The sequence below is a fragment of the Acipenser ruthenus genome, chromosome 49 (assembly GCF_902713425.1).
Source record: "Acipenser ruthenus chromosome 49, fAciRut3.2 maternal haplotype, whole genome shotgun sequence".
NCBI lineage: Eukaryota > Metazoa > Chordata > Actinopteri > Acipenseriformes > Acipenseridae > Acipenser > Acipenser ruthenus.
The window spans coordinates 4,786,792-4,929,025 of NC_081237.1; the positions used below are offsets into that span (position 1 = coordinate 4,786,792).

General features: G+C 41.9%; 10 protein-coding genes across 13 annotated transcripts in view; 4 read left to right on the plus strand and 6 right to left on the minus strand.

The window, feature by feature from the left end:
- Positions 1–2,687: 2,687 nt before the first annotated feature.
- Positions 2,688–35,531, minus strand: LOC117428927 (potassium/sodium hyperpolarization-activated cyclic nucleotide-gated channel 2). Its single transcript, XM_034047960.3, has 9 exons — positions 35,224–35,531; positions 33,162–34,345; positions 27,493–27,916; positions 22,998–23,159; positions 20,398–20,616; positions 16,210–16,356; positions 15,683–15,923; positions 12,253–12,417; positions 2,688–7,846 (listed from the first exon to the last, which is right to left on the minus strand). Exons 2-9 carry the CDS (start codon positions 34,313–34,315, stop codon positions 6,918–6,920), a joined length of 3,441 nt encoding a protein of 1,146 aa, XP_033903851.3. The 5' UTR covers positions 34,316–34,345; positions 35,224–35,531; the 3' UTR covers positions 2,688–6,917.
- A 5,318-nt stretch (positions 35,532–40,849) lies between these two features.
- LOC117428966 (basigin) lies at positions 40,850–53,239 on the minus strand. 2 transcript variants are annotated; one of them, XM_059015254.1, is made up of 9 exons: positions 53,081–53,232; positions 49,530–49,880; positions 46,988–47,162; positions 45,582–45,670; positions 45,238–45,374; positions 44,698–44,971; positions 42,693–42,717; positions 42,050–42,123; positions 40,850–41,842 (listed from the first exon to the last, which is right to left on the minus strand). In XM_059015254.1, exons 1-8 carry the CDS (start codon positions 53,142–53,144, stop codon positions 42,063–42,065), a joined length of 1,176 nt encoding a protein of 391 aa, XP_058871237.1. In that variant the 5' UTR covers positions 53,145–53,232; the 3' UTR covers positions 40,850–41,842; positions 42,050–42,062. The 2 variants fall into 2 exon arrangements, with proteins under 2 accessions (XP_058871237.1, XP_033903922.3); XM_034048031.3 differs by lacking the exon at positions 49,530–49,880 and having other exon boundaries at positions 53,081–53,239.
- Positions 53,240–56,958: 3,719 nt separating this feature from the next.
- Positions 56,959–64,678, minus strand: LOC131721891 (E3 ubiquitin-protein ligase RNF126-like). Its single transcript, XM_059015255.1, has 9 exons — positions 64,312–64,678; positions 61,898–61,956; positions 61,505–61,565; positions 60,489–60,724; positions 60,162–60,230; positions 59,606–59,675; positions 59,381–59,474; positions 58,895–59,010; positions 56,959–58,558 (listed from the first exon to the last, which is right to left on the minus strand). Exons 1-9 carry the CDS (start codon positions 64,384–64,386, stop codon positions 58,400–58,402), a joined length of 939 nt encoding a protein of 312 aa, XP_058871238.1. The 5' UTR covers positions 64,387–64,678; the 3' UTR covers positions 56,959–58,399.
- Positions 64,679–66,207: 1,529 nt separating this feature from the next.
- On the plus strand, positions 66,208–78,174 carry LOC117428967 (follistatin-related protein 3). The gene is made up of 5 exons (XM_059015256.1): positions 66,208–66,526; positions 68,987–69,172; positions 72,087–72,302; positions 73,869–74,096; positions 75,234–78,174. Exons 1-5 carry the CDS (start codon positions 66,451–66,453, stop codon positions 75,284–75,286), a joined length of 759 nt encoding a protein of 252 aa, XP_058871239.1. The 5' UTR covers positions 66,208–66,450; the 3' UTR covers positions 75,287–78,174.
- Positions 78,175–90,560: 12,386 nt separating this feature from the next.
- Positions 90,561–94,041, plus strand: LOC117428860 (complement factor D-like). Its single transcript, XM_034047832.3, has 5 exons — positions 90,561–90,841; positions 91,912–92,062; positions 92,767–92,911; positions 93,128–93,385; positions 93,829–94,041. Exons 1-5 carry the CDS (start codon positions 90,781–90,783, stop codon positions 93,988–93,990), a joined length of 777 nt encoding a protein of 258 aa, XP_033903723.3. The 5' UTR covers positions 90,561–90,780; the 3' UTR covers positions 93,991–94,041.
- Positions 94,042–95,729: 1,688 nt separating this feature from the next.
- LOC117428988 (complement factor D-like) lies at positions 95,730–101,842 on the minus strand. The gene is made up of 5 exons (XM_059015202.1): positions 101,701–101,842; positions 98,794–98,938; positions 97,963–98,107; positions 96,905–97,162; positions 95,730–96,127 (listed from the first exon to the last, which is right to left on the minus strand). Exons 1-5 carry the CDS (start codon positions 101,759–101,761, stop codon positions 95,966–95,968), a joined length of 771 nt encoding a protein of 256 aa, XP_058871185.1. The 5' UTR covers positions 101,762–101,842; the 3' UTR covers positions 95,730–95,965.
- Positions 101,843–104,260: 2,418 nt separating this feature from the next.
- Positions 104,261–109,646, minus strand: LOC117428987 (complement factor D-like). Its single transcript, XM_059015204.1, has 5 exons — positions 109,529–109,646; positions 107,298–107,448; positions 106,447–106,591; positions 105,261–105,518; positions 104,261–104,651 (listed from the first exon to the last, which is right to left on the minus strand). Exons 1-5 carry the CDS (start codon positions 109,587–109,589, stop codon positions 104,490–104,492), a joined length of 777 nt encoding a protein of 258 aa, XP_058871187.1. The 5' UTR covers positions 109,590–109,646; the 3' UTR covers positions 104,261–104,489.
- Positions 109,647–111,527: 1,881 nt separating this feature from the next.
- LOC131721884 (complement factor D-like) lies at positions 111,528–115,012 on the minus strand. Its single transcript, XM_059015205.1, has 5 exons — positions 114,745–115,012; positions 113,352–113,511; positions 112,823–112,964; positions 112,116–112,373; positions 111,528–111,880 (listed from the first exon to the last, which is right to left on the minus strand). The coding sequence occupies exons 1-5, from the start codon at positions 114,800–114,802 to the stop codon at positions 111,731–111,733; spliced, it is 768 nt and encodes a 255-aa protein (XP_058871188.1). The 5' UTR covers positions 114,803–115,012; the 3' UTR covers positions 111,528–111,730.
- Positions 115,013–116,589: 1,577 nt separating this feature from the next.
- On the plus strand, positions 116,590–126,858 carry LOC117428978 (SURP and G-patch domain-containing protein 1). 3 transcript variants are annotated; one of them, XM_034048051.3, is made up of 14 exons: positions 116,591–116,662; positions 117,884–118,049; positions 118,989–119,086; positions 119,342–119,620; positions 120,280–120,403; positions 121,414–121,517; positions 122,221–122,344; positions 122,706–123,070; positions 123,242–123,348; positions 123,472–123,649; positions 123,982–124,088; positions 124,447–124,592; positions 125,128–125,257; positions 125,896–126,858. In XM_034048051.3, exons 1-14 carry the CDS (start codon positions 116,644–116,646, stop codon positions 125,920–125,922), a joined length of 1,974 nt encoding a protein of 657 aa, XP_033903942.2. In that variant the 5' UTR covers positions 116,591–116,643; the 3' UTR covers positions 125,923–126,858. The 3 variants fall into 3 exon arrangements, with proteins under 3 accessions (XP_034768116.1, XP_033903942.2, XP_058871186.1); XM_059015203.1 differs by having other exon boundaries at positions 116,629–116,653; XM_034912225.2 differs by lacking the exon at positions 125,896–126,858 and having other exon boundaries at positions 116,590–116,662; positions 124,447–124,629.
- A 4,538-nt stretch (positions 126,859–131,396) lies between these two features.
- The window catches only part of LOC117428959 (serine/threonine-protein kinase STK11), a 36,021-nt gene continuing 25,183 nt past the window's right edge, over positions 131,397–142,234 (plus strand). Inside the window, 4 exon segments of the mRNA XM_059015206.1 lie at positions 131,397–131,874; positions 132,417–133,399; positions 139,996–140,079; positions 141,662–141,751. Of these exon segments, the coding sequence (XP_058871189.1) occupies positions 133,110–133,399; positions 139,996–140,079; positions 141,662–141,751 (464 nt within the window). The 5' untranslated portion in view covers positions 131,397–131,874; positions 132,417–133,109.

The window sequence follows — 142,234 nt, forward strand, 5'->3', positions numbered from 1 at the left end:
AGGAGCAGATGCCAAGCCTGGGAAACTCAAGTTCAATTTGAAAACTTCAAAGTTCAGTTTCACAGAACAGTTTTGCAGCCTACTTTCTGTAGATAATGGAAATGCAAATCGCTCTGGGTCACTTTTGAATGGACGCCAGTAAGAAACAGGAACCAAGTGGGGTATGAAAGCACGGCCAGCGCTGGCACACGCCACACGCCACACACGCACACGCAGCAAACATCATTCATCAGTTAACATTGTTTCCCTTTTTAAAGATTTTAATTTACACTGCATTTGATCTTTTACATCATTTACATACATTCAACACAAAAAGGCTACAGAGATACTGAGATTACGGCTGCAATGGTTATTATAAGAAGTCGTTCCATATTTTATCTTCTTTAACCAGATAATATCATTAGTTAGCGTAAAATAGTAAAAGTCCCATCAAAATACAGCGACATTCGCACTAGAGGGTCAAGAAGCAGAGCTTCACACATCCTTTAAAAGCATTACAATTCTCCACTCACTCTTCGCACACTAGGATACCATCCAAATACTACACAGAAGGTCTGCTGCAAGTTGTAAATGTTGCTTTAGAAGGCGATTGCCCACAAATTATTTTAGTTTTTTTTCTTAGTAAATTAAAAATCTTAAATTAGACCGCCACACATTTCACATTTGTCCATTTTAAATAAGTGAATACAGCGGCTCAACAGACCAGCATTGTACTGGTGGCATTAAAGAAGTCCATATCACTCCCATTAGAGCGACACTCACCAGAGATGCAATGCGTCCTGTACTGGCACTTGGAACCACTATGCATAACGCCAGGCAATGAGAATTGTTAACATTTAAAAAAATATACAGCAATTGCTCAAAAATGACTACTAAAATAACAATTGAGGAATACAAAAATAAAATGCTGATGCAAATTTAACCCTACAACTAATTCTTATTACGTGACACTATGTGCAGTGAGTATAGCGTTATACAGTACATGGGATACCTAACGCATGCTACTCTTTGAAGCCCCTGTGATTGCATCATCATACTCTGATAGTGTGTATGAGAGCTCTGCTTTGCATGTGGTGCACTCAGCGATGTATTCATGTTTCTTTGTGTACAGTCATGATGGTCTTCCGAACGGAAGCAATGCTTAATTGTATAAACTCCAGACAGAGATGTTAATTACACTTTCCTACACCACCTCCCTGCCTTAAAGTGAACAGCTGTGAATATTTAATCTGGTAGCTTGATAATGGCCATTTCCTTATGCAGTAAACTGCCTCCTTTTGACCAAACCAAGGATTCAAGTTCGGGTGCTGCTATCATTATTGCGTTTTTCTTAAAAAGACACTGAATAACAAAAGCTGTGCTAACTCTGTGTGTGTTGTAATGATGCTGTACACGGGACTCGCTTTAAGAGTTTATTAATAAGAATGGGTGCCTCGCCCCTCTGGTTCTAACGGTTGGTCCCTTACCCAAATGGCCAGGCACCGTGTCCTGTAATCGACTAAATAAACTGACCGCTGCTTGTAGGTTTTGTTTGAGTTTGACAGCTAGCCGGAGACATTTAGGAAAATCATCACAGTGTAATTGTTCAATGATAAAGCTGCATAGTGTAATGAATTGGCAGCTCTCAGCCCATTGCATTGAATGGAAAGGGCTGCCCTTGAACCACAAACCATACTTTGTGTATGCTGATCAGAACTGGGTTCAATTGGAAATACTCGCCATACTACCTGGAATCCAACAGGACACTTGCCTTTACAAGGGCGATTTCACACCTAACTGCGAAGGACATTAAAAGCCACTCCACTGAAGTGTCATTTCGGTGCTGCCTGATCTTCAAGCATTTTCCTTGGGAGTGACTTCAGTGCAGGTCAGTACTGAGGGAATGTGCTTTGAAATAGTCGCTCGTCTCCTGTAGTAATGTTTGAATATTTCATTTACAGGCTTCAGTGGCATTCAATCTTCCTGGCACCCATCCCACTTGATTTCTTCCTCTTTTTAACCCATTTATTCCTAGCTGCTCTGAAAAATGTAAATTATACTGTGTCAGTCCCCTAAATAAATGACTTCCCTTAACTTGTGGTGCTGGATTAGACTGAACAGGGATGCCAGCAATGGTCATATCATGGCTTGTGGGTTTCAGGTTTTTTTAAATTATTATTTAGAAATTTAACTGGAAATTACCTTCACTACACATTAAAGAAATAGACAATAACTCATTTTAAAAAGTTGTTTAAAAATATAGATATATGAATTAACTGTTGCTGCATAATATGGCACTCTCATGGACAGACTGCTACATCTCACAATAATGATAATATTACTGATAGATTTAAAAAATACACCTTCAAAATGAGTAGCTGATTTTCAGTAATTTGAGATTCACTCTGGACTATATCTCCACTTTGATTGACAGCTGCAGTGGCCAGTTAGAGCTGCTACACAGCAGAACTACATTTCCCAGCATCCTCAGGGATAGTGATGCGTGATGCCCAGCAGGTGGCACTGTTGGTAGTATTTGCTCTTCCTCTCTCACGCAGCAGGGACACAGGTGGGGCTAGCTGAGTCTATCAGGTGCGCTTGCATTAGGGTCTTCCATTATGCATGAGCTTACTGGAAACAAATGATCTCTTTGCTTGCAGACACAGTAAAAAGTATCCCAGTCCTGGAATTAGAAAACAAGCAGGAGGTCTGGGTTTGTGAAGGACAATCAATAGCAAAGGGGACAGAATCGAGCTTGGATCACCTGGGCTCTGTTTAAAGGACACGCAGCTAAATAAATGAATTCAGTTGCTTGGCTGCTGTGCTGTGCGTTAGGCTTGTTTATAATTCTGGGGTGTGAAAGAAACACGCTTCATGGAAAAGGATTTGATTTGTATCAGACTGGGTTTACAGCCTTTCTAGATGATTCTAGGATCTGTGTTAGTTAGCACTCCCTAAGCATTCCTACCTATCCGTTTCACTCCTCTCCAGCTCATTGTGTAGCTGAACTTATCATTTTTGATTAAAAAAATGTTTTTTCCCTTTTTACCCTTGCTCCTGGCTCGAGGAAAGGTGCTGTGAAAATGTTTCTATCTGGCAACTTTTGTTTATAGTTTACTGTACTGCTAATCTAACCTCTACTTTTAGTAAATATTTACCCACACTGTGGCAAATTTACTAAGCAAATAGGCAAAAAATGAAATGCAATGAATCCTGAATAAACCGTTTAGCAAATGCAAAGGGTCTGTCTTATTCACTTGTATCGAAGGAAGCAAGATCGGTCCAGGTGGCTGTACATACAGATTGCATGTTAGTAATGTTACTGAACTAACACTCCGCAAACAACCTACTGTCATCGAATTTACATTTTGTAACATTAAAAAGTTCATTTTAGTGAAAAAAAATGCTGTTTGCACTGGAACCAATGCTGTAATAAATCCTCCCCACTGCGTCTGTGGAAAACCAAATTAATAAGAACGAAAAGCTCTTTTAATGGCATCATATTTCTTCCCATCACGAAAGCCTGCAGTGGTACAGCGAGTTCTGGAGTCCAGCTTTGTTAAGTGAAGCGTGTGGCACAGTCTGGAATTGGAGTATTTGTCATTGCAGAGTTCACAGCAAACCTAATGAATAATATTGGGTATCTGGCGAGCACACTTATTGCAGTGATGAGGTCAGCGCACACGATGTGTACAAGCTAGAGGTCACGTCAAGGGGGGGTCATTTGTCTTTTTTTCTTATTACATTTGATTTTTTATTTTACCGTATTGCACTTGACAAACCAAGAGAGATGTTTTAAATTAAAATCTGTTGCAAACCGAACGGTGCTATCTGCAAGACTGTTTTTTAATGAGTTTTTGCAAGAGGAGGGAGGATGATTTTGTATTCATATTAAAGTTATTTGTTTAAAGATGGATATGGATATACATCCACTTAGATGCAGCATTGCGTTTCCAGAGATGTCCATTCTAAAGGGGATGAGAACAGTGTTTCAGAATTAGCTGGGTAGGGGGTAGGGGCGAGCTTGTAATCGGAATTGCCTTTAAGAAGAAAATAAATCCATTCGCTAATGTGTTGATTTCAAAACAAGAAATCCTGCCCTTCCCTCAACTTTACAATTGAATACCAACCAACGGCAATTAACTGTGTTTTAAAAGGTTATTGGAAGTTCATTTTCCTCTCACCCGGGGCGCTGGCGTTTTTACTGCTGTACCGAGGCACAATGAAACTGAAAACTGAGTAGGAGTATTGGTCCAGCCTTAGCAGGGGGTATAGCGAGGGTCAGAGTTGTACTAACCTGTGTTCAGGTTTAACTTTCAACAAAGTGTCCCCCATGCCAGCACCATGCTGGGGATCTGATAAAGCCCCCACTTCATACACTGAGCACCTGATCTTCACTGGAGGTTCAAGCCAAGTACTGATCAGTCCTCCTCCTTAATAAGGGAATCAGAACCACCCCTTACACCTTCCCCCAATAAGCAACCTGAAACAGAGACTGCTCCCACCGACGTCAAAATCCGTTTTTGTGGTTTGCTCTGGGCAGTTATACAGTAGCTGCTGCCGCTCCTGAAGACTCTTTAAACCATGGGAATTACACACATTTAAAAATAAACAACTCTGATGCTTTGATGCGTATGGCCGTATCCTGAAAGAATTAGCCTGCTGGTAGCTCCATTGCTTTTAGCAGCTCTTCGTTGCTTAAGGGCTTAAGTTCTTGGCAGTATGAAAAACTGGGCTTAGCATTGGCTGTAGTCAGTTAACAGTCCAGTAGCAGGTTGCTAAAGGGGTTAGGGGTTACTACCTACAGTATGAAGGAGCATAGGGTTATTTTCTTCTCTTTTTTTTCATTGTACTCTCTCTCTTTTTCAATTGGAGGACAGACCCTGGACTAGCGCTCCCAAGACCTGGATGCAGCTGGTGGTTCAAACTGAGCTTCAAGCCAAAGTATTCTGCTGTCCCGAGACCCAATTCATTCAGCTTGAAGGGAAACCTTTAGGAAATGATCAGTTCATGCAAAAAAAATGCGGACTGAAAGTGGAGCAGTGTTTATTTGGAATGAATTAGTGAATCCATGCAGCCCATTAATTGCACGAACTGAACCTTTTTTGCCCCAAATCCTGAATTGAATCCCTATAGTCTAGCCATGCTTAGACCACAGAACTGGAATGGTTTGGGGCATGTTTTTGGGGTTAATAAATTTCTAGGCAGATATAAATCCATGGCTAACAGCGGTAGCCAACCAAAATACTTTAGTAACTTAAAAACAGTTCGGCTTCCTGGCGAATCTTAACCACCTTACCCACCTGTACCTGTGCCAACCAAACTGCATTCTGAACACAGGTGAGGGATACATAGCCACTGGAACAAAGCCTCTATTGGTTTTTGCTTTTGTTTTTCAAAGAGGTTATATAACTGTATACACATATATTTAAATTTAAATCAACAGGGAGCGAACCCCGCCTAACTATCACATTGTTTTATCATTTTACTTATGTTGCTCTCATAAAGAAAATAAATAATAAACTGCTTTTATGTGTGAAGACACACGCACGCCCACACGCGCGCACGTACGCACACACGATTTCCAATTGAGTTCAAAAACGTGCTGCATCCCACGCTGACGTACATGAAACCGCTTAATCAAAACCAGTTCATCAAACAAGGACCCTTGCTGAGAAAGCATTGCAGTGGCGCGTCCCTCCACCCTCACCTGTGTTTTGATTGCAGGATTTTATTTATCAGGCAGGGGGGATCGTTCACTCCAGGAACAAACAGCTTGGGGGAAAAAAAACCTCTGCTTGCAATGTTTTCAATAGGTTGTTGTTTTTATGCATTTATTTGAACAGGTTACAGTATTTGCTTTCTGACTTAATCGACAGTGGGGTACTAAAAAGTAGTCAAACTTTCTGACGAAGTGTCTTTCAGCCACTGCACTTAATATTCATTAAATAGACCACGTTCACATTAAATTAGTTTATTTTTTTGTGGCTTATTTCAATTTTTCATTTCTATCAATCGGTATTCAGATAACCTATTGGAAACTTGACAACCAGCTTTTTCTCTTTGAAAAAACCAATGGAAGCTTCCTGGTAAGATACTCCCGGAGTTAAATCTCAGCTCATGAAAAGCGTGGTTAAACCAACACACGTACACACGCACAGATGGACTAACAATATGGCTTCTAAAGTCGATCGCAGTCGGAATCAAGGCAGTCAAATAAATGCCATTTTTTTGTTGACGAAGAAACCCCAAACATTGTGTTTAAGCTCAGCTTTGGTCTTGTGAAGGTACAACAAAGATTAAATAAAGTTTTTTTTTTTTATATAATTTTTTTTTTTTTTTTTTTTTTCTTTTATAATAATCGATGTAAGATCGACCAGCGGTCTAAAAGACTATCAGCTTTTTTTTTCTTCTAAAACCAGACTATTATAACAGCGTCATGAGTAGAACACCTAGCTATTTAGCTTGATTATGCAGAAAAGGACACCTCAATACACTTTGCAAAGCGGCTCCGTTGTCTTCAAAGCAGGTCCCTGATTACCCTTTTAGTTTTTTTTTCGACCAGCTCACGTCAGTTTGCATGGTTTTGACTCTATACAATATTTAACAGATACATTATTTTGTGTTTTGTAAATCCACTTTACAGTAAATAAAGCTAAATTCAGGGGTGGGACAGAATGGGGGGGGGGGAGTCTACTACTATGTACCGTGAGCCTACGTATGGAGTCTGTGGAGTAGAAACATCCCACGTTATTTTGTACACTTAGTATCGAGTAAGAATCCTTAGTTAAGCAGGTCCTTCTGAATTTCCTGATTCTTTTGCCCCCTCCCACCACTCACTCAGCATACATTCTGATTGAAGATTTACAGGGGAGGGGGAGGGGGTCAACGAAACGCAACCCGCAGCTCTCAACCAAGACTCCTAAAAACACTCAAGGTCACAAATTGGAAGAGAGCCTAGATTTGACCAAGTCTGTGTCTGGGATGCTAACTACCGAATCCTTCTTGGGTGTTCCTGAGTCCTGGTGCCCCATGGGTGAAGCCCCAGCAGGGGGCGGTGTAGAGGGGTAGATGACCCCCCCTAGCCCTACTGACATCTGGTGGGGCAAGACTGCCCTCTGGGGCCCCCTGAGCCCGGAGGAGCCCGGGGTGCCAGGGTGAACCTGCGGGGGGCCGATGGAGGTGGACGACACCCGGGTGGACTGTGGTGGGCTAGGGGCTGCTGCTGCCTGGAACCCGTTTTGGGGGAGGGAGGGCTGGGAAGCGGAGAGCAGCCTGGCCTCTTGGCTCAAGCTGCCCGTGTGCAAGGCTTGGGTGCTCTTGTGGGCGGCTGGGCGTTGGGGAGGGCTCGGGGCACGCTGCTGGACCAGGGAGAGCTGGGAACCAGACTGGCCGGGGCTGGAGCTGTACTGGAAAGTTCGCCCTCCGGCCGCCAGGGGGCTCTGGACAGGCGGGCTGGAGACGGCCGAAGCTAAGGCCCCGGCTGACATCTGCTGGGACTGGAGGGGAGACACCGAGACGGGGCTGGAGATGCTCTGCACCACCTGGAAGCGCCGGACCATGCGGGGGGACTGGAGAACCCCCGGCCCCACGAGAGGGCTGACCATCTGGGGGCAGAAGCTCATGGCTACGGCCTGCTGCAGCGTGGCGATGGCAGAGCTGCTCTGGGGCTGACCAGGGTAGCCGAACATTGCCCCGTGGAGGGGGGGCGTCATGGACATGGCCCTGGGCCGCTGCAGCTCCACCCGTTGGACCATCTCGCGGTCGTACTTTACGATCTCCTGGATCATCTCGTTCTCGCGGTTGTTGAAGACGCCCGAGCTGAGGTCGTGCTGCACCTTGTGCATCAGGGTGGAGTTCTTCTTACCTGTGAGGGAGAGAGAGAGAACGGTAAGAGGAGAAGGAGAGAGAGAGAGGGGTAAGAGGAGACGGCAACTCTTTCAAAGCGAATGCGGTTCTAAAACACTTTCCTGTGGGCCTTACGCAGCCCAGAGTTATATTTCAACCAGGACTTAAACTTTAGATCTCAGTTATTCTGTTCTTTGAAAGGGGGTTTAGCCTCGGTTAGGTAAATACAAAAAAAGATTGACAGTTTACAGCCAACAGGAACTTGAAACTACAGGAAGTGAATTTATAGTGTGGTGGTAGAATCCATTAATCCAGAATTTTGAAGACACTCCATTGAAAATTCTGAAGTAAAACACACAAGAAACTGATGGAGACACTGGCCAAAACGTTTGTCAATTTCTTGATCACCAGTCCCTCGTTTTACTGCTTAGTTTTCAAATCGTAAACATGTACTAGCTAGCTATTCTTTTTTGCTGCCATACTTAATAGTGTTCAGTGTGCAGGTCTAGCGATTTATGAACTATTGGTGACCTGCGCAGCTGAACCACACTGCCTGTTGGACGCTATCTTTCAAGGCGCAGTAAATAACTACTTGAGAGTCACACGTTTAGTTTTTCCCATTAGCGAGAGGCGAGGACATTGTGTTACAGGCTTTGTAAGCCCCTGTAACTTTTTATGTATGTGTTAAAGTAATTTGCGCCTCTTTCTATCAATAGAGAATCTTCTCCCCTTGGAATAAAAGACACCTTTAGGAATCGCTGCTTCACCTGATCAAGACTGCATTCAGGAAGTGCTGCGAGAAGAGTGAGAAAATCAATTAAAGCTATCAGCGCCGAAATATATGATACCAACAAAGAGTGGAGGTTTTCAGTGACTGCGGTAACTGCTTCGTTCAATCCAGCGGGAGATGATGGACTCGCTGCTCTCCACTGAATCACCTGCTCAATGTTAGTCTCACCGTTATCTAAAGAGGGTGCTGATTTCTTATTTTTTATTTTTTTTTTGTATAATGATAATACCGTATAAAAGAATAAGTAGCTTATTATATTATTTATAGTTCAGAAATCGCTGCAATGATTCATTGATTCAGTGACATAAATCTGGTCCCAAAGCACTAGCACAGGTGTTAATAAGGGGCTTAAGGAATAAACAAACCACCCTGGATGGGGGAATTATTTTAAATCCGTGCCTCGAGAGAGGGCATTGAGATACTAATTGTCCTCTTTCTACCAGACAGGGAGGCTGTGCTGTGTACCATGAAACACCAGAGATAATGCAAGCGTTCTTTCTCTTCCTCTCCCCTCCCCCTCTCCTGTTAACATGCAGAAGATGTCATTTTCACACTGTCTTCCCGATAGCAGCAGCTCTCTCTCTCTCTCTCTCTCTCGCTCTCTCACTCTCTCTCTCTATCTCTCTCTCTCAAAGCAAGGTGTCTGGGTTACAAACAAGTGGTTCATTATTTCCAACAGGAACTACAGTATTCGATGGTTGATACAAGCAACGCGCCCTAATAAAGCATGCCTCAAGCCTGGGAGCACCCTTTCTCTTAGGGGGTGAGGGAGGGAGCAGTTCAGTCTCCATGCCTCAAGCCTGCCCTAGACTGCAGGGAGCACCCTTTCTCTTAGGGGGTGAGGGAGGGAGCAGTTCAGTCTCCATGCCTCAAGCCTGCCCTAGACTGGAGGGAGCACCCTTTCTCTTAGGGAGGGAGGGAGCAGTTCAGTCTCCATGCCTCAAGCTTGCCCTGGACTGGAGGGAGCACCCTTTCTCTTAGGGGGTGAGGGAGGGAGCAGTTCAGTCTCCATGCCTCAAGCCTGCCCTGGACTGGAGGGAGCACCCTTTCTCTTAGGGGGTGAGGGTGGGAGCAGTTCAGTCTCCATGCCTCAAGCCTGCCCTGCACTGGACTAGACTGGACTGGACTGGAGGGAGCACCTTTCCTCTTAGTGGGAAAGGGTTTGGTCGAACTTTGCCGACGTTTCAATTACACAAACCAGGCTTTCAGTTGCCTCTCCTGGGGGCCAAGTCACGTGAGAGATGACGAGAATTAAACCATGTGCATCCACAAGCTGTGTGCAGGGGGTGCTGAAACACAGCGAGCAGAGCACAGCTGAAACCAGATCCTTAAAGCTGCAGCAGGGTTTATGATAAATCTTTGGGTTTCTATTTACTCCATATTAGTTTAGCTTTCTTTGCACTATGCTTCGCCAGAAAACAGTCCGGTTTGTGTATAGCCCTGACCCTTTGAAATCCCTTTGCCACTATGCCAATCCAGTGAAACAGGCAGGCGTGATCCAGCTTCTACTTGCAACAGTAGGAGGTTATACATATTTCTTTATTGCTATTCACAGAATGTGCATTAAAATATGCTTACCTATGCCATGCTTCCAATATTATTTTACCATGCAACACTGCTTTAAACTTCTATAAAGGTGACAACCTGTTTATTTTTTCTTTTTTTGCTGAGTGTACTTGCATAGCCTGCTGTTGGTTTTTCAGACCTGCTGTCCTTATTTGTGTGCGACGCATTCTGCTGGGTGGAGGTCAATTGTGACACCACCAAACATTCAGTGAGCCAGACACATACATCATGAGAGCAAATGCACCCAGAGGACATCATTGAAGGAGCAGGAAAGTGAAGTGTGCTATTAATTCCAGGAGTAGGAGCAGACACAGCACAGGGCAGCAGAAATGGAAGCTCACTGACACTGCACCCCTTCCTTCCTGCCAGTGTGTCAGACCGCTCTCAAAGTGTATTGAGAGAATCCCCAGTGGCTCACCGAGTGAACAATCTTCTGCTGATTGGTGAGTGGACTGCAGCAGTGAGGCAAAGGGTTGGAAATTAAACTCCCACTGCATAGCAGTTTGAGTCACTCCTGGTCTTACTATGGGTTGAATAAGAAACACCTGAGCTCGTTACCTATACACTGTGGCTAATCAAGCTCGAAGTAAAACCTGGAATGGGTGAAACTGCTTTAGGAGTCTTATTTCCATCCCAGTGCTCACTTGTGGCTAATTCAATCCATTCTAGTTCAGGACCTTGTTTAAATTTTTTGCAGTTTTCCCATGCTTTTCCCATTGATTATACTATGCATTTACCATAGCTCACCCTGGTTTGCCATGTTTATTAATATGCTTTACTATACCACGTTATTCTTTACAATGCTTCTCTATGTCCTCAACTACTGAATTTGAGCCTTTAACATTACCAGGAGAGGGAGGTGTGAGAGAGGGGGGGAAGGGCAAGTCAGTGTCTTTAAGGACCAGCTGCAGAGGTCATGTGACGACAGCAGCACAGTGACCTTGGAGCTAATTGAGATTTTCCATTTCCGTATGGATTATTTCACTTCACCTTTTAAACCCAGAATGAAACGGCTCCCAAGGACAGGATCCGAACCCCTGCAAGTCCCCGACTCGACGGTAAAGACGCCCCACACTCAGCCACTCGCCAGCGATCGCTACAAAAACTCAGTTACTTGTTATAGATCCCCAAGCACTCAATATAGTCACCAGAAGGCAAGAGTGGAAAGGACTTGAAAAAACTAAACTGGAGAGACGAAGAGACAGGTCCCTGAAAACCGAGTTAACTGTGTAACAGCCAAATGTGTGTCTGCGACACCACTCCCTCACGCAGCAAGTCTAGAGGACTGAGGGACACTTCACCTTCACGTAAACACATAAACGACAAGGATGTTTTACTGTGGAAGTTGTTCTGTCTTTATTGAGGCTTCCATAGGGGCTATATTTGCAGAAAAGAACTACTGCCACGTTTTGATTTCTTCCATGTGGATCGAATCCTGCTCAGGCCCGCTTGTGCAATTTGCTCATTTCAAGGTCATTTCTCCGACTGCGTAGCCATTCTTTAATGTGAGCCTCATCTCTAAACATTATAATCTTTTAATATCAATCGCATGCTAAACAAAAGCCTGTTTAAGGATGGGCATCTTTTCAACCCAGTCGAGTGGAATAGAAGGGAATGGAATAGGAAGCACACATGTACACCCACTCAATAAGGGCCCACTGATGGTTCCCCGATGAAACATGTCCTGCTTCACCAGATTAACTAAAGACAGAACCAATGAGCCAAGTTAGCAGGCCCCATTACTCACAGTTAGCAGAGTGTCTGTGTGCTGTACCTATGCGGTTAGCAGAGTGTCTGTGTGCTGTACCTATGCGGTTAGCAGAGTGTCTGTGTGCTGTACCTATGCGGTTAGCAGAGTGTCTGTGTGCTGTACCTATGCGGTTAGCAGAGTGTCTGTGTGCTGTACCTATGCGGTTAGCAGAGTGTCTGTGTGCTGTACCTATGCGGTTAGCAGAGTGTCTGTGCGCTGTACCTATGTGGTTAGCAGAGTGTCTGTGTGCTGTACCTATGCGGTTAGCAGAGTGTCTGTGTGCTGTACCTATGCGGTTAGCAGAGTGTCTGTACTGTACCTATGCGGTCGAGTCGATCGATGGCCACGGTCTCGAAGGCTCTCCTCATCATGGGGTACTCCTCCAGCACCTCGTTGAAGTTGTCCACGGAGAGGGAGTAGAGGCGGCAGTACGTGTCAGCCCGGACGCTGGCTGTGCGGCGTCCTCGTGTCAGCAAGCAGATCTCTGCGGGGAGGGAAACGCTGTCAGGAAACACGGCGAGAGGCGAGAGGCACACCACCCCCAGGAGCACAAACACACGCCCTGGACACGGCTCATTTGTCTGAAGCCCTAGCACGGTAAGATCCCTACTATAAAGAATGTCCTACAATCTTTGATCTGTTCACCCAACCTTACCTGAGTCACTCTCAAATGCATTTGAAGAAGAAAGCGCTTCTGCTCAATTCCTTGTGTATCTTAAGGGGTTAAAACAATCTTATTATTGTTGTAGCAGTGCCTCTTCAAAAAACTGCAACTGCAACTCATACAATGATAGAACAATATTACAAATCCCACTATCCATTTAAATATTTAGAAATACTAAACAAATTCAATATCAGACGTTTCGATTAAGCCTTTTTGTCCTCAATCTTCAATGATATCAGTCGAAACTTTAGTCACTGGATTAATGAAGTTTCTTTTTAGTAATTCTGGTTTTTACAGTTCTGGATGAAGGATCATTTCTGTACGTGAATATGAATATATTATCAGGAAGCTTTCCCAGGGAGGTCCTGTCCTGCTTACAGGGATTTTGGGAGGGGGATCGAAGCCGCTGGCAAACAGCACGTGTGCAACAGAAACCTAACAGGAGCGCATTGGCGTTCCTGATTGAAATTCATTTGGGGATGCTCTAAAGAAAGGCTGTTAATTCACAGCAGGGAACGACAGCACATTTTTATCCTGTTACTTTCCCAATCAGAGAAGTCGACAATACAGAAACGCCCCAAATCCCCAAAGCTCCTTTCAGAAAGGTAACAGATACAATGAGTGCAAAGCCCTCCCTCTGGCTGGATGTCTATTTAAACACTGCTGGCTTTGATGTATGTATTCGTGGTCTCTAATCCCCTCTCCCTCACTCTTTCATCGTAATTCAATACAATTACACACAGACATCCCCAGTGAGATCCTAAAGGGACAAGGGTAGGGCTGAGCTCTTCACAGAACTGCTCAGAGGCAAATTGTAGTAAACATCACTCAGAGGGTAATTGGAAATGCTTGGGGTACCTGCACTCTGAAGCATGCCATTGATGTGCATTCAAGTTTATCATATTAATAATATCTTTATATAGCACCTTTCATGGTGGACCACCATCACAAAGCGCTTTACAGAGGTAGGCTGTGAACTGTGCATTATATGCAGAGACACTTACAACAGGACATTGATTTAACATCTCATCCACAGGATGGATCACAAGGAGGTTAAGTGACTTGCTCAGGGTCACACACAGTCAGTAGTAGAGGTGGGATTTGAACCGGTGACCTTCTGGTTACAAGCCCTGGATTTTAACCACTGGACCACATTGCCCCCTATGCTTCATCTTACACATACTTGTCCACTATATATTGAGAACCGATCATCCAGTTTAGCACTGCATTTTTGGTCCCTACTGTATATGCATTATTGAGCGATCATTTCGGCTTGCCACGATTTTCCGAGGTTCTACTGAACACACTTTAACTGCACATTATTACCTAGTACACCTTATATTAACGGTAATACTTTAGAAATCTTAAAGTTCTTTTTTGTTTTACTTGAATAGTAAAAAAGCCCATCATTACCTATATTATATAGAGTGAATGAATATCTTTTTTTAAAGTGCTGTATTTTGTTAAGCATCAGAATACCCGAAGCAGTAAGCAACAGGTTCATCCACAAGATTGCAAACCGTGGTCATGCAGCTCCAGCTGTAGCTTTTTCTAGTTTTCCATTTCATGTTCACAGATTGGCAGACTTCCTTGCCAGCGATAAAGACTTGGCTTTGAAACCCAGCACAAGAATTTTCATTTAACTCTGCTCTCCGAAAGTCAATATCAAGTGAAATCTGTCACTGTTTGATTGCATTCCAGTTTATCAAGAGGTTTGCATCCTGAGGCACAGTCGGGCACGGTGCGTACCCACGGCTGCAGTGAGGCTCGCAGTCCACTCTACAGAGGACAGGCTATGGAGCTGAGCAGAATGAAGTTGGCAAATAAAGCTTTAGTGTGCATTACTGCAGATTTCTTTGTCACGAGCCAGACTGCTCGGTTTTGTATTGGTGAGTATAGGTGATGCTGTGCGTGTTGTGATGTTGTACCAAACTGTACAGAAACTCCAAACTTGAAATTCTAAAGAACAGAATTTTGACATGGCTAACGATTTTTTTAATTGACTGTACAGTCCATGACAAATAAAACATACGTTGCTAAAAGCAAGGCTTCCTGCAAAATAACACTTTCATCCCAAAACGACAAAGTCAACCACAAAAGAATGCTTTGGATCTGGATTTCTGGTGGAGAAGGGGTGCCTATTGATAAAGTGTCTTTCTATATAGAGAACACAATTTAAAAAAAAATCACAAGTCGCATGATCCTGACCTTCCCCGTGTTTCACACAACATCATTCACACCACACTGTGTTCTGGTATCCATGACAACACAAGAGCTCCATCATCACAGCCTCTCTATGGCGCTCATAAGGATGGCCTGAATGCTAACGTACAAACACCTCCCAGAGCAACACAGCACTGCGCTACACTGCCAGGGTCAGCGTCCACTTGTTTTGTTGACAACCACGTCTCTGAAACATATGACACACTGATTTGGTCAGGCAGGCCTTGACAGGAGCAGGGCCTGACAGGTTTGGAGACCTCTTTATTAAAAACACCCTGATCTTTCATGGCTGGACTTAATAGCCTTGCTTCTATGTTGATGTGTTCGTGGCTACCTCTGATCAAGTGTATTTCTCGCGCACTCTTTCCTGTGTCGGGTCTGTCATACAAAGCGTGCAAGAGAAAGCACACTCTCAACGTGATTAGAGGAAGCCACCGAACACCATTACAAGTCATTAAATGTAAATAAAAAAACAGACCATATCGATGGACTTATTCCGTTTCTATAGGACATGCTGTGATTTAGAACGCTTTGTGATTTAAGTGCGAGATCTACACACTGAGCGAAACTATAACTGTAGTTGCTGCTAATGAGTTCCAATGGGGGCAGGTCTTGTAATACGAATGAATGATCTTTATATTAAGGATCCCATCCCTCTTCCCCTCCGTTTGCAGTAATTGACGTGCTTGCATTCAAATTACAGCAGCATCGCTGTGCCGCTTTTAATCTAATCCTATTGGGTGCGCGTCTTAAAAACGAGTCTTTTATGAAATGGGTATTAACCCGTGCAGAATGCTGAGGAGCTCATGCAGAGGGAGAGAGTGATCAGGATGGAAGGGATGAAGGGAAGCGCTCCTCTTACCTCCGAAGTAGGACCCGTCAGAGAGCCTCATGCCGATGTTGCCCTTGGTGAGGATGCTGACCACGCCGTGCTGGATGAAGTACATCTTCTTGCCGATGGTGCCCTCTCGGACGATGTAGTCCGCGGGCTGGAACACCTCGAAGCGTAGCTTGGTCAGCATGGCCGTCACGAAGTTGGGGTCCGCGTTGGCGAACAGGGGCATCGACGCCACCAGCTTCCGGCAGTTAAAGTTCACGATTTCCTGAAGATGGACAGACAGGGAGGGAGACAGAGAGCCCCCCCAAAAATTCAATGAACTTCAAAAAGAAGCCAAAAATGAAATATTTACTACGGAAGTTATTTTGCCGTTAAGGAACTACCATGGTATAAATTAACATTTTTGTTCAATGTGTAAGAAAATGGATTTATTAAAGACCTTGCTTAGCTATGCTTTGGTACACTTTGCCATGCTTTCACTGTGGGAAACTTTTATAAGGACTAACACCCCTAGCTGGCACTCTAATTCCAGGTGCCCCCCAGCTCCTCACCTCTCTCAGCGGCTCGTTCAGTTCTTCCAGGATGCTCTCCTCATCAAACATCTTCCCCTGGAAGCGGTGCTCGTAGTAGTCGTGGATTTTCTGGCGGAAGTCGGCAGGCAGCTTGTGGAAGGACATGTACTGCTCCACTTGCTTGTACTGTACAGAAACAAAGCCTGTCATTGGATACAGCACAGCTTCAGTCAAGCGAGAAGGAGCGAGCCGCCAGATGAGCAAGCAAGCAAGCCGTCAATCAACGATCAAGCCAGAGTCCAGGTTTCATACAGCATAAGCCTGATGAGGCTTGTTACAATGCAGTAGCTGCTTTACCTTACCGGGGAGCAGCCCTAGCTAATGATTCAGTCAGCTCTCACTTTTTCCAATTGAGCTGAACTGCCAGTGCAGAACAATCTATATGCTCGGGGCTTAATAAGTGACGTTTATTGAAGGCAGGCCCACAGTACACTTTAGCTGGAGTACTGGTAAAAAAAATAAATACATGAAAATAAATAAATGACTGAAGTGCTGAGCTGTGAAGTCACTCTGAGTTGAACGGCCACGCTTCTCGGAATAGCAAACTCACTCTCTCCAGCAGCCGCACTCGCTCCTCATTTAAACACAGATGTTAAAATTATTCTCCTACAATATTTAAAGCGGGCGGTTTCGAGATCTTTTCTGTTATACAGCTCTTGAATAATTCATGTCTCCATCGGCACAGATCTTATTTAAAAAAAAAACACACAAATCCTTATAAAAAAAGTTTACAATCGTATATTTGCACAGTGTTCAGTTTACCGTGACTTCTCTATGTAATTATAATGTATTTAGTGCTCTTACATGCATGTGATTTACCGTGATTTCACAATGCTTTTAATATGCTTTACTTTACTTCCCTATGATTTTACCATGCTATTCCAGGAGTTTAATCAGTGCAATGCGCAACATGTGCTCCGGTGTTCTATATAGTGACACGCCTACTATTCAAGGCCCCACCCCCTGGGGATTCCCATAGCAACCAGGCAGTAAGCCTGCCCCTCACCACTGCTGTGTACTGTAACTGGTCTTCAGGCAGAGAAAACCCACAGGAAAGAACAGGACAGTTGGAATCTTAAAAGCTGCAATGATTCATTTATAATCCCTGATATAATGGTCTTGGACAGAGCCCCCTAAGGGTTCTGATGGTGCCTGGTGCTCCTAGCTCAGAAAGCCACTTATTCATCAGCTCAGTGACTAAGGGTAAGGGCTAGGGGAGTTGAGCTGTGGGATTCGCTGCCCTGGATAGCTGTCACATGTCTGGGACCCTTTGTAGCAACTCTGATTTGTGGATTTCATAAAGGGGACACCATACAGTGTGTCGTTACACTTAGACAGGAGGATCATCAGCGACAATGGCCACATTGGCAAACCAGCGGGTCTGTATTGACCACATGGTGAAAGCAGAGACGTGTACAGACAAGGTCAGCTACCCGCCCGGTACCCAGGGTTTTACTGCATTTACAAACTGGGGCACAGCGCCTGTATTGTTACTGCATTTGAGCCTTTTTTCAGATCTCTGAGTCACAGGTTTATCGAGCTTTTCAAATGTTTTGCTCTCCTTCTGTTTTGCTCTTCTAAACCTAGACATTCCATCTGAAAGTTCCGCAGCCCTGCAATGGAGTTTCCTGATTGGTCACATGATAACAGGCACGTTATAATGGGACTCTACATGTTGATGAAGGACCATTGAAGCTACAGCAGCATTGTTAGCTTGATATTAGAAGCAGCTTCAGCAAATCAAATCTAATTGCATTTGCTCTGCATGCTGGCAGAGTCGTTATGTTAAACAATTGTCTGTCCATCGCTTTCCACCAAATGAGGGATTATCATTTCCATTACTTCGATTTCGGAAGTCTTTTTCCCAGGTGAGAAGGGGGTGGGAGAGAAAGGCAGGGGTAGTATTCTGTAATGGCAATTCCTATTTATGAGAGAGGAAGGATAGCTGGAAACCGTATTAGACAGACAGCAACGCAGCAGTGGAATAAATCATAAAGATTAAAAACAGGGGCTGAGGTAGATAAACTGCTGCTGGGTTGTGCCGCAGACTCTGTGTCTCTGTGCCTCAGTGCTGCAGGGGGAGTAAGACGGCCCGAGCATCCTGCTGTCTGAGAGCAAGATTGCAGGCTATTACAGACACAGCAGCTCTCACACCAGAACAATGGGACACAATTTAAAACTAAAAGCCCGGCTAAGCACAGTGCCACCCGGTGGCCTTAAATAGTAAGGCCCGATCTGAATTCTATACATTAGTTGAGCCCTACCTCAAAAATATAATTCAGTTTAAATACTTGGAAAAAAAACCCAAACTCAGAAACACTTTAAACAAATAGTTTAAACAAGAACAGACAACACTTTGATGTTCAGTGTTAGATGTTTATCACCACCTGTATGTTTTAACAGGTGTGCTTGTATCCCATAGATGATCCATGTCAATGCGGTCTGTCAAAATATCAATAAAAAAATTCAATTAGACAAAAGACACGCCCTTCAATATTGAAAAACGGATGACTAAGCATGTGGGTTTATCCATCATAAAAATAAATTAATAAACAAACAAATGAATGAATGAATTGTTCTAGCACATCATGTTTGAGTGGCCTTTAATTTGAATTGACTTTCAAGTGTTAAGCTGCACCGGTCCTTCACTAGACAGCCAGACAGCAAGCAGTGACTCAATGAACAGCTCAGTCCAACTGTCTCCTGTCACTGTCTCATTAGGCAGAGCTCTCCAGTCAACCCTGTCTCTTAAGAAGACCATGAGAATTTAGGATGGGCAAGAGAATCACAGGTCGTTGCATGAGCCTTTCACCCAAAACGACAGTCAGAAGATGGACTTGTACCAAAAAAAAAAAAGTGTTCCTCCCCTAAAGCTGCAAGGAGAACTCCTATTAGTAAACCTTGAAACTCAAATCAGTTCAGAGCAGATTTACCAGAGTACATCTCAATAATATACCTGGAACCAGGGACGTTCTGAAACCCAAGACTGGCTGCGATATTCAGTCCCTGGAAAGGTGTTGTTAATTTTTTTCTTCCAATCCTGTAATATCGTCACCATTAGCTCCTGTTTTTTCATCTTACAAGCCTGGCTGCAGAGGTCCAGACCCTGAGGTCTCTTGTGTTATTTGCTGGCGCTACAGTATCTAATGGAGGACATGCCGTTCTACAGCTGTCCCATTGATCACAGCCCGGAACAGACAGCTCTAATGGGCCTGAGCGTGAACCAGCAGTGCCAGCTGATTCCAGCACAGGATCGCTGAATTACTGACACAGCGCTGTGAGCAAAAACTGGCAGGCTTGGCCCTTAGCATGCACAACTGGAGTACAAACATACAGGTAACAGGAAAACAACCTTCACCCAAAACTCTTTTGCATGCTGAAAAACAGCAGGGGGTTTTCTTGCAGATGGAAACAAGATTTAAAAAAAACACTGTAATATTCTAGCTATCAGTGACATCCATGACCTACAAACAAAGTCGTGCACAGTATATACATGGAAAAATGGAAAAATACAGTACTGTGTGAGCGAGCCCTGAAGGGTGACAGGAGTCTTTCTAAGTGCAGGGCTGCCAATCTCTCATTGCGGGGGTGAGACTCTTATTGTAAGTGCTATTCTTAGCCCATTCGATTCCCTCGCTGCAGCAGTAATGGCTATTTCAGGGCAGGAATGGGGTGCATGCAAGATTAGCAGCGGAAAGCAAAGAGAGACTCTCACTAATCTGCTGGAACTAAACCCTGAAACCCATTTCAACCCTGAAGAATTCTGCATAGAGGAAACGCTGTAGCCATTCCATGGGGGTGTCTGTCTGCCTGTAGTTCTGAAACCCAGGACTGGGTGCAGGGCGTGTGAGAGTTTCTATGCTATGTAATTACATTGCTATCAATAGAACTTAATCACACAGATTCCCAACGTTCCTTTAGGTCTACTGGGCACTGTGATCTACGGTTCCAGGATGGAAATAAGACTCCTAGTGCATAGCAGTTTCAGCCATTACAGGTTTTATTACGAGCTTCATTAGCCAAGGATGAACAGGTTAGTCTTATTAAACTCTTAGCAAAACCAGGAACGGAGCAAACAGCTAGGCAATGGGTGTGACTGCTGCATTTGTGTTTTTTGTAATATCTGGGACAGTGACACAAGGCAGAAAGCCTGGCGCGGGCGCTTACCTTCTCCTGGTACTGCCGGCGGGAGGAGTCGAGGGACTGGATGAGCGCCGTGGCGTGGCCGATGAACATGGCGTAGCAGGTGGCGCCCACAATCATGCTGAGCATGGTGAGCCAGATATCAGACATGCTCTCGGGCGCCTGCCGGCCGTAGCCGATGCACAGCATGTGACTCATGGCCTTGAAGAGTGCGAAGGAGTACAGCTCACTCCACGTGTCGTTCTGCAGGGGCACACAGGGGGAAGGAAGGGGTTACAAACAGGCCAGCGCTGAGGGTCCTAATTCTGGGAGTGCAGAAACTTGCACTTGACGTCATTGTCAGTTCACAGCCTCGGCACGACTGTGGAAATGCTGATAAATACTTCTTTAAGTTCGAGTGTGAGTTTCTGCACACCCCTAGTCCGAATCCCTTATAACAGTCTACCAAGGTAAATTTGTAGTCCCATTTTCCCGTGGCTGTATTATGCATGGTTACGGTTAGGGTTAGCATTGTAATAATTTTTTCTATACTTTACGCCCCATGCTTACCTATGCAGCAGTGTGGAGTAGTGGTTAGGGCTCTGGACTCTTGACTCGGAGGGTTGTGGGTTCAATCCCCGGTGGGGGACACTGCTGCTGTACCCTTGAGCAAGGTACTTTACCTAGATTGCTCCAGTAAAAACCCTACTGTATAAATGGGTAATTGTATGTAAAAATAATGTGATATCTGTATAATGTGAAATAATGTATAATGTGATATCTTGTAACAATTGTAAGTCGCCCTGGATAAGGGTGTCTGCTAAGAAATAAATAATAATAATAATATGCTTTCAGCATGCTTTGTCACACTTTGCTGTGCTTTTACTATGGGGAACATTTATATGAGATAGCGCAGTAGTTTTTTTGAACCATTCTAGGTTTTAAAGTGACTTACTGGAAATTGAAAGTATCCTGCACAAAAGATGTATGCCCAGATAAGCTGGAGTGCTCTGCAAAGAATCATGCACTAAAAAAGGCATGATAAGTGAAGCTGGAATATTCTCTCTGCCTAATGGTTACACAGTGTGATGAAGACTGTAATTATACTGCGGTTATTTACGTGCGTTTCCCAGTTATTAAGCCCTCTTTCTAACCATGCAAGGCAGTCTTTAATACCCTCAAGTGTGCTTGCATGACCTGGGAGTTTGAGAAAGCCAGCGGCTTCAGCCTCAATTAGAAGAGTTTATCAGTTTACTGCCAGCGTCTTGCTGCAGGAGATATGGGCTCCCGAGAGAGAGGAAGGAGGGGGAGGGAGGGTCACACTGTGCAGAAAGCAGAGAGAGACTCCTTTCATTTGAATGACATCGCTGACATTGCGTGGTTACTGCACACTCACACTATCTGCCGCATACACAAAACAATAGATATGTAGCACACACTTCTGTGTAAATGGGTGACGGGCGATCTATTGGTTATGCTGGCGGAATCCCTGATTCTGCGATAGATGTAAAATCGCTGCATCTCCCTGTTGAAAGTCTGTCTCATTCACACTTGGTGTAACAGAGCACGGAGCGTTTCAGCCACTATGCAAAAGAGTCATCGGTGATTTACAGAGCTTTTAACCTTGTGTCCTCGACAGGGCTCTGAATCTGTAATGGCAGCGCATCACACTGCTGTACCCGTGAGACTGCGCAAGTTAATCATGCTTGACGAGGAGCTGTCTCTGAAGAGTCTTCTGACACTGCCTGGGTGACCGTTCCACTCGCAGAGCCCCTGCTGTGAGCTGCTCTGAGCCCCCAGAGGCAAAAGTGCAGCTCAGCTAGCAAAACGTCTCCAAAATTAATTGAATTCCACCGGCTGTCAACAGGCATGGAGACAGACATCCCCGGGGACCTCGTCCTCGAGAAATAAAAAAAAACAGCCACTCCATGTTGAGGAGAAGCGGGCTGCTTCTTAAACCTTTTTTTCTATGATAAAGCTCCACTTTATCCGGCTGCAATGGGACCCACGCACTAAAATGGTTAGAAGTTCATTTGAAAAAAAAAAAACAGTCCTTAACCAAAAATTCCTTAAAACAAGTCCTTAAGGGTTTTATAAATAGGACCAAATGCTTCAAGTACGATGAAAGAACTCTCCCCCTAATACACTTTACAGGACCTCAAATAGCAAAACATCAAAGGCCTTTGGAAGGAGCACAAAGTAATGCTCGTGAAATGCAAAGAAACGATTTGAAAGCTTTTAGTTAATGCACTCTCCACACCCTCCCTGTGCTGCTATTGATTCGAACAATCCGGACGACTCTCCAGTCCCTTTGCAAGAGCCTCTGCCATTGGAATCCTTTGCAAAGAGCATTAGCTCTCTCTCTCTCTCTCTCTCTCTCTCTCTCTCTCTCTCTCTCTCTCTCTCTCTCTCTCTCTCTCTCTTTCTCTCATTCATTGATGTCTTATTGTATCGAGGCAGTTCACAAGTGCTCTCAGGCAGCATCATGCACCATCATGGCTTGTATAACAAGACTAGTGTTCCTTATTAAGGTGCTGTGTATTTAAAGGTCGCCTTTGTTACTGTTCCCTGTGCGTCCCCAGTAGCTACAGATTGTCACGTGCAACAAACATTGTAACATAGCTGGTGAGAGAGACAGTACTTACCACCATCTTGTTCAAGGAGACCCAGCAGTCACTGGGGAATTCCTGGAGCATGGGAACGAGAAACTGCAGGCACCCATCCCAGTGGCACAGCAGCAGCATCATGCCGATCAGGTTGAAAATCCGCATCACTGCGCTCGCCAGGTCATAGGTCATGTGGAAGATCTGACGGAAACAGAGGGGATGCGTTGGGGTTACAGGCTGTAATTCTAGGTAAGAAACACACAAAACTGCAATCTAATTGTGCCCCTACATCAATGGTTAATTGCTTATCAATGACCTATTTATGAATAAAAGCCTCACTCCAACTTCCAGCTGGTCTGCTCGTATGATTCATTCTCATGAGCTTTGTTTTCCAAATCCAGTCTGGTTGAAGATGCATTAGCTGCTGTGTGAACTTATCCAACAGGAGATTTCTCCCTATCTCTTCTCAGAGGGTCAGGGAAGGTCAAGTTCATCCAGGCAGTGCCAGGCTGGGAGAGGATTGCACTGCATGGGTCCCGAATCTCGATTTGTGGATGTGACATGCTGTGCTGAAACTTATCGGTTAGCACAGAAGCCATGCTGTCTCTTCGGGAGACTGTCAAAGACTTCATATCTCGGCTGCACTGTGATATGTGGGGGCGGCTTTGATCTTGTGAGTGTTCAGAGAAGGGACAAGAGCCAGAAACCTGCTGAGTGACTAACCCCCTAACTGCGTGACTTTGGACAAAAGCTTCTTGACCGCCCTGTGGCTCCACCAACTGTATAGCTGCCAGCTATTCTCAGACAAGATCCCTTGGGGTTAACTATGAAACACACACAACTTTAGACAAAAAATATATAAATAGTACACAAAATTGACATGATTGATCATACAATACTAAAGATAATTGAAACCAGACCCTGATATTGATGTCATCTGAAATGTCTTTGCATCAGATGGAAATGACGTCACATTACAATCGGCTGTGCTGTTTAATTCTTTTAAGTCGATATTATAAAACAAGTAACGCAGGGTGCTGTGTATAATTCTCCCGGTTAGAGAGGCCAGGAAGCTGATTTCTGACCTCTCGTGGATTGTGTTATACAGCATGCTATTCGATATTCTACATTTATAATGTGGTACCTCTGCTGTGTTTTAATAACAAGCTCACAGGGTGTCTGCATGCAAGCATCATCAATAGGATTTGTTAAATCTTTCTTTTAGTATTTCTAAAACTAGAGCAGGCACTGTCCTGGATTGCAAGCGTCTGCATTCAATCCCAGCAGATCCCAGGCAACAGCGCCGACCGCCCACGTTATCAGTCTGAAACGGACGGCTAAGTTCAGATGGGGCTGACCGAGCTCCCTCTTATTCATGTGCAAAACAAAGCCCCACACCTGGATGCTACAAATACAACAGAACACTCGCCCTGAATAAGCACTGGGTTGGAAACAGCTGAGTATTGCATTCAGAAAAGAATATTTTAACAGTGATTAATAATGTGTGATTGCTTCTGCAGGCCTGATAGAAGTTTACAATGGTAATGGATTCATGGATTCATGCTTGTTTGCCAGCAGCTCTTGCTGTAGCATCGTGCATCAGCAGCACCTTGAACTGAGATTAGCACTTAGTCCTCCATCAATAACACACAAGGGTTTTTTTATTATTATTATAAAAGTCTCTGTTAGAACAGGACAAAAAAAAACCCTCTAGTATTATCCATTGAGGATAGTGCATATACCATGCTTTACCATGCTTTACCATGCTTCGCATTGCTTTATTTCACTTTGCTATGCTTTTACCATGGTCATTCTTTCTATTTTTGCATGCAAAAAAACATCTATGTGTGTGTGTTTTAAAAGAGAAATAGACTAGCAACAACATTTCACTGCAGCCCCTTTCACCATCAAGGCCGTTGCAAAACCTTTTAAAAAAATATTATCAGCTGTTAGTTTTATCAATTGTCAAACAAAGCACTGGTGTTAGCCAGCTTTTTTTTTTTAAACTGTCACATTCTCAAACAGTTGTGGGAAGCAGCGCTGTGAATAATATGCTGTGAATCTACCACAGTAAACTGAACTCTGTGACGATACGCAGGCCGTCCACAATGTTTACTGGGACCTGGAAAGCATCCTGTAACCCTCCCATGCCTAATTACAGCATTCCCTTTTTAATAACGGAGAGTCAGTGTGTGTATGGCATGCGACGCTGAGCTTGATTAAGTAATTAGGGGTCATGATCTGTGATAAAAAGCTGCTTGGTGATCAAGGGGATTATGCTTCCCGTCAGAGGATGGCAGAACGCACGCAATGAAGTCATCAGAATCCAGTCACGTTTGTTCTGAGGTTTGCAATGTGATGCAGGGCTCGTCGAGAAGATGCTCACTGTGTGGGATTAGCCTCCTTTAACGAGGAGCCTGGTATAGCAGAACATCTTCAATTACCCTGCGACTTCCGAACGCTTTCAACTGCGCCTAGTGGAGATGTGCAGGTATTGAGGCTAAACTTACTTCCTCGTTCAAGGTGTTAATTGTTTATCCATTCTCATCTCTCCAGCACTGCCAGTACCCTCCACCTTAATAATGAGCACTAGTCTAAACACTCCATTCTCATCTCTCCAGCACTGCCAGTACCCTCCACCTTAATAATGAGCACTAGTCTAAACACTCCATTCTCATCTCTCCAGCACTGCCAGTACCCTGCACCTTAATAATGAGCACTAGTCTAAACACTCCATTCTCAGCTCTACAGCACTGCCAGTACCCTGCACCTTAATAATGAGCACTAGTCTAAACACTACATTCTCAGCTCTACAGCACTGTCATTACTCTAGATCTCAATAAGGAATACAGATAGCAAGGTTTGGGTTAATGCAACTTCTGGATCTTAGCCATCTTCAGTGCTAAGCATTAGATCACAAGTAAGCTTTAACAAGAACCACACAAAGCAGACAGAACAGGCAGGTCTCAGCCCAGCAGTGCAGGGGAGTGGGGAATGAGCTGCTCACCGCTAAACGACACATGCATCAGCGCCCAGCTAAGCCTTTACTGACACCTGTCAGCAGATCACTGCACTGTCTGCATGTGTATGAAGCCTGGCTCTGTGATTGATGCCAGTCAGCCAGTCAGTCCAGGGCATTGCTGCTGCACTGGAGAGTTCACTCACCTCCAGAACAGAACGGCTGCACTTTCCAAAACATTCCTATACAGTATTGGCATGAAATGCAGATGCTTACAGATATAGAGATGATGGGAGACAGGGGGCTTTGCAATGCTGTTATGCTAATGAGAGTTTTTTTTTTTTGAAAGCATTGATACCAAGGTCATCCGCCTGTTTCCAAAGATGGGTGAATATAGGAAGGGGGCACAGACTTATGTGCAGGAGAGCTGAAGCAGGAGGCAGATGAAACTAAAACTCGGGTATCAGCATAAGAAAACTAACTGCGGATTCTTAATTGAACATAAGAATATAAAATACAAAGCTATGCAAGAATTTTTTTTTACTGCAGTCAGGATTTTCCAATTATGTGAACAAAAAGAAGCAGACAAAAATGTTGGTAAAAGCCATTAGTGCAGAAGCACTTATTTTTGCAATACAGCAATACAGAATCACAGCATTGCCCCCATTTAATGCAACAGCACTGATAGGTGATGGCCATGCTACACAAAACCCTGTAAGGTAAACAACTCCCTTTATAACAAGAACAGCCAGATAATGGACACCCTACATCAAGCTGAGGCTCTGTCGATGCAATGACAAACTGCACTGCTCTCATCTCAGATATTGTAACTGAAGGGGTAAAGCTGAATTCAAAGCAATGCAGCTGTTGTTTTGGATCAGATTGGATTGTAAAATACTGTTCATCAACTGAAAATCTCATTCCAAACATGGTACTTCCAGTGACACAATACCCCCCTGACAGCATGCTAGAGGAACAGCATAGAAATGAGAGTGTGCCCCCTACTGGTCCAGCACAGTTCCTACAGCACAGCATACAGTAAGGCAAGGGGTCTCCAACCCTGGTCCTGGAGAGCGGCTGGGGCTTCTGGTTTTCGTTTCAACTGAGCTCTCAGTTACTTAATTGCACCAATTATTGGCTTAATTATTCAAGATTAACAGGTGTTCCAGATATAAGAGACCCCTTTTAACAGGCAGATGACTAGAGGACACAGTCATTTGTGATTAAAATCATACAGCATGTTATCTAGTACAGCGGATTAAGAGTTTCACTTACTTCAAATAGCTACTGAATGGTAAATGCGTTTAAAAAGTCTAAAAAACTAAATCTAACCTGAGAGGCTTGGATTTGACTAGCTTGTTTAGCCTTGCTTTGCCTCAGTAATGGAAATCAGACTCCAGGTGCATAGAAGGTTCACCCATTCCAGGTTTTACTGTGAGCTTGATTAGCCACATTGGTAACAAGCGCAGGTGTGTCTCATTAAACTCATAGTAAATCCAGCAATGGATCAAACCGCCATGCAATGGGAGTCTTATTTCCATCCCTGCTTGCCCTGACCTATCCCACCCTGCCTACCTCTTCCCACTGGTGGATGTATCGGATGAGCCTGGAGAGACGCAGCAGTCTCAGGAGGCTGAGGATCTTGGTGAAGCGGACTATCCTCAGCGCCCGGGCCGTTTTGTAGACCTCGGAGTCGATCCCCCTCTCCACGATCAAAAAGATATAATCCACGGGGATGGAGGAGACGAAGTCCACCACGAACCAGGTCTTCAGGTACTTCTTTTTGATCTTCCGGGGGTCCAGGATGATCTCGGTGTTGTCCTCGTTGACGATGCCCGTGCGGAAGTTCAGCACCAGGTCTGTGAGGAAGAAGGTATCCGAGACCACGTTGAAGATAATCCAGGGCGCGGTGGTCTCGTCTTTGAAGAAGGTGATCCCCACGGGGATGATGATGAGGTTCCCCACCATGAACAGCAGCATCGTGAAGTCCCAGTAGAACCTGCATGGGGGGTGGGGGGGTGGGGTGTGACAAAGAGGAGGGAGTGGGTGGGCTATTCCATTGATCTGAAACACGTGGTTGAGTGATTGATTCGTTATTTGATTGATCAGTTCTTTCACTCAGAGGCAGGCAGATTTCATTATTTACCTGCATTCCTTACTCGTGTGTTTCGAAAACATTGGGGAGAAGCTCTCTACACCACTTACAACAGCCTGCTTTGACATCCAATCCGTGATATTGCAGAAGGAAGGAGACTTTGACAAAACCAGTTCCACTGATTGTGTAAGGAAGTGTATTTTTGTGCCAATGCAAATAGGTGAAATTTCAGATTTGTAGCTAATTTAATATTATAAACAGCCCTCCACTGTTCAATTGAATAGACCTTGGATCTTAATATTGAGTGGGATCGTGTTCAAGTACTTGCACCAGGTCAACGGGGTTTGTGAATGGACACCAGGTGGCTGATTAGTGAATTGGGTGTCTGGTCGATTCTTATACTGAGTGACAGACAGGTCGATTTTATTAGTTACCAGCACGGTTGAGTGCTCGAACAAAGGTCAGTGTTGAGCTACGACTAAAAAAAAAAAAAAGGTTTTACATCGGTACGATGCTGCGTTGTTTATCAGCATACACTACTGCAGCCGTGTGTGCTCCCTCCCAGATAACATGCTGTCATTGGATTGCATCACGTACGAATGCAGGTGCTTTATCACCCGAGCATTTACTGTCTGTGACTGACAGAGGAGAAAAGGAGAAAAAGGATATTTCTCTTATCTGAATCCCTCACACAGTGCGTTTCCCTCCCCTGCAAGAAGCGCCGGATAGACAGCGCTGCGTCCCACGGATGTCCTGCAAATGCCCTTGATGAGGATCGCCACACAGAACCCGCGAGAGGCAGAGAAGCTCTGAGGTTATTATAGAGTTTTCAAATTAGACCCGGATCAGGTGACACGTTCCTTGTGACTGTACGCAAGGTCGAAACAAGGACTGTGGAACAAAGATTTGAAACCGGAGCCGCTGAGCGAATTAACTGAGTCTAGAAACGGACAATATATCCAAAACAAACACACGCAAAAAAAACTCAAAAAAAGTACATATCTACTACTACTACTACTACTACTACTACTACTACTACTACTAATAATAATAATAATAATAATAATAATAATAATAATAATAATAATAATAATAATAATAATAATAATAATAATAATAACACATTGTCTTTAAGATTTCGGTAATGAATTTCACAGTGTAGCGATCTTAACATCTTTATAAAAGCTACATGCACTAATAAACGACGTGCGTAATGCTTCGTAATCAGGTGTTAGGAATACTTTATCCATGCTGCAGGAAGTCGGTTTCTAGACATACTGTAGCATGCATACTGTAATGCAGTAAAAACACACGATCAGATAGATCTCAGTGGGTCTAGTGATAGTGCTGATGGGTGCCAGGCACAGACACGGGCTTACAGCGCAGCAGGTTCGATTGCAGTGCTTTGGGGTTCTTAGTAAACGTTATGACCGCCTGTTCTGAATACTTATAAGCACGCTGTGTGGGTGGAGGATCGTGCGTGTAGTTAAAGTGTCGGGGAAAGATTTATTCGAGGTGCACCAAAATACAATTAGTTATACAACTACTTAGTCATAGCTTTAGACTCATAATTGAAACTATTGAGTTGCTTGTTTGATTTTTGATTTTCCTTTCGCAAAAAAACAAAGCCCTGTTTTATTGTAGTACTACAGTGCCTTCAGTAGAGGACAGGTGCTGTTGCCATAGCCTTCAGAAGAAGCCATTTAAAGGAATATATTGACCCCGTGATCTGATTAAGGGCTCCTCTTTGTGTTCTGAGGAAATCGATGCCGTCGTTGCGTGAGAATGGTATTCCTTGATTGACACCTATAGCCTTATACGTGCGTCACGCAGAACTAATCCACGCTCTGAAATATGAATTTGCTAATGAAATTTCCAGCTGAGCAAACTCGTTTTTTTTTTGTTTTTTTTCTAACGACGATAACCCTGTAAATGGCACTTGGGTTTCATAGCTGCGAAGCCTTGACAGAATTGTGTATTTGTTCACGAGTCAGCTTTCGAGTCGGTTCATGTGTATGCGTTTGAAATTTCAGAAGGCGGCTGTGTGGTCCGATGGTTAAAGAAAAGGGCTTCTAACCAGGTCCCCGGTTCAAATCCCGGCTCACTCATGGTATGACTCTGAGCAAGTCACTGAACCTCCTTGTGCTCCGTAAGTGACTCAGCAGCTGATGCATAGTTCACACACCCTAGTCTCTGCAAGTCGCCTTGGATAAAGGCGTCTGTTAAATAAACAAATCATAATAATATATTTATAGAATACTGATGGCATAGCTATATATATCAACTTACAACAAGCTTTGAATAAGTCCCTTTGTCCCGCGCATACTGTATGCAAACTTTTGATTAGTTTCGCCAAGGCCACTTGCTTGGACACGCGCCGTCTCATTGATGCAATTCAGCACCACGGACAGCACCGCGCGGGCCGTTGCAAATACACAATCAATTCTGCAGAGAGAGGTGGGGGGGGGGGGGGGGGGGGGGGGGGGCGCCAGTGCGGCACGTGACTAATAAAACAACACACTTCTTCTTATGACCAATGCCCTTGAAATCTATAGTGGGGTGATTTACTGAACCGTCACGCGAGACCTAGCGAATACAACTACCCTGCTGCTTCTTATTCCGCGATCTCACTTTAACTTAAAAATGATGGAGAAATACTGAAAACAGCGAATTAACCAATGGCTCTTATACAGGACAATATAGGACTCGTATTGTAATTTACTGTCAACATAGCCTGACTGTGCAACCCCGTTCACCCCAACGCTGCAAAGTGATTCCCATTGACTCCCTGCTGGCTGACAGGGCCTCGCCTCGTAGATTATTGATATTGTAAGTCAGGTACCCTTGATAGTCAAGGTCATGAACGGGCTTCATGTTCTAGTATAATTACTTTGCATTTGTTTGAAGCCTCCCTTTGTTTTGGGCAATGTGAAGCGGTTTCAAACCCACCAGACTTCAATGGAATGCTAATGCAGGAAGATTGCGAGCAGCTGTGAAATGCATTACTCTGATCACCCTCAGGAAAATGCATCACGTTTATTACTGCTATGAGTTTAGTATATTATTATTATTATTATTATTATTATTATTATTATTATTATTATTATTATTATTATTATTATTAAATGCAATAAAATGAATCCGGTAACTTCATCATATTTATTTAAGGACCCCGCTGTTCAACCGACTGCAAAACACGATTGATTTAAGTGTGTGTGGCATTGTGAAGTCAAGGCAACGCATCAATATACTGTGTACCGAAAAAATAAAACCCCACCTAAATACAGTAGCACACGATGCGAATCTGTATTACTGAGTTCTGAAGCTGGTTTGACAGGCATGTAACCGCTTCATGTATTCCAGGTATCTGAACACATCTTTCAGCCAATGATGTCACGACGACGTCATCACAGTCTAGATAAGAGCTTGTTGGGGTTCGTGAGCACAGCTACTGAAAACTGACGTGCGTTCTCTCTATACAGGACGGATACCTCCCTTAAACCAAGCAGGTCGAGAGGAAGAGGCACCAACACCCAGCACTCTACCCGTTTTACATGCTGAATAAACAGCAGCAGTCTACAGACATTAGAAAACCTCTCGACCCCCCCTGACACCCACTTAGTCCCGAATAAACCTATCGGCCTAGTATCGGCCTACTGAAGCACATCGCGTATCGCAGAATTGGGCGCACAGGTGATAGAACAAAGTGTGTATAGTTTGCTGTATATTGTAACATTTAGATTTCAAATGCGTCTGTTATTTGATTAAGTCTGTGTTTCTATTTTTTTTTTTACTAGACGGAGTAAAAGTAAATGGCAGTCGTATCCTTAATGGTATAGATATACGATGTTTTAATTTAATTTGTAAACATTTTAAAACAGTTCGAACTCTTAGTTCGTGGAGATGCATTATGCGTTATAAAATAGATACACACTGTAGATATGAAACTTAACATGGTATAATTCTACACGCAGCGAATGCAGGGGGTATATGAGGCAAACCTCGGTGCATTCATGTTTATCACCTAGGACGGCACATTTCAGCGGCACATCTAACCTGTTCGCTTGTGACAGAGCGGCGCGCATTGAAGTCACCTTCAGACAAAGTGTTACAGGTCTCGGTTCACACCAATTATGCGACATGCGACATATCAGTATAAATAATAATAATAATAATAATAATAATAATAATAATAATAATAATAATAATACAAAGAAATAGTGGTTTCAGGGCCAAAACAGGCATATCAAATAGTGAATTTGATCTAAATCACAATGCGGCCTTGATACGGGTCACAGTGCCTAAATATACCGGGGGGGTTCCTGATGCGCTTGTAACGTTGCAGTTGCATGGCCAGCGGTCCTGTCAAAGCAATGCCCTGAACCTTGGACTCAGTTGTTGACTGACAGATGCTTTACATTAAACAGCGAGCATTCACGTGGTCATATCATCGTGGATTTCACATTGTTTCCCAAATCTGACTCCCCCAAAATGGACAGAGCCATTCACCATGAGTTTGGCCAAGTTCCAAACCAGTTATCAACATGTACTGAGCGCTAAGCTGCATCAATTTGAATGAACGCTCTGCTAATGATGAGGTCCCAAGTATGAAGTAGGAAGACCTTCCCCCCTTGTAATTATTTTGCATCAGTAAGATAAGACAGTAATACTAACATGACTTCGAGTTGAAACGTTTGTCAAATCATTTTACTGGGTTGTTTTTCTACGCACATGATTTACTGAGCTAAAAATAGCTGCCAGTAATGTTTATACGATATGGCTTCCCGTATAATCTAGAAGCATGTGTCTGTGCAGGGGAGAATGCTCTTTAGAACCAGACCGCACTAAAAGCACGGGGTTTGAGAACCAGCTGAATCGTGGCATGCTTCATGTCCTGCACACACACACACACACACACACACACACACACACACACACACACACACACACACAGCACATTGTAAGTAAACAGCCTGAGGAACACAGCGCACATCTGTACCATGTTTAACCCTTGATAAACCCAGTATAAACACTGTCTACAAGTCAACTGAGTGACACAAATCAGCCGTTATCAGATACCAGATACCTATATACAATATCGATTAGGAACATGCATTCTACATATTGATCACACACATGAGCTCCATACCTGAAATCGCTGTACGGGTGGATGATCCAAGCCCCGGCGGATTTAACCCGCTCCTGCTCCTTCTCCACCGCCTTTTGGCTCCCGAACATCCGCAGGGAGAATTTGTTAACTCCGGGCTGCAGCATGGCCCCGAACTGCCGCTGCATGAAGCTCCCCTGGCTGCCTCCTGGATCCCCATCGTCGGCTAAGATCTGGGCGAATTCGTCGGATTTGAGAACGGTGACAGAATTCCTGGGCTGGTCGTCCTGCTGAGGCTGCGGTGGCGCCTGCGATTGATTCTGGCCGTACACGGACGAGGACGCTTTCCTGCTTGGCGCATTGGAAAAGGACACCTTGGGTTCCCTTTTCTCCGGGACAATAGCGGGGGCAGGGGGCTGCTCGTCACCCTGACCCTGATTCAATGAGGATGCAGTGGTGGTAGTAGTGGTGGTGGTGGTCGCCCCTTCCATACTGGTAGCACTGGTTTTGGGGGAAGCACCCTGTTTTTTTCTCTCTTCTCCTCCTCCACCCCTTCCCTGCTGCCTGTCCTGCTTAGAGATGATGGAAGACAAGCTCCCGGTGCTTTGATCTCGGATGCAGTCTCCGTTTTTGTTGCATTTCGTGCCCGTGCTAGCGGCACTGTTACTCCTGCTAGTGCTGGTCTCGGCTGCCGCTGCTAGCACAGCTGTGGTTGAGTCCCCTCCTCCCCCTCTCCCACCAACTCCCCCAGCACAGCCAACAGCATCACCCTGGCAAGCAGGGGTCGTGCGAGAAGCAGCAAGAGAGGCAGCACTCGACGCAGCTCCTTCGCCTTGCAAGAGGCACAGCTTATTGTTGCTGGAGCTGTTGCTCCCTGCTGGCGCGGCTCCCCCTCCTGGTATGATGTTCCTCAGTCTGATGCTGTCTCCACCGCCACTGCCTCGGCCATCTCCCCGGCGTGGCTGCGGCTGCAGCCCGGGTTCCTCCTCGCCTTCCTCCTCCTCGTCCATAACACTAGCGCTGCCGCCTGCGCCCGGTTTCGAACCCAATCCCGAGTGGATGGCAGCGGTAGCAAAGGCAAAGCAGCCGGGGCTGGCAGCGGCAGCAGCGACGGTGGAAGAGGCGCCGCTGCGGCTCCCTTTCTTTTTCATGCTATCTGTAACTCCAGCAGAAACGTCTTTTTTTATCCATGACATTGGGGAAGATCAGATTTTGGCTCCAGTGTTCTTGAGAGAAGAGACAGAAACACAGAGAGGGAGGGAGAGAGAGAGAGAGAGAGAGAGAGAGGGAGAGGGACAGAGAAATATACGTGACTTTTTTGTAAAATACAGTCGGTTCCGTGAGCATGTCTTTCAGAGCAGTTTTCAATGCCTCTTACAAGGTTAGACAAGTGCTGAACCGTCTGTCTGCTCAAATAGTACCACAAACAGTGTATTATTATTATTATTATTATTATTATTATTATTATTATTATTATTATTATTATTATTATTATTATCAGAAATCGATTTTCATTTAAATATTCTGGATCAATATGTCAATAAACTTTTTTTTTTTTTTTTTTTAATGTTTTAGATATATCCATTTGGAAAGTAATTTTTTATGTGTATTTATATAAAATCAAGCGGTTTCCAAAAGTGGAAGCAATGCTGCCTTTGATATACATGTTTTTTAAAAAATTAATACATTGCCTGCTTTCGCTCAGACATTTATTTTACAACCAGAACTTCAAATGACATTCAAGGCATCAGTGCCCGTCTGTTATTGAATGGCGCAGTGCCCTCTTGTGGCGAGTACGATTACAGCAGTCTATATATACTCCACTGTATACAAACTGTATCATACATTCCCAGACACGCATTAGAAATATATATATATATATATATATATATATATATATATATATATATATATATATATATATATATATATATCGCGAACAACGACTGTTTTTGGCGTGGATTAAGAACAAATTATAAACCAATGACAAATTAAACTTGAATAGTTACATACTGTTCTGTATTAACACTTGACTAATTGATTCAGGAATCACATTAGTATATGCTAGCTAGGAAGTATGTTATTTATTATGTTATAAACCCACCTCCCAGGTCACCGGCGAGCTACACCAAGTAGGCTAATTGAGGAGGAGAAAGCCAGACAGGGCGTTGTTTGGTCGGTATTGGATTACAAGGAGATCACGAGTGTCGAGTCACACGACCGCACTCCGCCGTGCAGTGCTACTTCCAGCGGTGTCGATGCTCTCTGTCGCAACGCTATATCGTGCTTTAAGATGAGCGGGTTTGCTGTGGCCCATCCTAAAGGTCTGACTCGGGATATGTGATGGATTACTTCAGTATGCTGTATTATTTATATAAAAAAAAAACCAAACACATAAATAAATGGGCAGTACAACCCAATCGATCCCTTAATTAATAAATCAACAGAATTCAATCCTCTGATTTATAATGATCGCGCACAAACCCTCACATCCTTCAGCACGACAGTTCGACAGGATTACATCTCATTGCATTGCATCCCAGAAGCACAGCTGTTCACGCGCTTTGGTTTGTAACAGAAGACTCTCATCCCGACACCTTCCCCTCTTAACTGATATCACACACAATGGGGCTAATAAGCGCGTTGCGTTCCTACCCGATCATCATGCAGCGCGGTTCACAGTAACTGCTTTAAGATTGAAATGATCATAAGTAGAGCGGCAGCAGCTTTGAACGCGGAGATGCAGCCCTATTCAATCCTGCTCGTAGGCTATGCTTTGTTTTAATGTCTCATGAGACGCCTGACGATGCTTTAGTCTCCGAGCTAGACCGTTTAATGAGTGGCGTGGTTGCATGCTTTTAATTGTAATGAAGGTGTTAATTAATTGTAAAGCTATATGTGTGGGAGCTGCAGAAACACTATCTGAGGGCATTACAATTCTTCTATGGTTTAGGTATACAGTATATTACAATGCTGTGTTCTGTGTTGCAATAACGCAAACACATGTCTATGGGTCAGTCACTATGACCATGGGAATCTATAAGCCATGGCAAGCTGTCTAGCTCCAGCCCTGGAGAGTCGCCTGTCTATTTCAGTGTGTGGTCCACAGCCCGTGATGATTAAGGTCTGTATGATAAAGGTTTGATCTCCTGGGTTAACTCCAGAGCTGGCTCCTCAGAGCTGTCTACACAGTGTATCACAGTGCCAGCTTCATGCCTTCTTGTGCATGCAGGTCACATACTGAAGAACCAGTCCCTGCACTCAGGGGCTGGAACATCAGATGAGGCTTCACGCGATAGCTTACACCATTGTAGGGTGTGGAATCTCTTCTGTGCCTCTGGCAGGGAAATCTTGAAGGTTTTCAACTGCACTGCTCTCCCCTTCCTATCTCTCTCTCTATCTCTCTCTCTCTCTCTCTCTCTCTCTCTCTACTCTCCCCTTCCCCCCCCTCTCTCTCTCTCGCTACTCTCCCCTTCCCCTCTCTCTCTCCCTCGCTCTCTGCAATAATAATAATAATAATAATAATAATAATAATAATAATAATAATAATATAATTTTAGCTCGCTTGAACCTCTGGTTCACCTGGTTGTTGCTGTGGGCCATTACTCAGAGCAGGAACAGATTGAGGTCAGTCCAGCTTTTAAAAAAAAACACACAGCCAGGATCAGCAGACACCGTTGGACAGCACATCAGACATCAGAACACTGTAATGTTACGCATGCCTTTATTTATTGAAACAAGAGAAAAAAAAAAGCTTGTGTGATTTTTTTTTTTCTGTGCTTGTTGAGGTGAAGGCCCTGGATGTGGTACAGCACAGTGATGGAGGCAATATACCCTGCTATACTGTGCCATACTACCGTTATAGCATGTGTAACTAAGACTATTATTCACCAGAGCTGATAAAGCACAGTGACTATGGCTGGACTGAACAGCTGTTTCTGCAGCGATTAGGAAACTCTTAATGACGTGTAATTAGCTGCAGATAATAGGGAGAAATTCATCTTGCGATAGGAGTGAATTAGCATTGTGCTTGAATTAATCTCGCTCAACAGATAACGCAGCGGCATGCAAGGGGAAAACGCGCCGATTATGACTCTTCGTGCGTCTTGCTGTGTGGGTTTAACTTGCTGTATTCACACACAGCACAGCGGTCCAGCTACTGCAGCACTGCATTGCTCCCCTTCTGAATCGGTTGTTCACATCATCGGCAACGCCATTGGGATGTCAATGTAGTAAAAGTCTCTCACCTGGCTACCAGTGCTGTTGCTCTTTAGAGTACAGAACCCATGCATGTCATTGCAGCACCTCTGCTTTGCCTCTAGTTGGGAAAGGGGAGCTTGTGACAACACTGTGGCAAGAAAGGGTTAAATTGATAGGGAAGCTGTTCAAATGAGGGAGCCACTAGCAATCTCGTTGAGAAGAGAATAATGAAATCAAGTCAGACTTGCATTCCATTAATAATGCTTTTCGAATATACAATATTGTCTACTCTGTGCTCTAAGGGTTCCTTCCCACAGTTAATATAAAACTTGCTTTTAATGCATTATTTAAGGAGCCTATGGTGGTATAGAACTATGAGTGCTGATTCATGTAAAGTGACTGTTTATTTAAATAGTGAAGATCCTAATCCAGTAGCCTGGAGGGGGTTGATGCTGAACCAGCTCACTCGACGTACACTGTATTGGAAGGCTTGTTGTAAACTTACAGTCTTTTTGAAGTTTTTCCAAATCTCAACAAATGCTAATTTGATTTTAGTAGAATCTGGGTGCAAACTGCTACGGGTATAAAAAATAATCCCAGTTCTCTTAACTGATGAATTCTTGTTTAAATTCATTTTCGTTTCAGTCATAAAAACCTTTTCGTTTGTTTGTTTTTAACTCAAAAAGTGTAACCCTGTCATGCGTTTTGGACACACAAAATCAATTTATTCATTGAAATTGTTTTATTGGAGAAAAAATGGCATCCGGCTCATACGAGATGATCAGGCATTTGTGTCTTCCATACGTCTCCATATAAAGACTAGAGTTTTTAACATTTTTTTATGAAATCTGTCACCATATGAGGTCTCCATGCATGAAAGGTTAAAGCACCTCTGTGGTCTCAAAATGTCTCTCGCGTCATTCTGAGATCTAAAAAAACACCCAGGGTACGAGAACCGAAACAGAAAACCATTCTGTACAAAATGATTCTTGACAACAAGAAGAACACTTTAATAATATGGGATTGAGATTCCAAAATGGTACCAAGTTGCTCTTTAACCGCTGTACAAAAGGACCTGATCCCTCCAAGCTCATGTCAGAGAGGGATGGTGATGAAGCCAGCAATTTAAACGTGTCCTTGCCTTACACTCTAAACTAACCTTGCTTGGCTCTGCTGCAGTGTCATAACTTAATGATTTTTCTGTGACTTGGCGAGATGGGACCTCTTGCTCCGTCCTGCTCAAAACAGCCCTTTATACCTGGCTCCACATGTCTTCCATTATCGATCTGGGTGGAAAGTAATGTTCATAGATTTCCTGCTGCTGTTTCTACTTTTAGACTCCCCTGTGATCCTAATGCTCTCCACCAGCAACTTGGCAAAACGCTTGGATTTCTTAACATTTTGTATTGTTATTTTCTCTTTCATGTTCTGTTTCAGTTGTCGCGTATCCTGGTGATGTTTGAAAGCTCCGTGTTCCTCTTCAGCGCTGCAGTGTGACCATTAAGCTGTCCACCTGCACCCCTCTGCCTCTAGTGGATGCAAGAAATACATAATAAAAACAAGCTTCAAGATTTACAATCCTGAACTCCACAGCCCTGCAATCTCAATTCATAAACCGATATACGATTCTCTTATATAAAAAAAAAAAAAAAAATGCAATTTCACCTTTACAATAAAAAAAACTTGGGAGAGACAGCAAACCTGCAACCTATGCGCTAACTGCTCTCCTTCGAGGGCTACAGTTCTGCTCTGCTGTCCCGTATAGAACCTGTTCTCCAATCTGAACGAAATCACTCCCGCTACACTGATGCTGGGTCAGCACCAAGAGAAACCATCTGTCTAGACAGTACACTCAGGTCTCTGATCCAGTTCCGAAGCAGATTTGGGGCCTCTCCAGAAATCAGATGAGTTTTGTACAGAGCTTGTTAAAAAGAAAACAAGCGAGACTAAATCACCCACATCGCTTTCCTTTAACAGCTGCAGTCTGGCACCTGTGGGCCATGCCGCTCACCCACTCAGCAATTGCTGGGAAATAAAAGTGTCAAAAGAAGCTGATCTATTGCTCTCAGCTACTTCTAACAAATGAGTTTGCTAGATCTATTTTTTTTTTTTTTTTTTGTAAAGCACCAAATCAGCTATAAACGATTTAGGACATTGCATGCCGAGGAATTATCATACACCTTGAAAAAACAATCATACCCCACAGGAGGGTAACCCTCATGCATGGCAACCTCATATGGGGCTGGATTTAAAAAAAAAAAAAAAAAAAACACCCACACATCTCTCTCCTAGTATATGGGGGACATGTGGAAGATGCAAATGCATGATGACCTGCCCCCCTAAATAATTTTTATTTATAATATATATATATATATATATATATATATATATATATATATATATATACACACACACACACACACACACACACAGGACAAAACAATACAATTTTCAATATATTGTTTCTAAAACTACTTCTGTTTTTAAAGTTATTTTCAAGATTTAATTTATGAAGGGGTGAAATAAAATATTGCACTGCAATTATACACACACATTATTTCTAGAAACGGTTTGACCTACAATTTCCAACCGTATAGATTTCATGCAGACATGTTTAAAGGTTCTACATTATGAATAGGCAGTGCACCCTGTCCAAGACACCACACTAGAAACTGAACCACGCAATATTACACTCTAACAGAAATCTGAATTCCTACTATGCCCAGTATTAGATCCTTTTATTTCTTTATTAAGTCAGTGTTTTCGGATTGTCGTTATCTGCTATCAAAGTTGTAAGAGTTTAGCATTTTTTGCGACTGTCAAAAACAAATGTCATTCTGGTGGCCAGTTGAAATAGGATTTCATACTGTTATTTATGGTATCTGGAAAGGATGGTTATCAGCTTAACAAATCCTATTGTAAATGTGCCCCCTTCAATTTCCCCTTTCCATGGCACAAATAACCTTTTATCATGAGCAGTACAGCTGCATTTTAAAACTGTGCAGCTCACCTCAGTCAAAACACATTTAACAAGATTAAACTTAAGTGACAAGTGCAATTGAATCCATCAATACAAGTACTTGTCAACCATCACTCTTGCAAATATGAGGCTTATACTGATGGACAGAGACATCAGGTTATGAACAGAATGAAAGGGTAAAAACACTTCCGTTCTCACAGGGATGCCATTTTATATATCAAACCAAGTTTGAACCTTTATAAAAGGGTGTACTTTGCACCACAAACTTTGTTAATGTGTAACTGTTGTACATTAACTGACCTGCTATTCAAGCTTTAACACACAAGGGGGCAGTAGACCATTACAATTTGGAACAAGAACCAAAGTGTTGGAATGAAAACACCAGTTGATGCTTTTCCCAAACCACTTGTTTGTGGATGGTGACAGATCTGGTTCCTTTTAAAAAAAAAAGGGGAGCAGTTTTAATAAACTGTAGTCTTCACTAGGATCCTTTGCTCATTTGGATGCCCATTCAAGAGATCACACACACTGAAAGAAAAGCCACACAAGATAAAATCAAGGAAGTTTATTAAATTTTTGTGCAAGTTGTTAGGAGGTGACAAGGTGGTTTTTGCACTGTTAGCTTGTGTCGATTCAGGCAAAATAATTTATAATGGTTTATGCATACCATTTAAAACATGTATTCAATGTAAATCAAATCATACACCTAGGAGCTTGTTACACTAGTACATGGCATATATAGAGACTATTTAAAAAAAAAAAAAAATGTTAAAAGGCATTCTGGCAATAGCAACTCACCCCAAATGTAATCTGATTGACAACTGTAAAGGACAGAAAGAGTTAAGCCAGGAGCTACCTCTCTATATATGGCCCACTTGTTACAGGGAATGGTAAAAATAGCGAGCATAGGAGATTTACACCACTGCAAAAGTAACCCATTTATACATACTTGCTACCTGCCAATAAGTGTAAAAATATATGCATGTACATCAAGGTTATGAAATGCACCCTGTTTAAATTTTGTACTGGAAAAGATTAAAAGGTTGTAGGAAAAGCATGCATACTTTGCAGCAGAAGTTGTATTACCATTTGCACATACAAAAGAACAATTTGGAAAATCCTATCTTTTTGTATGAATATTTATATAATTTAACAGTGAGTCAAATCACATTAGCCACTCTTATTTCAGGCATTGCCAAGTTCAACAAAAAAAACAAAAAACCCACTCTACACATTTCACACATTAGAAAAGTTTCACCATCAACAGAGCCTATAAAAATCATGCAGTATTCAGACAGACAAGCCCTCTTGTTAAATTAACCCTAAGTTACCCATCAGTGCAAAGTAGCATGAGAGGGGAGCAAAAAAGAAAAAAGCACTGGTAGGCAAAATATTTATATACATAAAAAAAAAATGTACAGAAATCCACCAGCAAGGACTACTTCACTGAACTTTTACATATTAAAAAAAGAAATGTATCGCAGGATGCACTGGAAAGTAACTGCACGATGAAAGATCTCTGCAATAGTAGTCTTGAGGGCATCTGTCAAAAGAAACACACAAACAGTTTTACCCTCAAGCTGGTTCATACACTCCAAGATACTTACAAACTGATAACTATACTTTGGAAACAAAACAAGCAAGATAATCAAGTTACGGACACTGGATTCCATTTAACTCTACGATTAAAACACATTTAAAAACCATTTAAATCCAACAGAATGTTCATAACTAACTGTATAACGCTCACCTTCCCCCAGTTTTCAGTTGCAGTTTCTCTGCCTGACATTTTGGTCCTTATGGTTAGTTGCCGCATTGCTCTTTCTATATTGAAGCAAAGAAAAAACACAAGACAGAATGAAGCAGATTAAAAGGATATTGCATTTTATTCCACTGTGCAAAAATGCATGTGAAAACAGAAAAAAGTTAATTCAGAGCATTGTCAATTCTATGTTTCACAGCAAAACCTTGCCCGCCAACAAAACTAGTGTACACCAGGGTAAACTGCAGTGCCATTTCATAACATCCGACACGCTCTTACAGTAAAACAAGACCCACTGGGTTCTATTTTTTATTTCTCAACAGTCGCCCTTATCCAGGGCAACTTACAATTGTTACAAGATATCACGTTATTAACATACAATTACATTATTTTATTATTATTTTTTTTTTTACACATTATTTTTTACATACAATTACCCATTTACACAGTTGGGTTTTTTTACTGGAGAAATCTAGGTAAAAGTACCTTGCTCAAGGGTACAGCAGAAGTGTCCCCCACCTGGGATTGAACCCACGACCCTCCAGTCAAGAGTCCAGAGCCCTAACCACTACTCCACACTGCTGTTCTAACTAAACAGTGAACAGATAAAAAGGTATAGATAAACACTTACAGAGGGGCAGCTCCTGAGTCATCATCTAGAGAGCAGAAGCAGCAATACATGGGAATTAAAATGAAAAGCAATTGTTAGTCAGCGATCATAGAGGTCGAACAAAGCAGTAAGGTGGTCAGTCAAAGACTGGTAAACTCTGGCTAACAGTGCTGAATTGGTTACCTCTGCACCACCTAAAGCAGGAGCGCCATACTTCATACACGTGAATTAAATCAATTGTTTCAAATAAAAAAAAAAGCCAACTATTGGTCCCATTTACATAGGAAGTACATTTTATATACATTAAATAGAATTAAATTACTTCTCTATCCCTCAATTTCACCAGGGTTTAGCCATTAGTGAACACTGTTGAGCATTACACCATTTAACTAAAACATGTAACTACTATAAAAAAGAGAACATAGATGCATTACACTTTTAAAAGGTGAGGAAGGACACCCAAGCAACTATCTTTACTGTGTAAATCCACGCATGGACCAAGACTTCAGCATCCACAAGACTTAAAGTTAAGCCATCCAGATGGACACAGATTCCATCCTAGTCTTTAATTTAACAAAGTGAATGCAGACCCATGCATAACAGTATTAGATGCAAAGCTTTACATGCAAAAATATGAAGCCAATATTCCATTCCAGTACATTAGGTTTAACCTTCACCAAGGAAGACTTTAATGATGCTGCATAAATACTTAAGTGAACAGCTAAAACCATCTCAATTTACACAACCGTCTACTGCATCATGTCAGACTTGCAATTAACCCTTTCACTGGTTAACATACTGAACAGGTCTGGGCACATTCATGAAAAACAAATACACATTTTGATAACTTGCCCATTGTCGTGCTAAAGGAAGTTCTGTTCTGCACCAAATTTTAAAGCTACCCTACTCAAATCCCCCTGTGTGTGAACTGTGTAAAAGCTTCAAAAGTAGTTGAGAGAGACCAGTGAAAGGGATAATAACTATAAAAAAGACCTTCGCTATTAATGGTTACTCAATTGAAGCAATGCATAAAACACTATTTTCCTCTTATAAATCTGAGGAAAAAGCCACTGCAGTCCGACATGCAGTTTCGTCAACTTACCAAAATGTTATAAAAGCAGCAGCAAATGAAGAAATAAACAAAATGATAATTCTGGCACAGTACAAATTATAAAACTCATTAAAATCATAAAGGAAATCTGCTGTATAAATTAATGTAGTGAATAAACCGACTGGTTCTGATGAACACATTCAAGACCATACAAGAAACGGTTCTATAGGTCATAAACAGTCATAAGATCGGATTTTTTTTTTTTTTTTTTACAGCAAGTACACATTTACAACTCAATTAGGCCATTTAAAAAAGGCAAAGTAAAGCATTAAGCCAGTTTGATCTTTGGGAATTACCTGACTAGTAAAATCTTTACCCACTGCATAAAACCATGTTTGCATCAAAATGAACTTTGACTGGACTTGTACAACAGCGTGTTTACCAAAGCATACCAAAATTCAAACAGGATTATACATTAAGCTTCTGGCACAGTTACCCATTGTACGCTTTATAGAGAACCCAACATGCCCTTTCCAAGCATTAAAAGCTAAAGAATGTTACTGACCAAGTGTGCGGATTAAGCAAAAACAGCATTTGAAAAGTACTCCCATCCTACCTTTTACAATGTCTGATTTCACAACATGTCTTAACAAGCTTGAAGCCCATGTACTGCCACATTAAATCAAGCCTGGATTTGTATAAACTGGACTGAAACCTAGACTACTGATGCCTAGTATTTTTATCAGACTATTCTACCGAGAGATTTCCATAGTCTCAATCACACAAGCAAGACCAAAATTGTCGAGAACAGCTGTCCCCCCCTCTAATCACTCCTCAGTCACTCTGCAGGAATACAGGAAGTATTAATTCAGGGAGTGGTTCTCTCCCCCTTCCCTCTCCCCAATGCTCTTACTAAAACGGTCTTGCAGACTAAATCAAGAATTAAAAGTAATAAACTAGCGAAGGTGCACGTACCGTCGGTGATCTCATCGGGCTTTCTCCTCTTCTCGTAGATGAAGATGACAGTGACGAGGATGATGACCTCTGCCACGATGCCCAGGAAGGGCCACAGGGCGGCCAGGCGGCTGCGCACGCGGAGCTGAATCTTGTCAGAGCCGCTGCCGACTTCGTTGGTGGCCAAACACTCGTAGTCTCCCGCGTCCTTCTCTATATCTAGCTCTCCGATAGACAAGATGGACTCGTCAGGGGTGCTCCTTACTTCAAACCTCTCGGTTCCATTAGTAATGAGCTGGGGGAGCATTCAATTCACAACTTTAGTTAAATCCTTTGTAGGAAACTAGGAAGCAAGCTACAACAATTTTCAAAATGGTGCATAAATAAATAATTTAAAAAAACACTATAGTTATAGTAACATTAACGTTAAGTCCGTGCATGTCATCTTAAATCAGTGGTTTAATACGATACGGCAACTCTTGTATGCTGACGAGGCGCTAACTTGTTTGTACTTAGCTAACAATCCCATTCAGTACAAGTACTCCAAGTTGGTTTACGTACCGTTTTCTTATCCCCGATAACCTTGAACCACTGCCAGTCAGTGGGTAAAGGGTAACTGTGGCATTTGCAGCTAAGTACCCCCTTGTCATTTTCATTGCCTTGCTCAGAGTGCTTATAAGCCTTCACATGAGGAAGAACTGAAATATACAAAAACAAACCAAGGATTACAGCCCATAAGACCACACATTGTATAGTGAACACACACAACTTGTACTAGGAGATTATCTTCACCCCATGCAACACTGCAATGTTTGACCCGCATGGCCCAGTAGAACGGGTTAATCTACACCACTAAAGCACTATTCATTTATATACACCACTGGGGCCAGTTTTAAAGCTTTTACCTTTTACTTCGATTGAAGAATTCACTTTTGGAGAGGTGAGAAACACACAGTAATACACTCCACCAGATTGGAGGTCTGTCTTCGATATCCTGGAAATAAAGTGAACGTTGTACTAATGTTAAACTGCAGAAGTTAATGTCTCTGCAATTCAAAATCTATTCAGTGTGACATTTTTATCTTCACGTTTGTATTTGACACATTTCAACTCCAAGTCTCAATATCTCTGAAAGGAATTGCATCTATTAAGTTGTATAGTCCCAGATCAATGAATATTTATTTTATAAAACCTTTCACAGTGTACCACCATCACAAAGCGCTTTAAAAAAAGATAGTGAGGAACAATGCAGAAAACATTAAATACAGGACATAGTACATTACATAAACAGTAAAAAAAACAGTGCAAATACATTAAATACAGGCATACTACATTAAATACAGGGCTAAGATGTGAATTCTAAACATTGTGGATCCGTGTGTCATACAGAATCATACGAATAAGATGGAGTGAAAAACCTGAAATAGCAATTTAGACAACAGCTAGTAACAGATATCAGGCTTAAAGAGCATTGAAAGTAAGAGGGTGAACACATGAAGAATGCCAAATAAGAAAATAATTAAAAAGTATTGGGGGGGGGGTTTAACAATTTATTATAAACAAGACCAAACAAGCTAGAGATTGACACACTTATGCAGAGCAAAGCAGCAGGATTATGCAAATAGTTTACCATGTGCCTTGCAAATCCAATAACACGGCTAAGCGCTACTGTTAAAACAACTGATCTTTTGTTTAAGAGCACTGTGCACACACTTTTCCTGCCAGAAAAACAAACTAAACCCAGAGACTTCTCTACACTCAGCCCACCTAGTATGAAACAACCCATCAGAAAGAGACGGGTTAACAAATGAAGAAGCCCTGCGGCCACCAAGACCTCCATTTGTTTGCAACTGCAAAGCTTGCTAGTTCCTATAACAATAACCCACTTGTTAGCCCTAAGAGTTCTGGCTGCACTTTTCAATCTAATGAGGAATTAACATCAGAGCAGAAGCTGAGCCCAGCAGTGCTGCTATGAGAAGAAATGCACGTCTGCCTTGTCAAGTCGAGTGTGCGTCAGCCACTGAAATCACAGGGGTCTCAGCCAACAGCACCACCGTTATAATGAGCAGCCAGAGCACAGCTAACAAAGCAGATGAAGGCAATTCATTTATTTCTTACCACTGGCTTGCATTTTACATATAGATATTAGTGCTGGAAATGCATTTAAATTAATATTCAATTAAAGCCTTACATACATTTAAAAAGAGTTAGCCATATTATACAATAAATAGTATTTCAACACTGTGCAGCTTTTAAGGCTTATGTACTTAGAAATGTTCAATAGGTGTGGGTTTGGACCCAAACTACATACGTGTATTGTGCGACGACATTTGGCTCTGTGTTCGCAGAATTCTCGATTTTCTTCCCGTCTTTCTCCCAGTAACTTCCAGCGACAGGAGAGGTTGGGTTTGTCAGGTTGCAGGACAGCCGGACAGTCGTTTCAGTGTTATTCACAACCTCTCTTGGCGTTGTTACAATAAAAGGATCTGTATTTACACAAGAGAACTTAGTTTAAAAACAGAAGGTGGAAAGAGACACATCTGTATATTTTGAAGTGTTATAAAATTCCAGTCTTGAAATAATGGGCAACAACCATACAATTTAAGCTAGTGTAAATTACACAAATTAAATTAGAATGCAATGCATGGTAGTTGACTAATGTATTGCCAATAGCTATAGAGAAACACCAATAAAAAAAAGATAATGAACATTGGCTAAACATTTACAAAACGTACCCTTTAACCCTTTCAGTCCTGAATCATCAAGCAGAACAAACTCCTTATGCGTAAACACGAGATCAGGGCCTTTACTTACATATATTGACACACTACCTCAGCCTGACCTAGGAGTCCCAGGAGTTTCCAACATGTCTAAAGGTATGCATTAATATTCTGTGCCATGATAGAGGCAGGGCTGAAAGGGTTAAGTTGTTGCATTTGTCAGTTTGTGCAGGCAATTCATTCTCAAAAAGGACATTTGTTCCCAAATCAAAATCAAGAAATCCAAAAAGGATATTATGAAAAAAACACCACAATAAAATTAATCTAGATGAACACAATACAGGATAAAACACAAAGCAGGTCACGCGCTCAACTTCGAAAGTTGCATGCGACATGCCCTGCTCAGTGTAATTCTTCCTGTTTTTGAAGGAAAAATTAAAACACTAACGGTACTTTAGGAAACTACACATTGCAACTCACAAGCTTTAAAACTAAAAAGACTTAGGAAAGCAAGGGTTAACTTTTTGTAAAAGGAAAGTTACACCATTTAGCCAGACAAGATATTCCAGGGTTCCAAAGGTTACAGCCCAATGCTTTGCCGGAATAAATGCAACGCCTACAAGCTTATAGGACAAGTGAATAACTGAAGGTAGAGATAAACAAATATAAATCCTGTTCAGGGCTCAAAGTTATCCCCCACCCTTTAGAAAATGAGGGTTTGTATAATTGATAATTGTTGGTTTATCTTAAAGTGCATTTTGACTAATACAACACCTGTGAATTTCAAGCCCAGACAGCAAACAGTAATTCGAACTACACAATTAGTAGGTGCAGCATTTTAAAATGTGCGTTAAGAACTAACTTTTGACAGACAGATTTAATACTCACTCTGCACAAAGGAACTAGGGCACAAGATATTCTAAAGAGCAAGTTGGACAAGAACAACGGCAAAGATCTGGATTATAGACTGCAGCAGAGGAAGCAACATTGGGACTGAAGGGTCAAGTGTGATCGTTTTGGTTGGCCAGCAGTGTGGAGGGAGCGGGGGGGGGAGGGGAAGGGGAGAGTCGAGCTAGTTCAGAGAATCCAAGGTAATGTACATACTGGAACACAGGGTGGAAAGAGCATCCATGCTCGTTTTTAGTCAAAGATATTAAATGTTTAATATTTTTCCTCCTTAAAAACAGAGTCACTGTCCTCATTGCAAGAAAAGTGAAGTATAGATTAGCACCGTTTGGTTGATAAGCTGGATTTTCCTCCAAGGCTGTAAAAGGTAAACAAATTCCTAAAATGGCATTTTAATGTTCAAAAGAAAAACATGTCCCGTTTGAGGATATTGCTTTTTACAAAACATCTGGATACATTATAAACCACTGAATTGATTACTAAAGCTTCTTGGTATTCTGCTTTCAATCAGCTTGTGTAAACTAAAGCCTTGAAGGATTTCCTCCGACAAATTTACTGCCATGACAAGTGCGGTCACAACTGTCCAAGGCATTTTAAGTAAACTACCAAGTCAGTTATGAAAATACTGAACTAGGACACCACACTAAATCCAGGATACTATGTATTGCATAACTATAAGCAGTTTCACCTATACATTGCTTTTTTCAAACAACAATACAAAACAAATAAACTATTGGCAGTTTCTAATAAAAGCAAAATGACTATACTCATTTTATGCCAAACCATTTATTTATTTATTTTTTAAACAGTAAAGCCCACAGTGCAGCAACTTTCACACCTTGTGAACAATCAGTTGTTTTTTTTTGGTGCAGTGGTAAATATTAGGGTATGGAGCTGCATGCGATTTCTTAATGGTCAAAAGGAGGTCTCAGGTGGGAGATAAGCCATGAAAGGTACAGGCCTTCCAAAAGATGTACAGCACAAAAACAGCAGAGAATTGAATCAATCTTTGGAGGAACGTTTGTTCGTGAATGTTATAAAACACTCACGAAACATCCATCCAGAGAAATTGTTTCTACAAACCAAAACACAGCAAGTTTGTGTTTTACATCATTCGGCAACTAAAGCAAGTTGACTAGGAATTAAGGAACAGGGGGGGGGGGGGGGGGGGGGATAGCTGGGGTGACAGACACCGTTTCAAACAAACAGACTGCCACCGCCACTCACATTCAAATACGATAATGTTTGCCTGTGAGCGAATCCACTTGATTTTGGGGCTCTTCTTTAGGTCATTGCGGTCAGGGTCATTGGAGGCTCTGCACTCATAAGTGCCCGAATCGTTGAGCGAGAGGTTTGCAAAGTAAATGGCGCTGGTGGCGTGAAGGATGTAGGTGGCGTTGATCCTGACCTGCTCCTGGCGCGCCCCGTCAAACAGCTGCGTGAACGTCTCCTCCGGCTCATCCCCCTCAATAAACCACCACTGAACCTCGGGGATGGGGTTCCCCATTACCTCACAGTGGAGCTCAGCACTGTCTTCAACCAGTTTCATTTGAGACATGGGGGACTTCATAAAACCAGCTTGGGTTTTATTGAATTTGGGGGAGTGGGGGTGGGGGTGGGGGGGTGCGAGGGGGGTGGTTGTCAGTTAGATTTGTTTATTTTCCATGTGTTAAATGCAAAGCAGAAAAGGAAGAGACAAAAACAAAAGTTAGAAATTCAAGATAAAAAAAGCAAGCAAATTAACTGAAGACAAAGATGCCATAGTTTTATCTAGTAACACATAAGTTAATTGCAAAAGGGGCCTCTTGCAAACTTAATACATTCACCAATTAGTTATACTGTAGTTGTCAAATTCCTTGTCCAGTGCTGGCTTTACATAGCTCTAGGCTCTTCCCACTCAATTAAGATGAAGGGATTCCAAAATGTGTATACACACTATCAAAAACTATGGCATTAAACAATAAAAAGCAGAATTAAGAAAGATCATGTTGAATAAAAAAAAATGAAAATGGAGTTACGAAAACAATGACAGGTAAAAGTACAAATCTCTACCAGTTGTAAAATAAGTTGATGGATGCATAAATCTCTGCAAAATAGGAACCCATGCAGATTAAACGGTCAGGGATTTCTAATGCAATAAAAAAGTAATCTAAGTGTCGCAGATTCAGTTTGCCATCCCCACACCCCCCTCTAAACAAACTTTACCCAAAGGATACCCGTTAGGGTCATTCAGCAATCTTCAACACATCATGCCAGTATAACTTAAGACTTCGAAGTTTAACCAAACTTCATGGTGGCAACTGAGGCAGGATAGTAGGCTAGATGATTCACGGTACGTATTTAGACTGTCCGGTCATTCTCTTCTGTTCTAGCGAAGAGGAAAGACTGCACGAGTATCAGCAACTGCAACGCCCCAAGCAGAGACATGTGACCTTTAAATTACAAGCCAGTGCTTTTTTTTTTTTTTTTTTGCTTTAAAAGGTCACCTTCATGACAGCTAAATCTCTGGGGAACAAATGCATAGCCTATTTAGCAAAGACTGCTTGCTCTAGCTTTAAATAGTGTTGCAATACATACAAGTTTCCTAATCCTATGCAGAGTCAAAAGTCTGTCGAAGCCATACCAGGCTGAAATACAAAGAATTTAGATATCTGATGGAAATTTATGAGCATCTTTTCTTGAGTTTATTAAACACACAAAGTTTCTGGCAAAACTTAAGGTATATGGTGAAGATAAAATGAGTGAGTGTTTGAGGTTACATACACTGCAAGACAAAGCCCTGACTAGCCAAAAAATAGGAGATAGGCATATGCTAGTTATGATTATTTATATTGCAGCCACTCAAAACAAAGCCATTATGTCCTGGCAACACATTCTGCGCCAAAACGCAAGAAGGAATTAAACATACCAATTAAATAATAAAATTGACGTGCAATGCAAGACTGTTTGTTGGCCAATTTCAGCATTTTAAAAGGACACCAGTTCCTCGGTTGACACACCATGTACATATTTTTTATGCCAACTCTGGCATCATCTAGTTGCAGGCTCAAGTGTTCTGGGTGCTACATCCTCCACTTCTCTGCTCACTGTACTTGAAGCTCTTCCTGGTAATTGAGAATTGCATCTGGGACACCGACTTATTCTAAAATACCCAATGGATTAAGAAATGTATTTTAGGTCTAGCGCACCCCCCCCATAACCTTTACAAGTCCTTGCTTTGCACGTTGGAATTTCTTACACAATTCCAGTTTCACAGTAGCTTTTACCAATTGTCCTTCCGTCTCTACATTACACATAACCCCTTCCACAGGAAGACCTGTGACCAGTTGATAGTCAGTACAGCCATTTCTTTCACAATCATTCACGTCACACGGTTGTCCTGTGCAGGACTGCATTCAAATAGCAGACACCCCTTCTCCAATTACAACTCTTTAATGTAGTTTGTTTCATTAGGGAACTTTGGAACTAACCCACTTATTGGTGTCCTGCCAGTTATGTTTTTGTTTTTTTGGGTTTTTTTTTTAATTTAGCTATCCAGGGCCTTGTTCCAACCTCATTTAAAATTAACCCATGAATTCCTTGGAAGTCTGTGTCTAACACATGGTACAATAACTCCAATTAGTTTCTGTAACCTAGAAGACAATAAACAAAGTTATCCTACCAAGACATTTAGCTAAATAATTAACCCACCACATCAGTAAATTAAATGTAAAAATAGAAGCCAATTTAAATCCACTACTTGTTGTGCAGCTAGTGTCGCTTAAAAAAAGGGCAGTTTTAGTAACCCGCACCAACAAATTTGGGAATCTACTTTGGAACTGCAGAGACCTAGTTAAGGCAAGGACAAAAACGTGCGAGTTACAATCCAATTAATAGGAGGTTCCCCCACATTACATGCGACTAAAATGTACATTTTTCAGGATGTATGTAGCGCTGGAAAGCTCGATCGCATATACACAGTACGGACACACAAGCAAACTGTTTAGCATTACATGGCATCCAAGTAAGGTCAGGGCGGTTCAAACACAGCTGATCGAAATACCCACGTTTAGATAAACTGGTCTGATCTACTTTGTGTCCACGTGCAAGATACGAAACCAGTATTTTACATTGTGTTAATCAGTCTGAAATACAGACATTACAATATGTTGCACAAAATATTGTAACGTTGGAAACCAGTAAAAGACATGACGAGAGCCTAAGTGCAATCTAGTACAGCACTATATTCGTAGACTATTGAGTCGGTTTGTTGGGTTATTACACAAAGTAGAATACGAGTTTAATTACACACGTATTTAGGTAAACATTAATTTGGCCTAAACCTAAATACCTAAATTAAATTTGCCACTTAAATGTGTTACATTATTTTTAATCTATTTATGCCATTAACCATGACTGAATAATAGAAAACAGACTTTTTCAGACGCGGTTACGTAAATAAATATTTTTTTTCCTTCTCTGAACACAGATATTCTATCGGGTGTTCCGCCATCTTAACCGTTTGACGGAATCTGTTCAGCAAATAATTATATCAAACGGTATTAGCATAACACATAACCAACAGTCGGCAGTTTTCTAAATAAAAACATAAAACAATTTAATCGTATTTTAAAAACATTCTAAACGTTAAACTGGCTCCGAGAAGCGTGTTTCTCTTGTTCGTCTCCTGCCGTTCACCATTACACACGCTGTCGTCACCACTCCGAAAAACAACAAAACAACGACACTTGTCTCTCTTTTTAGTTACTGACAGTAACTATTATTAGAAATTAACCTACCTGTCATGGCATTGGTGGCGCACAAACACGCCAACAGAGCTCCAAGGCTCACTAATAACGCCATTTTAAAGGCTTTGTTTTAAGAAATTAAACGCAGACTCGCTTCCCTTCACCGGTACCTCGTAGAAACGCAGACTGGAGCGGAGGGAGACCTCTATTTCTATCTCACGTACCTGCGCGGTGACGTCACGGTGCGTGTGAGACGTGACTGCGAGTTCATACGGTTTTGGAAAGAAGGTGTGGTCACACGGTGTAGAATATTTGAATCATTTTTTAAAGCTAAATTTAGTCATTCATTGTTAGTTTATTCTTAGAGCCTCAGAAAACACCTTTTTTTTTTGGCTAATATGTATTTTTCTATTTGTCCTTAACATTACAGAAGCTTCCTTTTCTCTTTGTCTAATATAATGATGTGTTAAAAGCCTAATAATAATAATAACAGAAAAGCATGTTTATTATTATTATTATTATTATTATTATTATTATTATTATTATTATAGTTTAAACTGGCTATGCTGTACATATTTCGTTTTTAGCCGCCCCTTGTAGGTAAGAGTCCCATTTTACAGATTCCTGTACTGTACCTATTAATTTTTAATACTCGCCCCTAGGTGCGTGCGTGCGTGCGTGCGTGCGTGCGTATAAGACCCTCTGAATGGGTAAGTCTGGATACCATGCAGAGATTCTCTTAATGCCACGACAGTGCCTGCATTGTGATCCATTCCACCGCTTCGGTGCGTGTTTTGGAGGAAACGAAGGTTTTAAATGTCTGAAAGGACTCTTAGCTACTGTACTTGGGAGTAAGAGTTAGATTTGATCAGCATTGAAATATATCAAATATTAGCAACAGCAGGACTTTCAGAGCATTTTCAGCACCGCGGATCACGCCGGATTGCATTGCATTTACATTTGTATGCAAAGTTGCGTACAATGCTGTCACACAATAGTTTGCTATGGGGGTATACTGGGTTGATAACAGCAGCTTCTAACCTTTAAAAAAATGCATTTTGCTGTAAGATACACAGGGTGTGATAATACTGTATCAAGCCACACAAGCAAAGATACCATGTTGCCAGTTTCCATTGGTTACCATTATGATGTCATAATCAACCCCGCCTCCTGTCGAGATAGTTCCTCAGCTCCAAGCTGTAATAAGTCTATCACTGCTGAACGTGTGGCTGTAACCTTATAACCAGCGTTGACTTCACCTGTCCAGCACTCCACATATGTCTCGTTCAGCATTTTCCAACGTGGTATTTTACGTTTTATTTTATATTTAATCCAATGTACACCGTACTGTACGTAGCCCACAACGCGTATTAGGAAACCTGACATCAAACTGAACCGTGCCTCACCCTCAGAGAAAGTGTTTTGTTGCCATCTAGTGTTTGATTAAATTATTGCAAGATAGCTGTATTCAAAACGACTTGAAAAGCCATGCAGTGAAAAAGCACGGGCCAAATCAATGAGGCATGCAGGACGCAAGATTCTTTATTGAAAAGCAATTGTGTTGTTTAAATTACAAATTAAACTGAGTAAACAAGCTGGTCTGGGAGTCGATAAATATTTGGCTCTTCAGGGTCCAGTCTAAAAAAGCAGCCGAAATAATAATAGAATAATCTAGAAACAGGGATGGAAACAAGACTCCCATTGCATAGCGGTTTGATCATTTCCTGGTTTTACAATGAGCTTAATAAAGACATGCCTGAGCCTGTTACCTGTGCACTGTGAATAATCAATCTCATAGTAAAACCTGGAATGGGTGCAACTGAGTCTCATTTCCATCCCATGTAACAGGGTCCCCACCCCCAGGTAAAGATGATTTAAAAGTAGTATAATTAGGTTATGGCTAAAAAAAAAAAAAAGACTACAAATACTGGAAACACTAAACCAACCACCTTGAAAAAAACCCTTCAATCCATTTCCCGTTGGCTCCTGCCACCCCTTTGGCAGATATTAAGAAACTATGTGTACAGAACACTGGCTGTCATTGTTTCTAGTGGCTACATTTGATTTGATATTTAATTCAATGTGCTGTACTTGTGCGTTGCCCTTAAGGCAATGGCCATGCAAATATATCAGGTGATTTATTAAGCAACATACCAGTGCACTGGAAAACCCAGGAGCATTGTCGATTTACAGGAACTCGGGACAGGATGTGCAAACATCACTCTGGACCCTGAACGCACTGCAATCACATAACTGCCACCCACCTGGCCAATGGCAGAGCTCAATTTCAACATGTTCTGCATGAGCGTTTCTTTCGGACAGTGCGTTGTTTTTTAAAATCACCCTGTAGATGTCAATTTGTTGGAAGAAAACCTCTCAGCGGAAGGCAAATGCACACTTGCAAGGATGGAAATAAGCGTCCCATTGCCTGGCAGTCAGAGCCAAGTGGACAAACATTTCGTCCCGTGCCTTCGCCAGCGTACCGACTGACCGCACCAGCAGAATTGCTTGTCTGCTGGACTAAAAGCATTTTCACAGACGCAAAGCGTTCGCAGTCTGACAGCTTCTACAACGAAGCATACAAAAAAAAACAAGCGCCTTAGAACTGAAATATCACTGTTAGTTAGAAACTCTAAAGCTGACAAGCCCAGAAATATAGAAAAGTACCTGAAATTACATACGTATATGTTTGTTTTAAAAGAGCAGAAAATCATATAACGCTAGAATAAAAAACCTTGTTCAGAAAGATCAATATTTTCAAGTCTGAGTGGAAATGTCTGATATGTACAATGCTTCACTGTTATTTGCTTTTAAAACCTTACTCATTTTTTTTTCCTTTGTTCTGTTTAAACACCCGGCTGTCTGGTACAGAGCAGTACAGCACTATTAATGGAGCTATCGTTTACTATTTCAGCAGAAGAAATAAGAAGAGAGAAACCCTGGAGTTTTCTCCTGAGCTAGCACAAGAAAGGCATCTTCCAGGAATGATTTCTTCCGGTGTTCCACTGCCGCAGGTTTCCCGGCACTCCTTCCAGAGGCGTGGAGAGGGAAACGTTTCACATTGCAGGTCTGCAGAACACCTTCAAGCACAGCACCACATTTTAAACGATTGCTCTGATTAGGGGTGAAGTGAAACCCTTTTCAGAAATGACACGAGTAAAGACGCTAGGAAAGAGACAAGTTGCTGCCTCCGCCAGCACAGAGCAAACAGAAACTGGGCGAGTGCAGCCGAGCGAACCCGGATAGATCGGGATAGATGAAGCCACTGTAATGTAGCATCCTCCGTGTGCAATGTAATTCATCAGTCCCTGATACAGACAGAGAAACTGCCTTACTTTACAAACAAACAAACACATAATCTAGCTGTGTTTCCATCTGTACAGCTCAGAAATACTTCTAGTTTGCATCCAGTCTTCCGAATCGATCACCTCTCAACAGGTAGCTGGAAATAAAGCTGCTAAGACCATTTGCCAGCAGTGCTAACTGGAGCAGAGCAGAGCTACATCAAATCAGATAAGAAACTCAAGTCACTCTTCTGTATTTAAGAGCCGGAGGGAGCAGCTCTCTCTCCTGAAGGATGTTCATCAACACGGTTCAGTCCACAACCTACATTTCCTTTAAATACAAAGTAGCAAAGGGTTTTCAATGAAGTTCCCTAGTCTTAACTGTGCTGTTAAGTTTTCTTTACTTTTAAACAGCTGTGAAGGTTTCCATATAGAGCAGTTCTCTCCTGATGTAGCTCCGCTAGTATTAACTGCCCCTCAATGCACTCTGTGCTGATCTCCGAAGCCCCAATACTCTACATACTATACATGTGAGGATATAGAAACTGCAAAAAAAAAATCAAATAAGTAAACTGTGTAATAAGCATGAACATTGGAAAAGGCATTAACGCTAATGCGAGGGTAGGGAAATTCATCTTTTTCATCTTGTTGTAGAAAACATGTTTAATTAACGAAATTCAAAACTCCCATTTCTGCACCATTACTTGCTACCAAGTCCATGCTTTCCAATTCACATGCTCAGGCAGGGCAAGCACCAGCGGAGTCTGGCTGCAGTGTCATATTGTAGATCAAATACCACCCATCACATCACAATATTACTATTTATATTACCCTGGTTTCTCCACAGCCATGCGTAATTCAATCATTAATTAATTATATTTCATTATTATTATTAGAATGATGATTTTAAAAACACACACATCCTTTAACTTAGAATAGTAATTATAATAATAAGTTAAAAAAAAGTTCAGTGTTGAACTCAAATTCACTGAATACCTAAGAAAATGAAGCATGAGGATGTAAACTTGGTTGGCTCTTGTTTGTTCAGTTTAAGAAAGAAGAGACTTTCTCGCTCTTTTTTCCTCTCCACTGTTGCAGGCTGCTGCAGGGATGCCTAACTTGAGATATTATATATATATATATATATATATATATATATATATATATATATATATATATATATATATATATATATATATATATATATAATTATATACACACACATATTGTGTTTATTCTGTTGAAGGAGGCTCAGGAAACCTCATGGATTATCCTGGCTGTTTTTTATCATCGCTTGAGAAGTGGTCCATTGTTAGTGTGTCCGATGCAGGAAGGGGGCTGGAATGCACACTGTTTTGCACTGTTTTTGTCTTTTTTTTTTTTTTTTTTTGATTGGGGTTTTACCTGGACCTAATAAATCTTCCCCGACTGGAGTACATATAAAAAAAGAGAAAACTTTAATCCCAGTGCATTTCTTTTCACTAAATTCTTAATCAAATCCACACATTTGTTCAGTTTCTTTGTTCCTTTGGCTGCACAGAATACAGAAAAATTAAAAAAAAAAAAGTCTATTCCTATCCCCACCCCCACCCCCCAATCAACCAGTAAACACCAAATAGCCCAATGACGGCTACAATTGTGTTACATATACATGTGGGCCAGTTATCACATTTCCATTTTAGGCAGGTCCCTTCAGTTTAGTCCAGATGTAGGCAGGTTCTGCATTTGTCATTTGATGGGTCTATAAAGGGATACCTTACTTGCTTATGCATGGAATTGAAAAACGTTGCAAGGTTCTTGCGATCAGCATTTTTTTATTCTCGTCATTCCCCTGCGACAGTCTCATGAATGAGGTGGATTGGGTGGGTGGATTGGGTTTGTGGATTGGGTGGGTGGTTGGTTGGCTGGCTGGTTGGGTGGTTGGCTGGTTGGTTGGGTGGTTGGTTGGTTGGTTGGCTGGCTGGTTGGGTGGTTGGTTGGTTGGTTGGCTGGCTGGTTGGGTGGTTGGTTGGTTGGGTGGTTGGTTGGGTGGTTGGTTGGTGTCATTCACGTTCTCGTGGCTCAGTGAGAGAGTGTGGAAGGGGCTTTATGAGTTATTCGTTGTGTTCTCGTTGCCGGGAGAACTGGAGGAAGAGGAGGAGGATGAAGAGGAGGAGGAGGAGAAATTCATCCCCGATAACCCAGGCGGATTTGTCGCTGTGTTCTGTCCACTTAAACTTTTCCTGCAAACTGGACACGTGTCGTGCTAAAGAAAGAAATAAAAAGAAAGAAACACATTAGGTAACGGTTCACAAATACCTTAACTTCAAAACACTCAGTAATTGGTCAACTAGATACAGTTTCAGACGGTGCCTTCATCACTTTTAGGAAAGCATTAGACAAATCTTTTGTCTACTTAACAACTGAGAATTTAAATTAAGCTTGGCATGCTGTGCAGAGTCAACAACACAGAGATACAGTAACTCATACAGACGTATACATAAATTCATAAACACAACAGTCTCCAGACTGCAGATCATTTCTTGCTAAGCGTCCAGCTGCTAAGTAGTGCAGAGTACAAAATAAGTTGAAACAAACTCACCTGTTCAAGCCACGGTACTATACAATCATTGTGAAACATGTGATTGCATGGGAGCTGCCTTACATTTTCTCCTACGGTGTAATCTTCTTTACAGACGGGACATTCTAGACCTGAACCTGAAAAAAAACAAACAAAAACAGCTTTGTCATAAACAAGCAGACCCCCTAGACCACGATATATACAGGTTACAGGTCACAGCATCACACAGGCCACAGTGCATAGCTTCAAGCAAATGCCCCTGCAAAACAAACTTGGGGAGCATGTGATGTGGAACATGTTTGACCTTTTTTGTTCCAACAACAGGACAGGAAGCATTTGGTAAAACGGCATCACAATTTAATTTAGGATTGTTTCCAGATGTGCACTGGGTAGGTCTGATAGAAGCAAGCGCATTATCTCATAGCTAATAATAATTTTGGCAAAATACAATTCATTACATTTCACGTTTAAAACCGTACATATATTACACAATAGAAGCGCCCGTACCTACGTGTTCTTCTGTAACCTGCACTGTGGGGAGGCTCTTAATTTTATCTCTGTCTGCCGGAGGGGGGCCGGTGTTTTCAAACTGATTTAATAACTGGTGGGGTAAAGAAAGGAAGAGAACCACGGTTAAAGTAACATTCAATTTATAAATCAAAATCGCTGTACAGCTTAAACTACGTAGCAGAGTAAGATCCATTTGACCCCGCCCCCCCTCATTCAATGTACCTGTGTTATAATTGCATCAAGTCCGTTCGCCCCCCATGCATAGTCCATTGGGTTTGAGTGCAACATACCCCTTGAAAAAAAGACCACAGGGAATCAGATCAAGACAACTGACATGGCTTTAGTTGATGCACCTTTGCCAGTTTGTATCGGTGCCTATATTAAAATATATCACTTTTCCATGAATGCATTAATTATAATAACTGCCGACAAGTAATATAAGCATCATAAGCAATGTCATGCATCATGCCGATTAGGAAGTTCTCTGTTAAAAGGGGCAGCCGCACCCCATCTGCACCACACATCACACTGGTCTGAACTCGTTCCTCTTTGCCTAAAGACATTTCAAACCTGAAAGGAACACAGAGGCAGCCAATATTTTTCTCCACTCTCTTTGACTAAGCAATTTGAACTACTTGCATACTTGTCACATCGATTCAGGCTCACGGATGATATGCTGAAACCTACTGTCAAGTATTTTGATCAAAAAGCTTTTGCCAAGCCACTGTAAGCAGCTCTGCTTATGAATATTCCTTAAAACTTCCCAAAATGTACTTACCAGGGACCCAGTCCTATGTTTGGAATGGCTGTAGGTGCTATAATTCCATTCACTAACTGCTGGATAATTCTGTATCAGGAAAACAAATCTGTGTTATACAGTGTACAGACTCAAAAGCACAGTGCAATTCTGCATAATAGGACAAAGAACAAAAAACAAACAAACACAAAAGCTTTTGTATTTCTGCCAGCTCGTGTTTTGTAAAGCCACAGATCTGGATGCTTGTTCCATGGATTCAGAAATACAAATTGCATAATTTGAATAAAAATTACAAGTCTAACACAGTTTTTAAAGTGTAGTGTCCCGTCCCTTCAATTTTGTCATTACCCTTCTAGCGTGGGAACCCCCTCGTGCCTCCCTGTCTGCCGTCTTGCCATGTGCCGCGCCCTGGGTTGCCTGGCACCATAGCGCTGCCTTGACGCCAGCTCCCTCTCCCTGCGATTCTCTGTCTCCCTGTTGTCTTCCGAGGGTGGCCCTGCGCTGAACTCAAAGTTCTCGTCAAAAATCCCCAACGCAAACTGCCCGTAGCCGGGGGGAAAGGTGAACATGTGCTGGTCCAGGGTCTGCAGGGAAATCGGGACGAATTCAACTTCTTAACATATTAAAGCTGGTACTTTATCACGATGCACTAGAACATAGTGTACATGGAAAAGACTGAACAGACATTGAGTAAATATCCTTAAACTGCACACAATGTATAAACACTACAGCTGCTCTCTATATGACATATCTCTGACAACGGTTAAATGCTGAGGACAAATTCTGAACTCTCCTCTCACTACCAGGGTCTGGGTCAATTCCTGTTATTCCAATACCAGTTCCATTTCCTTTTTAAAATCAATTACCAGTTCCCAAGTCCAATTCTTTCGAAGGAACTGGAATTGATATTTTAGAGACAGTTGTTGTGATTGTTCAACTGTTTTCATTTGAAGCCAATTTCATTAACTAACAGTGACTTCAATTGAAGTAATTTGATGCCACTGTGAGAAGCTTATTTGAACAGAATTGCCATTTTGTCCAGTGATGTGTTGGAATTGATTAAAAGGGACTGGGAATTGGAATCTGGAATTGAAAAACAGAAACTGACCAGAACCCTGTTCACTTCATTCTAATCTATTTACATCTCCAGTTATTTTTTTTTATTTATTTTTTGCTTTACTATGCAGCTCAAAAGGGCCGTCTAGGCTCAGGACCACAGTCATCAAAACTGCTTCTCCAGAACTCCAGGAATACAATGCTGTGAAAACGTATCACCTCCTAGCCCTCTTGAAGTTCTGTAAAATGGCATGATTTTGTATTGTTTCAGCAGAACATAAAGCTGTTTAGTAAGGAAGCTCACAAACCTCAAACTGGTGCCGGTTTTGATCACTGGTAGAGGCTGAAGAGGTGGAACCATTTTCAGCGCTAATTGGGAAAAACAAACATCATTCAGTCCTATTGAAATAAAATATTACTAACATAACATTTTATAAATAACTTGAACTCTGCAGCTGTTTAAGAGCTGAAAACAATTAAAAATATCTAATTAAGCAAATGATCAGTTCAATGAAGGGTCTAGTTAAGTAACTGAGAGCTCAGTTGGAATGAAAACCAGCAGACACAGGGGCTCCCCAAGACCGGGGTTGGGAACCACTGCTATAAGGTACAAGGGACATGTGTGTCCCACAAATACAAAATAATGCTAACGTTCTTCTTTTTGCAGTGAGACGCATGAAACAGGGTTTAATTCTGCGTACCTTCTCTCTTCAGGTAGTTCTTCGATAAACCCAGACTCACACCTCGGGCAGGTGTAATCCTGTAGGGGGATGAACAAAATAAATACATGTAATATTACCTAATACTGTTAATACTACATGACTTAGACGTGTGTTTATTTACTGTACGTATCTGTTTGAAATACACAGTACCAGCCCCCATCTATTCACTCACAGGCACGTCATTCAGTGCGTTCTTCCTGTGTGTATGAAGGCTTCAGCACAAAACTGCAGGGGCACATTTTGTAATTGATGCCTGTTCCTATAACAAGCTGTGTGTCAGGATCTCTCAAGGTTTGTATATTATCCAACCCTCCTCCCAATCACAGAGGGAGACAGACAGACCATCCCCAGCAGAGCGCAATAGAATCCAGAAACAGGATGAACTTCGCTGTCCCAAGTTCAGGATGTGATGACGACACACAAAAGAGTAAACCCTGTGTGAGCCGGGCAATGCTAGACAGGCACTGTAGGGGCTCATTCTAGAAGCCAACCCAAAGTAAAACAATGAATGGGATCGCCTGAAAGAAAGGAAGAAAAGGCATGGATTCCACGTGATTGTACAGCTAACACAGAAAAAAAAAAAACTACAACACTGGACAACCAGAGAATTCAGAGTAAGCAAAAAACGAAATCAAAATGTTGAACTTGCAGTCAGTTTGTAGGTGAAACGCCATTCACTTCTTCAGATGGCAGCAACTGCTTTTTTTAAATAATTGTATTTATTTAACCACAGTGATCTATGCAGATAAATTATGCCACCAATACCGGTACATCATCATCAACCACAGTACGCAGGAAGAGCCACATGGTTTGTACCTATCAGGGTGTCACGTGAAATCTAATTTAACCTGAGAGTAAGCGGGGGTGTCCAACACTATAAACCACTTCAGTTCATAATTATAATAACCTCTGTTCACCACGTGGCAATACATGATCAATGCTGAAACCAAAGCCTGTCCAATGAAACGCTCAACAACAAGAACACAAAGTGCAATTAAGAAATAAAATCATCCAGCAAATTAGAGAAAATGCTGATTCCTGTATGTTTTCATGCATGAGATTTGTCTTTTTTCTACAGACCCCAAATAAGCCTGACAGGGCAAGATCAACTGTAGTATGGATTGTGGGTGCTTGTTCCATTGTGATCAGACCCTGGATTTTATTGTGCCCTGCTGGTGACTGTCTGTCTCCCTCTGATTGGAAAGGGGGTGTAGGACCTACAAACAACATTGAGAGATTCTGACACACAGCTTCACATTATAGAAACAGGCATCGACAATAAAATGCCTCTTAGTTTAGTGCTGAGAAAAACCTTATATTCCTTAAATGTATGATACACACATCAGACAATGGGACTCACTGAGTCATGTGCACACCAGTGAAAAGATGGGAGCTGGTATATTTGAAAATATATGTACAGTACTTAAACAGGTATATATGTGTGCCCGAACCTCAGACTCATTTATGTTGTAGTGTGCGCTATGGGTTACAGATTCATTTAAAACAAAATGCATGACTTGAAAATGTAGGTTTACTGCATTTCCACATCCGACATCTATTTACGTAAAATAATGCTGTTTATTTGAGGACGCGATTCAAGTGCTTTTCGAAAACTGATTACAAATGTTACCTAACGCAACTGAATAATCTTTGCATTTGGCAGGAACAATGGGATTTCAGAGTGAACTGTCGAGCTTAATGAATGTATAACTGGCTGTGATATGCACACAGGTAACTTTATTTTGTAAAAACACTAATATTCAGACACACATCAGAAAAATAATAGAAACGTCTCCAGCTTGTCACACGGGGGGGGGGAGCCTAGTTCAAATTCAAAGTGTTTTTTACACGTTTCAGTTTCAGTTCACTTGACACGGTTAAGATAATTTCAGACGCTTAATAAAACACATAACTCCATGATCGTTGTGTACCTCGCTGGAGTCTTATCAGAACTGCACAGGGTAACCGGCTTTATTTAAAAACGTGTTAAAGGGTTAATATTCATTACAGAAAACACATAGTAACGTCTCTCGCTTGTGTCAGGCTATATGTGATCAACCACAAACAATCCGTTTGAATGTGAGGTATTTCGATTTTAAACGATGGATGAAGCGATATTATCAACACAACATGTCACCTCAGCGTGACGTTTTGATGTGAATGTGTCTTTGCCCCCGCTGTCAATAAATATATCTATATGTCTATTTTTTATAATATTCTGTATTGCTTCGATACGTTTAACTGTACGTTAATACTGAGACACACAGAGGCCTGTTGGGATGAATACACGGCGGCCACACCACACAGATTCAACGTACCGAACCCCGCCTACCGTTAACACCACCCCCGCAAAGGACCTGCTTCACACTCCGGTCCATGACCGGGTTTCTTACCGGGAGATGCGGGCTGATCTCCGCCGAGCAGCGGTGACAGAAAAACCGACCGGGTCTTGTGGGAGCTTCCGCCATCTTCCGACTTAGTCCGAGACAGACACACACATACGATACAGAACTGGTACGGGCAGCCGGAGGGGACAAAACTCGACTTGGCTGGAAAAAAAAAAAACGAAACGCAAAAGACCTCGTCGGCCCTCCACACACTAAGCAGAGCGTGTTATCGTATCCATACTAAAATCTGCATTACAGTTATAAGGCACGTGAAATACAAACCACAGTTAATAGTGATAAATATGAAAGAAAAATGAACTGAAAATAGAGTTATTGAGAACTCGACTGTAATTGTTTGCGGACCAACATGGAAGAGAGGCTGCTTATAGTGCTGCTGTCCGGGTACTTTCAATGACTTTCAATGACCTCTCTTGTCATCCTAAATAAAATAAAGCTGACAGAATAGACACAGTTTAATCAGAGCTCCCTTTTAATCATTAATTCACTTTAGCATTGTATTTTTAGAAGTTGCACTTTTTAAAATGTTTACTTGATTTCTTTCTTTTTTTAAACAAAACTACTGTACTGCCCCCCCCACACCCCCACACCCCCACACCACACCGATGGCATATCGTTCGTGCTCTCTATTATATTTGACTTGCAGACAGTACAGCATCACCAACATGTCACTATGAAACTGTAATTCGTATTTATAAACACAAGAGGGCGCTGTTGTACTGCAAGAACTTTCAATACAGTAAATTTAAATAAACGTATGGGGTTTAAGGGAAGCCAGACAAAGTCGTCTCTGGTTGTGGGGGTGTAACGATTCATCGTGTATCGATAAATCGCGATACCTTCTTTTCATGATATATCGTATCGTAATAGAGGCATGTATCACACAACAGCAGAGCTCATTCTAGTTCAGTAAGTGGTTCTTTTATGCAGAGTGTATTTATTTTATAGCTGCTATAAATACACGCACTGTCTAATACCATTTAGTTTGTGTCCACCATTAATTGATTATTTTATTTAATCTTATTAAGCATCATACAGCTAGCCCTAAAAAAAAAAAAAAAAAAACTTTAACCAGTCACAAAGAGTTAAAATATTTCTATCATACTTCAGGTAATCTCTGTGCAGATAATGTTTATTGAGAAGATTATTCAATAATGTTTATTGAATAATTACATCAGGCAGCTAGGTAATTAACTCTATAACTAGAGCGCTATCTAGCGTCTTTAAAATAGCAATTAATAATAATAATAATAATAATAATAATAATAATAATAATAATAATAATAATAATAATAATTGTATCTACAGTGGTTTCTTATTAATTATGCTGGTCAATTTGGCTATGGAATCTCAGTCATATGAAACACCTCCAAAAACCTCATTACAAAACAACCAAGATATGTACTTCTCAACCCTAAACCTCTTACCCACAGTGGGGGCGTATTGCGTCATTTTCTGTACCTTGTCTTTCCTGTAATCTTATAGAGACCAATATAATAGTATGCTACTGGTGGGCGGAGAGAGAGGAGAGAGAGAGAGAGAGAGAGAGAGAGAGAGAGAGAGAGAGAGAGAGAGAGAGAGAGAGAGAGAGAGAGAGAGAGAGAGAGAGAGAGAGAGAGAGACATGTGGGACTGATATTTTGGCGGGACGTGATGAAATGTTGGACCGATCCCAGTCGAGTCACTGGCGTGTGTGTGGTGGGAGTCGGTGGCGTGTCCCTGTCACAGCGGGAGGCAGCGTGTTGTTTATTTTTCTCCCCCTCCCCCCCCCCCCCCCCCGACTCAATCAGACATCAAAAACAATGGCCTGCCCACCAATACCACTGGCTGAAAGTTAAACCATCGCCCATCAGCGTAATTCTGCCTTGCCAAAATATTTATACAGAGGGAGGACCTTGAACGCTTCCACACATTCATTCAGTAAAGCCAGACAGGACTGCCAGCAGCACGTTATTAAAAACAGAGGAACGAACTGACTTTAAAAACCGACATCGTTCTGATAACTGCAATAACAACAACACCATATATATATATATATATATATAAATATCAATAAAGCAACTCGCGAGTGTTGTTTGGCCGAGCAGTCCCAAGAATAAAGCTGGGCTTCTACATTTTTCTTTCAAACATGAACTTTTTAGCATTTAGTAACATTCTGACCTGTGCCATCTTATGTCAAAATATTGGACGATACTCAGTAAACGGTAAGTCTGATACCTATACCCGATCCTAAACAATGTTTAGCATTTGTTGATATATATATATAGTTTTGAGTATGTCATTCATGGATAGATCTTGAATGTGTAGCATGTTACCGATCACCATACTACTACTACTACATAATATATATTGTAAATGAATTGACACACAAACACTGTATTCGTTTAGGAGTATCTAAATGTTATTAAACTGAGTAATTTTTATTTGTTTGTCTTTATTCTTTGTTTTTCTTTATAAAAAAGCATATTGTGTAACTTGCAATGTAAGTGCAGTATTTCTATATATAAGCGAATGTGATGTGCATTTTCTATTAGAGCATCAGAGCGCAAGCACGACACCTTTCAAATCAGCACTAGAGGTATTTCTTTTTTACCAAAGACTGCAACGTGCGGTTCATTTCTACAGGCGCCAGGGCGCACACTCGTGTAGGCGTAGCAGCCTGAAGGCATAGCCTACGTTTTGTCATAATAATAATAATAATAATAATAATAATAATAATAATAATAATAATAATAATAATCGTCATCATCATTATAAAAACAAATATATAAGATATTTGTCAGGCAAGACGTCGTGTTACCGTGCGCGGGGAGCTCGTTGGAGAGATTGCAGGTGCCGTTGTTTGATTCTTTCTTCATGCTTGTTCGTGACGCATTAGCCCCGTTTAACGTGTTATTGATTACCTTTGAGCTACTCCAACTACAGCAAAATGCCACTTCACTTAATATGACACGCATTAGGCCAACAGTTAGCTTTCTTATCTCAATCTTAGCTTTCCCCAAACTCTAACAAATTGATCTCCACAAGAAAAAAGATAAACGCTCCCCAATTGCCTACGAAATGTTTTGCTTAACTGAAGGTGCCGCACCTACACGAATCTATGGAGTAATAAACGATTGGCGATGTCTCTATTTGAAAGCGAAGACAAAAGAGAGATACATAACTGGGCTTTTCTTTGAACGTCAAAACTATGCACGACAAGGGTTAAATTCAGCAAGTACAGTTACACAGACTTTCACTTGGAATGCCAGACAGCTGTTATTGGAGCTGTCACTGGCGTCCTGACTTTTTTTAAAAATCAGTTTTGACAGACAGCAGACCTGACTGTTAAAACACGTTTCTCTAGTCCCGGGTGTCAGTATTTAGGATTACCAGATGTAACGCTCGGTCCCCTGGGTGCTCTATAGACAGACGTTCAATAAACAAATGCAGTAACCTACGTACTCAACATCCAGTTTACACACAATGCTCGTTACAATCACGCGCAGTAACACCGCGGCTTCATCTTCCAAGCAGCTATAACAAACTCTGCTGAAGGACTTTGTCTGCTTCAGCTTAGCTTGGTTTTGTCGATTTATTTCATATAATTTCTTTATTTGCTTTTACTGTTCGCTGCAGAGGATGCATGTGCTAGGGAAATGTTGCAAAATAAACAGAGACGCAACACTACCGCTCTTAAATTCGTATGTCATTATTCTCGCCTCAGTTTTGAATCAGTCTCGTGTCCGTTACCTCGGTCACAGCGAGGTACTTGACCAAGGTTAAACCAGACTGGGAAACGTGCGTCCCTCTCACGTGTCTTTCCTTGTTGTAGTTTCAAGGTTCAGTGGATCTCAGTATAGTGTTATTTGGACAAAGATTATCTCCGACTGCAGCTCAATGATTTCTTACCACTGGCATAGTTCAGATTGTGTCCGTGGCAGTGCCTGCATCCAAGTTATTTAAACTCGCTGAAAGTACCCAACAAACAAAGTATTTATTTACAATATATTTATTTTAACACGTTTTACCAGAGGGGTCTACAGGCACAACATTACAAAGTGAATCAAAGCCGTAACTTTAAAGCTCACAGAGTGCGCGTACTTACAGTCTTAATGTAATCTTTCCCATCTATAAACGAGGAAAATCCATGTTAATTGAACCTATCCACAACTGTTATAAGGATGTGTTTTTTAAGGACCGTTTTTTAACGCCCTTTTTAATTAATTAAATACAGTTTGCATTTCACAAAACCTTTCGGATGTCTAAACCGAGAATGGTTATAAACTTTCTCCAAAAAATGATCATTAAAAAACATTCCTAAAACAATCTCTGAATTATATTTTGTAACAACTTGAGAACGCTTAAGAAATCTTGGATTTGAGTTTATAGAATGCAAGTTATTTAAAGACTAGAGTAAAAGAAACCAAACACAAAACTTAAGTAAACCTCGGTAAGTCAAGCTTTACTTTTTTCTTATAGCGTGTGATGTTATTTTTGTGGTACGCGTTAAAACGTGTTTTTTTTCCCTCTCAGCATTCAGCATTAACTGATGAGCGACAAATTGGGTTCTCTAACATATAAACATATACGACTGTGCAGGTGACCTACAGTTTGCCTTGTTCGTAGTCATGTGTGCAGTAGTCATTGACAGCGTACCATTGTGCTTGTTCCTGCGCTTTCAGCCGGGATCTGCTGGCTGCAGCAAGGACGCGATCAGAAGTGCGCGGTGATACTGAACACGGAGGTGTCCCACGAGGAGTGCTGCGGGAACGGCAGTTTGGAGACGGCCTGGTCCAACTACACCCTGTCCATCAACAAGATCAGCCTCATGGGCTTCCTGGGGATGGTCACATGCAAGCCCTGCAAAGGTAATGCAGCCGTGCTGGGGTATTAGGGGAGGGGTGGGGTATTAGGGGAGGGGTGGGGTATTAGGGAGCCTTGCTGGGGTATTAGGGAGCCGTGCTGGGGTATTAGGGAAGGGGTGGGGTATTAGGGGAGGGGTGGGGTATTAGGGAGCCTTGCTGGGGTATTAGGGGAGGGGTGGGGTATTAGGGAGCCGTGCTGGGGTATTAGGGGAGGGGTGGGGTATTAGGGAGCCTTGCTGGGGTATTAGGGGAGGGGTGGGGTATTAGGGAGCCGTGCTGGGGTGTTAGCGGAGGGGTGGGGTATTAGGGAGCCGTGCTGGGGTATTAGGGGAGGGGTGGGGTATTAGGGAGCCGTGCTGGGGTGTTAGGGGAGGGGTGGGGTATTAGGGAGCCGTGCTGGGGTGTTAGGGGAGGGGTGGGGTATTAGGGGAGGGGTGGGGTATTAGGGGAGTGGTGGGTGATGCTGTGCAGGGTTCTAGGGCTCCTTTAAGGGTCCTGTTTTGCGCTGTGCAGTTACAACAATGACCTCATTTAGCAATTCTTTAATAACACCTTTTATATTTGTTTCTAAAAATATATACTGTGTATCACAATGCAGGTATTTTAGTCTGGAGTATTTATGTTCAATAAAGGGACATTTTTAAAAACAATTTAAAAAGAGAAAATCTAGGCCTAGGTTACAAATTACAAGTGGATGATCAATCCTAAGAGAAAGGGTGCTCCCTGCAGTCCAGGGCAGGCTTGAGGCATGGAGACTGAACTGCTCCCTCCCTCACCCCCTAAGAGAAAGGGTGCTCCCTGCAGTCCAGGGCAGGCTTGAGGCATGGAGACTGAACTGCTCCCTCCCTCACCCCCTAAGAGAAAGGGTGCTCCCTGCAGTCCAAGGCAGGCTTGAGGCATGGAGACTGAACTACTGCTTGATTTGAAGGTTGTCTGTTGATTTGAGAAGCTACCACGTGACTTAAATGTTATTTCATAAGGGTAAGAAACTACAAAGGAGTCATTACAATTCTGCTGTCACACACTAACAATTGAAATGCAATAGCAATGGGAGAAACCATGGGCACAGAATGCCTAAATTTAGTACAGTTGATGTCCGGGAGATAGTTTGAGCTGTCTTAGTTCATACTTACCTTAGCAATTAACTGCTCAGCTCGGCTCAGCGTTGTCTTGAAGTACTTAAATTGTGCATTCAATTCAGAAAAAAGGTAATTATGGTAGGTAGGTCTGTGTTATTATCTGCGATTTGATGACAGCAAAGTCATTCGATCTCCTGAAATCTGTGACAGCGAACACCTGAGAGTGTTTTTTTTGTATTGCTTTCTGTGGGGTTCCTTCCTAAAGCTGTGTCAGCTTGAATACAGGGGTTTGAATGAGTAGTGTTCTGCGCGGGAGACAGTATATAAAACACTGAGTCTGGCGTCCTGTTTGGAGATAGTTCTTTTTTTAATGCTCTGGATGAAACCCAGATGTTTCTTTCCAGATTTCTCCAGCTGTTTGGAGTAGAATCCACCAGCCTCGACTCCAAACAGGCATTTGATGTCACATGAGGACATATTTAGCATCTCTTCAGCGTCGCTTCAATATGTACTGTTACCCATTGGAGCCCAGCCGGGCTAGACTGAAATGAACTTAAAATGATGAGAAGCCAAAAACAAAACCAAAAAAACACCCAACAAAATAACATTGTATTTTAATAGCTGTTTCATATCCAGTACCCCTTGCACTGTGCAAAATATTTGCAGACTTTGGCTACAAATGGCAACACATGTTACTTACTAGCATTTTGGAAAGCATGTGCTCAGCCTTCATTTGCTGTGGTATCACAACCAGCTGGGCTTTTATTAAAATGAAAAGCTTTGTCCCACAATCATGCTTGGAGGTTATATATATTTGAATTATCTGTACTCTCTCTCTCTCTCTCTTCTACCAAACAAAGTACTATTGAGTCAAACCTGGCTGCTAAAACAATAGATTTTTTGAGAAGATGAAATTTGAAATTTAAACACATGCTATCGTTTTAACGAATCAGCCTACGTTAAAAGAGATTTTTGATAAACAAACTTATTAAATCGCAGTTCCAGAATGCTTTCCACATGCTGCAAAGGTCTGGTATTCATAAAGCAAAAAAAAAAAAAAACCAAAAACATGCCCTTCTTTTTTATTGCACATATTTAATACAGCGGACCGCACAGGTAATGTCGTTACAGTGCACACATGTGTGGGGAGTTACTGCTCAGCGGTTCAAAGTCATGTTTGGGCAGTAAGCTGTGCTTTATACATAAAGTTTTATAGTGAAAAAAAAGTCTAGACCAGCCATGGACAAATGCAATCCTTGAGGACCAATCTTAAGAGGAATAATGTAGCTCTAAGACCAGGATTGATTCAATTAGACAGTAAACTGGAAGCACTGCTTATGTGCCATCATCATTTTGGATATTCAGGTCCTGGGTCAGATGCACCACAGTTCCCCACCCTCTCCTCCAGATAGTGATGCTCCTGTAGTTTTCAATTCATTCCAGCACAGGTCCCTCGTGTATTGAATTGAGTAGCCCACAGACGTGTTTCATTCAGGTTTGTAAGTGTTTAACTGGAGTGTTCAATCCTGGATCAGAATGGACTGTACTACAATTTTATTTTATAATTATTATTATTAGATATTGCCTGGCTAAAGCCAGTCTAGTAGACCTTTTCAAGCATTTTTCAAGGACGTTTCGATTGCTCACACTGTGACTTCAACCCCACGAAACTGTTTTTTTCTGCCAAACTTAAGCATAATTATTTAAAACTATATATGAATAAAATATGTGTTTCATATATGCAAAAAGTATAGAGCGTATGTATTGTAAAGCTTTATGTTGAAAGTGTCGCGAGAGTTGCCTACATTTGTTATTTGTGTTTATTTTATTTTCCCCAGAAACCTGCGACGGTGTGTACTGCGGACCCAGCAAGGTGTGTAGAATGAAGCAGGGGCGCCCCCACTGCGCATGCGCCCCGGACTGCTCCCACATCAACCGCAGGCAGCCTGTGTGCGGCGGAGACGGCAACACTTACCGGGATGAGTGCGCCCTGCTGCTGGCTCGGTGCAGGGGTCACCCCGACCTGGTTGTCATGTACCAGGGAGAGTGCAAGAGTGAGTGTAGCTAGCTTTTGGTGGGTGACAACACGCTATTGCAATGACCAAGACGACTTTGGGTCGGGTAATTTCAATCTGCCAGCGGTGCTAGAATAGCGTTCTCTTTCTTCAAATTTTAAATGCAGAAATAGTAAAATAAACTTACATACATACATTTTTGTCTTCAATTCAATGACGTGAGTTTAGTTAAGCATGAAAAAAATAAAAAAAAACTCACAAGGCCTGCTTGACTGTGTGATTATGTTTTGTTTTTATTTTGCGACTGTTTTATTTAGTTCCGCGATTAAATATGCAATGTGCTGCTAGGAAAACAAGTCTTAAAGTAGTCTGAAGTTCTTTAGTATTAGTTTGCGGAATTATAATTCCAGGAGTTGTTTTGTTTTTTATTCGAAAAACAAATGTGCTGATAGCGAGTTTGAGTTAAAACGCTTTGAGAATCTTGCATTTTAACGTTTAACCCTTTCAGTGCTGAATTATTTTTTGTCGAGCTGAAGAATTCAGCACCTTTATTGAGTAAGCATGTTTGTTTGTTTTTTTTACATACATTTCTACACGGCCTCAGACTGGGACCTAGGAATCCTGCGAGGTTCCAACGTGATTTCCGACAGCATATGTTAAAATACTGCACTAGCTAGCGGTAGCATTTAACGTTTTAAACTCGGAGACTTCCAGCCACTAAACTGCAGCGCCAGTCGGTGCTGAGCGTGCAGTGGAAGCGCGTTAGTGCTCGTGCGCCTGTGCACAGCGCGGTGCGTGCCTGGCTTTGTGCAGCCACACTGAATACGAGTAACACAGGAAACATGTGCAATTACTTGATTCAAAGAGCCCCAACCATCTGTACATCGTTAAACACTGACAAAAAGGAGAGATTTGGATCATTTTTACAGCTTATTGTTTCCTGAGCCAGAATAAACAACGTTAAGAGGATACGTTTGTAATTGAGCCATTTTATCAAATTATCCAATCGGAGGTTAATGCAGGCCTCCCGCAGGCAGCAAAGAAAGCCAATGAAATTGGTTACTTCCTTTGAAAAAGCTAGAAGGCCATCCGCTGAGACGAGGGCCAGGTTTAGAGCAGAATGTAGCAGAGGCATGATCGCTTGCACAATGAAACATCTTCAATGTTAAAAAAACAAACGGTTTTCTTTCTTTTTTTGCTGCTAGCTAAATGAGAACAGAGCCTTCAAATACTGCAACAAAATCACTTTTTAAAACAAAAGAACGCTGTTTGTTTTCAAAAGTCTTTTGCTAACCTGCTTTTAGAGTACAGGGTGAGGAATTCCTTGCATCACAATGATGTTGGGGTTGCAGAAAGCCAACATCGTTTTTACAATGGGCCTTAACTTGAATTGCTCTCAAACCTATAAGAGTCGAGTGAACAAACATTTTGGCTAGTGCCTTCATTATTACCCAGAACACGTTTGTCTACTTGACCTAGTTTCTTATAAATTTTACCTTTGATTTTTTTTTAATGGCACCTGTAATGTTAGAGTCAATACAACGAGTGCAAGGTGTGAGTGGATATATAACACAGCTAACTGTGCCCCCTCCTTCCCCCTTGCAGAGTCCTGCTCCCACGTGGTGTGTCCTGGCACCCACACGTGTGTCACGGACCAGACAGAGAGCGCTCACTGCGTGATGTGCCGCACCGCGCTGTGCCCTGTCCCCATGGCCGGCGGGCAGTCCATCTGCGGAAACAACAACATCACCTACCCCAGCGCCTGCCACCTCCGGAGAGCTACCTGCTTCCAGGGGCGCTCCATCGGAGTCCGACACTCCGGGCACTGCGCACGTAAGAGAACGCTGGCAAACGCGGGCACAGGAACGCACCACGGGCTGTGGTGACGAGGCATGACAGGCACATTGCTGAAGCGTTTCCTTGTGTTGATGTTGCAACATTAAAAGCAACACCACAAGCAAACGTGAAATACATTGCTTGGGTGGTTTGGTTCTGGTGTTGTAAGATTAGCAGGTGCTTTACCTCTTCATTTATTAAAGACTGGAGTTCATTTATTAAAGACTGGAGTTAACGCTTTGAAAATGTGGCCCAACCTGTTTCATTTTGTAAGGTCAACGTATGATGCTGTACATATTTACCGTTTACTATTCAATTACACTGAGGTTCGTACTGCATGCCCCTTGTACTAGAATATTTAACTGCAATGAAACAGTGGAAGAGCAAGGCCACAGCCTCTTTCTTTGGTAAAACTTAGGAGATCTGATTTGACCTATATGCCCCCGGGATAAGCCGCAGATAGCTTTTAGAGCATTTTACAGTGCCAGGAAGGGAATGCTCCTGGATTGCTCCAAGCACCTATTTTTAGGGGTAATCCTGTCATAACCAGGGACAGGATGTTGATGCAATCCAGAGGGATTCTTCAGTGCTGTAAAATGCTCTAATACAATCAAGAGGGATTCTTCAGTGCTGTAAAATGCTCTAATACAACCCAGAGGGATTCTTCAGTGCTGTAAAATGCTCTAATACCATCCAGAGGGATTCTTCAGTGCTGTAAAATGCTCTAATACAATCCAGAGGGATTCTTCAGTGTTGTAAAATGCTCTAATACCATCCAGAGGGATTCTTCAGTGCTGTAAATTGCTCTAATACAATCCAGAGGGATTTTCCAGTGCTGTAAAATGCTCTAATATAATCCTGAGAGATTCTTCAGTGCTGTAGAATGCTCTAATACAATCCAGATGGATTCTTCAGTGCTGTAAAATGCTCTAATACAATCCAGAGGGATTCTCCAGTGTTGTAAAATGCTCTAATACAATCCAGAGGGATTCTTCAGTGCTGTAGAATGCTCCAATACAATCCAGATGGATTCTTCAGTGCTGTAAAATGCTCTAATACAATCCAGAGGGATTCTAAAGAATTGCTTGGTCTCGTCTGTAAAGTTTGCCCGTTTGTTTCTTTGCCCTCTTGCAGATTTGTACAAGCATGCTGAGGAGAATTGGGGCAGTCATGAGAACACGGTGTGAGCCGCTCCGTTTCCAGAGGCTGCAGCAGCATTTCTACACTCGCAGCCGGAGGGGAAACCCGACAGGAACGAACGCAAGCCAACAGAAGCAGAAGCAACACAATGTCCAGGTTCACAACTGTACGAAAGGGTTATAATTCAGAAGAAAACGTAACTTTCACGCACACACACACACACACACACAAACACACACACACACACACACACACACACACACACACACACACACACATACACCAATCAAAAATGCTGGTAATCAAAGGGTCAGAACGCTGATGTGTTCTGGTTCTTTTATGGATGCTATATCTATAATACTTCTTCATATTTAAGTTAAAGAGTACTACAGACATGCTTGGGGTTCTCTCCAGTTTTGAAGAGGGGCAGGGCAGGGGTTCAGCGGGAGGGCACTGTTGTGTGCCCGATGGGGCGGGGGGTGGGTTGAGGCATTTCCCATTTAAATTACACACTCTTCCCATCATACTAGGGATTTGCGAAATCAAGTGTTCCACTCCAAACAACACATGCAGCTGTGCAGGAAAGTGGAGCCCTTTTACTCATGCCCTTGTGTTCTAGAACAACGGAACTGTGGTGATAATGATCATTCTAAACAGACATCCCGCTACTATAGATGGGCACTGCTACAGGGGCTTGGGGGTAGGAGTGTATCTCTGAATCGCGATGCTTTCTTTACATGACACATAGTATCGTAATAGAGGTTTGTATCTTGATACAAGAGCAAAAGCACAATGTAGCTCACCAGGTGGTTCTTGAATGAAGAATAAACACGGTTTACAGCTGGTAGGAATTCATTCAAGCAGCCCATCAGGACCCTCACATTGTGATTCATATGGTATCGCGACCTGCATATCATGATTCGCATCGTATCGTCACGTCAGTGTATAGTTACACCCCTGCTTTAAAACTGGAGAGAACATTACACACTGCATTACACAAGGGGCATTATGTGAATATTGTAAATTAAACACCCCAGATATTTATTGGAGTAAAAGGTATAAAGAAAAATAAAAAAGTTTTATTTATATATTATAGTTTTTCACGTCATCTCCTGCTACCTTCAGAGATGTATTTATTATGAAGTGTTTCAATAAAGTGTTTTGGAGTTTTTATGCCTGTAAAGGTCATGCTGCTTTTAAAGTAGGTCAGCTGGTATTAATCAGTGGATGCTGGGAATTAGCTGTTGGTTTATAGAAAGAAAATATGTAATATTGAGATATTTTCAAGTTATGTAATATACATATGTTTAATATGTATGCCATCTAATTGCAATGCCTGACAGTAAACTGAATAGAAATTCCCTTTTCCTGGTTGCAGCTGCAGCAATACATTGCTATACATTTTGAAGACATTGAGAAAGACTTCTAGCTGAAACATTTGTCATTGAAGTTTCTTTTAGTATTTCTAAATAATCCCCACTAAACTGAACACTTACAAAATACTGTCTTAGTGTCTACAACTCTTATAACAGTTTACCACAGTAATTTTGCATGGTGATTTTGCAGTTTTTCTATTGTAGTTCCCTATAGTTATAAGCGCAGTTACCGTAGTTGATCATGGTTGGCTATGCTTTTAATATGCTTTACCATACCTCTCTGGGCTTAACTTTCATTATCCTCCATTACACTTTGCTATGCCTTTTGTATTATTATTATTATTAGTATTATTATTTAGCAGATGCTTGTATCCAAAACAACTTACAGAGATTTGGTGGTGAACTCTGCATCACAACTGCTGCTGCAGAGTCACTTACAAAAGGACCTCGGCTTTACGTCTCATCCGAAGGACGGGGCACAAGGAGGTTAAGTGACTTGCTCAGGGTCACACACACACAGTGAGCCAGTGGCTGAACTGGGATTGAACCTGGAACCGCCTGTAACAAGACCCTTACCACTATGGGACTCTTCAGGAAAATCAGCACATTTTAATTTGAAGCTCTGGATACAGCATAGCATGGATATTATCAGGACATGGTCCTGCTTTAGCAGCAAAATGCTTCTTTTATTAACAAGAACTAAAAGACAAAGAGTACGGATACAATGTCTGAATTCCCCAGTGTCTGTGAGTCTCGCTCGCACATTCCAGGTTTTCTTCTTATCTTTATAATTATGCTGGTATAATCTGTAGTCTCGGGAGGGAGAGCCCAGACAAAATAACATTGTATTCCCTGCTTCAATAGAACACGCAGTACAGCATGAAAAAGAAAATGTGAAATGAAAACGTCCTCCCTGAAGACATATTCAAACCGAACTGCTTTCACCAAAGCATTGGGCTTGGTTTAGCACAGGTGGCTGGAGGTTCACTTAATTGAAAAAAGCAGCCTCCCATTTTGTAGCTGGTTATACTGCACCAGGTGACTCTTTGTTTCAGATGATCAGAAAGACAGTGGTCACTTCTCTGTCTCTATATGTTAAAAATGTTATTCTGTAAAGGGGAGTAAAACCAATCTCTATTTCGACTTTTGCTTGTAAAGCAAACCAAATTTGAGACACATACAGCTACACACAGAATTGGTAAATTAACACTATTTGAAAGCTTGATTTGAATATCATTATGATGGTGTGTGTATATATATATATATATATATATATATATATATATATATATATATATAAGCCATGACCGTACCACCTATGACCTGTTCCGCAGTATAAAGGATCACCTTATAAAGAGTTACTTAGAATTATTTCTGCTTGCATTTAATGTATTTTGCAGTACAGTATATGATATTTACTTGTTGTACTGTTGTAACTTGTACATATCAATGTGTTTACTTCACCACTGAGAGATCCTGTTATGTATTGTATACTTATTTTCTATTTTTGTACTTCTGTAATATGCAACCATAAATATATTCATATATTTGACAGTAAAGTTTTGGGTTGGATTCCTTGTTATTCGCCTGATCTGACAGCAGTCAGCCTCCTGGATTCACAATGGTTAGTACGTGTGTCTGCTAGCCTACAAACCTACTCGCCTTTCAGCCCTGCAAAAACAGTTTTAATTACCTCCTGTGTTATACCCTTATACCCTAGCCACACAAAAATGCATTACTCACATGCGGTGAAACCACAATCATATTTTTAGGTGGTGTCGATAGGGCACAGCAGTCCCTCCTTCTCGTTTCTTTAATCACAACAATCAGTTCCTGTTTTATAGTAACTGTTTTCACTGATATGATTGACTCAGAGTTAATCCTCTTCAAGGGCAGAGCTGGAAATACTTGCAATCCAGCTTGATCTTTTATAGAGTGATCGTTGTCAATATATTTAACACGCTTAAGATTTTAATATATTCGCTGCAATTTTTATTAGGTTCCGGGATCCTTCCATAACCTCAAAACACGCAATCAATGTACAAATATGAGAAGCTGAGAAAAGTAGACAAGCATTTGGCTTGGTAACTTCTTTAGTGTACTAATAGCTTTACCTTTACCTTAAGCATCGATGTTCCTCATATAAAAAATAGAATGAAATAATGAATGAAATAAAAAAAAATCATATAACATTGTCTTCTAATGGGATTTGATAGGGTAACACGCTAGCATTAGATTGGAATCTAATGGTACCCTTAGACTAAAGATTTAAGAAAGTCAGAAAAGCCAGTGCTTGCTTCGTTTACTCTAAATCCTGAAACCCAACAAAAAACAAACAAAAAAAACCTTTATGGTATGATGATATGAAACACCCACCAAATGGGGGTGTGGGAGGGCTGGGGTACAGGCTGGTGTGATGGTGAGTCACTTTCCTGTACTAAATTCCTAGTTGTTTTGCAGCTTCTAGAGAGGCACTACTCCAGACTGTGCTAGCATCTGTTTTAACTTTGGGCGATTGTGTTATTCCAAGTACCCTGCTTTTGTGAAGGAGTGATGAAATGTGTTCTTTATAGCAATAAAGCCATAAAGCACCGTAGCTTGTTTTTTTTCTCTTTTTTAAAACTTCAAAGCAAATGTTGCATCCCAGGTTGGGTGCGCGCTGGCACCAAAACCCTCCGGCTATTTCTGCCTTATCTCCGGGATGATAAAGCCTTCTTATCCGCTCTCGAAGAAAAAAACAAAAGAAAGACAAAGAAAGAATGAATTCCACTGTATCAGTTCTCTTGTAGCCTTGTGCGGGCCTTCCACTGGTATTTGCCCACTTTACTCCCCTCCGTCTAGCTGTGTAACAACTACCATTGAGAAAACCTTTACAAAAACCAGCACGCTGCCCTGAAGAAACCACAGCAGAACCTCTAGCTGATTACAAAAAAAGACAGGGTTGCGATTGAGGAGGTACAGCAAAGTGCAAGTACCCCTTCAGCCAAGCCTAGAAAAAGAAAGAACGAGCTTAGAAAATCCGAAATGGGTTTTAAATTGTGAACAGAATCTAGGGAATTAATGGATGCTGAGTAAAAGTATGTTTTTATAGGTGTAAGTGCATGCAATAGCCTACCAGGTGAAGCAGTAGCTTCTAAAACACTAGGAATATTAAAAAACGAGATTCTGTCCTATGAAATTATATTCCACCAGCATGGGCAAATGGTGTGCTAAGAAGGGACCCACCTTGATGGGCCAAACGGCCTCTTCTTGTTCCCTAACATGTTTTTATGGTTATTAGCAACACACGCACAATGGCAACACAAAGGACTTATTGAGATATTGCACAGACAGTGCTCCTGGTATGTTTGCAGACTACGTAACAATGTCACACTATAGGAATGAAAACAGGACAATGTAATCCAGTAAAATGCCACCCTGTTCCAGCAGCTCTTACCACTGTGGTCCTGTTGATCCTTGATACGTAACCATTTCCATTGCCATTGAATGGTTTTGTTAGGGGGTGCTAGGCTGCAGTTGTTTTCATATCGGATTGCACTGCATGTTGTATGAAAGCTGCTACATTCCTTGGATTCTTACACACAGACACACACACACACACAAGGGCGGGTACTGAATCTGAGTCTGTTTTTGTATTGCTTCATGTTGGTTTAAGCAATCAAGACAAGCCCATATCAAACAGTTGCTCAATGCAAGTTCCGGTCTGTGCAGCAGTGCATTTATGAATCATGAGACACACTGCCGGTCAGGTTGGTGGCAGCTGGAGTGCATGATTTCAGGGTCCAAAAAAACACAGTAACATCCCATAGTAATTTTGTCACCCCACAAAAAAATTGTTTTTATGGTCCTCAGGCAAGACATGGGGGCCTTATGCGTTGTGTCAGTCTGTCTGCCTGCCTGACTTAATTTTGCACCAATCTTCACCAAACTTTTATATTGAGGCTTGCCATAGTTCTAGGAGAGAGGCTCAGCTCACTACGCTAATCCTATTGGTTCCTTAAGTCCAGGGGCGGTGGAGGTTGCATGGTAGTTACAGACAGCCTCATAATAACGAAAGCTGGTTGTAAAAAAGAAAAAAAAAAGACCACCCACATTTCTCAGCGGCATTAAAAAACAAACAAAAACAACAATAACCGCAAGACTAATGTCTGAAAGCTGGATCCAATTTAAGAATGTCAAATTGTTTTTCGTTATGAGAAATACATCGCTCCCCTGCAGCGGGCCCTACCGGCCAGGCGTCCAGCGAGCTCAGAGCGGACACCTGCAGGGCTGGCCTTTGTCCTCCAGAGGCTGGAAGCTCGCTGACATCCGTTCTCGAGTTCCTGCGTGTAGAAGAGGAAGCTGGCTTGTTGGTGGGATCAGAGGACGCCCGCTGAACCTTCAGTTCCCTGAGGTGTGGGGGGAATTGCTGCGGTGAGGGGATGAAAATATTGGACATTCTAAATAGGGGAGAAATTTGGGGGTAAAATAATTGGGCACTACAAAAAAACATGCAATACCATGGTGAAAGAGGAGCGAAATGTACATGCAGAAAGATCTACTTATGAGAGGTTTAACAGAGGCAGTTTTTCCATTTGAAACACTGACCCAGTCCTAATAAGAACCCTATCCATTACCCCAACCTTTCCTGTAATCAACAACACAAGCAGTCATTGCTTCCCTGCAGGACAAAAAGTTGAAAACAATCAAGACACTAGTCAATGTGTACCTTCATCTAATAGCCAAGAAGATTCACGATCTATACCTTCATTTACCCATGAGAACATGTTTGCGTTAACAATGATAAATGGGAAGAGGACTGAGACATGAAGAAATGCTTCAGGCTTTGAGATTTCTGAAAAGTAATTAAATACAGTTATTAAATACGTTATTGTGCTCTGCATAATTATAAAGAATTGCAAATCTGTTTACCACTCTGATGACAAACCATCCAAAGAAGAAGGAGGAGAAGCAGAAGGGGGGAAGGGGAAAAGGTTTGAAAAAAAAACCCAGGTTTCGGAAGTTGCACAAACATTGCAAATTAAGCATGCAGTCGAGAAAATGAGTCAGGATCTGATTCCCTCGTTTAAGAAGGTCAGAGCCGAGACCACCGGCGTAACCTGACGGCATGGTTCTCATGGGTGGTCCTGCAGTGGTGACGAGAAAAAGAACAATGAAGTAGAAAACAAATCTGGCTTAGATTTGAATGCAACTCAAACCAAACAGATTGATGAAATAAATAAGTGATGTCAGATGCGTTTCACATGGTGTTAGAAGTTATAATGCAAAAACAACAGCAGTCCGGCAAGCAGGCGAGTCTGAGAGGAGACTGAGAAGCATGCTTCATGTTCTGGGAAGGGATTGCCAGAAGGGACCTGCAGCTCGCTGTGAAAACCTCTGCTTTCACCCCACAGGGGCTGGGATGTGTGCTGGGACTTCTGCATCTCCATCCAGTACGATACCCGGTGCATTGGAAAACATGCACCAACAATAGAGACTGGCACAAACAGTATCGATAGCTACTTGTGCCATTCCATTAATGCGCCAAACATGACCTTGCATTGCAATACAATTATTTCCACTACGGATTTCTCCAACTAGCCTTCCATTAAATTCACTGCTGCTGTGGAGTACTGATCCCCAGTGGTTTTGATTTCTTCACAACACAAAGTGAGGCTGTAACCTTTCATCTCTATTGGCTTCACCTGCTCTGTACTACGCGACACTACAGTGTACTGCACTCAATCAAAGACAGATACATCCAACAGCCAAATATCAGCAGGAAAACAATTCATTAAAATCTCCTCACAAAAAGGTAAAGGAAAGGTATGAACACAACTCAGTCTTAACGACAATCCCGTCTATCGTTTAAAAATAAAATCCGGCTGCTTTTAAAAGAGGTTGGGCATGAGTTTAAAGGACTTCAACATGAGAGGATGGCTCCATTTCAGGTCAGCAGGGTGCGCTGCTGCAGGGTATCGCTCCCTTCGTTACATGCCATTTTCAAACGTCTGTCATTGCCCTGCAGTGTCAATGCAACTCTGTGCTGCTTTCTCCACGCTGAGACAGGGAAGTGAGCCATACTCAGACAGTTGAGTTCAGATCAATGGGACAGACTCACTCTGCTTCATCAGCTCATCAGATTTCTTGTATAAAAAAACTATAGAAAACCAACGAGGAACATAATTTAAATAACTCCTTTGTTTGAAAGGAGAAATAATATCATGTTCGTGTCACAAACTGAAAATCAAAACAACTTTGAAGTGCTCATGATAACTTGAAATGTATCACTTTGTTGTTTGGTTCTAATGTTGTCAAATTAAAAGGGTTTTACCATTGTAAAAGAGCAGCCAACAACTTTAATAGCTATTCAAAAGCTCTTCAAAACGAAGAAGATGTTGTAACCGGAAAGAAAGATTCACACTGACGTCCAAGGGAGTAATTAAGAAACAAAGCAAGCATACGATTTAAACTACAAGCGGCCTTAATGAATTATCTGAGCCATGTGGATTCAATTTCCCTTTCCTTTTAATGATGTACGTGCAAGGATACAGCCAGCGTTGTTCACTGGAACTGATAACATGGCAGTATCTTCTGGAGAGATCTGTGTTCCTACACCACCACCCCCGCCCCTCTCATTAGAATCATTGTTCCTCTGTCTCCAGGTTTCTGTGTTTCCAAACTTACAGTGAGAGGCCTGAGCAGAAAACAAGAAGCTGTGCGATTTGACGTACTGTAAGCAGCTCTTTATGATGTCTGTGGTCGTTTTGAGTGGCTGTGATTGCAATCGGTGTCCTGGTTGAAAACACGTGGGACCCTTGACCGTGTCCATCTGTCTGGCACCCCCTACTGCCTTCAGTCTTTTATCACACGATCCCAGCCTCCTATAGCTGTTATGGGTTCCATTTGGCTATAGTCCGATGCACTCTGGAGTCATACAGATATGTTTAACATTTCAGGTACTGCGTGACTACTATAAGATTATGAGGACCCTCTTTAGATTTTGAGTTCAGGAGTTCAGGGGCTGCTCTTTAGTCCTACTTCCCTTCCATAGATATATGTGAAGAGTCTATATTAACGTAAGAGCCAGCGCCATCTGAAAGGACTGTGATCCCATCCCATGTTGTATAGCGTTCTGTAGAGACAACTGCTCTAATATAAAAGTGAGTCATAATTAAGCCTAGCGAAGTGTAATAAAGCTATAGTGAAAGCATGGCAAAGCTTAGCCCAGGTAGTGGACAAAAAAATGGAAACACCAAAGCAAAGTCACTTAATAGGTTGTTGGGCCACTATCCCGCTCTGTGGAGTTCTCAGCGGACCGTTTTTGATGAAACTGGCTGCTAGCGTGCCAGGTTGAAATTTGCAGTCAATTGATCTGCAGTTGCTTGCCTGTGTTGCCTTGCACTTCAAATTAATGCACGGATATCACGATCCTGGAGTATGTGCTTCCGCCCACTGTTGCCCTTTGCTGATGATGTCGTTCCCTCGGAGTTCCATGCCGACATCACCTTAGACACTGTTGCTCATGAAGTTCACATCAGCAAGTTGAGCTGTCTTGGTCACTGAAGCTCCTGCCAAACGCGCCCCAACAATCAGCCCTCTTTCAAAGTCACTGAGGTCTCCTCTTGCAGCCATGCTAGCCATAATTATAGGCAACCAGGCATGTCCAGCATTTTTATACATGACCCGAAGCATACTGGGATGTTATTTTCTTAAATAACGCATGAGCCACACCTGTGTGGAAGCCCTTGCTTTCAATACACTTGGTGTCCCTCATTTACCCAGGTGTTTCCATTTTTTTGTCCACTACCTGTATATTAAAACCATGGCATGCATAGTATATCAATTGGAAAAGCATGGGAAAACTGTAAAATTGCTGTGGTAAACTTTTATAAGGGAAGAGGCTAGCTTCGCTTCTAGAACTGAGCAGGCTGCTAGCTAGCAACAATACCTTCATTCTTTCAATGCATTTTGCTTTATAGAAATAAACTGGATTAAGCCGTCTAGCAGTGGTTTGTGAAAGGGATCATAGGGCAGTCATTGAGTTATGTGCCGTCTTTCCACACATCTGTACATAAACTTCCAAATTAAACTCCGAACCCCACCAGATCAGCTCAAACTCCGTTCTTTCTGATTTTATGAAGGAGATCTGACGGCCCGTTCTTTAGATTCCTGGAATTAAAAAATGAATAACACAAAAAATAAAAAAAACATCTAAGTGAAATCAAGTGCACTTCTGCAAGAGTAATGAATTTGATATTGTTTCTGCTAAATCCTCATCTGTTTATGTTCAAGGAACCTCACATTCCAGCCTGTTATAGCAATATTTAATGGAAATGTGTTCCCCATTAAACACGCTGGTAGAGAAACATTATCTTATTACCGGGAGAGTAACTGAAAAAGGATGTGAGTCTGTAACTCTAGATGGGAATGTAAAATTGAAGATATTCTTGTTGTTTCGCAAGACTGGTTTTGGGAGCTATCCCGTTGACGAGGGCCAGGATATCTTACATACAGTAGATTTAATAATACTGAAGAGGAGGCAAAACACCAGACCGAAATACTTAAAGGGCAACTCAGTAAACACTGGAAACTGGAACCAAGGAGCGAATCTGTGTTGTTAAATACATAGGACAGCCATGTAGTACCCTGGCATGTTAATGCTTATGGATACAGCCCCTTGCGCTCCACAGCAGAAAGCACAGTGGAAAATGATGTGCAAATTGAATAGCAGAATTGTATGTTTTTAGAAATGCACTTGCTGCTCTGTGATTTTGACAGCTCACCTGCACAGTCAGGGCCAACAGGAAGGTGAAGTCAAGGTCAGGGTTTGGCAGGTAACACGGCTGACCTCAGACCTGGATCGAGTGCAGGTGCATGAGCGCTAGAGCGTGGAACTCAGAAACCACTGCAGCTTAGCGAAACATTGTGTGCTGTGCAGGAACATTCAAAGGCTCAGGACAGCATGGTGCAAGATCTCTCAAGGACTGTATATCTCATGCAATTGGGGCGGAGATGGAGGCAGGGGATATTGGCAAATTCGTCGTCCCAGTTCCAAACACGCCCAAATATTGAGATGTAGGGATTGCGGTGATTATGGAGGAGCCTCTGTCATGCTGCTCAAACCATTCAATTCTGGCATGGTGGATGGGTGTGGCACTGTTCGGTGAACATTCGTTCAGCTTGCCAGCGTGATCAAGGGACCCAGGGTATACCGGGAGAACATGCTCCACACCGGGTATGTACAATCCAGTGCAGTTTGCTACTGTTGTACACTCTAGGACTACAAGCGAAATCACCAGAGATCGCTTGTGATCTGAGCTGGATTTGAACCCACCAGGCAGGCGGGGAGGCAGGCAGGCAGGGAGACAAGGAGGCAAGCTGAAAGGCAGGAATGCAGGCATGCCCTAATGGTTTATTTTTTACCTGGAATGACCTCATGCACTTGAAGCCCCCCCCCCCCCATTTAGTTGTGGAAATTACCAGTCTCGTCCGAGTCTTGTTTTTATAACCGCAGAACGGCTAATTAAGTGGTGAAACTCAGACGAGCAGGAATCGCGGTCACGGACAGCTCTTAAAAAACAAACCTGGAACTCATTAGAAGAATACAAATTGCAGCTCTCCATGCTGGCCAGCCAGCGTGTGTGTGTGTGCGTGTGTGTGCGTGCGTGTGTGTGTGTGTGTGCGTGTGTGTGTATGCGTGCGTGCATGTGTGTGTGTGTGTGTGCGTGTGTGTGCGTGTGCGTGTGTGTGTGCGTGTGTGTGTGCGTGTGTGTGTGTGTGTGTGTGTGTGTGTGTGCGTGCGTGCATGTGTGTGTGTGTGTGTGTGTGTGTGTGTGTGTGTGTGTGTGTGCGCGTCCATACCGCTCTCATATCATCCTCGTCTCAATCCACAGCCACACAGGAAACAACATAGTAAAAGTGTCACAAAGTGTAATAAAGCACAGTGAGCATTGAAAAGCCCAAAGAGGTATGGTAAAGCATATTAAAAAAAACAACAACAACATGGAAAACAGTGGTAAAACTATGGCAAATGCATGCTATGACCACAAGAAAACTGCCAAATTGCGGTGGTAGAATTTTACAAGAGCAACTCACTCAGTCCAGGGAAAACTGTGCTGCTGGGTGAGCTATAAGAGAGAGCTCCTGTGTACTGGGTTGACATCACGAATCCTTCTTGATGCAGTCTGGCTGGGTGCCTATGATATAAGCACTGGAAATGTTGCAATGTGACAATGCGCCTTGTGTAAATATTTAGAAACAGATCACATAATAACCATGAAATAAATAAAGTTTTCATTCAATATGGGTCTAATTAGGGTCAATCTAGGAGGAAAACATCCTGATTACATAAAGTAGGCTTACCAAAGGCTAGTAAGCTTGAGCCAGCTTTTACTTCAAAGAAACAACAGTAACGGCATTAAAATTATTATTATTATTATTTATTTTTTACAGTCGTAAACAAAAACACATTTCAAGTATTATTAAAATCTTAAAATCTCTTTTTTCAAGGGAGACCTGGTCAAGGAGGAGGGAACAATCTCACCCTCCAGGTGAGAGGAAGTGCGACACTATCTGAAAGCACAGCTTGCAAACAGAGATTTCTTGAGCCTGTTATGTTTACTATAGCTTGTGTTTCTTTCCAAACTGAAGCCTGCTGTATGTACTGAAGTGCACAACGGCTAAGATTTATAGAATTACTTTGCATGTTAAAGGGAATGAACCAGAGAAACAGCTATTTCCAATATCCAGCCCACATTCAACAAGCACAGTAAAACTTGCATTACAACCACATTACCAGCCAGTAAATCTTATTTTATTTTTTTTTGTCAGTGCAAGTTTACACATATGCATGTTAAGAATAGCATTTAAATACTGGCCAAACAATGTATATGTATTTATCGGGGCAGCAGTGTGGAGTAGTGGTTAGGGCTCTGGACTCTGGACTCTTGACCGTAGGGTCGTGGGTTCAATCCCTGGTTGGGGACACTGCTGTTGTACCCTTGAGCAAGGTACTTTACCTAGATTGCTCCAGTAAAAACCCAACTGTATAAATGGGTAATTGTATGTAAAGATAATGTGATATCTGTATAATGTGAAATAATGTATAATGTGATATCTTGTAACAATTGTAAGTCGCCCTGGATAAGGGCGTCTGCTAAGAAATAAATAATAATAATAATAATAATAATAATATAGATATTTTTCACAGATATCATATATAAATGATACCGTCCATATAAAATGCAGCGATGGAAGTAAGACTCCCACTGCATAGCAGTTCCATTCCTGGTTTTACAAGGAGTGTAAGAAGACACACACCTGAGCGTGTTACCGATACACTGGGGCTGATAAAGCTTGTAGTAAAACCTGCAATGGGTGAAGCTGCTATGCTAGTCTTGTTACCATCTCTGAAATGTCATTTTCCCATGGAAAGAGAGCTATAGATTCGGCTGGGGTGCCACTATAAGATGCAGACAGGCTACAATACCAGACAGGCTGCTGATACTGAATGTGACACAAGTGGAAGGCTTCCACTGCCCCCGGGCTACAGAGTTCATTACACAACCTGCACAGTCCTCTCCGTGCTCTGCAAACCTCTTATTAGTGGGTGTTTCCGTCTGTCTGCCAGGGAGCCAATCCCTGCGCGGCACTGCGCCCTGGGAGCTGGGAACCCGATCAGCTCATCAAACACAAGGCTGGCCACCCTCCACCGGGCTCAGACAAGGCCATCGCGCAGCCCTGAGGGAGGTGAGGGTGTGTGGGAAAGAAGGCTCGAGGACGCAGGGGAGACGCACGGCCAGCTGTATACTATACTAGAAACGAGCTCAGAGCTTTCAGAAACAGCACACAGCTCCGTTTCCAAGGGTAATGATAGTCATCAATCACTAGACATACTTCATGAAAAGTAATTGATAAACTGAAAGCTCACTGTTTTAATAATTAGCAGCAACCACCTTCCACCTTCATCAGATAGCATGGTAGACATGTCCAGGTAGACTGATGTTGACTTCAGATGAGGGATCACAAAGCCACTTTTTCTGGAACAGTTTCGTGTTCCCTCAGTGTTACAGGCGAACGTTCTAAGAACACTGTGAAACAGACACTTCTGAGGAGGAACTGTCAGACTTTCAACCAGCATTTCTGCCATGCTATCGGAAGGGGGGGGGAGCCAAAATGTTGTAGCTGATCATAAAAAGTGAGTTTTCAGTTGATCAATTTCTTTTCTTCTTCATACTAGAACAGAGCCAATATGATTTCTATTATAATGTTTCTTGTCCAGTTGATGGCTCTTGGTCTCCACGGCCCTGGAGTTTGGAGGTCAAGGCTGGACAATCTGTAGTTTTTGGCTGAAGCCAGTCAAAGCATGTGTGTGTGTGTGTCTGTGTGTGTGTGTGTGTGAGAGTGTGAGTGTGTGTGTGAGTGTGTGTGTGTGTGGAGTGTGTGTGTGTGAGTGTGTGTGTGTGTGTGAGTGTGTGTGTGTGTGTGAGTGTGTGTTTGTGTGTGAGTGTGTGTGTGTGTGTGAGTGTGTGTGTGTGTGTGTGTGAGTGTCTGTGTGTGTGTGTGAGAGTGTGTGTGTGTGAGTGTGTGTGTGTGTATGTGTGAGTGTGTGTGAGTGTGTGTGTGTGTGTGTGTGTGTGTGTGTGTACATGAATAAAAACACACAATCTCAAAACTAACAAGGGTTGCGCAGTCTTTTTAAACATCCTTATTTTTCATTGTATTTTTAAAAAAAAAAAAATGTATGGCTCTTAGGAACTGGTCACTCGTTTGGCTCTTTCAGTCAAAAAGTTTGGAAATTATAGTGCTTTTGGACTGTACTATTGCAATATTTTGTTGCAATTCAATTGACATTTTTTAGCAGGAGCCGAGGAGAGTTTCAGGCTATAAGGAAGTGCCACCTCATGCACCGACATTATACTCTTTTGCTGGCGGGATAAATATATTTCCCCAAGAGTCAAAAGCATTTATACTCATCAAAAACGGATAGAATGTGCAGCAGGCCTCACATCACGAGGTTACAAGTGCAATGCTGCCATCTGCTGGTAACTCTGCTAAATACACCCTGCCTGTTCTATTACCACTTCTCACAAACAGCAAGGAGAAATAAATGTTGTCACTTCAGTGTGTGTGTGTGTGTGTGTGTGTGTGAGTGTGTGTGTGTGAGTGTGTGTGTGTGTGAGTGTGTGTGTGTGTGTGTGAATGAATGCATGTACAGTATGTAGTGGTGTGGGGGAGTCGAGTGTTTAGATACCCAATGACGATAATTAACGTGTGTAATGGTTTAATTCAGTTCGCTCTCTTAGTTACAATTTTTTCCCAAAGGAGCTCAAGATCACAAGGAAATATATACCCAATAAAACATGCAACAATATCGTGTATACATTTTATCAAACGTTTGTAAATAAAATACGGTACAAAAGTAGGAAAGAAGGTTGATCTCAAAATAACATTTTACATGGCACCTTCATGTAAATTAAACGTTACAGACAAATATTTGTTTTTGACGCAATTCGGTTTTCACTGACTTTACACGACTTTTGAAAATACATGTTGCAATTTCTCTGGAGTCGCAAAGGTGTTTTGCGATCTGTTTTTCCTTGTGCCCCTTTTGAAAATCAGGCTGTTTATTATTATAAAATGAGACTTAGTGGAACGATATTTCTGAGTTTGTTATAAACCAGTGCTTCAAAAATACTTGCATTGCACATTTTGTATAAATATTTTAAGAATAACTTTGTAAATTGGCTGTTTTTTTTCATGTTGCTATTTGGGATAGAGTGCTCAATATTGACACCAACTTTGCCTTCTTTCAGTTTGTACACAAATCCGCATCAGTTAAAAAAAAACAAAAAAAACAGTTGCCTTAACCACCCCCGCCCCCCCCCCCCCCCCCCCCCAACCCCAACCCGCCAACCCCCCGCCCCCCGGGGCCCCAGGCACTAGTCTAGTTTGCCTATTCATTAATTTGGCCCGGCCTGTTTGAGAAATCTGATAAGAGGAAGTGGGATTTTTTGGGTGTGTGTGTGTGTTGATTTTATTTATTCTACACACCGCAAGCATCAGCTCAGCCGACCCCTTCTTCTTTCTCAGTCTCATCGACCCGATAAATACCGCTCACCTTGGGGCTCCAAACTGCGTGTGTGCCGCAAGCAGACAGACAGACAGACAGACAGACAGACAGCATGGACCAGCGGTACCGACTACCAGTGGCGTTTATTCTGCTGTTCGGAGCTCTGCAATGTGGTAAGTTTTACATTGTTTGAAACGTGTGTGTGTGTCTATATCTATCTATCTATCTATCTATATATAAACTTTTTTTGTGATACACAATTGCATCAAAAACAAATTTCTTACACCTTTACTTTAGATGAAGGTGTCAGTGAAATAACCGTGGAGTGTTTACATAATAGAAATGGAAGAAAGAAACCTTCAGATTCTGCATTAACACACAATAAGATCCCGACCTTAACATGAATCGATTCGACGTGAACAATTGCGTTGATGTGTTCATTTAGATTATTTATATTAGTTCATATATTCATTAAATATCAACTACGTAGTATATTAGGACATCGTTAGTTGGTTCTCAAATTGTCTCCAGCAGGGTCGACTCGCCGGACTCGTGGTTTTCTCCAGTGCGTGTGCGTTCAAGTCTCCCATGCCATTACAAAAGAAAGTACCCTACGAAGATCAAGCAAGACAAGCGCGAACTTGTACCAGGACAAGGAAGGATTCCATACCTTGCACAATCCTACCAATCCTTTCTTTCCAGTTTTTATGCAAATTCCTTGTGTGATGCTGGCGCTGCATGCCTGGCATCATCCCAGAATAACCCTGGTGTTTATATATTTTATTTTTTTTGTGCAAGGCATGAATGAAATCCCTCCTGATAACTGCACTATTCCTTCCTCTAAACTTGTATTTTATGTACTTGCAGGAATCCTATAAGATTCTCTTCCACAGTCATGCAAACGTGTTCCATCTCTGCTAAAGAGTGACCAGGCATGGAAATAAGACTCCCATTGTATAGCAGTTTGATCCATTCCTGGTTTTACAATGAGTTTAATAGTCAGCTTGTTAATTATGCATCGTTGATAATCAAGCTCATAGTAGTGCTTTCTTTGTGAAACTAAAACACAAGCTTCGAAAGGGTTGACCAGCTGCAAGTGTGATTGTGGTGTCTTCTTAGCCATGATCAGAGAATGAAACCCTGTCCTTCATTTTCAATAAGGAACAGATGGCAAACTTCAAGCATGTAGGATACTGTACTTGTTTCATAAGTGTGCCGCTGATCCATTCCCGTTCCTCTGTAGCAAGTGGAGCCATGATCATAGGAGGCTGGGAAGCGAAGCCCCACTCCAGGCCCTACATGGTGTCCGTGCAGCAGAATGGGTCCCATCACTGTGGGGGATTCCTGGTGGCTGATCAGTGGGTGGTCAGCGCAGCACACTGCTTCACAGCACAGTGAGTACAGCACTCTGCAAGCCTGTAGTATTTCACTGTATAAACACAGGCTAAACTACCCTTCTAAAAGATTCTCATAGTAAAAGCATAGGGAATGGGAAAGCATGGGCTAAGAATTATAAAGCCCAGAGAGGTATGGTAAAGTACATACAAAATATGGCAAACTGTGGTAGACTTCTGTAAATGCATACAGTAGATTACCATGGAAAAGCATGATTGCTGTGCAAATTTACTGAGGCAAACAGTTATAAGGTTAAGCATAGAGGAGGCCCATTGTGAAACGAACTAGAAAAAAAATTGCTCACATTTATTGGGGCGTATTTTCAAAGCGTTTACAGCATGCTTAAAATAACTACTATTCTTTTGAAAGGAGAATCAATTTTACAGCTAATCTAAAGAACCCGACACGCATCATCGGATGTTTGATTTTCTGAACTTGAGCCCCTTTATTAGTTCTATAAACGATGTCAGTGTCAGTCACCCCTGTTTGTAGATCACTTGGATTCACCCCAGGCCTCTTTAGCACCTCAAGTTTGTTTGGTTCTCATTTTGTAACATGAAATATTCTCCTGTCAAAAAAACAGAAGTTCTCTCCATGCCAAAGGAAAAGCTTTGAAAATGTGTGTCAATATACTTTCATTTGAAATCTATCCAAACTGCTCTTGTGGAAAGTGAATGTGCTGCTGTGTGTTTGTTCTTTCCAGGTCCACTCCTTACAAAGTGCTGCTCGGGGCCCATTCTTTGAGTGACAGCGAGTCGACCAAACAGACATTCGGTGTGGCTTCCATTTACTCTCATCCAGACTTCAATATTGAAATAAACTTTGACAATGACATCGCACTGCTGAAGGTATGAGTGCCTCTTGTGGTAAACTGTTTTAAAAAGTCGATGGGAACCACATTTGGACTCATTCATGTTTGCATGAGAAAAAAGATTAAAAAAATCGGAGAATTTATATCCAATCACAGCAGTCCCTCAGTTGAAACCACACCCTCGTCCCTCCCCTAGGTCCTTTCCTCTTATGGGAGCCGTTGTTGTATATGAAATGCTGTGTTGTGATTGCAGCTGGACGGGCGCGTCTCACTGACCGAGGCTGTTCAGAAGATCTCGTACCAGCGAGTGAGCGGAGACGTGCCTCAGGGGACCGTGTGCAGCACGGCTGGCTGGGGCTGGATCAGTAATGTGGGGATAATGCCGGACAAGCTGCAGGAGGTCAACGTGACCGTCATCGGCCGCGAGACGTGCTCCAGCCGGGGATACCACGGCAGCAGGATCACGGGTAACATGATGTGCGCAGGGGACCGCGGTAAAGACAGCTGCCATGTAGGTTTCCAACACTCTGAACCGTTCATGCAAAATGTGTAAATGCGAAAAGAAACCTAATAAATTCAATGAGAAACGTTTGGACTAGAAGCCTTTCTCAAGACAGTGTCTATCACCACAGAACAGGGACAATAATGCTGTGTTTATTTTTAATCAAATCTCCCCTTTAGTTTCTTAGTTTTTAAACCCTTATAAAAGTTTCCCAGAGCAATATGTAATAAAGCACGGTAACGCACTGTAAAGCATAGATAAGCATTGTAAAGAATAGCGAGGTATGGTAAAGCTTATTAATGAACATGTCAAACCAGGGTACACTGTGGTAATTACATAGTATAAAGCAGTGTAAAAATATCATGCAGAAATACGGTGGTAAACTTCTCTAAGGGAAGTTGTGTTCAGGGTGTTTTATTCTTGATTGTGAGCACGCTTCACTGTATCGGCAGGGTGATTCCGGAGGCCCCCTCTTGTGCAATGGGCTGGTGGAGGGCATCACTTCCTTCGGAGGGATGAAGTGTGGGAAACCCCTGAAACCTGGAGTGTACACCGTGATCTCTCACTACACGGACTGGATCGACGCAGTGTTGAATCAGGGGTCTAAGTACTGACCTGTGATCCACTGACCAATTCAAATGGCTTGCTCCTGTGTGCTCTTAAAAAAGGAGATATATATATATATATATATATATATATATATATATATATATATATATATATATAATAAAGCTAGCATTCATTTACATGTTACTGTGTCAGTGTGTAATCATTGTGCACATAGACCTATATACACTTCATACTGTACATCAGACCCGAGACAAATATATTTATATTTGAGATACAATTTGTAAGGTTCAGCGGGCGTCCTCTGATCCCATGACCGAGCCAGCTTCCTCTTCTACATCCAGGAACTCGAGAGCGGATGTCAGCGAGATACCGCCCTCTGGAGGACAAGCCCTGCAGGTGTCCGCTCTGAGCTCACTAGGAGCCTAGCCAGCAGGGTGCGCTGTAGTGCGATGAGGAGAAACAGTCCCTGATGGTTTTGCCTCCCTAAACCACGGGAGCGCGAGAGCCAGTGCGATGCTCCCTACTGACGCCCCAGTGAAGACCGCTGGCTTCTCACTGCCAGGACACTAACCTGCGCTCCCCTGACTCTGTCCTGCGCAGTCTGCAGGTCTACTGCAACTTCACCCTTGTTTCTGCTAATTTATAACCAACGAGTAATGAAATGTCAGAGTATAAGATTGCTTCACATGGAAACTCAGCCCCACTGATAACACCCACTCACACCACCACTGAAGGTTATATAGCAACAATGCATAGAACTCCTGTTATATTTTCTGGTCAAACACAAGCACTTCCAGTAAGCATTAAGAAACAGCTTGTGTGCAAGAAGCTGTGGATTTGCATACTGCCTGCAGTGCTGTGGATTTCTATATTGAGAAATTCCCATGTTTAAAATACTTATATTGAGGACATGCTAATTATAACTCTATTTAAAATAAAAAGAGCCGCGTAGATATACAGTGAAACTTCACTCTTATAAAAAATGTGGGCTTAATACCGAAGAGACTCTGTCTCCCTTCTTTTAGATTACTATGTAGAATTTCTTCTGACAAATTATGACATCAGTTTCTCAGTTTAGCCATTTTTGTGTACTTATTAACAGCGTATTTAAAACTATTGTAGATGCTGGTAGCTTACAGGGTTAGAGCAAAACTATAAAAAGGAATAAACTTTGAAACCTCTTGGAGTTAACATTCCAGTCTGACATTACTCTGACATCGTCCACAGAATTCTTGAAAAATATCAAGTTTACTGCGCTGTGTTTGCTTTCTTTCTGCACAGCTGAAGAAGGAATTTTGTCCGAAACGTCTTGAAATAAATAATTTTGTAATCATTAAACCTTTTGTGTACATGCAAAAAAACTTTACTTTTTTAAAAAAAAGTTGTACTGCATTTATACCTCCGTTCAAACATACACACACATATTATATATAACTCAAATTATACATCCTATCCACAATACATTCAATATTTAGTATATGGGACAGTGATGTGAAAATACATTTACTTACAGGGTTAAATATTTCAGGTGGCTCACAGAAAATAACATGTGGATAACATTTCAATACCAGTGTATTAACCTGAACCCGTGTCTCCCAGCATCACCAGCAACGACAGCCCGGGACATTAAGAACAGTGCAGCTCGGGGTTTGGTCGATAGCTGTTACACTACAAACACAGGCAAGTCATTCCTCATTTACAGGACTATCAACCAGCCTGTCGTTATCTTGTTTTCTGACTGGGGTTGATGTTAATTGAAGGTTGAGGTGAGGGATTCGTCTAGGAGTAGGATATTACAATGATCTCTATTTCCTCTCTATTTTTACAAGCAGTGTTGTTCAAAGCCAATAGGTCAGTCCATCCAAATGCAGTGTATATAGGTCTATGTGCACAATGATTACACACTGACACAGTAACATGTAAATGCATGCTAGCTTTATTTATATATATATATATATATACATCCTTTTTTAAGAGCACACAGGAGCAAGCCATTTGAATTGGTCAGTGGATCACAGGTCAGTACTTAGACCCCTGATTCATCACTGCGTCGATCCAGTCCGTGTAGTGAGAGATCACGGTGTACACTCCAGGTTTCAGGGGTTTCCCACACTTCATCCCTCCAAAGGAAGTGATGCCCTCCACCAGCCCATTGCACAAGAGGGGGCCTCCGGAATCACCCTGCCGATACAGTGAAGCGTGCTCACAATCAAGAATGAAACACCCTGAACAGAACTTCCCTTAGAGAAGTTTACCACTGTATTTCTGCACGATATTTTTACACTGCTTTATACTATGTAATTACCACAGTGTACCCTGGTTTGACATGTTCATTAATAAGCTTTACCATACCTCGCTATTCTTTACAATGCTTATCTATGCTTTACAGTGCTTTACCATGCTTTATTACATATTGCTATGGGAAACTTTTATAAGGGTTTCAAAACTGTAAGAAACTAAAGGGGAGATTTGATAACATACAGAGACTTGTGAGAAGTAAATAATGGTGGAAACCTAGGATTTCTAAAAATAAAATCGGACCTCTTTCTCAATGTCTTAAAAGAAATACAGAAAGGAACATAATCCAATCAATGACAAACGTTTCGACGAGAAGTCTTTAAGACACTGTCATGAGAAAGACTTCAAGTCGAAATGCCATTGAATGTATTAGGTTTTTTATTTAGCATTTATACATTTTGCCCTATTCATGGATAAGTTGAAAAGACTGAAGACTGTCAGTGGAGTGGTAGTATTAGCAAGTGCCGTCAAAATACCTAAAAACAGATTTATTAATTAGCATTTTCCAAGTCCAGAGGACCACTCTAGACTAGAACAACAACACACTGGGTCAGCCATTGTCTTGAGAAAGGCTTCTAGTCCAAACATTTCTCATTGAATTTATTAGGCTTCTTTTCGCGTTTACACATGCATGAACGGTTCAGAATTTTGGAAACCTACATTGCAGCTGTCTTTACCGCGGTCCCCTGCGCACATCATGTTACCCGTGATCCTGCTGCCGTGGTATCTCCGGCTGGAGCACTTCTCGCGGCCGATGACACTCACGTTGACCTCCTGCAGCTTGTCTGGCTTTATCCCTACGTTACTGATCCAGCCCCAGCCAGCCAAGCTGCACACGGTCCCCTGAGGGACGTCTCTGCTCACTCGCTGGTACGAGATCTTCTGAACAGCCTTGGTCAGTGAGACGCGCCCGTCCAGCTGCAATCACAACACAACATTTCATATACAACAATGGCTCCCATAAGAGGAAAGGACCTAGGGGAGGGACGAGGGTGTGGTTTCAACTGAGGGACTGCTGTGATTGGATATAAATTCTCAGATTTTGGAATCTTTTTAAACTCCTAGGCTTGTCATTCAAAGCCCTAGGTGGAGCAGAGATAAATTCAATGTTGTCTCAGAGTCTAAAGAATAGAAATGCAAACATGAATGAGTCCAAATCTGGTTCCCATTGACTTTTTAAAACAGTTTACCACAAGAGACACTCATATCTTCAGCAGTGTGATGTCATTGTCATAGTTTACCACAAGAGGCACTCATACCTTCAGCAGTGTGATGTCATTGTCATAGTTTACCACAAGAGGCACTCATACCTTCAGCAGTGTGATGTCATTGTCATAGTTTACCACAAGAGGCACTCATACCTTCAGCAGTGTGATGTCATTGTCATAGTTTACCACAAGAGACACTCATACCTTCAGCAGTGTGATGTCATTGTCATAGTTTACCACAAGAGGCACTCATACCTTCAGCAGTGCGATGTCATTGTCATAGTTTACCACAAGAGGCACTCATACCTTCAGCAGTGTGATGTCATTGTCATAGTTTACCACAAGAGGCACTCATACCTTCAGCAGTGTGATGTCATTGTCATAGTTTACCACAAGAGGCACTCATACCTTCAGCAGTGTGATGTCATTGTCATAGTTTACCACAAGAGGCACTCATACCTTCAGCAGTGCGATGTCATTGTCATAGTTTACCACAAGAGGCACTCATACCTTCAGCAGTGCGATGTCATTGTCATAGTTTCTTGTAATATTGAAGTCTGGATGAGAGTAAATGGCAGCCACGCCGAATGTCTGCTTGGTCGACTCGCTGTCACTCAAAGAATGGGCCCCGAGCAGCACTTTGTAAGGAGTGGACCTGGAAAGAACAAACACACAGCAGCACATTCACTTTCCACAAGAGCAGTATGGATAGATTTCAAATGAAAGTATATTGACACACACATTTAAAAAACTTTTCCTCTGGCATGGAGAGAACTGTTTTTTTGACAGGAGAATATTTCATGTTACAAAATGAGAACCAAACAAACTTGAGGTGCTAAAGAGGCCTGGGGTGAATCCAAGTGATCTACAAACAGGGGCGACTGACACTGACATCGTTTATAGAACTAATAAAGGGGCTCAAGTTCAGAAAATCAAACATCCGATGATGCGTGAAGTGTTCTTTAGATTAGTTGTAAAATTGGCTCCTTTCAAAAGAATAGTAGTTATTTAAAGCATGCTGTAAACGCTTTGAAAATACGCCCCAATAAATGTGAATTTTTTTTCTAGTTTGTTTCACAATGGGCCTCATCTATGGTTAACCTTATAACAGTTTGCCTCAGTAAATTTGCACAGCAATCATGCTTTTCCCATGGTAACCTACTGCATGCATTTACCAAAGTCCACCATAGTTTGCCATATTTTTTATATGCTCTGGGCTTTATAATTCTTAACTCATGCTTTCCCATTCCCAATGCTTTTACTATGGGAATCTTTTAGAAGGGTAGTTTAGCCTGTGTTTATACAGTGAAATACTACAGGCTTGCAGAGTGCTGTACTCACTGTGCTGTGAAGCAGTGTGCTGCGCTGACCACCCACTGATCAGCCACCAGGAACCCCCCGTAGTGATGGATCCCATTCTGCTGCACGGACACCATGTAGGGCCTGGAGTGGGGCTTCGCTTCCCAGCCTCCTATGGCTCCACTTGCTGCAGAGGAACGGGAATGGATCAGCGACACACTTATGAAACAAGTACAGTATCCTACATGCTTCAAGTTCCCTTATTTAAAATGAAGGACAGGGCTTCATCATGCCCTTTCAAACTGTATAGGAACCGAGTTTGTGTTTTAATTTCAGAAAGGAAGCACTTGGTTTCCTTCTTCAGCCCCATGGCTTTTAGTCTGCTTGCTAGATCTTTTCAGCGAGTCTCCAGGGATAGATATAAGACTTCACCCACTCCAGGTTTTACTACAAGCTTGATTAGCCACAGTGTATAGCTAACAAACTCACATGGGGGGCAGGGGCGGGGGTTCAGAAGTTCGTAACTGATAACTCTAGTGTTAATGATCAAATCGGTATGTAACATTGATTTGGGAATTTTCAAGCCATCGTTATGCCTATCTCGTTATTAAATAATCGTGCTAATGTGATTTGTGAAATGATGTAGATTTTTACGACATAATGTTAATATCTTTACGAGCCGTGCTTTTTGTGACTGTTTCTTTTGGTTGCGTGGGAATTTAAAAGGAAATCTGTGTTAACTGTCATAGTTTATCAAGAGTTGATTTGCACTTGGAAAAGGAGGGTTTTTAATGAACGAAAAAGTACATAACTCACCCTGAAACAGTATTTAAGTTCTTTGGTGTGAAAAAAATAAATAGAAAAAACAAAGTACAATATGGCTTTGCTGGGTGTGGCAGCAGCAGTGACAGCAAATGTCATTTTAGTGCTTGATTGCGAGCCTGAGATTGAAATGAGTTCATTGATGACCTCAACGACTCAATTTCAAAGCATTATCGGATTGATTTTATTAACAAATTCCATTTGAAAATCACTTGCTACTAAAGCTGTTGTTACTATACCACGAGTTTGATACAATCACGCTGATATTTGAAAATCCCCGCCTGGAATGGATCAAACTGCTATGCAATGGGAGTCTTATTTTCCATCCCTGGTCGCTCTTTAGCAGAGATGTAACACATTGGCCAGTTTGGGCTCTTCCATTTGCATGATTGTGGAAGAGAATATTATAGGATTCACGAAAGTACATCAAATACAACTTTAAAGGAAGGTATTGTGCAGTTATCAGGAGGGATTTCATTCATGCCTTGCACAAAAACAAAACATAAAAAAACACCATGATTATTCTCGGATGATGAAAGGGATACAACTGGAGGAGTTTGCAAAAGACTGAAAAAAAGGATTGCTTTGATTGTGCAAGATATGGACTCCTTCCTTGTCCTTGTATACATTTGTTACTAAGAGATTCACAAAAATGTATTTGTGTAGCTTTGCCTGGGTGGCAGAATAAGTCAGGAGTACACAGAAAGGTCACTACAAGAGTGTGTGTGGACAATGATAAAACTGTAAGGAGAGCTTTACTCCTGGCTCAGATTCATCTCACTGTAGCCCACAGCATGCGACTCTGTCCATTTAAAATTATTCTTTTCTGAGCTATACAAATAAACATATATTTGACCTCAATAATATTTTTCATCAGTTTTATTTCTCCCTACAGTCTTTAAATAGAAATTCTCTGCTGTTGAAAGCAAGTCATACATCGTTTATTCAGTTGAGTTTCCACATGTCTGATTAGTAGCACAACAAATCAGATGCAAGTGTTGCATTTTTTACTCCAGTGCAACATTTGCTCCACTTTGTCTAACTGCAAATAAAAAAAAATATTCATTGCATTTCTTTTTCATACCTACATTGCCTGTTTCTAGATTTACAATTACTTTCAGAAAGTCATGAGCAAAAAGCTTTGATAATCACGCTGTTACTGTACAAATGAATTTCACAACTGACAGGTTTATCAATGTTTTAATTAAGAATCAGAGTTGGATTAATAACAATCAATTACAACATAAACGAGAGGGGAATAAAAAATAGAAACTGAAAAAGGGGTGGGGGCAATAGATATTTCTGCTTAGGGCCCCCAATCAGCTAGCACTACCACCGGCTATATATATCCTCTCATCTAAACCCACTTTCAGGAATCGGGTGGGCTCCAAGGCGTGTGCGTTATACAGGCTCCTTTTGTTAACTCCGGGCCAAGTTCTTGCTTATCTTTGATCTTCGTTCGGTACTTTCGTTTGTAATTGCATACATAACCGAAAGCTGGGAGACTTGAACGCACACGCACTGGAGAAAACCACGAGTCCGGCGAGTCGACCCTGCTGGAGACAATTTGCGAACCAACTAACAATGTCCTCATATACTACTTAGTTCATATTTAAAGAATATAGAAAATAAGCTTGTAACCAGCAGGTCCCCGGATCAAATCCCACCTCAGCCACTGACTCGTTGCGTGACCCTGAGAAAGTCACTTAACCTCCTTGTGCTCCGTCTTTCGGGTGAGACGCACTTGTAAGTGACTCTGCAGCTGATGCATAGTTCACACACCCTAGTCTCTGTAAGTCACCTTGGATAAAGGCGTCTGCTAAATAAACAAATAATAATAATAATAATAATAATAATAATAATAATAATAATAATAATAATAATAATAATAATAATAATAAGTCAACGCACGCAATTGTTCATGGCGTCGGGATCTTATTGTGTGTTAATGCAGAATCTGAAGGTTTCTTTCTTCCATTTCTATTATGTAAACACTCCACGGTTATTTCACTGACACCTTCATCTAAAGTAAACGATCAAGATAAATATTTGTTTTTGATGCAATTCGGTTGTGTATCACAAAATAAATAAAAATGATGATATAATTTCAAACAATGTAAAACTTACCACATTGCAGAGCTCCGAACAGCAGAATAGACGCCACTGGTAGTCTGTACCGCTGGTCCATGCTTGCTGTCTGTCTGTCTGTCTGTCTGTCTGTCTGTCTGTCTGTCTGTCTGTCTGCTTGTGTGACACACGTGAGCGGTATTTATCGGGTCGATGAGACTGAGAAAGAGGAAGGGGTCAGCTGAGCTGCTGCTTGCAGTGCATAATATAAATAAAATCAACACACACCCACACACAAAAAATCCCACTTCTTAAAATCAGATTTCTGAAACAGGACGGATGGACAGAAGTAGAAAGGGGAAACCTGCACACAAAAAAAAACCCATATTGCAGCAGCCTAGTGCGACGCAATTCCGTTTTTTCGGTAGCAAACCCAGATATTATTGTGGTTCCGTAGTAATTGCACAAAAATGTGAAGGCACTCTTTTTGGAGTCAAACTCAGTCGTTTTGTCAACATGTTGGAATCAATTTTATCAGTGTCAATCCTAAAAAAATAAATGCAATTTGAATGGATTATTCCCAGTTCTCACTCTTAGTAAATAATAATGAACTGCTCCCTATATACACAGCAGAGGTGTAAATAGCACACAGCCTAGTTTACACACACTGATGTTAGCACACCCTAAATACTATTGTATTGTATTACCCTAATCCTAGACTAATCCCTCACCTCAACCAAACTAAAAATAATCAAATATCCTACGATTAGAATTTGTCACAAGAAATTCTACATAGTAATCTAAAAGAAGGGAGACAGAGTCTCTTCGGTATTAAGCCTACATTTTTTATAAGAGTGAAGTTTCACTGTATATCTACGCGGCTCTTTTTATTTTAAATAGAGTTATAATTAGCATGTCCTCAATATAAGTATTTTAAACATGGGAATTTCTCAATATAGAAATCCACAGCACTGCAGGCAGTATGCAAATCCACAGCTTCTTGCACACAAGCTGTTTCTTAATGCTTACTGGAAGTGCTTGTGTTTGACCAGAAAATATAACAGGAGTTCTATGCATTGTTGCTATATAACCTTCAGTGGTGGTGTGAGTGGCTGTTATCAGTGGGGCTGAGTTTCCAGTCTTTTCAATTGCAGGAATTTATTTTATATAGTGATCTGGGTCAGGTTTTAAATGGAGTTCTTGTCAACTCTTTTTTGTTTAGTCGACTCATTAAAAGCGTTTACTAAAACAAATACACCTTGTGAATTTTACTAAACATGAGCTAGGTAATACAATTCAAGGGGCCGTATGTTCAAAATGCTTCCTCCAGTCTTTATGCAAATATAACCGAGGAAATTCCATTCTGAAGCAGCAAAAAATGTCCTGTAAAGGCTTACTTAAAATTAACAGGCGTTTTACCACTTTCAAAATATAGGAGTTAATTAAAGACTGGAGTAAACACTCTGACAATATGGCCCAAGGTGTCTTAATACATGAATATGGCCTGTTATTTTCATTGTAACAAATTGGCACTAACTTGCAATTCTGATTGTATGTGTTTTAAAATGAGGCTTCAAGAGACATTCTAGATTCAATTACTGGCATAATGTAAGACACACATTGATTTTTCATAACCGGTTTTTGATAATTTGCTGATGCAGTGTTAATTTACAGTCAATGTGCATTTTCTCATAAACCACTTAATCTATTATATTATTATCCATGCATTTATCCAAGAGGTGGGACACATGTGATAAATCAGCCCATCAACAGTTTCATATACCCAGCAGTGGAGCTAACATGGCAGCTGCTAATGGAATAGGTGTATAGTAGTATAATTATAGCTGACTACATGGGAATGGCCTGTGCCATGGTGTTAGCATGTAATTACATCAGGTAACAGAATGCTGTTCACCAGGCATGTGTAACGACACAGTAGTTACAAAATAAGAGCAGGCCCATTTGGTAATTACACAGTTATTACAATACAATTACATAGCTATTCATGCCGTTTGCTCCCTATTACTCTGACATTTCATTACTCGTTGGTTATAAGTTAGCAGAAACAAGGGTGAAGTTGCAGTAGGCCTGCAGACTCTTGTCTCTTGTCTGATGTACAGTATGAAGTGTATATAGGTCTATGTGGACAATGATTACACACTGACACAGTAACATGTAAATGCATGCTAGCTTTATTTAAATATGTGCTTTTTATATAAAACATACTTGTTATCTTTGCTTTCAGGCTGTTTTGGGGTATTAGGGTCTATTTTGTGTAGGGGGAGGAGAGGTAGTGAGGGGCACTACCTTCCCCAGAATGCCACGGGAGGGAGCCAGGATGAGAGTCACCTGGCTCTAATATTTAATGATTGTCAGGCAGGTATTTAAACAGGCTGTCTGTGTGAAGCCTGTGCGGAGACCTGTGTGGACAGAACAAAAAGGTACTGTGTGAACTTCAACAGTGTATACAAAGTGCGCTACCGTGCTGAAACTGAAGTTCCTTGTCTTCAATCTTGGCTGAAGGCCTTTGTTTCATTTCATTCAGTGATCTTGTTAACTCTCTGTTATCCAGCTAGCGGACTGATTGCCCCCCACCCCCACCCCCCCACCCCCCCACCCCTCTATAACATCATTAAATGCAATTACATTTAAAAAGCAGGTCTGTGATCTAGTTTAGTAAGATCATTAAAATAGACCCCATTACATCAAAGACAGCCTTCTTACTGCATTGTCTAATAGTACATCATGGTAAACAACGTAGGAAAGCATAGGAAATGCACAGTGTGGCAAGATTATTTTTTCGAGTGCACGCAGGAGCAAGCCATTTGAATTGGTCAGTGGATCACAGGTCAGTACTTAGACCCCTGATTCATCACTGCGTCGATCCAGTCCGTGTAGTGAGAGATCACGGTGTACACTCCAGGTTTCAGGGGTTTCCCACACTTCATCCCTCCGAAGGAAGTGATGCCCTCCACCAGCCCATTGCACAAGAGGGGGCCTCCAGAATCACCCTGCCGATACAGTGAAGCGTGCTCACAATCAAGAATAAAACACCCTGAACACAACTTCCCTTAGAGAAGTTTACCACCGTATTTCTGCATGATATTTTTACACTGCTTTATACTATGTAATTACCACAGTGTACCCTGGTTTGACATGTTCATTAAAAAGCTTTACCATACCTCGCTATTCTTTACAATGCTTATCTATGCTTTACAGTGCTTTACCATGCTTTAGGTACATATTGCTATGGGAATCTTTTAGAAGGGTTTCAAAACTGCATTTAGCATTTATACATTTTGCCCTATTGAGTGTTTAATAGTCATGGATAAGTTCACTGAAGACAGTCAGTGGAGTGGTAGTATTAGCAAGTGCAGTCAAAATACCTAAAAACAGATTTGTTCATTAGCTTTTTCCATTTCTTTTCTACTTATTTGGTCAGCTTTTTAGTTTTTGTAAATGACTAAGGCTGAAGGACTGCTCTAGACTAGAACAATAACACACTGGGCCAGCCATTGTCTTGAGAAAGTCTTCTAGTCCAAACATTTCTCATTGATTTATTAGGCTTCTTTTCGCATTTATACATTTTGCATGAACGGTTCAGAATGTTGGAAACCTACATGGCAGCTGTCTTTACCGCGGTCCCCCGCGCACATCATGTTACCCGTGATCCTGCTGCCGTGGTATCGCCAGCTGGAGCACTTCTCGCGGCCGATGACGTTCACGTTGACCTCCTGCAGCTTGTCCGGCATTAGCCCCACGTTTTTGACCCAGCCCCAACCAGCCGTGCTGCACACGGTCCCCTGCGGCACTACTCCCCTCACTCGCTGGTACGAGATCTTCTGAACAGCCTTGGTCAGTGAGACGCGCCCGTCCAGCTGCAATCACAACACAGCATTTCATATACAACAACGGCTCCCATAAGAGGAAAGGACCTAGGGGAGGGACGAGGATGTGGTTTCAACTGAGGGAATTTAGAGTGCCCAATTATTTTACCCCTGATTTTCTCCCCAATTTAGAATATCAAGTTATATTTTTCCCCTCACTGCATCAATTTCCCACACAGCTCAGAGGAACTGAAAGTTCTGTGGGCGTCCTCTGATCCCACGACCGAGCCAGCTTCCTCTTCTACACCCAGGAACTCGAGAGCGGATGTCAGCAAGCTACCGCCCTCTGGAGGGTAAGCCCTGCAGGTGTCCGCTCTGAGCTCACTAGGAGCCTGGCCAGTAGGGTGCGCTGTAGTGCGATGAGGAGAAACAGTCCCTGATGGTTTTGCCTCCCTAAACCACGGGAGCGCGATAGCCAATGCGACACTCACTCCTGAATGCCCACCGAAGACCAGCAACTTCACACAGCCAAGAAACGAACCTCGGTAATACAATACAAGGTCTCCCAAGCACCTCGTGTTGTTTGTTTCTCGTTTGGGAACATTAACATTAGTTTTTTTTCTCTGTTCAAAAGACTGGAGCAAACACTTTGAAAACATGCTGTCTGTCTGTCTGTCTGCTTGCGGGACTGAAGCAAACACTTTGAAAACACAGCCCTCAATTCTCGGGTGCTGAAAGTTTTAAAAATAGAAATGCAAACATGAATGAGTCCAAATCTGGTTCCCATCGACTTTAAAAAACAGTTTACCACAAGAGACACTCATACCTTCAGCAGTGTGATGTCATTGTCATAGTTTACCACAAGAGGCACTCATACCTTCAGCAGTGTGATGTCATTGTCATAGTTTACCACAAGAGACACTCATACCTTCAGCAGTGTGATGTCATTGTCATAGTTTACCACAAGAGGCACTCATACCTTCAGCAGTGTGATGTCATTGTCATAGTTTCTTGTAATATTGAAGTCTGGATGAGATTGAATGGAAGCCACGCCGAATGTCTGCTTGGTCGACTCGCTGTCACTCAAAGAATGGGCCCCGAGCAGCACTTTGTAAGGAGTGGACCTGGAAAGAACAAACACACAGCAGCACATTCACTTTCCACAAGAGCAGTTTGGATAGATTTCAAATGAAAGTATATTGACACACATTTTCAAAGCTTTTCCTCTGGCATGGAGAGAACTTCTGTTTTTTTGACAGGAGAATATTTAATGTTACAAAATGAGAACCAAAAAAACTTGAGGTGCTAAAGAGGCCTGGGGTGAATCCAAGTGATCTACAAACAGGGGCGACTGACACTGACATTGTTTATAGAACTAATAAAGGGGCTCAAGTTCAGAAAATCAAACATCCGATGATGCGTGTCGGGTTCTTTAGATTAGTTGTAAAATTGATTCTCCTTTCAAAAGAATAGTAGTTATTTAAAGCATGCTGTAAACGCTTTGAAAATACGCCCCAATAAATGTGAGCAATGTTTTTTTTCTAGTTTGTTTCACAATGGGCCTCACCTATGGTTAACCTTATAACTGTTTCCCTCAGTAAATTTGAACAGCAATCATGCTTTTCCATGGTAATCTACTGCATGCATTTACTGAAGTCTACCACAGTTTGCCATATTTTGTATGTGCTTTACCATACCTCTCTGGGCTTTATAATTCTTAACTCATGCTTTACCATTCCCTATGCTTTTACTATGAGAATCCTTTAGAAGGGTAGTTTAGCCTGTGTTTATACAGTGAAATACTACAGGCTTGCAGAGTGCTGTACTCACTGTGCTGTGTAGCAGTGTGCTGCGCTGACCACCCACTGATCAGCCACCAGGAACCCCCCACAGTGATGGGACCCATTCTGCTGCACGGACACCATGTAGGGCCTGGAGTGGGGCTTCGCTTCCCAGCCTCCTATGATCATGGCTCCACTTGCTACAGAGGAACGGGAATGGATCAGCGGCACACTTATGAAACAAGTACAGTATCCTACATGCTTGAAGTTTGCCATCTGTTCCTTATTGAAAATGAAGGACAGGGTTTCATCTTCCGATCATGCCCTTTCAATCCGTATAGGAACCGAGTTTGTGTTTTAATTTCACAAAGGAAGCACTAGGTTTCCTTCTTCAGCTCATTAACGACCTCATCGACTCAATTTCAAAGCACTACCGGACAGATTTTATTAATAAATTAAACTCATAGTAAAACCAGGAATGGATCAAACTGCTATGCAATGGGCATCTTATTTCCATCACTGGTTACCCTTTAGCAGAGAATCTTAAAGGATTCCTGAAAGTACATGAAATACAAGTGAAATTATCAGGAGGGATTTCATTCATGCCTTGCACAAAAACAGACAAACAGAAAAACACTGTGGTTATTCTAGGATGATGCAAGGGATGCAACACAAGGAATTTGCACAAGACTGAAAAGAAGTATTGCTTTGATTGTGCAAGATATGGACTCCTTCCTTGTCCTTGTATACATGTGTTACTCTTGTATAAATTTCTGATTCATTTTCAAAATGTTAACACCTATGCACTGTATACCGTGGCGCCGATAGGCAGAAGCAGACCAAGCAATTGCTTAGGGGGTGTTTATGAGTTCACTTAAGGAAATAAGTTTGTCTGGTACACAAATCTAACTGCTTAAAAAAAAAAAAAGATTTATAATCACATATAATGTCTTCTCATAAAACTCCTAGTGATTACATTTATAAACAGCAGTGTTTGCTGTGACAGTCGGGTCTTCACAGGGCAGTACTGCACACTCGCAGCGCGCAGGATTTGTAGCAGAGATGTGAAGCAAAGGCAAGATAGATTGAGATAACGCAATTTCTGTCAATTTCCTACAAGATCAACACCATATTTTAAATCTTTAAAAACAACAATTGGTTTCTTCCTTGGCCGTCAATAATAATATTGACTCTCCAGATGTTTCACTATTAATAAATTAAAATCATAAACATTATGTTTCATTGGATTGATATGAAAAAATATGCTTGAGCCAGGAATGCAAAGGGGGTCTATGTATGCAGTAGAGGGAGGGTGAATATCACAGAGAAGAGATTCACAAAAATGTATTTGTGTAAGTTTGACTGGGTGGCAGAATAAGTCAGGAGTACACAGGAAGGTCACTACAAGAGTGTGCGTGGACAATGATAAAACTGTAAGGAGAGCTTTACTCCTGGCTAGGATTCATCTCACTGTAGCCCACAGCATGCGACTCTGTCCATTTAAAATTATTCTTTTCTGAGCTATACAAATAAACATATATTTGACCTCAATAATATTGTTCATCAGTTTTATTTCTCCCTACAGTCTTTAAATAGAAATTCTCTGCTGTTGAAAGCAAGTCATACATCGTTTATTCAGTTGAGTTTCCACATGTCTGATTAGTAGCACAACAAATCAGATGCAAGTGTTGCGCTGTTCTGCTCTGTATACAAGAAGGCAGTCAGAATAATGCTGTCAAGTAGAGAAAGATTTACAGGACAGCTTGCAAAGATTTTTACTCCAGTGCAACATTTGCTCCACTTTGTCTAACTGCAAATAAACTCCAGCTCATTTTCCAAGTGAAAAAAAAAATATTCATTGTATTTCTCTTTTTCATACCTACATTGCCTATTGCTAGATTTGCCCTCTTTAAAATGTTTACAATTACTTTTAGAGAATCAGGAGCAAAAAGCTTTGATAATCACGCTGTTACTGTATAAATGAATTTCACAATTGACAGGTTTATCAATGTTTTAATTATGAATCAAAGTTGGAGTAATAACAATCAACATAAAGGAAAAAAAATTCCTTTAATATTTACAGAGATACACACACACACACACACACACACACACTCACACACACATACACACACACACACACACACACACACACACTCACACACACACACACACTCACACACACACACACACACACACACACACACACACACACACTCACACACTCACACACACACACACACACACACACACACTCGTTTCAAACAATGTAAAACTTACCACATTGCAGAGCTCCAAACAGAAGAATAAACGTCACTGGTAGTCGGTACCGCTGGTCCATGCTGTCTGTCTGTCTGTCTGTCTGTCTGTCTGCTTGCGGGACACACACAGCCTGCAGCCCCAGGGTGAGCGGTATTTATTGAGATTGAGAAAGAGGAAGAGGCTGACCTCTAGCTGACCTGCTGCTTGCGGTGTGTAGTATCAATACAATCAACACACAACCACCAAAAAAAAAAAAAAAAGCAAACAAACAAAATCCCACTTCTTCATATCAAATTTCTCAAACAGGACGTGTTGACAGAAGTATAAAGAGTAAACAGGCACAAAAAGAAAACATATTGCAGCAGCCTAGTGTGATGCAATTAAGTTTTTTCAGTAGTGAACCCAGATATTATTGAGGTTCCATAGAAATTCAGAGTACTTGCACAAAAATGTGAAGGCACTCTTTTTGGAGTTAAACTCAGTCGTTTTGGCAACATGCTGGAGTCAATTTTATCAGTGTCAATCCTAAAAAAAGAAATGCAATTCTCACTCTTAAGCTGGATGGACTGACCGATTGGCTTCAGACCAGCGTGTAAAAATACAGAGGAAATATGGATCACTTACACCTTTGTAATAATAATGAACTGCTCCCTATATACACAGCAGAGGTGTAAATAGCACACAGCCCTAGTTTACACACACTGATGTTAACATCATGTTAACATGATGTTATTTTTCAACAATTCTGTGGATGATGTCAGAACAGAATGATAATAGTAATATCTTTATTTTTATATAGCGCCTTTCATAATGGACCCCCATCACAAAGCGCTTTACAGAGGTAGGCTGTGAACTGTGCATTATATGCAGAGTCACTTACAATAGGACATTGATTTAACATCTCATCCACAGGATGGAGAACATGGAGGTTAAGTGACTTGCTCAGGGTCACACACAGTGAGTCAGTCAGTAGCAGAGGCGGGATTTGAACCGGCGACCTTCTGGTTATAAGCGCTGGACTTTAACCACTGGACCACACTGCCTCCATGTTAACTCCAAGAGGTTTCAAAGTTTATTCCTTTTAAAGTTTTGCTCTAACCCTGTAAGCTACCAGCATCTACAATAGTTTTAAATACGCTGTTAATAAGTACACAAAAATGGCTAAACTGAGAAACTGATGTCATAATTTGTCAGAAGAAATTCTACATAGTAATCTAAAAGAAGGGAGACAGAGTCTCTTCGGTATTAAGCCCACATTTTTTATAAGAGTGAAGTTTCACTGTATATCTACGCGGCTCTTTTTATTTTAAATAGAGTTATAATTAGCATGTCCTCAATATAAGTTTTTTAAACATGGGAATTTCTCAATATAGAAATCCACAGCACTGCAGGCAGTATGCAAATCCACAGCTTCTTGCACACAAGCTGTTTCTTAATGCTTACTGGAAGTGCTTGTGTTTGACCAGAAAATATAACAGGAGTTCTATGCATTGTTGCTATATAACCTTCAGTGGTGGTGTGAGTGGGTGTTATCAGTGGGGCTGAGTTTCCATGTGAAGCAATCTTTTCAATTGCAGAACTTTATTTTATATAGTGATCTGGGTCAGGTTTTAAATGGAGTTCTTGTCAACTCTTTTTTGTTTAGTCGACTCATTAAAAGCGTTTACTAAAACAAATACACCTTGTGAATTTTACTAAACATGAGCTAGGTAATACAATTCAAGGGGCCATATGTTCAAAATGCTCCCTCCAGTCTTTATGCAATGCATATAAAAAAGCTTACTTAAAATTAACAGGTGTTTCAGACTATAGGAGTTAATTAAAGACTGGAGTAAACACTCTGACAATATGGCCCAAGGTGTTTTAATACATGAATATGGCCTGTTATGTTCATTGTAACAAATTGGCACTAACTTGCAATTCTGATTGTATGTGTTTTAAAATGAGGCTTCAAGAGACATTCTAGATTCAATTACTGGCATAATGTAAGACACACATTGATTTTTCATAACCGGTTTTATTGATTTTAATAATTTGCTGATACAGTGTTAATTTACAGTCAATGTGCATTTTCATTTCAGTTATTACAATGCAATTACATGGCTATTCATGCCCTGTTTGCTCCCTATTACTCTGACACTTCATGATTATAAGTTAGCAGAAACAAGGGTGCAGTCTGCGCAGGACACAGTCGACAGGGTATTCGTGTCTCTGTGTGCCTCACAGACGCATCGTTTTTCTGATCCACTGGGTGTAGTGGGAGATGATTGTGTACACACCAGGGTTTTTGGGTTTCCCACACCTGGTCCATCCGAAGGAAGTGATGCCTGTCGCCACCCCATTGCACACAAGCGGGCCTCCAGAATCACCCTGTCGAGACAAAAAAACATGCAACTCAAAATAAAGATTCTTACTGCTTTTATATCAACTGCAGTACATTGTTTTTACTCCTTGTCAAACACAATGGAAAGCAAACTTTGCACTAGTGCAAACAGAACTGAAACCTGAAACTGTGTCCAATGTCTGATAACAACGGTAGCTACTGGTAATTGCATCCTGGTTGATGTAGACTGACTGATAAGTTTATTGCAGGATCATTCAGTACCTGGCAGCTGTCTTTGCCCTGCTGCCCGGCGCACATCATGTTGCTTGTGATCCTGCCCCCATAGTAATCGCGTCGGGAGCACAGCTGGTGGCTGATGACCTTCACTTCGACCTCTTGCAGGTTTTCCGGTTTTATCCCGACATTGTTCACCCAGCCCCAGCCCGCCACCCTGCACACCGTCCCCTCCGGAACCTCCTCTCCATCGCGCTGGAACCTGATAGGCTGGATGCCAGGAGTCCAGGTGACACGCCTATCCAGCTGCAAACACACACAACGACACACACGCACCCACAGGATAGTCAGCGGTGAGGAATCCCTGTTCATCCATGACTATAAAGCACCATCATTTGAAAAATATGTAGTACTGTATCATCCTGCAAAATAAGGTCTGAGAAGTGATTGCCTCTATTTGCTTGGTTGCATGGCGACACTACAAGAAATATAGTCAAAATTCTTTGACAGCCGTTTCGGCTAGAAGTCTTTCTCAATGTCTTCCATGCCTCTATTTTGTGGGTCTTATAATTTACGATTTCTTACTCCGACAACTGTTTGGCTTTGACTCCCCTTTAAGGTGTTCTTGATTACCTTTTGGCGTTGAGTGGGATTCTTCGTTATAAAAGTAAAGAAACCTGTTTTCTTCGGTTTTAATTCCGATCTTCTCAGCAGTAACCCTTTCTACCCTTGAACTGCCTAGTGGAGCCGGTTACCTTGAGCAGCACGATATCGTTGTCGTAGCTCATTGAGAAGCGGGGGTGAGGGTAGAGTGCTGCAATTCCAAACTCTTGTTGGGTGTCCTCTCGATTGTTCAGGGAATGAGCCCCCAGAAGGACTGTGTACGTTCCTTTGAGACTGGAAAGAGGAGTCAGAGAGAGGCAGAGAGAGAGAGAGAGAGAGAGGGAGAGACAGAGGTTTCACAATTCATTGGACCCAATAAGACAGCATTCCAGATTACTGCTATTTGAAACATTAGAAATGCTTTGATTTTACAGCTCAAGGAACAAAACAGAAATTGTGTTGCCTGCTTGTTTCTTTGTGTTTTTGTATAATGTTTTACAGGAAACCCCCTCCTAGAGATGATCCTTTCAGCAGTTGCATGGTTATACATTCTTCTTATATCACTTCATGAAAAGTTGACATGATACAATGCAAATATATTTATTTAATACCTGCCGATAAAGGCAATTGCGAGTGTCAGCACGCCCCTAGTAAATAGTGTATGGCAGTGTTGGCACTTACTCTGCAGTGAAGCAGTGGGCGGCGCTCATCACCCATTGGTCGGAAATCAGGAACCCCCCGCACTCATGAACGCTGTCCAGTAGCAGGGCTGCCATGTAGGGTCTGGAGTGGGGGCTGACATCCTTCCCTCCTACTATCCTGTCCCGCAACCCATCTCCGTCTGAGTGGGGAGAGGAATGGGGTCATACAGGATTCGACTCACTCCTGCTCTGGCTTGGGAACTACTGTGTAATTACATGGGCCTTGTGTGTCAGCTGATGTAACTACATGGCAACACAGGGATTCGTATTGACAGTATGTTGCACTTGCATAACTATATAACACTCAGGGCTCTGTTTTAATGGTCTAAACTGCGGTGGATCTTAATACCGCCGGTGTTTCAGATTTGGATTTAGATCCAATAATTTGGCTAAAGCTATTACAGATCCTGACGCAGTTTTAGCTGGGAGTAAACATTCGCCCTCCTCTGAACATTTCTTCATGACCATTGGGCAGCAGTGTGGAGTAGTGGTTAGGGCTCTGGACTCTTGACCGGAGGGTTGTGGGTTCAATCCCAGGTGGGGGACACTGCTGCTGTACCCTTGAGCAAAGGTACTTTACCTAGATTGCTCCAGTAAAAACCCAACTGTATAAATGGGTAATTGTATGTAGAAATAATGTAATTGTATGTAAAAATAATGTGATATCTTGTAACAATTGTAAGTCGCCCTGCATAAGGGCGTCTGCTAAGAAATAAATAATAATAATGTGGAGTGCATTCTGCAGACATGTTTATGGAACTGGAAAGGCATCTGCAGAATGATCTAATCTGGTTTCGCAATGATTTGGTTCTTCTGCTCAGCTAAGGCTCAGAGCCCACAGACCAGACTGTTCTAAACGTAAAACCGGACGTGTTTATAGGAAGTGAGGTTGTAGTCCACACCAATTTCCTTTCTCACACACTATGCTTGCCATGTCTATAGATTCTGTAGAGTTCCAGAAGCAGGAGTTTATAGTTCACAATAGTATCTGTTTATTTAGCAGATGCCTTTATCCAAGGCAGAGTCACTTACAACAACATCTCACCCGAAAGACGGAGCACAAGGAGGTTAAGTGACTTGCTCAGGGTCACACAGTGAGTCTGTGGCTGAGCAGAGCTGTGCAAAGAGAAGCTTTGTCCCATCGCTTCACACTCAAGGGTTTACTGTGGTAACATTATAGCAAAGAAAAGTAAAGCACAGGCATGCAAGAAAAAAACCCAGTGAATGGTAAAGCATGGTATTTACCTTTCTTTCTTTCTTTCTTTCTTTCTTTCTTTCTTTCTTTTTTTCTTTCTTTCTTTCTTTCTCTTTCCAGTCACTGCCACATCAGCACCAAATATTGAATCACAAGACAAATAAGAGCTGAAACTCACCACAAGGCAGGGCGTCTAGCAGCAGAGCCACTGTGAGCACGAGCCACTGTAGAGCCATACCGTCCCTCTGTGTGTCTGCCAGGCTGCTCTAGAACAGCATTCCAACATGAGAGCACATTTATACCAGCATGAGGCTGTTTACACAGCAGGGAAATAAAGAAATCTGCCATGTCATTGGTATCAACAAAAAGAAACTAACTTCCACTGAATCTTATCTTTATGAGATCATACATCAAACTACACTGCGCCTTGGCAGGTGCACATAAGCACAAAAACAGTAATAGCTAATTATAAACCAATGATGTTCATTATTATTATTATTATTATTATTATTATTATTATTATTATTATTATTATTATTATTATTATTATTGTTGTTGTTGTTGTTGTTGAACAATATTTTATGAAGATCAGACTTGGTATGCTTGACAATCATGCACGATCTCCACAAGAGTTAAAAATATAGATATGTCAGCACACAGTGGCTGCTGTGATAAGATCAGAAATGTGTATAATATCAGGTTTTCTAACCACAGGAACTGTATAGACCATGGACTAAAACTGAAGACCGAAACTCATCGTTACAAAAGCAGCTTTTTTTCAAGTATTTAGTACATTATTATTATTATTATTATTATTATTATTATTATTATTATTATTATTAGTAGTAGTAGTAGTAGTAGTAGTAGTAGCAGTAGTAGTAGTAGCAGTAGTATTAGCAGTATTAAACAATATTTTGAAGAAATAGTCTACATATGCTACATTGGACAAATTCTCTGGACTATCAAGGCACTTTCATTGCTCTGATGGTGATGTTTGTTAAACAACCACTTCCCTCCCTCCCTAAGAGAAAGGGTGCTCCCTCCAGTCTAGGGCAGGCTTGAGGCATGGAGACTGAACTGCTCCCTCCCTCACCCCCTAGAGAAAGGGTGCTCCCTCCAGTCTAGGGCAGGCTTGAGGCATGGAGACTGAACTGCTCCCTCCCTCACCCCCTAAGAGAAAGGGTGCTCCCTCTAGTCTAGGGCAGGCTTGAGGCATGGATACTGAACTGCTCCCTCCCTCGCTAAGAGAAAGGGTACTCCCTGCAGTCCAGGGCAGGTTTGAGGCATGAAGACTGAACTGCTCCCTCCCTCACCCCTTAAGAGAAACGGTGCTCCCTCCAGTCCAGGGCAGGCTTGAGGCATGGATACTGAACTGCTCCCTCCCTCACCCCCTAAGAGAAAGGGTACTCCCTGCAGTCCAGGGCAGGTTTGAGGCATGGATACTGAACTGCTCCCTCCCTCACCCCCTAAGAGAAACGGTGCTCCCTCCAGTCCAGGGCAGGCTTGAGGCAGTTTCTAATAAAGTGACCACACGAGATGATTATCTCCACTTCCCCTTTCATTACTATTTTTTAAAAAGGAGAACAATAGAATTTGATATACCGGTACATTCTGCCTGTCACCGGTAATAGATCTTCTTAAATAACCTTTTAACAGGGAATGCGATACACTGAAATTCAACCCGAAATTGTATTTTTGGTGCAAGAACTTGATTTATCTGGCTCATTGCATGCTAGGATGTAATTATGTAGCATTTCAGCAAAATACTATCCGTACATGATACTGTAAACTTTGTAGATCTGCATAAGCAGAATATGAGACATTAGACAGATCTGCACATGTGCCTATTCTGGAATATCTCTGCTCATACATCATGCATATGCGATCTTAAAACGACTTCCTCCCGGCCATGCACAGACACCAGCCAGTATCCTTGTCTTGGTTACTAATTTAACGCCCCAATGGCTCGCTGGGAGTTGTAGTTCTGAATTATGCAAAAAAAAAAAAGTAATGTACAACAATGCACCGGGGCGCAACGGAACCGGAAGTTACGATAAAGCCTTTAGCGAAAACGGCCATGGAGAGCGGTGAGACAGGTTGGACAAAACAATAAAAATAATTAAACAAGATAACACTGATATTTCCTTTCAGGATGCCCAGTTATTTCGTGTATGAAAGTAACAGAATATTAAGCAATGGCCATTTTTCAGCTAACGTACCATAACGTTTCGATTTGAGAATAATTAAATGGGACGATATTATGTGTGGTTTTGTTTAGGGTCTGGCCTGCTGTCCTGTACGACCACCCGGATAAAAATAATACACCACCGACTGCTGATTAGTTATTAGTGTATTCTTAAGATACGGTATTGTGCGAGTTTCCCACTAGTGCCCTAACAGATTATAACGCGTGTATATCGTCTTGCTGTGTTGAGTTTATTTAGAAGTTTAACAGCGTTTTAGTTGTCTGATATGTATGTGTGGGTGTTTTTTATTCTTCCCTCACGTCTGCGGTTGTCCTTGTTTGACGTAGCTTTGTTTCTGTTGGTAGTGCAAACTGCTACATCTAATAAGTAGTTTGTACATTTACCGATTTTTAAAATTATAATTTATCGGATTGACTAGAACCAGGAGAGGAAATATACTACAATAACACTCCCATTGCAGAGCAGTTTGATCCTAGTTCTGCTGTGAGTTTAATAAGACACACTTGAGCTTCTTAGTACTTATACACTGCGGGCTGATCAAGCTTGTATTAAAACCTGGAATGGATGAAACTGCAATGCAATAGGAGTCTTATTTCCATCCCTGTGCTAGCATCTTTTTGGAAGTTTCTTATTACCAGTATAAAATTATTCTACTGGTAAGCGACCCCTAAACAGAATGCTGTCAGTAGTTTAACAGCAGGGCTGAAGAAAGGGACACATTGATATTTTCATGGTCTTAAGTTTATAGAAATTAGTAGTTAATGTATTTTAAAAAAAATGTTTTTGTGCAGCTACTGGCAACAGGAAAATCAGCTGCCTTAATGCCAGTAAAATTCCAGGGATGGAAATTAGACTCCCATTGCATAGCAGTTTGATCCATTCCTGGTTTTACTCTGAGATTAGCAAGACACACTTGAGCGTGTTACCTATACACACTGTGGCTAATCAAGCTTGTAGTAAAACCTAGAATGGATGAAATTGCTATGCAACAGGAGTCTTATTGCCTTCCCTAAAATCTTACAGCTGGTAGAAAGATCTGCTCTAATTAATGTCAAATACGGTTTTATGGTAATTAATTAGATGTATTTTTCTCCTTCTAATTCTGTACAGGACGGTCCGGTTGGAGGTTCGGTGCCGCACCGAAAAACAACAAAATGAACATCAACATCCTGCGCCAGGAAGAGCTCATCGCACAGAAGAAACGAGAAATCGAGGCCAAAATGGCACAGCAAGCCAGGACCAACAACCAGCTCAATCAGAAACCTCTTCCGCCTAAGTATGTTAGCTGCAGTGACTGCAGAAACCTTCGCTGTTTTTAACATTCTCATTTTATACATTGATTTTGTTTTTTTGTTGTTGTTGTTGGAAAAGTCATATGCGAAGCAAACAGCTTCTTTACAAAGGCATCCCTAGTGGAAGGCAGGAGAAAGTCACAGTTACACACAAGCATGCAGCGAGCACACCGTTTCACAACCCGTGTGTTACTGTATTCACGTCACGTGCAATCACAAGGCTGGTTCAAGTGATCAAACTGCAGTCTCTTAAGCAGAAAGTGACACTGTGGATCTGAGTGCTATGGGCAGTCTGAGAGGGCACCAAAAGCAAAAGGTTTTTTGCAATAGTACTTCTCACCGTTGGTATTTTAAAATATTTAGCATCACCGGCATTTAAGAAATAAACCCTGTTAAACTCAGAAACAGACTATGCTGTATAACTTAATTTTGCATTCTTCAACTTGACAAAAATAAAGGATGTGATGTATTATAACATACTAGTGCTGGGATAAGCTTGTTTGTTTTTTGTGTTCGAATGTTCTTTCAAAATGTAACCGAATATTCCAAGATCCTTTCATTTTAAGTTGGCTGGAATAGAAGTATAATTCAGATCATATTACAGTAAAACAAAACCAAAAACCCCTCAAAGTAAAATAAACCTCTTCACTCCATCCAATTAGCTGTTAAAGAAAGCAGAGAAAAACTCTCAGACCTCCGTCATGCATTGGCTTCCTTTGCGTGATCTTTTTATAACAGTCATGTATAAATTCGAGGTTATATGAACCAATATGAACATGATCATTTTTTTTCCCCAGAATACACTGGATGCATTGCCTGCCCAATTGAAAGACCAAGTGTGGGAGTTGCCTGTTTGAATATTCTTATATTTCTCCCAGCAATATAATAATATATATATATTTTTGTTTTTTTTTGTTTAATAGAGCAGTGCACCAGCAGGGGGAGTTGCCTAATAAGTTTGTAAATGATGGCAGCTTCTTGCAGCAGTTTCTGAAGATGCAGAAAGACAAGCCTGATTCAGGTACAGGACAGCCCATCTCTGTGTGTGTGTATTGAAACTCAGAATATAGCACTACTGTCTAAAATTACTTTTTTTTCTGCTTGACTTTATTCCTTAAAGGTTAACTTCAAATTCAGATTTTTGCTGTTATGGATAATGTATAAAACCTGAATAGCCTGATAACTAGTTTGTTATAATAGTAAAAGACAGCATGGTTTGATAAGAGGGAGGGCGATTGGACCTGATTCTGACTTTTCAAAGCTCATTTCCACCTAGGCACAGCTTCGAGCCCCAACAGTAGCAGCAGCAGCACCACCACCAGCAACAACAACTCTAATAAACCTGCTGCTGCTTCTGCTAGCGGTGGGGTCCTGCCACAGAAGAAAGGCATCCTCATTGGCAAGCGGCCCGGGCTGGGGGTCGGCAGCATGCTCAGCCAGTTCAAGAGCTACTCTCACACCAAGCAGACCCCCAGCTCCAGCCGGGCCAGCGTCTTCCTGTCCCCCGATGAGGAGGAGGAGGAGGCAGACGACGCCCACTTCCTGGAGGTCAAAGGTAAAAAGAGGAATAATAAAAATTGTGCATTTTTTAGCGTGCATATTTTTTATTATCGGTCTTGTGTCGCGGTCTAGTAAGAGCCAGTGAAGGGCTAAATAGCTGCAGGAATTGGTCCGATTTGATTTTTCTTTTCTTTTTCATGGCAATTATTATTGTGTTTTGTGCTATGATTTAGTTTTTAAGCTATGTATATTTTATAGTAGGCATAGAAAAAACGAAAGGATTTTGAAATAAAAGTAATTGACCCTGTTAAAGTATGCTAAAAAAAAGACATGTTAAAAAGAAAAAAAAAAAAAACTTTGCTATCTCCACCACATAATCATATGGTAAAGCTATTAAACGTAGGTGTGTTTAAACACATTGATGCCTTCCCCTCTTATTGAATGACCTGGTGTGCAGAACACATTACAACACTGGGTGAGCAGAAAAGACCAAAAAGACTTAGTAGCTCTTACAGAATTGAAAAGCCTTGCGTCTGCTCTTAGCTGTGAGTTGTAGAGATGGAACGTGACTCTCTTTCCCCCTCCGTTTCATTACCATTCTCTCTCCCGGCTCCCTCCCTTCCCCCTCAGTGATCCTGTAGAGCCTGACTGGTGTTGCGAGTGGGAGAGAGTGTGTTTGTGAGCTAAGGCTCAGTACTGATAGCCTGCTTAAAGTTTCCCCCCCAGAGGACAAGGAAACCCGCACCATACTGGAGAAACTGGCCCGGTTCGTGGCGGAAGGGGGCCCGGAGCTGGAGAAGAAAGCTAAGGAAGACTACCAGGACAGCCCTGTGTTCTCGTAAGGACACTTCTTCGTTGATATTTGTTTGCAGTATTTATTCGTTTATTCATCTTTTTAGGGTGTATTTCATGCATGAATGATTGAAAATAGCCGGGGAAAAAAACATTTGAAGTAGTTTTGGACACATAATATTTTTAATTGAAAGTAAAAAAAAAATAAATCAATTTTTATTGGGGGGATTGGCATCTTACTATTAGGTCATCATGCAACAAAGGTAACACACTATCTCCTAGCCTCATAAGAGGCTATCATGCATTTGCGTCTTCCATATGTGCCCATATAAAGACTAGAAAAGTCCACATATTAATAATAATAATAATAATAATAATAATAATAATAATAATAATTTATTTCTTAGCAGACGCCCTTATCCAGGGCGACTTACAAGATATCACATTATTTTTACATACAATTACCCATTTATACAGTTGGGTTTTTACTGGAGCAATCTAGGTAAAGTACCTTGCTCAAGGGTACAGCAGCAGTGTCCCCACCGGGAATTGAACCCATGACCCTCCGGTCAAGAGTCCAGAGCCCTAACCACTACTCCACACTGCTGCACATATAAGTGCGGGGAACTCGATGGAAAACATGGAATGGCACGGAATGCTACTCAGAGGCGGTCTTTAGTTATTGCCTGATTTATGCTGCCAGAAGCAGTTCATCTTTTTGCCCACTGAAGGACATTTCCATGGTGCCGGATGTACATTTCAGTGCTTTGATGGCTTTTCAGCAAAGTACAAACGCAACTGACTTAACTTTCATTAACGGAGTAAGTTGTCGATAGCTTTAAGCATATAAACTAAGTGTAGAAAATCCTCTTTTATCCATACTCGTCAACCTTAACTTAGTTTCTGTTAACTGAGAAAGAAATGGCATTTCATTCCATGACAAGTGGGGATCTCTCTCCCCTTTCATCACTTGAGAGCCTGTGTTCTCGGATGATTGCTAATCTCCTCTAGTTATGGCTGCAGGTATATCAACACTTTCCAATGTTTTGTCTGCAGGTTCTTGTATGATAAGAATAGCCGGGATTATCTGTACTACAGGCGGAAAGTTGCAGAGCTAAGGAAGGACAACCCAAACTACACATCGTCCTCATACTCTGCAGGTAAGGTTATTCTGCTAGAGAGCTCCCTGCGCTTCAGCATTGTAAAACATCCACCTTTCTGCACACTGTTTAAACCATTCCACCCAGGGCAGTGTAGACTATGTGTAAAATATTATATTCAGCTACAACTAAATGTAAACCATATAAAAAGCAGGGGATGTCATTTTTTTTAAATTAGATCTGTGAGAGAGGTCTACGATTGGATGTGCATGGAGGCTGAACTGCTCCCTCTCTCACTAAGTGAAAGGGTGCTCCCTTCAGTCCAGGGCAGGCATTAAGCATGGCAGACTGAACTGCTTCCTCACCCGCAAGAGAAGCTATGATCCCTCCAGTGCAGTGCAGTGCAGTGCAGGGCAGGCGTGAAGCGCGTTGAAAAGGGGGAAGGCAGTGTGGATAAGCTTGGATTGCTTTACCTGCTCTCGAGAGAAAGATAAGAGAACTATTCTCAGTCGCCAGTGCTGCCAGTCCTCCGTCCTGAGTCATTTTCATCAACAGACATTGGGGCAACAAAGACATTTTTTTTCTCTTTCTTTCTTGAATTGGCATGAGTGCATTTATTAGGAGAATTGGGGGTCCCTCTTTTAAAATACAATTCCTCCCCCCCCCCCCCTTTCCTCCTTCTTATCCCCTGGTCAACGTAGACGCTAAGTGGCTGTTGAGTTAGTGTTTGGGTTGAACCCCAGTACTGATAGCCTGCTTAAAGTTTCACCCCCAGTGGACCCTGAGACGCGGATCGTGGCGGAGAAACTGGCCAAGTTTGTGGCGGACGGCGGCCCCGAAGTGGAAGCCATCGCCATTCAGAACAACTGCGAAAACTCCGCCTTCAGGTAAGAGAAACACCTGCTTTCCACCAGCAGAGAACAGCAGCTTCTATTGTGCAGGGGTGGATATAAGACTTCTGTTGCATAGCAAGTTCATCCATTACAGGTTTTACTATGAGCTTGATTAGCCACAGCATATAGGTAACAAGGTCAGGTGCGTCTTGTTGGACTGTATCAAACATTTATATTTGTTTTGTAATGAGTTAGGGCAGAATCTTACATTTAAAGTCTTATTGCATTTTAAGTGCCCCCAAGTGCAGTGAAGTTTGGGGGCGATTCAGATCTTTGCAAACCTAGCCCACAGCACAGAAACGTGACTTTATATGTGTTTTGTACTCCTCTCACTCTCTTTCTGGCCTCCCCTTAGGTTTTTATATGAGACACACAGCAAGGATCACAGATTCTACCGTCAGAAAGTGGAGGAGTTTCGCTGCGCCAACAGGGCTCAGAACTCCAGTGGCGCCGGGGCTGGATCGGGGGACCGGGAGTCCCAAGTGAAGCAGAAACGCAGGAGCCCCCCACGCACTTTCCCCCCACCCCCCGTCACAGCACAGACCGCCTCCCCGGAACCAGCACCAGCACCAGCACCAGCACCAGCTCCACAGCCCTCACCCGGACCCTCCGCCACCAAGAGAAAGAGAAAGAGCCGCTGGGGGGCCGAGGACGACAGATTGGACATCCCGACACCTCCCATCATCATACCCCCAGAGCCGGAGCCTGCAGCGCTGAGTGGTACTGCTGTTTGTTTTTAAGGGTGAAAGACCCTTATTGATTTTCATTTCATTGTCATTCGCTTGACATTGACAGTGAAACGTTTGTCATTGAATCTAGCTTTCTTTTCGTATTTCTATATTCAGTTGCACCAATGCCTTTAACAGCATTGTCTGGTGTGTGTATTTGCAGCTCAGGAGCTGAGGGGTCTCGGCTATGATAAAGGCAAGCCTGTGGGTCTGGTGGGGGTCACTGAACTGTCGGAGGACCAGAAGAAACAGCTGAAAGAGCAGCAGGAGGTACGTCTCTTTGTTTTAATATAATATATATGTATGTATTTTAAACGCTGTGGACTATTTACTGTAATCCAGGGCTAAATTTGTCTGCAAGGTTTCAGTTTAATGCGATATTTCTCTCTCTAGATGCAGCAGATGTTCGACATGATCATGAAGCACAAGCGGGCCATGCAGGAGATGCACATCATGTGGGAGAAGGCCATTAGGGACCACCAGCACGAGTACGACAGCGACGAGGAGATCGACACCAAAGGGGGCACCTGGGAGCACCGACTGCGCCAGATGGAGATGGAGAAAACCAAAGGTGGGGGTTATACACTCAAACATGCAGAATACTCCCGGGATGGGACTCTTCTTGTATAGCAGTTTGAGCCATTCCTCGTTTTGCTGGGAGTTTAGTAAGGCGCACCTGAGCTTGTTACCTATACACTGTGACTAAGCTCCTAGTAAAACCTGGAATGGCTGAAATTTCTATGCAGTAGTCTTTGGTACCTTTTGAGTAAACCAGCCAACCAAGATCTCAGAGTCCTGAGTCAACCGTGTCCAGAGATACAGGTTTGCAAGCCTGAGTGACCTCCGTTCCACGCAATTTAACACCCTTGGCAACCTGCTAACAAATCTGTTTGTTTGTTTCAGAGTGGGCAGAGCAGCTGACAGAGATGGGCCAAGGCAAGCACTTCATTGGGGATTTCCTGCCCCCTGATGAACTGGACAAATTCATGGAGACCTTCAAGGCACTGAAGGTTAGGGGAGCATTTTTACAAGGCTACGTTCCCCCACTCCCCCTGTTGTAAGAATACAAGAAGGGAAAAAAGTATATAGAGTGCATTACAAGAGCAAGGGCTTGTTGATTACAGCAAACCAACTTTTCCTAAACTGAGGACCCCTTAGATGGTTCTGGGGGTGGGGAGGCAGCACATACAGAAATATTCTCCCATGAATGACCATGGGAGGCGTGCCAAAGCAGGTTCTATTTAATGTGCACTGCAGTTAGGTGCCAGCTCGATCGTGCATATAATAATACACCTAACTTAAACCCTTTGTAAGCCTGTGTTGGGACCCCAAGCCTCTAACCTGCTTTGATTTCTCTTCCCCCTGCAGGAGGGACGCGAGCCGGATTACTCGGAGTACAAGGAGTTCAAGCTGACTGTGGAGAACCTCGGGTTCCAGATGCTGATGAAGATGGGCTGGAAGGAAGGAGACGGGCTGGGATCAGACGGGCAAGGCATCAAGAACCCAGTGAACAGGTGGGCGGCTGCATGAAAGAACGCTTTCACTCTAGAGGTAGGATGCGACGGTTCACTGTTTTTGCATTTCTGTACCTCTTACACACTGCAGACCTGTAGAACAGATCTGAAAGATAACCCTTGTACTATATATAAAAAATAACTCTGGACTGTTATTTAGGTCAACCATTGCTCAGATATTGTATACCCAGCGCTCTATCAAATTCCAGTAGAATCAATCTGCATCCTTTGCTTGATGTAGGTGTTTGATACAGTCAGTATAATGCAGGGATGGAAATAAAGACTCCCATTGCATGGTAGTTTGAGCCATTCCTGGTTTTACTAGACACTGTGGATAATCAAGCATGTATTAAAACCTGGAATGAGTGAAACTGCTGTGCAATAGGAGTCTCATTTCCATCCCTGTAATGTTCTAGGAACGAATGTGAACATGGCCAGTTTTGCGGGCGAATACATTCCAAGCAGTGTTTGTCCGAATATTGGTGCCAGCAGTACCTGTCTTGTGAGCCCCTAACCCTCCCTCTCTCCCTGGCAGAGGCACGACCGCGGTGGACGGGGCCGGGTTCGGGGTGGACCGGCCAGCGGATCTCTCGAAAGATGACGACGAGTACGACGCGTTCCGCAAGAGGATGATGCTGGCGTACCGCTTCAGACCCAACCCGCTGGTACGACCCGTAACGATCCGGAATGCTGGGACCTCCTGTCTCAATCTGTTAAGCAGTGGCGCGCTGGAATTAACTGTGCAAGCGAGCCGTGTTATCTGCAAACATGGATGACCTGAGGCTTCTTTTTAAGGCAGCATTTAAAGGGGTTTCCACGGTTATGCTATGCTTGTTGCTGCTGACAGTGATTAGTCCTGACACGGCGCGCATTCTTGATCAGGGTTGTGTCCTTGTGTCGTTTCCATGGTTATTTTTAACTAAGAGCTGAAGCAGAGCTTGTCTGAGCATTGCAACACTGGGCATTGGGGGTGCAGCTGCAGATTCCTGCAGTGATCTGGGCTGGGTGCAGATTTTCCTTTGCAGCTTTCACTTGTAATTGTGGTGAAACTTGAAAAGGAATTTTTTTAGAGCAAGTTATTGGGTGCGTATGGAGGCTGTCTGTCTTATCAGTTAATCTGTATGTCACACTTGTATTATGACATGTATCTAAGGAACTTCTCATTCAGTTGTGCTGAAACTTCCTAAAGTCCTTAGCACAAGTTGTTGAAGGTATCAGAATCTGGGGGTATATGGAGGCCTGCTGTGAATGATACTGACGGTTCTAATTTTAGTTAATCATTTCTTTTTTCTTTCTGTTTCAGAACAATCCAAGAAGACCATACTACTGAAGGAGAAAGTTCAAATCACTTTACATTTTTTTTTTTTTTTTTTTTTTAAATACCATCCATACTGAGTTTGGTGCTGTCTAGTCCATCATTAGACTGTCTTGATCATCTGCATGCTTCAATCAAAATTCAATACTAGGGAAGTTAATCCTCTGCATGCTTGTGTTGGTGAAACCATTGCTCTAGCCAGGCTCTTCTTGCAGGTGCTGGTGTTAAGGCAAGGGGTACTGTTGGATACATCCAGTGATCAATGTGGCATTGTGTTGTAGTTTTCACTACAGCAGCACAATACAGGAGATGTGTCTCGTGTGTTTTTTTCAACGGTTACCGTATTACCTTATTTGATTCTTGCAATGCAATAGTGACACTTGGTTGCAATTGCACAAATTAGCCACACGTCTTACTGTTTCAGTGGTTCTCAGTAAAATCTACAGCATTCTAATCTTGAGCGATTCTTGTAGTACTGTATTTCTAAAAGAAAAGAGGCAGCATGAACTAACCTGTATGATGCATCAGTTTCCACCAGGTTATCGATTGGATGGAGTGTTTAACATTTTTTCATGGGGGGTACTACTTAATATCTGTTGGTGATGGGACCTTTGCTGTTTGCACACCCCAGCCTCCACCCAATTGTTGCCTGGCAATCCCTTTCAATGGGTTTGACTGCATGGTGTATTTATCTTTGTCAGCATTCAGTACCTTCTTTTTAATTAGATCAACATTGAAAGGGAGTATACAGTAATCAGTAGGTCGCTGAAACAAGCAAGCCCACTATGTGTGTAGGTTTGTCTCGACTGAAAGGTCAAACCTTACCACCTCAAAACAAAATACTTCTGCTAGAAATCTCTTGTCTAGGTGTGTGTGTGTTTTGTTGCTACATTTATAGTTGGGTAAAAGTGAATGTCGTGTTCTGTTGACAATAAACTTTTTTTTTTTTTACATGTCCCTCAGTGTTCTTTCTCGCATGGACTCCTGTGGTTATGCAGCTGTTCTGCCTGGTGAATGTGGCTCAGCTGCAAATCTGCATCAACTTGTTTAAAAAATAGAAAGGTTTGGTTTTTTTTGTGTGAACTCCTGTCAGCAGCCAAACAGATAAGACTTTGAGGACGACATTGACTTCTGATGCATAAATCCTTAAGCAGTATTATTGTTGGTGACGATGATTAATAATAATATTTTTTGCAATACAGAAGTGAGAAGTAATTCTGATTCTGACATCCACACATCGTTTCCAGATATAGCTGTAGTTCCTGGAATGAGAAGAGTGGAGGAAATAAACTTGGCTCCACTCTTTACTTGGAATCTTTTTATTTTTGACACGTGGTCAACAATCTGACCTTTTGTATGGCAATCGTGGGACGGTAATGTCCGCTTGTGTGCCCGCCCTTTAGCGCCACGGAGCCAGCCTTCAATATAGAGCCCCGTAGAGAGTGCTGGACTGTGGTTGTGTAACTAGATCATCCGCTTGCAATTCCTGAGGGTTTACACTTGTTAAATTTAGCCCAGAACTTCCAGCGAAGCAAAACGGGCTCTACAGGGGAAGACTTTAATAGAAGTTGCATAGTGCTGGCAGGGTAGACCGCCCTTCTCAGACCTCTGAGCCTTTTTTAAAACGTGTGTGATGTCAGGCACTGCGGAACCTGCATGTTCTATTGGGTTGATGATAATTATTTATGGTGGTAACAAAGGTTTCAGCTGGAGCAAAATCTAAATGAAACCAGTTAAAACATGACTCTGTTGTTCACTAAACAAAGTGAAACCGTTCTTGATCTTTTTTTTTTTGTTTGTGCCTCTAAAAATCTAATGCAATTAGCTTTCTTTATACATAAACATTAACAGAGTAAAAAAAAAAAAAAAAACTCAAGTGCTTTAGATTGTGTCCCATCATAGCCAGTGTTAAGAGTGCATTCACTGTACCATCAGCTGCTGTTTAATTAATTCCCACTTTTCCTTGAATGCAATTAACCGAGCCTTCCTGTAATTAAGCTCTAATTATAGAGGACGTGATGATCAGGGACAGAATGGCTGAGAGGAGTGATTTTTACATCTCGGCGTGGCTGCGGAGAATAAGATATTAAAACAGTAGAAAAGCTTGAAATGATTTTTATAGTTGTGTGTTTCCCTCCCTTTCATTAATAGTTTTGTGTTGATTGCGTGGTTTCCAGTTGCTCCAGTGCTGGGGTCTATTTAATCGCTGGTGATGAATATCAATACTGCTGCTGGTTTGATTCATTATAAAGAGAACCCAGGCGTTTTATATATTCCTATAGACATCCATGCACGTGCAATTGGTAGATAACACACGGTCTGACTTCAGTGAGCTAAGCAACATGAGTAAACCCCATACTAGTTACAGATTACCTTACTTTCAATGACAAAAATACACTTCAGACACTCAAAACACTGTTAAAAGATCCTGGTTTTCCCTCTTTGAAGTCCCACTTTAATTATTTCAACAATAGCAGCAGTTCTCCTGTGTTTTTATATTTGAAGATTTTTTTTTAACATCAGCTTTAAGTTAACAGGGTGTTTGGATATAGCCTCTTGTGTCAGTGCTCTGTAAAGTTCAAAATATTGCGTGAGCACAAAGACACCGGTACTGACATTTCCCAGCCCTGTCTGCATCCTCATATACAGCATGCCAGTGCTTGCGGGTGAGGTCCTGTGTGGTGAAAGAAAGCCAGGAGGCGCACTGACAGCCCATGTGACCCTCCTGGGGTAAGCATGTGAAAGGGAGGGTGGCTGGAGCCGTCTGCTCTTGTTATTTCCATGGTTTTGGATAACAACAGCCGGGAGCAAAAAGACGTGACCACTATTATTTTGTTTCTTTATTTTCCTTCCCCAGCGTTTTGCTGAGGAATTCAATCCAGGCATTGTTGGATGTTTTAAGCAATTTCCGATGTAATTTTCATGATGGTGCTTTATGGGGTTAGCAGACATTTTGATTGGGTCTGGGTTTGTTTCGAAATCTGCCGCTACCTGGCTTTGAGCACCGAGATTGATCGTTCAAATCAGGCAACAATGTGACTGTTCAGCTAGAACCCCTCACTGCAGACGCTTCATAGGGAAAGTGTAAGAAAGCAACGGCTTTTTTTTTTTAAAGATTTGAAGCTACATACATTTTAGGTGAGCCTTTCGATTGCATAATATTCCTGTGACTCAAAGTATTCAACCACCCCTGCTGGTTTGTGGTGCTCGGGGCTGGGACATTAGTTGCCCCTTTTATTCTCACTCCTTGCTAAATATCCCTCCATGCAAATTATTCAACAAATGGGACCCCAAATGCAGACCACTGCAGAATGACTGGGTGGGATATGTGTTATTCTAACCCCACCAAAAATGTTTTAGCATTGGTGACTACTAGGAATGGTTAATGAAAACCACAGTCACCGAAGCAGAAGCACATTAAGAAGAAACATTAGGAAAGAATGCACCCAAAGCAATGAATTGCATGCAGTGGTGCGGTTGCTGTAGACAGCACTGTTAGATAAGAAGCCTGACTCCAGCTGTGTTTTTGCAGGAGTCGGGTTAGAAAATGTCATTAACTCAGCTTGTTATTATTCTCATCTCCTTGCTGTTGCACAGAGGCCAAAATTAGCCTAAGCAATGCCTGGCTTGGGGCTACGTCTGATAGGAGTACACAGTCTCAGCTCATTGGCCATGATTATAAAGGGCTTGGGCTGCTGATTCCAATTACGGGGGGGGGGGGGGGCACTTCCTTCAAGATTATTATTAGAGCTGGACAATTTACGGTACACAGCTAATTGTCAAGCACATGGTCAACATATTGTTTGTGCTGTTTATGTACAGGGTGATTGAATAGTAAGTTTACCACATCAACGCACCATAACAGATACATACCATCATTGCACAGAGCTCTAGCAGTTTGAAAATAGCCATATGGCGATTCATTCCTCCTGTGTAGACCAAAGGCTCAGGCTGTCGCATGCTGTCGAGAATGCCATTCTTTCTGTTTACCTTTACACGATCCGAGTGGCCGGTTCTTGACATCACTGACCACCAAGAACAGGGCGCTGCAAGACACCCAGAGTGAGTAGCTGAGCTGACATCTGAACCCCGGACCTCGTAAAGAGAAAATAACCTACATTTTCAGAATAGTTTTCACTTCCCGACTGCTTATTATCCAGTTCTGTGTGTTTTGTATAACTCCTTACTGCAGTGTTTCTGTTTAAATCAGTATACACCAGGCCTGCCAACCTATGCCCTTTTTCTGAAAAGACTCCCAAATGGCAAATCTCTGAAGAGAGGTGGTTTTAGCACTGAGCCCCAACCCCAGTGTATTTCCCCTGTAACTATGCTTACTGAGAGTTATAAAATGTGGATATATCTAAATAACAACACATGTAGATGACTCAAAGGAAATGTAATGCTGGGCTGTCACCGCAAGACCCTGCCATGTGCACAGCTGTTAAGCATTTTGACAACAGCTCCCATGCTTGTAATATGTAGACCCTGGATGAATGATTTACATAAACATGCTTTGCATCATTATCAATGTGTTAGGCTTACAAGTTATAGTGAGACTCCGTGTGCAAGGCTCGCGTTCGTTATGTACGCACACACCCACAGACACAGGCATGGCTATTTTAAGCACAGTAAATGAGGAGCAGCAGCGATAGAAAAGCCGAGATTAAGTCAACGCCTTTAACAGGTCGTATCTAAGAAGCAGACTACTGTATATGTGAACTACAGTATATGCAGTAGGTTAGTTTGGTACTGGAAATGACAAAGTGAAGTCGTCTTCTCACTGAACGAATATCCAGCACAAGCGTGCCTGCCCTGGGAATACAATCAATCAAAATTAAATCAATAAAACATACAGAAACTTTTATTTTATTTTGACACTGTTGGGTTTTACACGCGGGGCCACAGATTCTAAAATCTCTAGATTGGAAGTACACTGCCGCTTAGCTCCATGTAGTGTGTGCTTTGTAGCTACTTGCACGCCTGTACACTGCATTGAGGTAAGACCAGCAAATAATAATAATAATAATAATAATAATAATAATAATAATACCTTCCTGCAATTTTACAGGAAGTGGCTTTATTTTGCCTCTTAGTTTTTTGTTTGTTTGTTTTTCCCCCAATGTTTACACAATATTTCAGTACGCTTCCCAGCGTGTTTATATAACTAAATCAAGCCACCCTGTCCCTAACCCAACCCTAACCTTAAGCAACCCCAGCCCTAAAACCTAACCTTAAACCCTAACCCTAACCCTAAACCTGATGCCCTCAGGACACTTTCTATGGGATATTACTGTGTGCTGCGACGGGCCAGTGCGTCAAAACAAAACATACCCCACACCCAACCCCCATTGTAAAAGCCTGGTGGGGGTGGAAAGCCTTTTTGAGCATCTCGAGAATGACCAATTAGAGTTTCGCTTTCTACTGCTCCGCCCACAAGGGGGTGCACCTCTAGGTGAATGTCATACGTCAGCGCCAATGAAAGCGCACGCCTCCGGTTGCCATGTTGACGCGCCTACGTGAGGTTGGTGTTTGAGACTGGAGTAAAAGGGGGGAGGTAATCAAGATGGCGGCAGCCTGACAGCAGCTGTGGTTTACAGGACAGCGAATCTTTTACAATCAAAACGACAACACCGAAGCCGAGGGGAGTCCAAGAAACAGAAATAGAAACAGAAATAAAATAAGCTCTGTGCGCTAAACCTGCGGACGGCAGGTACGCTGGTTCTTGGCATCGTATTTAATAAATACTATTCAGTAATACCAGACTTCAGTTTTCGCGAAAGAATCCAGAGATGGTACGGTCTTCAGTTTCTGTAAACGGAAGATAATACGTTTACATTAATAATAATAATAATAAATAAATAAATAAATAAATAAATAATTAAACCGCTTAAGCGACGGAATATGATGGAGTTAAACTTAAACAGAAAATAAAGGCATTCATGTAGCATCTGCTGCACGCCAGACTGGGTAAGAATTTTTAATTTTTATTTATTAATTAGTATTGTAATGTAGCTGTAAATCAAGTGCATATTAAAATAACTGCACTGGGTACATTCAAACTGTAGGTATTATTCGGTATACTAGAAGTACGCTTGGAATAAGAGAGCATGTATTAACTGGTCTTGGTAGGACGGCCTTATCAGCACATAAAGGAATGTGTTGTTTGTTATCTTATTGGTCTGTGTTAACGAGTTCAAAGCACATCAAAAAATAGAAAGCACGTTGTGTGTTATCTTTATAATTTACATAGTTGTATGTCAGTCGAGTATAAGCAAAGTATTAAACTGGAGCCAGACATTGGCTATTAGTATTAGTTGTTGCACTCCTAAGTTAGTCAGATCATGTTCACTTTTAATGCCAGGGTGTAATTAATAATGTAACGCAGTGTGAAAAAGTTCCCCACAGACTTGGCATTATCATTTAGAACCAGTCCTACTTTTATATTGTGTCCATTTTGCAAGTTTTATTTGTTTATTCATTTGTGTGTGTATTTATTTATTTATTTCTAGGTCACAGCTGTAGTGGAACTGACCTGTCAGTTATTGGTGGATATTACTGACTGACTGACTGACGGCTGGCTGTTTTGTGTTTACAGTAGTAATCCCACGATTTTGGCTCCGGAGAAAGAGAGGGGGTCTTTCCCCGTTGCAAATCTTCCCGAATCAATACCACAATACCAAAGAAGTCTGTTAGTGCACCTGCAAACCAAGTCTGAAAGTGTTTAAACCCTTTGATTGAACCCCCTGGGCCTGGTACTTGAATTATAAGAGGCTGCATGTGGCACTGATAGCACTGCAAGTTCATTTGACTGTGGAGCAGTGATTTAGTACTGTATAATTTGTAACCTCAACCAAATAAAAAAACACCTTGGAGGGATTCAAGGCCACAAAAAAAATATACAGAACTAAATAGTATTAATGTGAATACCAAGGGCTGTCTGAACTGAGCTCCTGCTGAAAAGGCTATCTGTTTATACCCTGTCAAGTATTATATATTGTATTGTACAGTAGTGGGTCATTCTAACACCACAAAGACACAACTGATTGCAACAGGGCACCAAGGTTCTGGGTTGGAAATCGGTACTATTGGCAGAACCAACTGGGACGACTACCAGAAAGAGTAAAAGAGAGGGATATTTCCTCTGAGAGGATTTTGTGTGCAGAACTGGAACCAGTAGGGCACGTGCCGGACCTAGGGTGAAAATGGACCTGGATGAACCCCAGCAGCTGGACTACCTGACTGACAATGAGCTGATGTCGATGGGGATGGACACCTTCATCCACCGCATTGACTCCACGGAGGTCATCTACCAGCCACGGCGCAAGCGGGCCAAGCTGATTGGGAAGTACCTGATGGGGGACCTGCTCGGGGAGGGCTCCTACGGCAAAGTGAAGGAGATGCTGGACTCGGATACCCTCTGCAGGAGGGCCGTCAAGATCCTGAAGAAGAAGAAGCTGAGGAGGATTCCCAACGGGGAAGCCAACGTCAAAAAGTAAGGACAGCAGTACGGTAGGGATGGAAATGCATGTAAGACTCCTCACTTCATCCTAGCTGCAATCAGGTCATGTGTGGCCTACAGCACAGGTACCAGGATGCAACATTTTAGTGTTGCAGGGATGGGACTAAGACTCCCATTGCACAGCAGTTTGATCCATTCCTGGTTTCACTATGAGTTTAATAAGACACACCTGAGCTTGTTACCTGTATGTGGCTGATCAAGCTCGTATTAAAACCTGGAATGGATGAAGCTGCTATACAATAGGAGTCTTATTTCCATCCTTGGTACAGCATGTAGACACCAATGTATTGAAGTTCATTCCAGCAATAGGGCCCACTTGAAACCCTTGCCTTCTCTGTTGGTTTTGTGTAGGCTGTTTCTGGTTTCATAGTTTTTTAGTTGAACTTTTGTTTGGCCAAAATCAGGAGCGATCTGGCTGTGGCACTTTTACTTTCAAAATTTACTTTCACACAAATGTGTAGTTCATGTGTTGTTTTTTTCTTTTGGTCCAGCTCTGATTGGATGAATCACTTATCTGCCCAGTCCTAAACACTGAAAAATGTATTGGTCTCGGCTAGATTACTGCAATGCTTTGTTTGCTGGCCTTCCTGATTCTAAACGCTGTCGGCTTCGACTGGTTCAAAATGCTGCAGCCACAGGGCTTCCTTGCACTCGCTGTTCACAATACATGACTCCGGTTCTAAAATCACTACATTGGGTCCCTGTTAAGTTCAGGATTGATTTTAGAACTCTGTTTGGCACATCTGTTACCTGTTCTCTCGAGTGCTGTACTTGTTGCTAAGATAAAGGTAAGTGTAAATCACTGCCAGGCCTGCTTGATTTATTGTTGAGGGTAGTTTACCTGGGTAACAGGAATAGGGCAAGTTTACTTAAGCAAGTTAAACAGTTGCTGTTTGAAATTGATACAAGGCAAATATTGTTAACAAATGCATCAAATCCATATTGCCTCTTTGTTTTATTCAAATCACTTGTTGCTGACAATCATTTGATTAATGTTCAGTTCAGTTTATGTAAATATTTCAAATACAATGCAGGGTTGGAAATAAGACTTCCATTCCATATTTTAATACCAGCTTGATTAGCCACAGTCTAGGTGACAAGCTCAGGTGTCTTATTAAACTTATAGTAGACCCAGGAATGGATCAAACTGCTGTGCGGTGGGAGTCTTATTTCCATCCCTGCAGCACTAAAATGCTGCATCCTGGTAGCTGTGCTGTAGGCTGCACATGATCTGCTGCTAGCACGAAGTGATTAGGTACCAGGAAGCAGCAGCAGGAACTTTTCATGAAGTAGCTGTGACTTTGAAATGTCTGCAAGTTCAGACCCAATGTTGCCTTTTTAGATATCGCTGGTTATTTGATTGTGATGACACTTAACGGTAGATATTCTTTACACTATAATGATGTAGCTCCTCATTTGGTGCTATTCTTAGGCATGCTTTCTGGTTTGTGATTGGTCGCCCTAATGAAGAGAACCACTCTCCAGCGTTTGATCTGATTTGAAAATATATTTGCCTCGAGCTGGACCGAGATTTTGCTGTAAATGTGTTTTGAAGGAGTTGAGGAACTGATTACACTCCTTAACAAACAGCCGGTCTGTGAGGAAGACGCTAGAAGCTATTAAAGTGACTGATCGCTGTGCTGCAGAATAATACTTCGATGTGGTGCCATCTGCTTGACATTCTGAGCCCCCTCCACCCTTCCCTGCTCCCTTCCTTTTTAGAAAACCTGTGGGCAAAAGGCCCTTTGATACTGCTGGTGAGTATTTAGCAAGTCCTGTCATTAGTTTCATCAACCGTTTGGTCTACACAGGGATTGCCACCACCGCATCAGCAGGCTTTGAAGCACTGTCTTAAAGGTCAGAGATGAAACGTACCGTAACATTTGTGTTCATGCGAAATGGAGGTATTTAGCAGTGCGACTTTCTTTAGTGTTGCGTGTGCTGCAGTTCTGTTCTTTTGAGATGCGGTATCCTGTATGGTTTGGTTCTTAAGTTAGCCTATGTACACGGCTTCATGATCTCACCGTAATCCCCTTACTGCTGCAAGTAGTAGCCTGCTTGGGTGGCTAAATAAGTACAAAGCGGAGAAGGGGGGGAAGGTGTAATCATTAAAGCAAACTGGACTGCCAGTCGGATCTGTGTTCTAGATACAGTAGCAGGCTAATTCTGGAAGAATGCAGAAGCCTGAACAGAAAATTGGGGTCTCTGTATCTTTTATCCATAACCTGTTAAACACTCCGTAGTGCTAAACTTAGAACTATCAAAAATCATTTGAAAACGTTCAGATAGGTTGATATTGGACTGCAGATTACAGATTGAGTGTGCAGTGTAATTTGTCTTCAAGAAATACCTGGCCTTTTGAAGTTGGAAACTGTTTTTTCATGCACTAAACTTCCAGACAGAGTACGAGCTTGGTGTAGGCATTGTTATTTATTTATTTGGTAGGCACCTTTATCCAAGGCGACTCACAGGTGTTGCATGGCACTACAGGGTTATAATGCAAGATTCATATTTAAATAGTGTAGTTTACAGTGAGTTCAATAATACTAATAGAATACAATATGAAATAGGATGCAACAAGTTACATCTACAATGATGTAGTAATGCAATAATACGTTGGCTGTGGATCCAGTAATGTGCAGTTTTTCCGCACCTCTTTGTGCAGCCTCTCCTCATATGGGCATGGTTTTGATTTTACTAGTACAGCACTCTCTTCATTCAGAACATTTCTGTGTCTGCATTCCACTCTGCGAAGGCAGCCACAACGGGTTGGATTAAGGAGTGGCGCAGCAGTAGGATGGTGTGGTATTGCATAACTGCTTAAAACAAGGCTTTTCATTGCTACACCCTTGCAATGCTTTTGCCTGGTTTTGCCTTTATTTATTTACAACTCAGTTAAACCTTTTATAAGCTTTTTTGTTTACGTACATATATTTATATATTTATTTAAAATGTGTAGTTTTATATATTCATCATTTTGTCCATACTTCTAAACCATTTTTATGTACTGTGTTGTACTCTGCTCTTTGTTTTCAATCCCTGGCTGTACCAGCATTGTATTCAAGGTTAATCAAGCTGCCCCTGACCTCTGTGTTTAACATCAAGATTATCGTACACACCTGTGTTAGATAGATGGGTCCTTTTTTTTTTTTAGATTTTGTTGTTGTGTGAAATACAGTAAACGTGTGTGTCAAGTTGTTTGTAAAGAAACGAACAAGTGCGTGCAGTTCAGCGGAGCCCGAGTTTGGCAGTGAAGGTTTAACATGTGCTGTAAAAAGTAATTGGGGTGGAAAGGGAAACTTTAAACACTTTTTAGTATGTGTGTTCTGTACGCGGTGGTTGTGTATGTATTATATTTTTGGGAATAAATGTACAAATAAATACCAGATCTGGTTCTGTCCCAGTGGCAGCGCCAAACCAGTAGTAAATGAGGGCAGTTCAAAAGCCTTTAACTGGGCACAGCTGCCCTGCCACTTTTAGTTTCTAACTCTAGTGGTCAGTGTGTGTTTGTGTATTGAATTGCTATAAAATACTAGAAGCTATTTTTAATCTCTGCTCACTTTTACTAAATCCCAAAGCTTCCCTTTTTTATCAGCATGAGTAATGGTCGTTTTAATTTAGCATGCTGTAGAACTGTATGTGGGATCTGTAAACTGCTGCGCTCTAGCCAATTTTGCTCTGACTTGACACAGCAGATGTTCGCTGTACAATAAACTGGACTCCTGGAACAAACGCAGAAGGGACTTAAAGATGCAGAAATATATATTGATTAAAGCTGGTTTAAAAATCCATGTGGTTTGGCTGCTTTTCCCACCTCCTCCTGCTCTTCCGTTCACATATTAAAACCAATTCGGCGTGAAAGGGGGTCAGTTATATAACATGCAAGATGACTCGGATGGCATCCAGAAACTTCAGCTACTGTAACTGCGGGCTGGTATTCAAAATACTAAAATAGTTTTACAGTGATTAGTCTGTGTATTTAATTGAAGTCTGTTCCCATTTAAATACCGTGAGGCAGGACGCACAACAGGCAATCTGTTTCAACTTGCCGTACACACACTGCGCACCTCTGTACGCTGCTTAAACTCAATTCATTATTTTAAACACTCTGGGTTCAGTTATCGATTATCCTATTGAACCAAAACCAGTGAAACCGCATCAAAATTGATTGGGCTCTGCAAGCCTGTGTGGTTGAAGATTTGGAAACTTAAAAGGCAAGATCCGTTTCAGCACAGCTATTAGGTTAATACTGGATCATATTTAGTTAGCTTCACCCCCATGTACTTTCAAATTGTTGTAGATATTTGAGATAAACTTGTACGTTAATTTAGAATTTTTCATTAAGGAGTATTATTCATACAGTTGAATTGAAGCGAAAGCATGAATAGTAAATCTTGCCGATTGGATAAATGGAAGGTTATTATTGTTTTGTATTTATTTCTTAGCAGACGCCCTTATCCAGGGCGACTTACAATTGTTCCAAGATATCACATTATTTTTACATACAATTACCCATTTATACAGTTGGGTTTTTACTGGAGCAATCTAGGTTAAGTACCTTGCTCAAGGGTACAGCAGCAGTGTCCCCCATCTGGGATTGAACCCACGACCCTCCGGTCAAGAGTCCAGAGCCCTAACCACTACTCCTCTCTGCTGCAATCCACACAGTTGCTTGTTAAGGATGAGAAAAGGTACTGTTTAAAAGTAACTGCGCTCCCGGGGTCACTGTGCACCTAATACCAGACGTACTGTACTCTAGTGAATACTCTTAATTGCCACAATGCAATCGAGAAGCTAGTTACAGAAGAAACCCATCTTGTAGATTTCATTTGTGCTGCACGCTGCAGGCAGTGTTTTCTAAGATCGCCCCGCAAGCCGTTCCGACATTGTGCGCTAATGCTTTGCAAGCTCCATTTGAAGTGGGAACGTTGGGGTGGACACACTCAGTTTTGACTGTTGGGCAATAACTGCTGAAGATGAATATTGCTGCCTGTCGGCTTCTCTCTCCCTCTCTCTACCTACCAATAGACACAGTACAGCCTGTGCTGCTACCTGCCCTAAGATAGGTTTACAAAAGAGATGGCAACCGATCAGTCTGCCCATTTTTTTTATTTTAGACTTCTAATGCACACCACAAATAAATGCAAAAGCAAAAATGGTTAGTACAGTTTGTTAAAGGTATTCATCTTCACCTGGATTTCCATACCATTCTCAAGATTTATTTTAAATCATTCTGGCTAAACAGATTAAAAACAACTGTCCTCTCTTTTTTTAGCCTGGCATTTAACTTGCTAGCTGCTTTTTATAATGCATATACACAGAGAACCTATGCAAACTAACTTGACTGTTAAGAGTAATAGGGCTTCTGCCTTATCTTAACTACAGCTTGGAATGCATGAGCTTTTGAAAAACCTCAGTAACCCCTTGTATTTGGGAGTTTTTTAGCCCAGATAACCCAAGGTGCTTCCTGTTACCGCTTGCAGTTATAATCTTGCTGCTGTGGTTGGACACTAAAGGCACAGGGAGGTCCAGACAAGTCAAGGTCATCGGTCAGTGTGTTTTTTTTTGTGTAGATTCAGTTTGTTCCAGGTAAACTCAGCTTTCTGAATTCTAGATGCCTGAATTCTGAGTAGCATCCACTAGCTGGAATTCCTCGATAGCATAGCAGTTGACCTCTGTGCTGTCTAACCCAGTGCCACAGTATATCCCTGATACAGTCACGATATACCTGATGTACCTGGCTGCACTGTCACCTTCTCTTGTGCTGTAGTTTGTTTATGTTCAATTCTGGCTCAGCTCTTCACCAGAGAATATCTCTTGAGTATGTCTGATACCCTAGTCCCCACTTTCCCTTCTTTATTCTCAGCTGAAGAGCTTTAAGGCTTTTAACCTGTCCTCATAGCTCATGTCATTTAAGTCCTGGGATCATCCTAGCTGTCCTTCATAGATATTTCATACCACATGTCAAACAAATGTCACAGAGAATTACAAGACACAAGGAAACCCTACCCAGGAAGCCTTGTGTAATTAATCTTTGCAGAGTACGGTGCGTTCGCATGTTATGAAACTGAGGGAGTGCCCCGTCTTGCAAAACACTAGTTATCATCACCGTGGACAGCAGTGTAAGAAATAAAATTACTGAGGCCAGTGACCTTTTGATGCATGTCAGGGATGTACATGAGACTCCTGATGCATAGCAGTTTTACCCATTCTAGATGTTACTACAGACTTTATCAGCCACAGTGCGTAGGTAACAAGCTCAGGTGTGTCTTATTAAACTCTTAGCAAAACCAGGATTGGATCAAACTGCAAAGCAATGGGAGGTTTGGAATCTGAAATTAGCTAGCTAACTGGTTTTGTCCCAGTGTAGTACCAGGCATCATATTTGGGTTTCTGGAAAATTGTTTAGAACAGCAACTACTGGCTGACGGTCAGAAGAATTGACGTTTTTCCTTTCACAAACAGTTGTGCACATTGCATTAAAAAAAAAAAAAAACCTTGGTAAATTGCTTGTTGTTTTTTCGTTTTGTTTTCCTCACCAGATTTATCTTTCCTTTTGTTTCTTTCAGAGAAATCCAGCTGCTACGGAGACTGAGGCACAAAAATGTGATTCAGTTGGTCGACGTGCTGTACAACGAAGAGAAGCAGAAAATATATCCTTTATCACCACCTTGACACTGTTGAAGAACATCTTTGTCTAGGATATGTCTTGGTAAAATTACCAGTTATAACCTACCTCCAATATTATCCTGGTAGTTTAACTAATTCACAGCACACTCTTCTGCTTTTTTCACTACTTCTGACCTAAATTAACTTCAAAGCAACCTTTTTCTTTCTACTAATTCATCGTTTATTTAAAGTCATTTTAAATGTGGATAGTCTATTGCTTTAGTTAATGTCCGCTAATTAATGATTGAATTTTCAAGCCATTTAAAATAATCATTTGTAGTGTTTGTAATTTTCGTTCTTTAAAGCTATTGCATTAAAGTTAATTTTAAATGAATTCCTAGCAATTATTAGTAAAGCATGTTGAACCTGCGTTGCCTGCAAATTGTAACACAACGGCTCAATCAGTGTTCACGTTGTATTGCAGATAGCCCTTAAATTACGTTTAATGTAATACATGAGAATCTGAACCACTCGTGTCATTAATGTACATTTACTTTGATTTCCAAGAGGCCTCTGATAAACAAGCCTTGGGCTCCACTGCATGAGTTCAATAGCTGCAAGTTAACTTGCTGCAGTGTCTCCTTGTGGCCACTGGAGGTCTCTGTTTACTTGCTGCAGCAGTAACCTTCAGCAACAGCCCAGTCTATTACAACCCACACCCTGCACTGTACAGATGTGGCCATAAATTTGCATCACCTAGAATTTTAGGAATGAGACATGGGGGGGGGGGGGGGGAAAGGAAGGGTCATCCTAGTTTGACTGTTCTGGGCTAGCTGGAGCAGGAGCTTTTCATAATTTAAATAAAATAAATAATTATCATTTTTCTTTCCTACTACACCAAGCATTCTGTTTTTTCCTTTATTAGTTGTTCATGTACTTGTGTTCATTATAAAAACACACTTGCCTTGATCGAGAATATCTGCTGTGTTGGTGAAAAGTCTGCTTATTGGCTTCCTGTAAAAAGAAAAAAAGAAGGGGGTGTGCTGTAGAGAAAATGATCTGAAGTAATTGTATGCTGTCAGCTTGATATTCATTTCAAGGCTTTTTTTACTTGCGTAGTTGATTTCAAGCATCTCTGTCTTTGTGGCTAGAAGTACATTTTTCCCCTTTTTGTCTTTTTTTTTTTTTTTTTTGTAACTTGTTGATTTCTGCAGTTTGTCAAGTCTAATTAAAAAAAAAAAAAAAAAAAAAAAAACCATCTAGCCTTCAAAGATTAGTTGGCACAGCTCCATGTTTTCCTGTGAGTGGCACACTGTTTTTTCTTGTCCTTCCTTCCTTTTAAGAATTCGTAACAGCTTGTCATACCGGCTAAAATGACCCTCGCAGTCATTATTGCATTCCTAGCATCAGAATCAGTCTTGGTTTGAGGGAGGGAGCGAGGGGTGAGATTCAATTCTCTGCATTTTCAATTCTCGCAAATTTACAGTGGTGAACTTACATAATGATTCCCTATGGTGAATCGCACTGTCTTGGTTTCCGTTAATGTATAACATCTTGTTTGAATAGATGTTTATTTGTGTAGGATGCTAGTGATATTCCACATGGTTTTCTTAACCCTTCCTGTACGTATATGGTAATGGAGTATTGTGTATGTGGAATGCAGGAAATGCTAGACAGTGTTCCCGAAAAATGCTTTCCAGTATTTCAGACTCACGGGTGAGTATTGTACCATTTTAACACCTATAATCCTGAACATCAGCCAGCAGAATACACCCTGATTTCTCTAGTGGGTTCCATTCATTGGAGTCTAATTATTTTGTCCTATAATGAAACTTTGTGGTCAGACCTTTCATGTTTTAGTGATTTGCTGTTGCATTTCAGATCAGCTCAAGCTCCTGTTCTACAACTTAGTGCTAAACCACGCAGAGCCAGGACAGTACTCTTTGTTCTTAGATTGTGTTTAAATGTGAAACGTCCCGAAGTCTGCATTTTATTTGCTGTAGTAAAACTAAGATCAGTGTTCATGTAAATAGATTAACGCCCCTGACCTCAGGTGCGCGATGCACAGAATAGGTGTGGTGACTCTAATGTCACGATACAGTACGTATCACGAAATGCAGGAGGTCAATATATATATATATATATATATACACATATCACAGTACTGGTCCAGATTGACTATTTGTATGATGCATAGCA

Excerpts from the sequence above, each read along its gene's own strand:
- LOC131721891 (XM_059015255.1), bottom strand. The coding sequence starts at position 64,386 with ATGGCGGAAGCTCCCACAAGACCCGGTCGGTTTTTCTGTCACCGCTGC. Across the intron at positions 59,475-59,605 it reads TTGATGCAATTATAACACAG|TTATTAAATCAGTTTGAAAA; the intron begins GTACATTGAATG and ends TTACCCCACCAG. Across the intron at positions 58,559-58,894 it reads TAGTACCGTGGCTTGAACAG|CACGACACGTGTCCAGTTTG; the intron begins GTGAGTTTGTTT and ends TTCTTTCTTTAG.
- LOC117428988 (XM_059015202.1), bottom strand. The coding sequence starts at position 101,761 with ATGGACCAGCGGTACAGACTACCAGTGGCGTCTATTCTGCTGTTCGGA. Across the intron at positions 98,108-98,793 it reads GCACACTGCTTCACAGCACA|GTCCACTCCTTACAAAGTGC; the intron begins GTGAGTACAGCA and ends TGTTCTTTCCAG. Across the intron at positions 97,163-97,962 it reads ATGACATCGCACTGCTGAAG|CTGGACGGGCGCGTCTCACT; the intron begins GTATGAGTGCCT and ends TTGTGATTGCAG.
- LOC117428927 (XM_034047960.3), bottom strand. The coding sequence starts at position 34,315 with ATGTCATGGATAAAAAAAGACGTTTCTGCTGGAGTTACAGATAGCATG. Across the intron at positions 15,924-16,209 it reads TGAACGAGCCGCTGAGAGAG|GAAATCGTGAACTTTAACTG; the intron begins GTGAGGAGCTGG and ends GTCCATCTTCAG. Across the intron at positions 12,418-15,682 it reads TGACGGGTCCTACTTCGGAG|AGATCTGCTTGCTGACACGA; the intron begins GTAAGAGGAGCG and ends CCCTCCCCGCAG.
- LOC117428987 (XM_059015204.1), bottom strand. The coding sequence starts at position 109,589 with ATGGACCAGCGGTACCGACTACCAGTGACGTTTATTCTTCTGTTTGGA. Across the intron at positions 107,449-109,528 it reads GTTTGGAGCTCTGCAATGTG|CAAGTGGAGCCATGATCATA; the intron begins GTAAGTTTTACA and ends GTTCCTCTGTAG. Across the intron at positions 106,592-107,297 it reads GCACACTGCTACACAGCACA|GTCCACTCCTTACAAAGTGC; the intron begins GTGAGTACAGCA and ends TGTTCTTTCCAG.
- LOC117428860 (XM_034047832.3), top strand. The coding sequence starts at position 90,781 with ATGGACCAGCGGTACCGACTACCAGTGGCGTTTATTCTGCTGTTCGGA. Across the intron at positions 90,842-91,911 it reads GTTCGGAGCTCTGCAATGTG|CAAGTGGAGCCATGATCATA; the intron begins GTAAGTTTTACA and ends GTTCCTCTGTAG. Across the intron at positions 93,386-93,828 it reads GCGGTAAAGACAGCTGCCAT|GGTGATTCCGGAGGCCCCCT; the intron begins GTAGGTTTCCAA and ends CTGTATCGGCAG.
- LOC117428978 (XM_034048051.3), top strand. Across the intron at positions 118,050-118,988 it reads CAGAAACCTCTTCCGCCTAA|AGCAGTGCACCAGCAGGGGG; the intron begins GTATGTTAGCTG and ends TTTGTTTAATAG. Across the intron at positions 123,071-123,241 it reads GGAGCCTGCAGCGCTGAGTG|CTCAGGAGCTGAGGGGTCTC; the intron begins GTACTGCTGTTT and ends GTGTATTTGCAG.
- LOC131721884 (XM_059015205.1), bottom strand. The coding sequence starts at position 114,802 with ATGGCTCTACAGTGGCTCGTGCTCACAGTGGCTCTGCTGCTAGACGCC. Across the intron at positions 112,374-112,822 it reads ACGATATCGTGCTGCTCAAG|CTGGATAGGCGTGTCACCTG; the intron begins GTAACCGGCTCC and ends GTGTGTTTGCAG. Across the intron at positions 111,881-112,115 it reads AGGGCAAAGACAGCTGCCAG|GGTGATTCTGGAGGCCCGCT; the intron begins GTACTGAATGAT and ends TTGTCTCGACAG.
- LOC117428966 (XM_059015254.1), bottom strand. The coding sequence starts at position 53,144 with ATGGCGTTATTAGTGAGCCTTGGAGCTCTGTTGGCGTGTTTGTGCGCC. Across the intron at positions 49,881-53,080 it reads CGCCACCAATGCCATGACAG|CTGGTTTTATGAAGTCCCCC; the intron begins GTAGGTTAATTT and ends ATAAAACCCAAG. Across the intron at positions 47,163-49,529 it reads AAACATTATCGTATTTGAAT|ATCCTTTTATTGTAACAACG; the intron begins GTGAGTGGCGGT and ends GTGTAAATACAG.
- LOC117428967 (XM_059015256.1), top strand. The coding sequence starts at position 66,451 with ATGAACTTTTTAGCATTTAGTAACATTCTGACCTGTGCCATCTTATGT. Across the intron at positions 69,173-72,086 it reads CACATGCAAGCCCTGCAAAG|AAACCTGCGACGGTGTGTAC; the intron begins GTAATGCAGCCG and ends TATTTTCCCCAG. Across the intron at positions 72,303-73,868 it reads GTACCAGGGAGAGTGCAAGA|AGTCCTGCTCCCACGTGGTG; the intron begins GTGAGTGTAGCT and ends TCCCCCTTGCAG.